General features: G+C 43.2%; 1 protein-coding gene across 10 annotated transcripts; it reads left to right on the top strand.

Moving 5' to 3' along the window:
• The first annotated feature begins 3023 nt into the window (after positions 1-3023).
• PRDM1 (PR/SET domain 1) lies at positions 3024-116256 on the top strand. Of its 10 annotated transcripts, none has more exons than XM_026119989.2 (9): positions 3024-3108; positions 12705-12798; positions 13514-13552; positions 92591-92836; positions 99735-99854; positions 103087-103339; positions 111119-112227; positions 112538-112666; positions 113104-116256. In XM_026119989.2, exons 4-9 carry the CDS (start codon positions 92654-92656, stop codon positions 113677-113679), a joined length of 2370 nt encoding a protein of 789 aa, XP_025975774.1. In that variant the 5' UTR covers positions 3024-3108; positions 12705-12798; positions 13514-13552; positions 92591-92653; the 3' UTR covers positions 113680-116256. The 10 variants fall into 10 exon arrangements, with proteins under 10 accessions (XP_025975774.1, XP_025975770.1, XP_025975771.1 ...); XM_026119985.2 differs by lacking the exon at positions 3024-3108 and adding an exon at positions 11944-12075; XM_026119986.2 differs by lacking the exon at positions 3024-3108 and adding an exon at positions 12226-12312.
• The last annotated feature ends 21069 nt before the right edge of the window (positions 116257-137325 follow it).

Consider the following 137325-nt stretch of genomic DNA (forward strand, 5'->3'; position numbering starts at 1 on the left):
GGGTCTGGCTGACGAGAAGTCTTCAGTGTGAGTTACATTAGAGGTTTCACATTTGCTGAAAAAATCTCACCCCACGGCTCTGTGCATACGCTCAGTGACATGGAGTTTTAAGTGAGGCTCACATGCAGAGCAACCACGCCTGTGTAATGCACAGTGAAAGTGCATTAAACATTTCATGTGCAGGAAGCCTAGTCTCGATGAACATGCAGTGTAACATCATTCTGTGCAGGGCTTTAAGACAGCTCTGCCAAGTGGCAGTGATGACAGTGGGCTGTTAGTGGAGCACACTGATGCCTGTTCTCCTGAGAAACAGAGGTGTGTTTGTGGAGCAGACATATCTGTTCACCTAGCATTAGTTCCAGGCTCTTTAACATGGCAGAGCATGGTGTGAGTTAGACATGCCCCAAGTTAAAGCAGGATGGCTCCCTTTCCTTTGCCAGTTCTCCCCTCCGACTTGCACCCTAATTCTCTATGGCAGTGATTTCTCTTCCCAGGGCACAGGGAAGGGAGAAGCCTGCTGTCAGCACAGGACTCAGAAACTTAAATTGCCAGATGCAGATACAGTTGCAGCAGATGGAGACCGATCATGAATCTTGGGACTTTCTTTTCCTTTGGTCGATTGGCCTCTGGCACCAGATCCTTCCTACAGTTTCACTAGCTGGTTCCTTAATTCAGCTGGGCTACTTGCCATGTACGGTTCTTTCTATTTTCTCCTCCCCACCCCTTCTCTTCTTTCCTCTCTCCTCTCCTCAATGATACCTCTCACACCTGTATTTTTGCATTTTAGCTAAGGCCTTCACTGCATCCTCCCATGTCGAATTCTTACATCTATAACAAATATAAATTAGAAGGGGGAAAAAAGAGTCATGTTCAGAAACACTTCCAGGATCATTACATCCAGCTGTAAACTCTTCAGGCCTGGTTCTGTCTTTGCCCTGATGCCCTTCTGAGAACCATTTCCAGCAGTGGTGCACAAGACCCTTAGATGTGGAGAGGACCAAGCACTACAGAGCCCAGCCTTGGCTGACTGCAGCATGAATGGCGACAAAATTCACTTCCTCCTATCATCTATTACATAGCTTGGCTGTGTAGTGTTGGTTACCATATCCTGCACCCAAGGTTTCACTGAAAAGTAAAAGAATTCACATCCCTACGTGACCATACAGAACTGGATCCTCAGAAATATCATATACTGTGTAAATGTGTCATATTGAGGTCTTCATCGTGCAGTAAACTTTCAGTCTCACTGCCCTTACACCCCAGAACAGATTCCTGGAACCACAGCTATGGTCTACACAGTAAATATAAATGTCAGAAAAAATTACAAACTCTCTCCTGTTTCTGCTGAACTTCATCACAAATTCCCCTTAGGCTTTAATGCGTAGATTCAAGTTCTCTCTCTAATGACCAAAGATCACTTAAAACTGGGCCACCTCTAAGTATCGAAGCCTGGAAAATATACGTTAAAGTGATCCCTTTCTACTGTTTCCAAACGCAAATAATTGACTGAATTGCTTAATTTCAGACTCTTTCAGAGAAAAAAAAAATGTTCCGTCTGAGACTCTCCACACCAAACTTAAGCCACAAATACGTTTTTACCGTGACCATTTACGACTGGGAAATGTGTGGTTTATAATGGAATGATTATACAGCCTAAGCTCTGGATGTCATAGACTTTCTGGTAAGGTGAGTAACTAAGAATATAGTTCTGATCCGTCACGCACACATTAGATACAACTGCTCTAGTAAAGCAGTTCCTCTGCCCTTTGCATAGAGTTTTCCTAGTTCTGGGTTTTGTGGAATTTTCTTTAATAAAGTATATGGTCTACAGCCCAGCTTGAAACAAAAATGGTCATTGCTTGCTGAGTTGTATGAACTTTGGAAATATGGCAATAAAATGGACACACGTGTTCTATTATCGTTATTATTATGCTTAAGGGGTACAAAAATAAATCATTCTTCAAGCTCGCATGGACAAAATGAGCAATGCCTTCTGTGAGTGTCTGTACTTACATGCATCTGTTTACTTAGATGCATCTGTTCTTGATATCTCATGGAAAAATCAAATATTGTCTCTTATGAAAAACCATCATTGAAGCATTGTTCAGAAAATCAATCCTAAACCAGAAGTCCATTAAAAAAACTGAATACCTGGCTCTCTTTGCCTGGAACTCTCTTTTGTTATTATTAATAGATCATTTATCTTCAGTATGGTCGGAGATAAAAATTCCTTTTTAAAGTGATGAAATGAAGAGATTTGCAAGTGCTGAAACCCCCTGATCTCCCCCTCGCTCTCATCACCTGATACAGGCTTAAGGTTTCACAGTTTGTAAAAGTCAATGGGAAGTTTTCCCCTGGACAGCAGCAGGGGCCAATTCAATAAGCACCCCGAGCAGAGAGGCGGCCTGCCGAGGGGCAGTCACCCCTCGCCGGGCGGGAGAAGCTGCGCAGGCCGGGACACTGGAGCGCATTTTGTCCCCGCGCGGAGGCCATAACTTGGCAGTGGTGAGGTTTCTCCTCCGGTCCAGCTTCGCCGCCAGCCTGACCGTAACCCGGAGGGGAACCTGCCAGGGGACAGCAAACTTCTGCTGCAGGTTGTGAAGTTTCCTGTAAAGGGCTTTCTCCTGGCTCACTCGTGGGGAGAGCCTGAGACCAGCTCTCGAGGGAAACTCCGAGCAGCTGCTGGGCCATTTCCTTTCGACTGTGTCTCCACATTGCTGTTTGCCGTTTTCGCGAAGGCAGCTCCGACTGCTCCTTCTCCCCCTCCCACTTTTTCAAGTCTGTCGATACCCCATCCACGAACATTTGTTTCCTCCTTCCCCGGAGGAGTTTTGCGCTCCAGTGACCTCAAGCTCAGCGCGGCGAGGCTGGCAGGAGGGCTCGGCCGCCCTCGTCCCCCCCCTTGCTGCACCCCCTCGTGTCGGACCTGCAGAAACGGTGCAGCCCCAGCGGGGGCCCTGCCCCGGCCAGCACCTCGCACCGCCCCGGGGGGAAGCCCCGGCCATGGAGGCCGCCCAAGGTGGGGGCCTGCGCGCGGGCCCGGCCCCTCGCCCCGGCCCCGGCTGCGCTCCGCGCCGCGCCCCTGCGCCCCTGCCGCGCCGTCCCCAGGTGGGTGCCGACCCCGCGGAGGGGCGGGCGGAGGGAGGCACGGGCGGCACCGCGCTTAGCCCTACTGCCCGGCGGCAGCCCCCCGCTCCTCTGCGCGCAGCCGTGCGCCGACAGCGCGCCGGGAGGCCGGGGCTTTCCGCCTCCTCGGCCCCAGATGCGCGGTGCGGGAAGGCAGCGGGGAGCTGCGCGGGCGGGGCAGGGACCCCTCCGCGGTAGCTCGGCGCGGCTTCACGCCGGCGCGGCTCTCGCAGCGCCCCGCGGAGGGCTGCGCGGCCGGAGCGCGCTGCCCGCGCCGCGTGGCCGCGGGTGCTGAGCGCCGTCGGGGCCCCCCCGGTGACATGAGAAACCGGGGCCCGTCCGAGTGCCCGTTTTGCGCCGCTGGCTGTTAAAAAGTTGATTAGCTGCCGGCATTCGTTGCTCTCTAATTAGCGGCGCCCGAGCCTCGTCTCTGTCTTGTTCTTCAAGGCGCTGCTTCTGCGCAACTGCCCGTCAAACAGGGGGGAAGATATTTATATTTTAATTAAATTGCCTCGCCCTGCATGCGGGAACAAAAAAAAAATATTCCGGGAGATAATCCTCTCACTTTCTGCTTTCCTCTGTCCGCTTTGCCCAGGGTTATTCATGCCGGTTTCCGCGCTGTTATTTGTTTGCGTGTGTTTATGTTTCCTGAGAGTTACATAGTAAAACTGTTTACGCGGAGCTGCAACACGGCAACCGAGGCAGAAGATTTTGGGAAGGATGTGAAGATGAGCATGGTTTCCCAGCGCCGGGACTGCCGCGGCGGTAGCGTTTCAGCCGCTCTGGATGTGCGCGGGCGAGAAACGCGCCCTGCTCGGCGGCTGCGGGAGGTGGAAACCCGTCGCCGCTTCGCCCCGTGCGGCGCCGGCGGAGCTCCCGCGGCTCCAGCCCCCGGCGCCGGCTCCGCGCTCAGGTGCGCGGGGCGGCGCGGAGCCGCAGGTGGGCCGGGCCGGGCACGAAAGGGAGCAGTGCAAAAGCAGAGAGGGAGATTAAGGCGCCGCGAATTGATGCTCTCGCCTGCTCCATGCCCTGCCCGCCCCGCAGCAGCGGAGCCCGGCGCGGAGCAGGTCCCGCGGGCGCGGCGCTCTCCCGGCGTGGCCCCGCTGCAAAACCCTTCCCGGGAGCTGGGAACCGGCGGCAGCTTCCCGGCATCAAGGCCGATCTGGGGATATTTTTCTTCTCCCTCTCACTAATCGCTGGTGGGATAACGCAGCCATCCAGCACGGTTTCGTGCTTTTATTGCTCTGAAATGCACACCACACACACACCAAAAAAAAAAAAAAAAAAGGAACTTGTCCGTGGTTCTTATGCTGAAGGGTGAATCAGCCACCAGCGGGGCAATTTCTAGTGCTCAGGAAACACACCCGGCCTGGTGTCGGGAAGAAAAGCAGAGTAGGGATCTTTTTTTTTTTTTTTTTCTGTTGTTCTTCCCGGAGGTTTACGTGAAAAAAAAATCCCTTTAAAAAGTGTTTTAAGTGCATGGTTATACCATAAAACAGGAAGTCCCTAAGCAAACGGTTTAGGTTCAGCCTGAAGAGTTAACTCGTTCATCGGCGTTGATGGGCTGGAGGGGGCAGGAGGCTAACGGAGCCACAGCTGATTAGGGGTTTGGAGGCACTTGCAAAGGCTACTTCAAATGTGTGCCTTTGTACATGGTTTATAAAAACCGATTCCCATCTGTAAGCAGGTTCTCAGAAGCTGAATGACCTGTTATTATCAGCTGAGTTTACCACTTGCCTTTGGGGAAAGGCAACAGTAACCTCCTAACCAGAAAGGTACCCTGGGGTGGAAATTAGGTTCTGGGAGGCTGTTGATGTCTTCCTTGGTTTGTTATAAATGTGACATTTAGCATACTGCCACGTAGCTTTCTGGTCACTAAAATATCACTGGATTATCTGTGCGGGTTCAAAGACAAGGGGCCGAGTGCTTGCAGGAGGAGAGGCACCCATGCTGGGTTTGGGGAGCGGGGAACAGCTCTGCCCCTGAATCACCCACAGCCCTTCAAACCTTTTCAGCTAATTCAGTGAGGACCTGAACCTCTTTCACACTAGTACAAAAAGCTTGGGGTCGCTGGGCTTTGGGATGGTTGGAGACCTGTTGATTTCTGAGCTCTAGGAAAGACAGGCTGAACGCGCCCCAGCAGACCCACGCGGGCAGAGCCTAGCTGAGAGACTGTTTTCCTCCAGAAATTAACCTTGCAAAATGCTGAGGTTAGTGACTTCAGAGTGGGAAGGAGGTGTCTGATAATCAGCTCACTCCGTATCTCCCTTAGATTTATAGATCAGGGCCTCCTGTCACTCCTGAAAATATAATCACACTGGCAATAAACCCGGAGGGAATTATGAAACAGCAAGTGTTTTTCCTCAGCGCTAATGCAGCGACCTTTGAGTAAAATACTCAGATGAGCCATGATGTTACAGCAAGCCCAGCTTTGGCCTATTTGATTGCCCTGTCTTTGCCAAGCCGACCCAGGGAGCGCCATAGCTGTCCCGGCGTGTGCAGCACTGGCAGCGCTTCCCACGCCCATGGCACAGGGGTCCCGAAGCACAGTGCCTTGCTCTGGGTGTGAAACCGCTGCCGCAAGGCACAGTGGTGCTTTGGGGATAGTCAGGTTGGGAGGGGAGGGGGGAGATCTGTCTCATTTTGTCTCACCAGATGGGAAAACTGCACCAGAGGGGTGCTTTTTTTTTTTTTTTTTGGACAGAAACATTTCCTGTCTTCTTTACAAAAATGTATTTTATGACCATTTTGCAGTGCAGACTTCTCCGTCTCTGGATATTGCGCAGAGTAATGCAACACCTTCAATCTGTGGAGCAGATACCTCTGCTAGTCTTGATTTCTTTATCTCAGAGCATGCCTTTTTCTCCCTTCGACCTGTTCTTGCTCTTCAGTGAAAACTCACCTTTTTACAAGCTGTCAAACATAACACTAACAGCTGAGCATTCCTTGGGAAAAAAAAACATATTTACTTAAAAATCACTTAGCATTTATGGCTCCTTGATTTTTTATTAGCTTTTTAACAATGTCTCTCACTTTAACACTAATCCAGAGAGAAGGGGTTCTCCCCCTGTGTCTGTGTCAGACATACCCAAACGGAGATGGGGAAAAGAGTTGTAATATTTAAGACCACCTCAGAACAAGTAAGACATCCCACTTCAGTGTGCCATCTACTGCAACGCAAAAAAAAAAAAACATTCAAAAACTTGATTTTATTCCTAAATTACATGACCTATCTGGTGATAAGCAGGATTCAAACAACCAGTAAAGGCTGAGACTGCAGCCACTCCTAGAATCCCTGTTCAGCAGAGGAGGAACGGTTCCCCGAGGGACCTCAGTTTAACTAGGTTTAACTAGGAGGAAGGTTATCAGGAGATGAAAGTTTGGCCCTTTGACACAAAGATGGCTCGGGCTTCTCAGCTCTTCTTCACTTTCTTTCCTAAACTTGGACAAGTAACCTGCCGATCGTCTGGCAGCTGAGAGGGGAACAAATGCAGCTAAGTGGAATCCATCTTTAAAGGTGCAAGCAGTTACTTTGGCCAAATGCCTGACAGACTGAGAGGAATTTCAGAGAGGTCCAAGCCAGTCATGTGAATGGGTAACAGGTTGGCCAATGCTAAACAGCAGACACAAGATTTGAAAAACACATTCACTGATTTTCCTCTTAATTTGCTGGAGTGACTCAGGATGGGTATCTGGACATCACTGTGGATAACTCAGTGAAAACCTCCAGTCAAAGGGCAGCAACAGTAAAGGAAGCTAATTAAATATTGGATTGCATAGGAATGGGAGGCAGGCGTGGAAGGAAGATTTACATAAGCTTTCTCATCATGTCGATCAGTGGGAAGCCCCTGCTAGGATCTCCAAAAGAAAGGAGCAGAAATAAAGAGGCTCAGGGAAAAGCAACATGAATTGTAAGTGATAGAGATAACACTGATATGTGAAAAGACCATGACTGATTTGGGGAGTATGGGATAATCAGAGGATAAGATGAGTAAGAGATGTCTAAAATATAATGGGTGATATAGAAGGTAGATCAGGAACTTCTGTCCACCCTCATGACTTGTATGAGTAATACCATAAACAAGACAAGAGGAAATGGAAAATGGATCTTAGGAATTTTATCTATGGGGCATAGATAATTTGTGGAACTCGTCATAACATGTCATTAAAACCTAGGTCTTGATGGAATTCAAAGAAACATTATATATGGATAACAAGAGTTACAATTCCTAATTATCATAAGAATATTTTTGTATTATTAGAAGGAATGCAAGTCTTCATGCTTCATCTGTAAGTCTGTCTCAAAGTAATAGGAGATAGGAAGAAATGTGATTAATCTATAAATGCTTTCTGTTGGGGCTCTTGCAGCTTCCACTGAAGTAGCCACTATACACCATAATGTGAGGTTGAATACTGGAAAAGCCTTAGAGTAAACCAACATTACCTTTCCCATGTTTCTTCATCTTTCCTGGAGTACCATTCTTTCCTGGACATCTTTTAGTCCTGCTTTCTAGCACAGAGTCTGGAACTGAATTCACAGAAGTATCAAATATGACACAAAAATTTTAGTGGAACAATGCTCCTCCTCTTCCCTGCTTTTCTCCATGTGTTACAGCACTGATGTGAATTAGGATGCTTCAGAGGCTGTCAGAAAAATATAAAGTTTCCAAAGCATCCAGGAGATTTTTGAAGGTGGGTCTTGGGAGCTGCTGAAAACATTACCTACAGACTAAATAACAATGTGTAATGCATAGACTGTTTCCTCCTCAATCTATTCAAAATAAGAATCACACCATTTGTCTGCTTCTTCACATGTGGCAGAATCAGTTTAACTTTCCCTTCCAGTTTAAGGAAATGCTATAGGAAATCTTTGTGTTCTAATTTTGGGACTTAGATTAGTAGAAGAGTACAACCATGCAATGTAAAATTTCCTTGATACTAGAAAAAATCCACTTTAATTTTTATTTATTTTTAATAAGAATAATTCCCAGGACTCTGATACAGTAATTTCTCCCTGATACAGACTGAGCTTCAATGCCAAGAGCAAATCTCTTAAATAAACTCCTTGCCACTTAAGAGGAAGCACCTTCCCACCTGTGACTGCTGAGGCAGTTTACAAAACTCAGTGCAGCTAGCCTTACAGTTGCTGGAATACAGAGGACTGCATTATACAGAAATATTATGTACATTACATAGAGAAAATAAGGATAGAGAAAGTATCCTGCTCAAGAATATAGGAAGATGGCCTAGTTCAGGAATAGAAATCTGTTCTCTAATTCCTGTAACAAGCCCACCTTTCCACACTGTATTTAATCCTGTCTGCCCACCTAATACAGTACTACACATATGCAATATTTTGTACATATTGTTTTTGTCTTTATGGCTGAAGGACAAAAAAAGGATGTAGACTGTTGTAAAGAACTTTTCTGTCACCTGTTTTCTTCTGAACAGGTTGCCATTTGGACTCATGTATGCCATAATCATAAATGACACTTAGAACTACTTAAATCATGAAGAGAGTTTGCAAGTATTTTGAAATAAAAATATATGCTAGGTGTACATTTACATTCGGCCTTCTTGGTTTTGGTTTTAAATGCTGGTAAATTTTGATATTGTGAAAACTATATAAAGGGACAGCTTTGAGCTCACTCATCTCTCATATTCTCAGTGCACCTTGGCACGCACATGCAGGCTGGGTCACCTCCAGTTATTTTGCTATTGGCTAATAAAATATTTTCTGCTAGGCAGCACTTCCCCATCTATTCTGAGGGGGAAAAGTCTTCTAGCCAGTGTTGATTTGAGAGATTTGAGAACACATTTCAGTTCTTTGAGACCACTTCTGTTGTTGAAAGGCAAAACAAACAAACAAACAAAGCCAAAAAATATCTTTCACCCAAAATATCAAGGACACTTGGTGGATGCTTAACTTTATTTGATATTCTATTAACTCTATCCATTTGTAAGATTTTATTTTTACTGCAAATATTTAACATAAAATGCCAAGTCATGAAAGTGAGGTAACAAATAAATGGGTTCATGCCTCTTTTTAAACTAAAAAAGAAGAAAAAGCGAATTCCCATCCTCTCGCTTTCTGTATTTTCCCCCTTTCCTTTTGTTTTCTGGGCATCTGAAGGTAAAAGAGCTTGATAAAAATGCAGCAAAGGGGGGAAGGAGCAGGAAGATAACATTATTCTAAGCCCTTGTTCTGCCTTGTTAGGACAGATTTAATCTTTCTGGCAGCATCAGAAGTTAGGCCTGAATGACTGCCTGATCATCTCTTCACTCTCTCTTCTTTTATCTGGATTACTCTTTTCAGGGATGGTATCTCGCTATTCTTATTTGGTAAATTAGGCTATTGTTTGCCTGTATTTCACTTACTGTAAAATGTTTTCTTTCTCAACTTCAGGCCATTGTTCCTGGGTAGCGAGCATGCCCTCACTGGAGAGGGGATGTGAGCAGGGAACTATATAATTAGGGACAGATTCTGCCCTGTTTTGCCAGTTAGTAGTATCTTGGTCTGTCTAGCGCTGTTGATTTCATGGGGATTTCTAGCAGAAAAACGGATAAAAGAGGCTGAATTAGGCCTTGTGCTTGAAGGGAAAATTAAGGAAAGATAATGAATGTTATGGAGTAGGACCATACTGTGAGCTTAGTCTCAAATAGTGATTTAATATTAGCAAATACTAAAAATAACAGGCCATGCAGTAAATGGCTTTGGAGGGAGCATTTTTTCACAGAGTGATTTATCAGTGCTTCTTGTTGCCTCCTGGAATGGTAGGGGCAACACTAAAAAAGGAAAAAACACAAATGTTATGGTTATTTTCGCTCCATTTTACAGTGAATATCAAGTCTATTGACATCAAGTTCTAGTGCAGACACAAAACCCTCATGACAGCGATATTGGGATTTCTCCCAAGTCTGCTTTCATTGGAACATACATGATTATTATGGGTCGTAATCTGTTATCTAACCACACTATGGAAAAAAAACCCTAATTATATTTTGTTTGTTCATGCCATGCAAAACATGCAAGATGTTTGGACAGCAGACTGAGGTGCCGAGAAACCAAGCGTGTGCCCGTGCTTCACAGCATACACAGGCTGCTGGTCAGCACCGGCAGAGCTTTGAGTAAGCCCAACAGGCTGCTGCCGCTCGTGACACGGGCTCTGGGGAGTGCGGCTGCACGTACGTTCGTTAGGGACGATGGACGTGTGCTGTGCCATGCCTGACGACTGCCAAGGGAATGCCAGAATGAAAGAGCTTACAGAAAAGCGTTAATAAGGCTATAATGCTGATTGACTCTCTCAGCGCAGCCGTCGCTCTGAACATAGCATGCAGAGTTGTAATTAGTGAAGTCAGTGTTGCCGCGTCTTCCGGCAGTTGTGAACCATCGGCTCCGTTACATGGTTAACGAGCACCACCAGTGAGTGCGGCACTGGTGATGGTAATTTCGGAGAGGCACCAGAAGAGCCTCTCCGGAGGAGGGTGCTGCCCTTTCCAGTCTCTCCCCTCTCTGCTTTGGAGGGTGTCAGTGTCAACATTTAGACCAGAAGCACTTGCAGATCCTCCTTCTTCATGCAGGAGGGCCATATCTGAGAGACGGGGGTGCCTACAGAAAAAGAGGGGAGTGCGACAAAACTCCCTTTTCCCATTTAACTGCTTTTCCAAAACTCAGTAGGGAAGCAATGCCATTTGGCGTGCTTCTGTTAAGGGCATGTCCCACGTTGGAAGTGTTTATTCTGAGCTCAAAAAAGCATGATACGGGGCCAGATCCATCCCTCGTGTAAACATCGGTCGCTGGGTTTATTGTCAGCGCAGCGTCCTGTCGGCTTGAGCAGCCTCGGCGCGGGGACGCAGTGGGAGGGCTTCGGGCAGAGACGCGAGGCCCCACCACGCATGGCATCGCCTCTCCGGTGGGATTTTTTACCAGCTCCGTTAGATGAACTCTCAGAAACCATCAAGGAGATCTGGGGGTGCTACCCGAAACCGGGAAAAGACTCCCTGCCTGCCGCCCGGCCCCAAAACACCGCACTCCCACCTCTCGCCCCTCCACACCCCTCTGCTCCCTCACGGCACTCCCCTCCCCACCCAGGAGCTCCTAGAAACCCAGTTTTCTCTTTTTATTATCCTTCCCCCCCCCCGCTTCAAAGCACAGGGAGGGCAGGTGGCCCTCAGCGAGGGGCACTGTGGCAGCGGGCAAGGTGCACCGTGGCAGCAGGTGAGGGCCACGGGCCCAGGCTGGTGCCTGACACCCCACCGGGCCCCAGGGGAGGCCTCGTCCCTTCACAGCGCTGCTGGGGGGCTCCACTGCCCCCTTCCCCCCCCAGCCCCTCAGGGATTTTTGGGGGGGAAAGCAGAGGGTGAGCCCCTTGCTCGGGGGCTCCTGCCAGGCGCCGCTGCCCTCGGGGGCCCTTGGCGGGGCCAAAGTGAAAGTGAAGCGACTCCCAAAGCGGGGAAGGGGGGGGGGGGGGGCAGCGCCATGTGACAGCCGGGAAGCAGCGCGGCCGCGCCGGCCTGCGCAGGGTGCTTAATGGGGAGGATTTCGGTTATTATTTTTAACCACGCCGGCAGTAGCAGCCGCCGCGCTCCCCCCCACCCCGCTCCGGCGGGGCCGCGCCCGCCGTCTCCCTCCGCGCCCGTCCCTGGAGGCGGCGGCGGCGCCGGAGGCCGGGCCGGCGGCTCGCCCCCTCCGCCAGGGTCCCGCCGGGCAGCGCGGGCGCTTGGCCCCCTCCGCCAGGGCTGCTGCCGGCTCGTCCTCCCCGCACGCCCAAGGGGGATTTTTTATTATTATTTTTAGGGTGCTTTTCTTAAATAAATTAATAATAATAAATCCCCGGGCGCCCCCGCTGCGGTGCGCCGGCGGCGGCCGCTGCTCCCCGCCCGCCCGCCGCCCCTTTGTGCCCGGCGCGATGAGGCGAGGGGCCGGCCCGCGGCGCCCGGCGGCGGCAGGTAAGCGGCGCGGGCGGGCGGCGCCGGGGGAGGGCTGGGGCGGCGGCGGCGGCCGGCTTTTAAAGCGAGCGCGGGCGGGCGCGACTCCGCGGCGCAGGGCAGCGCGGTGCGCGGCGGCGCGGAGGGAGCTCGGTGATATTGGTGCCGGCCCCCCCTGCCCGCCCCCCACGGCCCGGTCCTCACGCACGCACTCGCGCCGGTGTTTCTGTGCCCCCAGCCGCGCCGGGAACTGCGGGGGTTCGTCCCTTTGTTTTATTCAGGCGATCTATATATACATATGTGTATATATATACGTAAAAACTTGGTGTCACCGCCACCCAAAAGGAGCCCCCCCCCCCGGCTTCCCCCGTGCTGCGACTTTCCCCGTCCCTTCGCGGCGTGAAACCTGTCTGCCGCCGCCCATCTCCCCCCCCTCCGGCCTGCCCGCCCCGTTACCCTCCCCAGCGCCCCCTCCAACGCCTGTTTTCACTGTTTTTTTTTCTCCTTTTTTGGGTTTCTGAGGGATTTCTCTCCAACCTGTCTGTAGGTATGTTTGTGTAACCAGACACTGAGAGTAGCTGTCTGCCGAGGACTTAGCTCGGCAGCCCCCAAAGCTTAGTTTGCATTCAATAGACGTGTTTGTTTTTCAGGTTTAAACCTCCAGACGGGTTGAAGAAATCGCCCGAAAGGAACCACTTGGCAGATTTTGTTTCCTCCCTTGAAATCCCACTGGACGTGGAGCAGGTGGGGGATCAGGAGGGGAGAGGTTTTGGGGAGGGGGCGCGGAGAGCAGCCAGGGGCTGAGAGCTGCGGGCTGGAGGGGCAGAGGGTCTGAAGGGGGGAGGCTGCAGCGCTGTTTGCCCCCCTTCCTCTCCTCTGATCGCTCAGGGCTCTCGCTTTTGTCTGTTAAAAATAAATCCTACAGAAGTTGGCAAACTCTGTAGTTTTAGAGAAGTGGATTCTCTCCAGGATTAACGTAAAAAATGTTGATGTTTGAGAAACTGCTCTTGCTCAACCCGTAAATAAAGTGGAGATGTTGACAGTTTGTCTAGCCTCTGGTAAACGAACACAAAAAAACATTTCATTTCTCGAAGGGCATCAATAATTGTGAGGGTGGGAGAGAGAGGAAGGAGTTTAACTATTAACCTTTATCTGGGATCGTAAATGAGTTGAAACTCGTGTTTCTGAAGCTTCTTTTATGCATTTGCTTTTCTGTTTCCCCCCCTCTGCTTCCCTTCCCCGGAGATGGTGAAAGGTAAATGAAAATGATGATGCTTACATTAATTGGACAAGCAGGTGATTTTATGGCTCACCAGTAAAAAATAAATGCCACGGGAAAGTTGCTGTTTGTAGTTCAAGCAGTGGGAAAGTGGTCTGGAAGGGAGGGGGGGTGGCGAAGCAGCGGGGCTGGCTGCAAGTTGTGCTGTTACTTCAGGGGGTTTTGTTTTTGTGTTTGCAGAGCATTCACTTGAAGACGTCGGAGGACGGTCTGCAGAAGGTAAGAGAGCCTTTTTCCCCCAAAGATTACTGTCCCAGGCCATGTACTATGTGGCTACCTGAGTATTTGTCGTACCACCAAGGCCCGTAGTGCCAGCTAGTTCGTGTGTCCGTGTCCCAGTGAAGTGATAAACAGGGGAATGCTGTGCTGTTGCTGGCCACGATTTGGACATTGGGGAGTACAGCTTTTATAGCAAACAAATAAGGTGCTTTTACACACCAAGTTATTAGTTACAGCTGATGGTTTCCTCACTTACAAGAAAAGGACACCTTTTATTTTCTCAAACAGGACATAGTATGTTTAAGAAAATGGGAGATGAAGAGTACAAAGAAAAAGTTCTTGTTACAATTTTTTTCTACATGTGAAAGTAATATGCCTAACTTAATGTGTAGGGCTTTTCCAACAAAGATGTTGGTATTAATTTCAGTGTGAATCCGGAAAAAATGCTTGTACCTTCTTAATTGCAGCTTTCACCAATGTGTTGCATGTTACTTTGTGGCACGACTCTTGTCGGAAGTGAAATAAAATGACTCTTAGGTCTTCTGAAAATAAACTGTGTCCAGCCACCAGAGTTTTTTCTCCTTCCCACTGGCTTAGTGAAGTGAAAGCAAGAGATCTTGGAAGAGACATGGACGGGGGAGATATGGGATCATAAAATTTGGCAGAACAAGTGTTTTCTTGGGGGGCTTTGTTTGGCAATATTGCAGTTACAAGCAAAATGTGTTGTTCCAGTAAGGTTATTTCAAATGGCAATTGTAAAACACTTTTTTTTTTGACTTCTTAGGAAGAACAGCGTCTTTCACTTAGTTATCATGATTTTGTGATTCTTTTCGCTAGTAATCGAAAATACAAAGACTGAGCAACGCTGCTTATTCTCGTGAGTTATTGTAGAAATCTGTACAGCATACCCAGTTCTGAGGGAGTTCCTCTCTTCCCTCCCCCCTACTTTAAATGAGTTTGCCAGCAACAAGTGTGTTGATATACTGATCTGAAGGACTTAGGCATGGTGCCAACTCAAGCAATTTAAATGACATGGTTAATAGTGTCTCTGCTGTCCTTATCACACAGTAGTTGTCTTTAATAAACTCGGTGAACTTCCAAGTGATAATCATGGATGACAAATTAACTTAAGTCCTAGCTCTCCTGTTCAGCTGAATTCTGTTTTGCTTTGATTGATAAATATTAAATACTAATTCCAGGTGAACAATCAGAATCTGCAAAATAGACCTCTCTCCTCTAGATATATGACTTTTTTTTCAGGCAAATAAAAGCCAAATAGATTATCTTAAAGCATTTCTAAATGCTATAGTATTCCCAAGGCTTCTACAGTTAGCAGTGTCATTTTCTTAGGTTTTTCTGCAATAATAAATTTATGTGGGACAGTGCATCCTTCAGATGAATGCTTATCAAACACTACAAAAGAGGAAATAATTTTACATAAAATAGATAAGTCGGTATTGTATGTCTCACAAATTAAAACATTCTGTAATTCATGTGAAGTATTTTGAATGGAAGTGAAAATGATTATGCTCCGTCAGTTTCATTTTGAAATGAGTAACTTTTTTAAAAGTATTTAATATAATTTTGGAAAAATGCATACTTATGACAGTAAGCTTTTTTACAGTGGGAGTTTTAAAGTTTTCCGTACCTCTAACATTCATACTTACTTTTCCCTTGTAGAATTAAAACTTTACAACGTAACGTGAAGCTACAGAAGAAGAGGCAGAGTTACTACTCTGATAATGTAATACTCTGATCAATTGATAATTTAACTGCAGTTTGGACATATGATTACTTAGATTGTGATTATTATTTTTTGACATATTTGTTCCTAAAAATACCTATGCTAGATCTCATCTTCCTGAATTCCAAACCTGCTATTCTCTATTTTATTCATTCCTTTGAGACTGGTGAAAACTAACTAGGTTCTACCTATCTTTTAAAAGTAACAATAGTTAAAGAATAAAAGTCATCAATTACTTTCCTAAAAGCCTTGTACAAAAGAAGAAATCTGACATATTTTTATTGTGTTTTAATTTATGGGTGGCCAGTCATATAGTAGCCACAACAAAAGTTAGTTGAGTGTTAGCTTTCTAAAAGTGAATGACCAAACCTGAGATAGTACTGAAATGTTAGCAAGAAAATTCTGTGGCCCAAAGAATAGGACAAAAAAGGGAATGTGTCTTTATTTGTACTTTCATTATATGTTAGACATGCTAATTTTAGTCATTACTTGACAGTAGGGACCTATATCCCTCATCTTTTAAAAATAAATATTTGTTGGTTCCATGTAATGTTTAGGAAGATACCTGATCATGTGAAGACACAGTATTTCTAGCAACAATTTTTGGTAATTGATAACTTGCTGCTTTTTTTTTTTTTTTGAATGGTATGAAATCATGACAGTGGCTAGTGGCTTTCCGATATTCAGAATGTAAAGTTAAAACTGGTCTTCATTGCTAAGCCTTGTAATTTATGAGTTTTTTTCCCTGCAGCCCTCCTCAAACCTGATAGCTCTTTCAGTTTCACAGTTGGCCTCATGTTCCACTTTTCTTTTTGCTTTGAACGCGGGATGGAAAGCTTGTCAGCGTCTACAGTCACACTGCTCAGTGCAGGGATGAGTGGCGATGCTTGAAACCATATGAGTGTTAATATTCAAGAATTTTTGCCGCTGTTCCCAATTCCCCTTTCTCATTAAAGGCAATGTTAACGGATCTCTTTATTAGCAATGTATCACATTAGAAAACACGTGTGAAACATCATGTGCTGCCATATTAACATTTTGAAAAGATAAGATTCACTTCTTTAAGCAAAAGCTGGATTAAATGCCCAGCAGAGGTGTTTGGGTTCAGAAAGATGTACAGATGTAGGTGTGCCTAAGCCAGGGCCATTTCTCTTTGGCATCTGTCTTTCTGTTTTGTCCTCCCTTTTGCCATGTTCCTTACCTGAGACCTGAAATTGCTAGCATGCATAATGAGCACAGTGTTACTACTGTGAGAAACACCACTAAAGTAATTGGAGTAATTTTCAGTAAAGCAGTGCTCTGTGTTTGCAGAACTGACTGGCCCTTGTGTTTTAAGCTCCGCAGGGCAGGAGCAATTGTCTTCAGCGTATTTTCTATAAAGTGCCTGGCATGCCTCTGTGTGCCAAAAAAAGATAAATAATAACAAACAGTAGTTGATAATTTATGTAGACAGTTATTTTTTATTATGGAATTTGCCTGTAGGGTCCTTTCTAGCAAAAAGAAAAACGCCAGAGTGGCTTCCAGCTGGGGCAAGATGTGCTCTAACGGCGGGAGAAGCTTTTAATCGAAATGGAACACACATTTAATCGATAGTATCTTCTGTGAAGCCGTCGGGCCAAACATCAACTGGAGTAAATCAGTGTATCTCCACGGAGTCTGTGGAGACACAGATGACTTGCACCAGATGATGTGAGTGTCCTTTTTGGCTTTAACAGTTTTCCTTTAATCTTCTTGCCACTTAAACTTTTACTATGATCTGCCCACATTCCAGAAGTGTGGAGTGAACATGGGATAACGTTTCCCTGTTTTCCTCTTCCTTTAAGCCTTTGGTGGCTTTTCTTTTATATGAGGGTGTATGCTTTATTAATTATATATGTTCTAACCCCCCTCCAAGCCTGTGAAGGTACCTGTCCTCCTCAAAATCACACCTGAAATACAGTGTCACTAAATATTCAGCGAGATTCCAGTCTGGTCTAGCCTGCCAGATGTAAGTGTGTTATAAATAGCTTCCTGATGATACTGTATTTGTGATTAAATGGTCCTAAATACTGTTGTTTGCAACCCTCATATTACTAATTTGTTTGATGTAAAGAAGCTCAGAAACATTGCCCCCCACATCTATTTCCCAGAAATGATTTTACTGTCTGCCAAGCGTCTTAATGTTTTTAGTAACTAAACCGCATCATTCACGAGAAATAATTGAAAATATTTAGTGTGTACATCTTGTGCAGTGGGAAGCCTGAAATGATATTTGCACAGTAAAGAGGAGAAATAAATGACTTTTTTTCTTTAACTTCCAGGCCACTAATAAACATTTTTGAAGGCAGTGTTAGTAAACTAGTTCTTGGCAGACGTGGGAAAACTGTCTTTGAGCAGAGGGCTGCTCATTTTCAAAAGTTCAAGCTAAATCCTTTTCTTTCATATTGAAAGTATAATTCAGGTTTTAGAATTTCAGTATAAATATTTTTAACCAATCTTGCTTTCTTAAGCAATGAAGTGAAATAATGAAGTTTGTTAGATGATTTCCCGAAACTGATGCTTTTGGAGAAAGATGGGAGATTTGAGAATGTATGCATGTGCGTTCAGATTTGGAAGCAAGGAAGAAATCATAAATCCTCCCCCTACTTCCTAGCAGCTGTGAGGAGAACGTGATTAACTGCGTAGTCATACATTTTTGCTCAAACTTCTTCTCACCCGATGCCCATTTTTTCCTGAGGTTTATAGACTAATAATATCTTCAGTGGAAAAAAAGTAATAAGATGACAATGTTGTGCCCAGATGCTGCATTGATAAAGGTTCCGTAGAAATGCCTGTATTGCCTGATAGAGTGGATTCTTCAAGTGGAAGTGAGCATACTGCATTTCCTTTGAACTGACTGGGAATTTACTTTCCTCTTTCTAGCTTGCCAGCTCCTCCAGAGCTATAAAGGACTGAAGTAACTAAAGTGTTCACCAGCATTTTATTAAAGCAGACAATATATGTAATTGCAACATTTCAAGTGGCTCAATAAAGATACAAAGAAAACCAATAATATATGCAATAATTTTGGTTCTTATAGGCACTCAGATGTAGATTTCATTGGTAGTCAGGAAAAACTTGGATAAAATTGTGCTGCAAAAGGGCAAGAGTTAATGCTATTAAAAAAAAATGTTTCAGAGCTTATCTTGATTCTATTTTCTACTGGTGATACCGTCTTCACAGAAAGTGAAAATATTCTCACAAAGTTCTAAACTTGACTATAAGGTTATAATACTTAAGTCATTTTCAGAAATATGTGTCTCTTAAGTACACTTCAAACTTGTGCGAGGAGAAATGTTTTCAGTCTTTTTTGTGTCTGTTTTACTGTCAGAAGCACTTTTCCTGTCTCAAATTAGTCCTAATGGGACACCAGCTCTATCTAGTTAAGTTAGGGCAGTTTATAGCAGCTGAGGATCAGCTCACTTCAGAGCTCAGACCTGCTAATATAACATTCAGTGGAGTCATATTTCATAGACAGCATGTTGTTCTAAGGAAAAATGAACTTTGAGATTTTTATCCAGGAACATTTCCTAAAAATACAAATTTATAAGATGCTTTTGTAGCAAAGGGAAGCCCTGTTATTTTAGCAATTTTAATGGTTTTCTTAAACTTTTGTATGGTATTTACAAACTCCAGCTAATCATGAAGAACCAAGTGCCATAAAATTGCATTATAGATTGCTGTCTAATAAGGTTTCTATGGCTGCAAATACTGCATTGAAATTTAATTCATAGGTAGCTAAAATAAAGTCATTTCTGTGTTTAGTTCCTTACAACTGTAAAAACAGCAGCTCATGAAATGGAGAATGATTTCTGTTAACTGTGTTCAGTCAACTTCTGTGTTTTTTTTTTTTTTTAAATGAAGTTGCACAAGTGTACAAAACGTGAGAGGTAGATATTGGGAAGTGATTTAAAGAAACTAAGATTTTTTTTTTCTTCCAAGTGGAGGTCAGTAAATGTAGAAATGATTGCTTTTGTATGAACTTTGTCCATAATGAGAAGAACACCACAGAGAGAATTTTCTTTTAAGTTTTATAAATATTTTAACTGCATTTTAAAAACAGTGAAAGAAATGATATATTATGGATTGCTTTTGTCTCTAGTGAGTTTTTTAGGGATACATCTCAGAGGATTTTATATATTAACTGCAGATCACTCCTAGTCAGTCACAAAAACTGTGTGTGATGCCTATGTGTGTGAGGGGTGTTTCTTTTCTCTTTCTTTTCTTTTTAATGAAACTATTTTGCTTCTGTATTATAAACAATTTGAGTAACATACTGGACCCACTGCATTCAATAGCAGAACTCCCATAACTTCGGTGGATCAGGATTTTATCCTTCCACCCTTGTTCTGCAGTCCTGTTTGTACAAGTTAAGTGTCCAGTTATATGGATTGCAGTGTGAGGGGAACACATGGGACTGTGCACAGACAGAAAGTTATTTGCGTGGGATGTTTGCAGGATCAGAGCTGTGTATTGTGACTCAGCCCTCACGATTTCAAAACAGTCATATTAAAATCTATAATCAATCATAAAAATAAATCTCACTACCCTTAATTTAAACATACATTTGACAGAATCCTAAATTCTTCTAATCGAGAGTGTTTTTCTGCTGTGAATCCGTATTGAGTTATATTATAGGACATATTAATGAAAAAAAGAAAGAAAAATATAGAAAAACATGTCTGACCAAAACAATTGTTAAAAATGACAGTATTTGATAAGATCATCTACCAAAAATAAAGGGGAAATGAGATCTGACTGAGGTAAAACCAGGTAGATAGCTTTCAGCTCTACTTTTGTTATTCAAGAAGAAAAAGAAACAATAGGTGCTGTTCAGAGTCAGGAGCTGCCCTTCTAACCTCTGCTGCTCTTAAAATGCCTGAAGGTTATTGCATGGTTCGTGGTGGCTTTTATGCTTGCAGTTCAACTTTTAATTTTCTAACAAAAGGAGCTGCAGTAACGACCTACTGATAAACACAGTGCAGAACAATTGGAGAGAGAAATAGACTGCTAAATTCCTCATGCTTTTTTTCTCCTTTCCAGTTACTGAAGCGTATTAGCATATTTGTAACAGAAAGAGAAAAGCCCTGCATCCCGTATTAGGCTGCCAAAGCTGGAGACTGATTTTTAAAAAAGCAGGATCAGTGTTTCGGAGGAGATCGGGTGTGTTTTTGCATTAGATAGCCACAGCCCAAAAGAACAATCTCACTGCATGCTGTTTATGAGGAGTCCTCAGGGGCCGTATCTATTTCAACAAGATTTCTAAGTCTTGCCAGACTGACAAATTTGAGTCAAGTTAGCCTTAAAGGCAGCCGTCTGCGGATCGCAGCTCTGGCTGCCCAGCGCAGAAGCGTGGTCTGCCAGCAGCCCTGGTGCCGAGCGTGAGAAGCGCCCTTGGTCTCCGAAGTGCAAACGGGGGCAGAGCGTAAGTAATATGGGAAAAATCCCAGCCACCGCGTTGGTCCGCCCTTTTATGTGACACTTGAATTTGTCAGTGTAATTTCTGCCAGGCAGGCTGTGTTTACAATGCCGTGCTTACTGTGATGCTTTGTGCTCAGACACCGGTGCGATCTGAGGACAGAAGGGGTCAGCTTCTTAAGGTATTGTTTTCCAGCGCTGTTGGAAGTAATGGAATGTAGCAGTTTTAGGAATGTACACCTGTGAGTATGTAATAAGAGAGGATCTGTTTGTGTATTTTCGCCGCTGACATCCAGATCAAAGGTCCTCGAGGTGGTGTTGTGGTGAGAAAAAGGGAAAGGGGCCACACGTCTTACCAACCCTGACCTGCCGTCTTGCTCATTGTTTGCAAGTTTTCACTAGAAAACCGGTCAGAAGCCTGCTTGGATGAGATGACTTACTTTCAGGGGTTCAGCTACTGCACAGGAGTATTTAGTTCAAGAAATGGCAGATTCAGGTCTAAATGACTGAAAGGAGAAATACTAGCTGCAAATGATGCTGGTTAATACTGAAACTGATGCTCGACTTCGCATGGAACAGTGCTGGTATGTTGTCAGAAGGACTTAAAAACATTGTGTCGTGAGTGAGTGTTACACCAGACTGGCAATGCTGGAAAGGCAGACAAGCTGAGAAACATCTTTGACCCTTTACAAACACATACCAGCTAAAGCATCTTTGACCCTTTACAAATAAACGTCAGCTAAAACAAAAAGCTAAGGAGGAGTCTGTCTCTTGCCTTGCAGCTTGCTCACAGCTAAGTGAAATGTATCCCAAATGGAGGATCCCCCAGGCCCTGGAAGTTGTTTAATTAATCATCACTTTCAGCCTGCTCATTAATTGGCTTTTCTTTTTACATGGGCAAATGAAAAAGATGATTACACCTGGGAGGAACAATGACACCTGTTAATTCTTCCCCTATTGTTAGCAGTGTTTAAAAAAATTAGATTTCATTTTAGATAGGCAGAATAATGCTTGCTTTGTTTTTATGTAATTTATGTGGGAATTGTGCTGTTATGTATTTGTGTCTTATGAATGTGTGTTATTACATCTGACAGTAATTCTCATCTTACATAAGTGAACTTTTTAAAAATCAGACATACTAGCTTTCTATAGTACAGATAGATTTTTAATATCAAATTTTTGCTCACTACAGTGGCATACCTGAATTGATTTTTGTATAACTAAGGTATCTTTCATGAGAGTCAAAACTGTCTCCTCCATCAAGGTCGTCAGTGGTTTTCTGCTTCTATTATATTAACATTTTGGTCATGATAGACTTCTTGGCAGCTTATGATGTAATTTATCATATTGGTTCAGCACTGGGGCCCTGTCAGCACCAAGGAATTTCAGGAGGAATTTTCCATTGGCTCAACTAAACCAGTAGCAGCACTGTGAGAATTTTAGATGAAAATCCGGGTGTAGACACGGCCTAAGGGAAATTACTTATGTGTCTGATTTCAAGCACGCTTGCAAAGAAGTAGTGAGATGGGCTGCTGGATAACTGTGGTCAGCAAGGACTTAGCTTGCTGTCCATGCTCAGTGTGTGTAAGACCTCTTGCAATCTTTTCTTCAATGTGTTGTGGAATGTTATTTGCATTTTGATAATATACATCTTTTCTCTTTCCATGTGGGCTCTGCAATCCCAGCTTGCTCCGGATGAATTCCTACAGCGCATTATTTGCTTACTGTATTCAGGACTGGGAAATCGGGATTCTTACCGATGGATAAAGGCTATTGTTAGCACAGTTTCATTTAAGGTATTCTTTCAGAGATAGTGAGTCAGATCAAGTCTTCGTTTTGCTTTCTCCAGATTTACTCCATAGAAAGTCATAAGCTGTGTGAGATTTGCAAATGTTTGCTTTAGTTGCACAGCTTTCACAGTGTGCTCCCCTAGTCAAAGGGTGGGGGAAATATACAGTAAGGCCTGCGACACCATTTCACGCAACCCTCGGCCACATGGTTTTATTTTATTTTTGCGTTCTGTTGGCACACACTAAAGGGGGTGTTAATTCGTGGCCTGCTAATTATTTCTTGGAAGGTCTATTCAGCCACCAGCACAAAAAAGGGTTACCAGCCTTGCTTTTGCCAAAGGCAACTGTGCAACAGCAGCACCTGCTGTTATGATCACAAGGCTGGATTATTGTAATTCCCTTCTAGTGAAGCCTTCAGCCGAGCTTCTCCTTTGCTTGCCACTTGTTCAGAAAGCAGCAGCATGTTTGCTTGTCAGCTTTCGGTACCACAGTCTTACTGTGACAAGCCCTCTATTTCTTAAGTTGGCAACCAGTGAAGTAGTGACTTGACTTTAAGGTGCTGCTGATATATATATTATATATATATATATTTACACACACAGACACACACCCCTATATGTATTCAAAGCTTGCAATACGGTAGGGTCCAATTACCTTAAAGAGTGCTTTCTGGAGCTTCTAAAGGGCGTTTGTGTTCAGCTCCTGATGTTCCCACTGTTATATTGGCTATGGGGGGGGTGACTAAATGTTTACCTGCTGAACCCTGGAGTTCTCCTCACCCACCCCACACCTCCAAATTCCCATGTATTCCATCCTTGGTCATTTTGCCAAAATAGCATCACTCCAAAAGGAGCAGTCCTGCAGCAGTTTAAGCTGATCTATGTCAGGATTCCTGCAAGCGCTCTCTTTTCTTCCAGTTGTGGCCAGGTGTTGGTGCAGTCGCTCTGCACCTGGTGCCATCTGATTCCATAGGAGCCAGCTTACAGCACCCAATGGGCAGAAGGCCAACCTACAGAACATCAAATTGCTTTCGGCAGGGTTATCTCCCTCAACTCGCTCATCGCAGACAACCTCCCCTGCCAGCATCACAGAAGTGGTGGGAGCAGACAGCCCTAGACAGAGGGAATGGCAGAACTGTTGCAGCACCAACATGATTTAGATCCCTTGAAAGTGCTGTAAAAATACAGCTTACTAATACTAATGTGAACCTACTTTCCTAGCACCAGTGCTATTACACATTATTTCTAAGAGGGAAAGACTTCTCATTTTTTATCATGTGTCTGAACACATGAGAGAACAAGAGAAAAATTAGGGACATTTTATGCATCACTGTTGATGGGCCTGGGAAAGGGGGGGAGCGGGGTGGCAGGCTTGTTTGTTTTAAATGCTATCAAAGTCCCTGTGCTTGCCAGTGACTGGGAGCTGGTCTGTATTGTCATATTATTTTTCCTTTCTGTTTGGAGATAACATCATACCAGCATAACAATTTCCAAACTAGGAAACTATACCACTTTAACTTATGTTTAGAGAAACCCAAAGAAGAAGGGTCCAGTCTGTCTATATGCTTCTGTAGTTCCTTCTTTCTGTAAAAGACTTGGCAATACCAGAGCAGGCATTGGTGGCTGAGACAGACACTGCATTTCCAGTATTTGCATTAATATCTTTTTCTGGAAGAAATACCACTCACTGTGCTTTATACTTAAGGTGACCAGACAGTGGGGGAAAATGAGTTTGTTCCTCTTTAGCTTGCTAAAGAAGATCTCAACACTTGCTGCTTATGTGTTTGCCTTTTGAATGTTGGAATCATCTAGTTTTATCTGGGGTTTTTTTTGTTTGTTTGTTTTTTCCCCTGAAACAAAGCTAAAGAGCTAAAGCAGGAGCCATCTCAGTCTGAAATTGGGAATGATAAATCTTTCATTAAATTCATCATCTTATTTTGGTCATGAGCTGAAGTGTTTTAAAAAATTGGGGAAAAAAACCCCCCAGAAACTTGAATGTACAACATGCATAACTTAAAAAAAAAAATCAAAATGTGATGCAAAGAAAAGTGCCCTGCCCTGTCAATTGCTTAAGTTTTCCTCTCTGATATACGTGATGTTAAGAGCCAGCAAAAATATCTTGTCAGACTTCAAGAAGAGAGGGGAAAAAAAACAGGACAGAGAAACCTGGATTTCTGATACAAGAATGAACATAGCAAAAAGCATAATGCCTCCTGTCTTCCACAGAATAATGTTAAAATGGGTTTGTTCAAGTTTTATGCTTATAGGGGCTTTTTCACTTGCATTTAAGTGGGATTTGTCTCTGATAAACAGAGTAACACGCATTCAAAGAATCTTTCTGCCTCATTTAAACACCCCACCTTATCAAAACTCCATTTCCATGAATGATGGATCTTGGCTCTTGATGGGAGAATGAAGTATTCAATTACCTTATTTTCATGTGCTAATGAAGCAGAATGTGGCTTTAGGGGGTTTCTTTTCAGCAAGGTAGCCTGTTTGGTTATGCACAGGCCGCCTTCTTATGTTTCCTTCCATGTCTCTGTCTACACTCAAACGGTGGTCTTAATGGGTAACAGTGGCTAATCTGTCTGCGTGACAACAAGCCGTGGCCGCCTTCAGCTCAGCAGGAACAGCGCTGGCCTGTAATTAGTGGAGCCATCAAACCAACTGTTTGGCTCAGAATGATTTCTTTTGGCACCTCTTACAACTACTTTATATGCTGAAAATCTGTGAAGTTTTTTTCTCACTTTTCTTGGCATGATGGTGTGCTGATGTAAACTCTTTAAATTCTGAAATCCTTAGCCTAAGTGGCAGGTTTGCCAGCTGATAAATCTGAATGGTTCTCCTCAAAATGGGAAGTATAAGGTTTAAATGTTTGCCATCATTTATTCAGCTGAGCTTAAAAGTGCAGGCGTATTTGTAACTGCGAGTCAAATGGGAAAGGCAGGGTTTTTATAACAGTGTCATGCTGTTCTTGATCCAGATGAAGTATGTATTCTTCTCAAATAGAGAATTCTTGTTCAGTTTTAGCACTGCCATCCTCTTGCTTCTTCAGCTTTACTTCCATGAGAGGTACTGGTTAAATTGGCAGGATCATTCGTATTCCTGAAGCTAAGCTTTGACTTGGCTGAAACAGGACATAAATGCTCAATACCTGTCATGGTAGCTCCTTAAACACAGTTGCATGTTCTTTTAGCACTGTATAATGAGAATTAACACATCGTGGGGGTTTTCCTAGCAGCTGTATGCTAGGAATTATTGTGTCAGCTTCACCACAGTGGATGATGGAGGGAAATAACCATCCTGGAGTTACTCACTGCCAGTTATGAAGCTGAGGAATTGGAAAGAGGCAACAAATTTCCCTTTTTTCCTCCCCCCCAAAAAGGAATTGAAAAAGCTTTAGAAAGTACATTGCAACAAATATCCAAGTTTGGATTTTTCTGTGAAGAGTTCTAAAGAAAGTGAAGACCTAAACAGTCGAAGTAGATACAAGAATAGTTACCTTTAATTATTTCTCTTGTTGTGCATTAACCCAGAGGAGAATAGACTTGTTTATATTTCTTTCCCTGCATTTCATAAAGAATGTTCCTAGGAATTATTCTGTAGTATAATGAATCCCTGCTCCCACTAATCAATAGAAACAAGTAAGTAAAAGGAGAAAGTGTAAACGAGATGGAGTAATGTGGGTTTTGTAAGGTGCAGCATGCCGCTGGGCAATCTGGATTCTTCTGGAGGAAAAATAGGGGAAAATAAGTGTATGAAAACAAAAATTGAAACCGTCAGATAGTCTTTTGATACAATCTTTCACAAAAGTACTAAACTAAATGTAGTGGTGAAGTCCTGTCATGAATTAAAATGGGTAAAAAGACAGGAGGTAAGTAATAATAGGTTCTCAACTCTCAACGTGGAGGAGACTCCTATGTAAGTGAAGCTTTAGAAAACTGGTATTAGGAGTGGTGTTAGTTAAGGCAGAGAATGATTCAAGGCACAGCCATGAGCAGTGAGGCTACCTGGCAGATAATTTTAAGTTCTATATGTTAATGCTGCTAAGGGAAGAAAACTCAAGAAGTACACAAGAAAATTAGGTAACTGGAAACACAGATTGTCACTGACGTGCATCACAAACCAAATATGGTTAATGCATTTGACATTACTGGTTCCCCTTCAAGGAAATAAGACTATGTTCTGCTGTGGCCTTTTAATGCTGCTTTCATGCAAATGCCGTAGCCCACTAGAATGGCTCCCAGGAAATTCAGCTCATGTGAAGGAAATTCCCGACATGTTTCTCCTCCCTGTCTTCCTCCTCCGCTCGTGGCGGGGATTTCCATGCATCTGTATTACCTCTCAGCTATGCCAGCCCCAAAGTGATCTTGGTGGACATAAGGTGTAGGTAGAACTCTGCAGAGTACCAGCTGCCTTTGGCAACTAGGATGGCCTACGATGGTCTGAAGGACATTAGAGCAGCTCTTTTATCTCCTAAATTTGGAGAAATATCCATGTGTTCTTTAGCTGGAGTTGGGGGAAAGAGCTTTGCATGACAAATACTTTGTTTGCCAAAATGTGCTGTTCTGGAAACCAAAACAATTAACTTGACTGCTTATGAATTGAATTGATTGTTCTGGTTAAGAATTGGAGAGTTTTTAGTTGAAACTTTTTTTGAACATTCCCCAAATGTGACATCTCAGTGTTCCCCTTTCAAAAATAAAACAAGTATTTTTTAAATACTTAGATTTTGTTTGGGAACCCTTGATGAGACAACTTGTTTTGTTTCACGTTGATGAACATTTTTCATTTGTCCCAAACCCAAACATTGTGCACAAAACCCCTCCTGCCTTCTTAACTGTTTTTGAGACAACTCTCTCTTTTTCCCCTTTTTCTTTGTCCTTTCTCAGGTATCAGTAGGAGAGGGTCTAGTATCTCAGTGTGACTTGAAGTTACGGAAGTAAGCTTTTGATAATATTGAAAAAATAAAGGGAAGAAATGTAGCAGAATGTCTTCTGACTTAAAAAAGTAAGCTATTCTTTATACTGCTGCACTCAGGGAAGAAATCTGTTACTGTGGACAGTTTGGCAAGAGCAGATACTTAATGTGCATTAAGAGCTACTACTAAATTTGAAAGAATAAGAAACAGCACACCCATTTTACAAAAATGTATTTCTTCTCCAGGATAAAAAGAAGTTTGTTACTGTTATTTAGGCTTTTAGCTTTCTTTCAGACCATGCAACTAAAGTTGTTCATTTTAACTCGTGTCTGTTTCACTTTCTGATCCTCATACGCTAGCACATTGCTGCACCGTTTGTGTGGGAAACATTGCAGAGGTGTTCCTTCTCGCGGGCATGTTTATGGGAATTTCTAAAAGTTTGGAAACTCATTCTTGGTAAAAGTTCTCTTAAAAACTAAGTTTTTCACTAGTTTCCATTTTAGAAATCAGTATGCTAGGAAAGAGATAAAATATTTTGTGTTGGTAGAGGTAACATCCAGATTCATTCATTTCAAGGAGAAGTGTTGAGTTCACTTCCTAATGAGATGTGTCTTGGAAACTGTGATATAACTTTGTATGTTTAAATATGCAAATTTCCTAGCCACGGATGTTTTGTAAGAAGTTATCTTACCACATTTCATCTCACTGTAGAGTACGAGGCAGCTGTGAAAGTTGTATCATCATACAATTTGGCTTTTGTATATAGTGGGTATATACAGCATAACCAGTGAATTTGGAGCACTGAATTGCAGTATTCAGTGCCTAGAAGTCTGTAAGAGTTTTATGTGTATTATTACTTCTAAGATGCACAGACTAAGTCTTTCTTCTTCCTGGTTGTATTTAATGTAAAATTGATCTGTATTGAAAAATATAGAGCAAACAGTTTCAATAACCAAGCAAAATCAGAAAGGATTGAGAGAAGAGTATAAAAATAACAAAAGTCATGTCAAGATATCTCCCTCCCCTGTGAATTGATTACAAATCTAAGATTAACATTTAGCTTGCACAGCTTCTTGCATATGCATAATCTGGTGCAGATGTATGGTGCCTTTGAATTTTATTGTAGCAGTATAGGTGGACATACCTCTCAAGAAACTCAAACTGTTTAAAAATTAAAAATCCATACCAGCGCCTTAAATTCAACCTGCAAACCCTCATACATAAAATAGTCATAAAGCCACACTTACATATTAAGGCCTCTGTGTGTCGGACTTCTCTTCAGCTTCTGAATAATCTTAAGGAGCAGGACAAGTAAAGCCACTACCGTAGCCTGCTCTTGATGTGACCAGAATATGGTAAACATCAGAGCTCCACATCTAAAATAAGAGGTTGTGCTCTCTTTATCGAGCAAGACAAAGAAAAAGAGGTCTTTGATGTGGCTGTAGTGTAGTAGCAGCTTTGTCTCTAATGAGACCTCTGTGCTGCAAACTCGATTTGTGTGTAAAAGAGTGGCTGGAAGTGCGGCTGATGCCCACTTATCCTTCCTGCTGCCTGCTCCACATGCCTGCTGCACCATGCAGCACGGCTGCCTGAGCTCCGCTTTGGTTGGCTCAGGTCTCAGCCAGCCAGTCCTCATCCCAGCCCAATTGCCTAAAAACCCCGGATAATCCCATTCCAGTGCATAACCCGGAGCAGCCAGAGTAGTGACAAACAATTGGGCAGCAGCTGCTTACTGCGGACATGCACCCGGTGAGGAGGAGTGGGGAGGCAAGGGAGCTTCAGATAGGGCCGCCTGCGAGCGCTTCAGGTGGCAGCAGTGCCAAGTCTCCCTCCAGTTCCTTTACATGTGCTGTGCCTCCTCGTACTCCTTGCAGCGGTATCTGTGCCAACAGCAAATCACAGTTTCACTGAATGTGTACCCCCTCTTTATCTTAGCATTGCCTCTCGCTCCGCTGCTACTTCTACCCTCTTCTGTTGCTGGGGCAAGACCTTCAGAGCAAGTACCTAAGGGTCCATTTCATGCTCTCCTCTGGAACAAACCTCCTTTGCCCAGGCACTTTGTCACTGTAAAGAAACTAGTTTTGGTATACCTGACTTGGCAGCATAAGACATGACAGTGCCTCTTTTTCAATCATAATTATTTACAGAAATATCCTGCCAGTCACATTAACTAAATTAAGCTTGGGTCTAAATTAAGCATGATCATTAGTCCTCATGCTTCAGTCTTGAAGCAGTGTCAGCCAGTTTGAGAAGGAATGATCCTTCTTGAGAATACAGCTCCTGCGAATATTCTGGTTACAGTAGAGCACTTGGTCAAGCATGAGTATGAGAGGGTTTTAATTTGCTTTCTAAACTTCAGGCTCTTTTGTGAAGGTGGAAGCAAATGGGATTTACCATTTAGTTAGGGACATGTTCAGCTTGACTGATGACATTAATAGGGTCCCACTTATCACAGCAGATTAGCCATTGTCGTGGCTTTGTATGTCTGGATGTGCTTTATTGGTGTGCAGTTACTTGCAGTGCTCCTGCTGCAGAGCAGTCATCCCACACTCTCAAACCTCTGCTGCAGCGAGAGCTGGCAAGAGCAGAGCAGCGAGCCAGGCTCAAGCCAGTACAATGAACATCAGACTTGCTCTGGAAAAACACTTTCACTGATGCCAAGTTCTGGACTTTTGGTTAGGGCATAATGGTGTTCCAAAGGTCAAGTTACTTACTCATGGGGCAGCTGGTAATAGCTCAGTTATTTCTGTTGTCCAGTTCCTTACCTCTCCATTGCAGGAGAGCTTCCTCGGGGGGGGGGGGGGGGGGGGGGTTCATTTCTGTCTCTGCAATCCTGTTTGCACATTTATATAAAAATTGTTAGTGACAAACAATGAACTTATCTGCCTCACCACGAGCATGGGGGTGTTTGAGGAAAATGCGTATATTCAGTGATACTCGGACTCAAGAAGGGAATTTAGCATTCAGCTGCTTGTTTTGCTTTCCCTGTGGGGAGTAAGAGGATAAGAAGTGATTGGTAAGGTGTACTTACGGCCCGTTCCTCCCCACGACGCACACACACATGCACACAGAGTAAGGCCAGCACACCAGGTAGGACAGTCTGCTCTAAAGCTGTAATACGGTCTATTTTTATCATCATACTTTCATTTTTCAAAACACACCATGGAATATTTACTGGGCCATAAAAATACACAGTGAGGAGTTATCATACATAATTGCAGCTGCAGCTGCCAAAATGATTAAAGTCCATTCTGTGAAGCATGTGGTGATGTATTTAGATGGGATGGAGTTGTTTGGGGGTTTGATGTTCTCTTATCTGCTTTGCTACTTTACAAAACTCAGTGCAGCACACTTCAGTTCTTCACATAAATGAAGTGAAAATTAAGCTCTCAGAGGAATGTCTTCTAGCAGGGATTTCTTTGAAGTCGCATTCATGAATTTAAGATACCTGTGCTGCCTAGACCCAAGCAACTGCTTTGTCCCGAATGGAGTAATAAATGCCTCCTCCCTGTCATTTTCTCAGCAGTAAGAGGAAAATAACAGTGGAAAAGGTAATGAGCTTGATTCCTGCGTTGGCATATGGGCAGCAGGTGTGCTTCCAGTTACTCCCTTTCCCCAGCTGCGGCTGTAAACTGCTCCTGCTACTGGAGCAGGAGAGGCTGAGAATGCAAAATGCAGCCTCTTGATCTGCATCCCCAGGACTACTCCCAACCTTGATGAGGGCTGCTGTGTCAAGGAAAAGAGAGCTCTTTTTAAGTCCTTTGGTGTCATTTGCCAGCCAAGCTGTTTTTTTCCCCAAATATTCCTTGGAGAACAACAGATAACATGGGGTGAAGGAAGGTATATTGTTTTTCTTTTTTCTTTTTTTTTTTTAAACCAGGTAATTATTAATTGTAAAGGATGTATTATTTTAGTCAGCAGTCAAAGGAGATTCATGCCTCCTAGCATATGAGTCCACCAAACCCTGTAATCTTTTGGTTTTGGTTATGTTTTAGTATCTTCATCTGGTAGAACATTAGCTGTACCGCATGTTTGTGCTGCAAATCAGTTTGGTCAATTCTAAATTTGCCGTACTGGCACTTGAGATCAAACTTTGCGTTAGGGACTGTTCCTCTCTGCATCATGCACTCACATTGGGGATTGCTCCTCGATGCATCAGTAATTTAGATTTTTGGCTTACCTCTGTAGGGGACAAAAGAGAAGGTGATGGAAGTAGCTCATCTCTGTTAGCTGTAAAGCAGCCATGACCTTGTTTGTTTTGAGCTAGTTTTTGGATGAAGATAGCATTGACATTTCTTTTTTCTCCTTTTAGATTGATGGGTGGAAGCAGTCCTTGGGATTTGGCTATTTTCAAAACAAAATATTTGACCTGAAAGGTAATATTTATAGCAGGCAGCTAATAGAAAACACTCTTGCCCGCTCTCTCTCTTTTTCTCATGTGTATGCGTGTGTGCGTGCTCTGGGTTCCCTTCTGGGTTTGACCTCTGCCGCGTACACTGCGGCTTCATTGCCTTCACCTTCTATTCCTTTCTCTGCAGAAATGAATCACTGAGAGCAGCTAAGTTTGGTATGCAGGGAAGCAGGGTGCAGGAAGTTCATGGTAGTCCGGTGCCACTCTGACCCTGTGCAAATGTCCCCTCATTCCTGAGTGATGGATGGGGCAGCGATTCTGCTTAAGTCACTTTTGAACTCTGAAGGTCATCAGAGAGAACTTATTCTCTCTTTAGAAAGAGACCCTGAAGGGGTGTTGATTTAGTGACATCTAGCAAGGATTGACCCTGTCAGTCAGTGTAATAATGTTGTAGCAGGGAATGATGTTAGCGTTGGGTCACTAGATCTAAAGCAGGAGGAAACAATAGTTGGACTCCATAAAACCCCTCCTCTTGGGTTGCTGATGGGATCTGGCAGGTGGGGAAGGGGTTATTTTGGATGAGGTATCTGGTTGAAGAAGCAACTGCTGTCTCGAGTCGCTCACAGCAGTGAGTGCTTTGTTTTTAGGTGAGGACTGGGTGAGCCCCTCTTGCTTGCTTCCAAACAGGCTCTCTCACTTTTTTTTTTTCTCAAGGAAAAAATATTTTGTCAATAGGGCAGTAGAGTCTCTAGAGAGCTTAGAAATGCCCGTGTAAATAGAAATGGTGTATGTGAATTTTTAGGCTCCAGTTTCCTATGATATTTGGATTTGAACAAATCTAATTTTCTTATGTTTGGACTCCTGTGTAAGTCCATAAATCTGTTACTGTTCAAAGTGGATTTGTTGTGACTAGGGGTGGCTCACTGGAATTTAAAGTAGGTGTAGAATAGGCAGTGAGGGAGAGTGCCTACACCGTTAAAATAAATACCCAGGGGTAGGAGCAAAGCAGTGCAAAAGCAGCGGCTGGAGGGAGATGGGAAGAACAGGGGCAGAAACAAATACATTCCTAATCTCCTTCCCACCATGATGGATCAATACTTCCCATCAGAAAACTGCCCCTATGCAAAGTGCTGTGGTTGGCCTACCATTGAGGCGTTCTCAATTCTTTTATTCTGGCCATAGCTTTGGGCTTTCCATATATTCAAAAACACACTGTGATTTTTTTCCAGCCAAAATGGTTAATGCACCAAACAACAGTGGCTTCACAACAATCCTACAGCTAAAGACCGACATAAAAATTCAGCATGCCACAAGCACCGAGAAGTTCCAGTGGCTTTTTGGTTCAGCCGTGGCTGGCTCACAGCTACAGCTCATACCCTCACCAAGCTGGAATTTGAGCGAATTTAAGTTGAGTATTTATTAAAGCTGTATTTAGACAGGGCTGTGATGAGACTGCATTGCAGAGCTACGGGCTGCACTCAGTGGGAGGTTATTTAGATTAAATACCAACTGCCTTGGAATGGTGGGAAAAGTTTCAGACAGAAGTTTTATTTATTGGTTTTTGGACAAAGTTGTGGCCTTGCAGTAATATTTTAGGAATTCTGCTGGACAGATAGAGGAGTTTTCCTCCTCGAAGAAATGTTCTTTTTGCACTGCAGTGTTCTTGAATCCAGCTACTCCTGATGTATCCTCTGATGAATACAGCTGATATCCAATTTGCTCCCCTTCTTTATCACCTTACTGTGAGACTGTAATCATCCTTTTGCTTTCTTTTAGTCTGCGTTTTTACCAAGAGAAAAACAAGACAAGGGTGAACTTTCACTTAAAAAAAAAAATAAAGTTCATGCTTTTCTCATTTTTTCTTGAGGTTTTTCTCCCTTTTCCCTCTTTCTTTTGCCTTTTGTCGTTTTGACCTTCCTTCTCACCTTTCCTGTGCCTCTGTCCTGTCTAATGGGTGGGCGTGCTCCTCCCTTCTCATCTACTCCCTCTTTCATTTTTGAAAGTAAGAATTATGACCGATCTCTCTTTCCCTCATCGTTTATCTGCTCTTCCACACCTGTTTCCTTCCCTCAGGTTTCCTTCAAGTTTTAGCACGCGTTTTTCCTTGTTTCTGGCTTTGGCTCTTCAGTTTCTTATCCACGATTAAGCCGCGTGCCCTGCTGTCCCCTCTCCTCGTTTCGGACCCACCAGCCGCCAGCTGCCTTCGCCCTCCCCAGCCCTGACGGGAAGGTTGCGGCGGGGCTGAGCAGGCCTCGGTGCCCTTGCGGTGCCACTGTGCCGTGCTGATGCCTTCCCTTCGCCGCGGGTACGCCGGGATTTGCTGTGAGCAGTTACGTGATTTGCATCATTTTGTTTTGGAGTCTGCCCTTTCAAAAAGTAACGTCCGTAGGAAACGCCCTGATGACTGTGTTGTAGTGCTAGGCTCGAACTGTGGAAAACGGGGTCCAGTTACTTGCTTTCAGAATGAGTGAAAAGTTTATATAAGTCTCCAAGAGGAAGAATGATACTCATGTAGTTAGTGTCCCTGTAAACAAAATGAGTGATTACATAAACAAATGTGGCAAGTACCTCCCTAAAATCAAAAAACTGCATGTTTCCTGTAATACTACTTCATGTTTAGATGGGCCCTCTTGCCTATCTATTTCTGGCTCCATAAAGTGTTTGAGCAATGCAAAATACTGGAAATTATAGTTAGACTTCTAAAGGTCTCCAGCCTTTCTCACTTAGTCAAATAAGTGAGATTTCCTGTTTTTCATTGTCATCAGGCTACCATGACGGAGGTATTCTGTACAATTGCTAATTATATCTGGAAGTTTTCCTTTTTTTTTTTTTTTTTTTAATAGGCATTCTCAGTTGTCGCAAAGCTTTCCTGAAATAATTTATACTAATTGCTGTATGTCTTTTGCCTCTGTTGCTTTTCTTTGTTTGTGCTGGAGCTTGGAGGTGCCAAGGAGGGTTGTGCCTACCAAAACAGTCAATGGAGCTACACAGTCCGTGTCGCACTGTACTTCAAAATAAATCAGCTGCACAGAGGGTGTTGGCCTTAGCGGGCGAAAGGCCTCTCAAAAAACTGTAGGCATAGGCCAGCACTTTATGTCACTGGGAAACTGGTTGGAAGGTGCCGTCTTACAGCTGCGAGCTAATCAGAAATAGTCAAATGCTAGAAGAAAATGAATTGGTCCCGTGAGCAGTGCTTAGCGAGTTTGTAGGAGGAAAGTACAAGGACTGATGTATTTTGTCTGTATTACAGAGGCACGCTTCAAAAGTCTGAGGTGAACAGTGGCACTGCTCAATATAAACTAAAAAAGAAGTCAGAGTGATCCGTTCTTGAGAGTACCCCACACATCCTTACAAGAGCCATGCTGGCCAAGCTCACTCACCTTAAAGGTTTAGGGCTTAGACTATTATAAAAAAAGGAAAGCAACACAGACTTTGTACAGTAGAGGTGCATTTTGTTGAAATTATTAACGAGAAGTAACAATATAAAAATTACAACAGTTGTTAAAATTAAAACAAAACTGCAAATAATGAAAACCTTTGATCAGAATCTACCCAAGCTCAAACTGTAACTTGATGTCTGATGTAACATGATGTCTGATTTTCCAGTGTCTCAGTGAAATTAAATACTCATTAAATTGCTCTAACGGTGTTTAACATTCTCATGTCTTTTAAGTAGTCTGAGAAGTTTTTGTTTCCAGTAAAATAATTTCACCAAAGTCACATTTATCATCTGAACTTTCCTAAGTAGATTAACCAAACTGTAATTTAATATCTGGACCACAAACACAGTGTCAATTGTACATGGCTTTGTTGTTGCACTTTCAGGTCTTAGATCGTTGTTATTCCTCTTCCATCCTACCCAGCACAGAACCACTGTGATAATTTTACAGCTTATTAGCCCTTAACTGAAATCATAGGTGAACAATATCAAAGCACAGAGCACACTTTTTCAAATAGTGTCTCCTGCATGCTCTTGCAGCATTTAACATGGAATATTTCTTATGGCACCTGCCTCATTTGAGCTTTTGGGGAGGGTGCCATATACATGCAGTTTCACTTCATATCCTGACAACAAAAAAAACTCGAAATACCTTTCCCATTTAGTTAAAAAAAAAAAAAGTCAACAGACAATGGAAAATTAAGATACTTTTAAAAAAACGCATACCTTAACATACCTTAGCAAAAAGAGCTTCCCAGATCCTCAGCTCATGCAGTATTACAGTATTGTAAGAGCTAGAGCTACAGGCGAGCCGGCAGTGAGCAGGGGATGCCTGATTGTGACTGACTGCCTCTTCCCAAGGCACGCACTTGCAGAAGTCTTGGAAGTTCTTCACCTAAATGCGGCACCACCTCAGTTACATGGTAGATTACTGTGATCTAGGAGTTACGCCTAATCTGGCAAACAGACGCCATCACGAAACGTTTCCCATGGCAGCTCTGTTTTGGAGCTATGCAATTGGGTCCACATTTGCAGGAGGTCCTCGGTACTGTACCTGTGTTTGAAAATGTTTAAAGAAGAAATTTTAAAGCGGTCTGGGATTTTGTGTTGGGTCTGTGAGCACCCTACCAGCACAAAATCAAAATTCCCTATGGGCGAGGCCAGTTTAGGAAATCTGCCTTCTATGTTGTAACATTTTTAGTTTCCCAAAAATACAGCATAAGACTATAATTAATATGGTTATTAAAACAGCCAAGCAGCCTCTCGAAATTCAAGCACAAAGCCCAGTTGCTAAAATGATCATTCATCAGCAGTATAAGAATAAATCCATATACAATAATACAATTTTCTCTTCTGCTAATCAAAAGAGAAACACACTTACTCTTCATGCAAACAAGACAGCTGTAGTGGCCTTCCTATTTTGGATCTCATTAGTACATCACACAGTTTATTTTCTGAAATCTAATAAAACGAATGGAAAAAATTCTTTGAAACTCTAATATATATATAAATATATATATATATATAACCCTAATATATATAATTTACAATGTGGTGTGTCTGTCTATAGATTGTTTGCATGCTATGCTGTGCCAGGCTTTAAGATCTCTTAGATCAGGAAAGAATGATGAATAACAAAGCTGGAGCTTCCCCCAGAGTAGAGGTGACTCCCCTCGCAGACATTTCTACCAATACAAAGAGAATTCCTTAGACAGCATAAGGCTGCTATTTATTGTGCTATCCTCTGAGCCTAGATAATAACTATGCAAATTGAACCTAGAGTTCCCAAATCACTGCCTCATCCCAATTCCCAGGAGGGTCTCATTTCACATCCCCGCTGAAAACAAAACTCTAAAATTTTCTTTTCCATGGATTTCCGCAAATCCTGTATTCAAGTTGTGTCTGTGTCCTGCCTTACAAATTTGGTCATGGGTTCTGGCTCTAAACAATGGCAAGATTGCAATCAAGAAAAATACAGTTTTAACTTGGCTTTGTGTAGAAACCTTGAATTTCAATTTGAGTCATGAGATTTCAAGCCAAGATCATGACTTAATGCAAATTTTCAAGCTATCAACAATTTGACAACCTTTTCTCAAAAGCAATTAGAGCTTAACGCTTGCAGCATACATGGGAAAGTTTTATGTGGGCCTGTATTTGATTCATGCACTCACGGTAGCTCTGAACAGCACAGCCTCCAATGTAAGTGTCAAAGTAAGAACATACACATTTCTCTGTCACTGTTAATTTGATACTGAGCTATGATAGATTTATGGAAGATGTTACGCACAAAAAGTACTGTTTCTGTCTATAACAAGACATTGCAGAACGTATGTGAAAAATGCTATGTGGCTAACACACTAGAGAAAAGTGTGGGTTTAATGTATTACTTCTATTTTACTCTTTTATCCAGATTAATATATTTTTGGATTACAAGGGTGAATATAAGTAAGGTTGTAAGTTGTGCAAAAACATTGCTCCAGTTTTGCCATGGCAGCAAAGCTAAGTATACGTGTTTGACAGACAGGCAATTCAGAGAGATAGTAGCATTCATAACTGAATTTTTTGTTTGTTTGCTTGCTTGCTCATAAATGGTTTCTTTTGGGCTGATTTTAGGTTGGCTATGTGCAGAGGGCATCAAGCCGTGTTCTGAGGCAAATATATTTTTTTAAATTTGGAAAAAACAGTTTGGTTTATGGTTTTCCTTCAAATGATTAACAGCCACAAACGATGTTTGATTTAACTTGTTTTTCAGTTACATAATGATCAACGATAGGGTAATGTCAAAATTAACTTAGAAATTGTACAACTGTTTGTATTTGACCTGATTTCTACATTTGGGCTAGTTTCCTTTTCCTGTATATAAATATCCATAAAAACATGCTGAAAATTTCAAGTCTCACCTAGTTAGTCACTTTGTTGTGGCTACTGCTATCTTTATGAGTTTGATTCTGCAAACACTTACGCACCAGTGTTCTGCTCGATGGCCTGTTAGCACACATTGTACAAATAACGAAACTGCTATTCCATCTAATTTTATTGTAGTATTCTCATCAAAAAATCGCAGGAATCAGAGAGAGAAAAAGTCAACTTGCACAATCTTTCTAATTGTATAGGACTGTTCCCTAAATTCCTCTTATCCCGAGACTCTCATCTCATGTTTCTTTTTGATTACTTTTATTACTTATCAGTTGTCTGTTATTTAATAGATCATCAGATACCATGTTAAGTTATTTAAGTAGAATGCGTTCTTTGCCCCTTAGGCTCAAGCAGTTAGCAATGTTACTATAATCCACAGAACACTGTTTTTCCTATGGAAAGAGGCTGGTAGCTACACTGTTTATAAGCTGGCTACTAAGAAGGCGTAAAACCCCATACAGTTCTGACTGTTCCTCTATGCATGGAAAGTACAAAATAATTTAAGAACTGTGTTTCTCTTTTTTACTCATTTGATGTTCCGAATAAGATTTCAGCAGAATTGCTTTTGCGATGCGTCAAAAAAAAAAAAAAAGGGTCCAAGGACTCCGCTGCTTTTCCTCTCTCTCTTTCTCTCTCCATGTCTTGCAAATAGACATTGCCTTTACCCAGATTAACTTCTGAGTTTTGAGTCTTTTTTTTTTTTTGTATTTGGATCAGGCTTCTCTCTGGGTGGGGCGAAAAGTGAACTCTCCTAACATACAGTACAAATTAGGTCTTTTTGAAAACCAAGTCTTCTCTTAAGAATAGCTGTATTTTATTTCTGACAAAAGAAGGGAAAATGCAAGTGCGCACACTAAATCAAGAAGTCAAATGTGTGTAATCTGATGCCAAGTGTAAACATGTATGGACTTTACAAGGCTTGCTGACACTAGATACTCTGATTTTCTTTCATTTGAAAAAGTGCTTTTGAGTTTTCACAGTAGGGCTTGCAGGATGCAGTCAAAATCACAAAGTGAATAAGAGCAGGTCTGTACAATCAGCTCATGTTGACTTTAGCCATTTTTAATTTTTTATGCACCTAGTAGTTTCAGCTTGGATCAGTTAATATAAACTTGGTAGATCTGGCTCATTATATGCAGTGGGTTTTTCTGGCCTGACTTTTTGGCAGAAAGTTTCTTCAGTGAATGCTATATAAAGCTGTTAAAGAGTCAAAACATAGTTCCTAATAAACTAACAAAACTGTTTGATTTCAGCTGAGGTTAAGCACCTAAATATCTCAGGATACTGGCCCCCAAAACCACCTAAACACTCTTCAGGTACTGAAGGGCCTGAGCACATTCCTACGTTCACTAAAGAAAAAACAGAGTGCAGTGGTTAACAATATAATATAAAATTTTCAGGCTGCTTAACAGTTGTCCAGAACAGCTCAAGCTGTGTTACTTACCTATCTGTAAGAGCCCTGGTACTGACTATCGGTGGGATAGATCCTAGAAGTCTGCCAAGGAAATTTTGACATAATTTTGACGTTAACAGAATTTTCGTAGCTGGGTATTTATTTTAGACATATCACAAGGGTTTCCAAGTACTGAAAAGACTGTTCAGAGCTCGGTGAGTGGGACTTCTGTTCTTCAGTTTTACCTCTAATTACACCGCATGAATGTGAAAAAGTGTGTTTCATTTTTGCTTGCTCATGCTTTAGAGCAGAGTTGCCAGATTGTTTTGATATTGTTGTGGGGAAGCAAACCTAATGACATTAGTCCTTCACATTTCTTCTGACGGTGGTCAGACACGTGATGGTCCTTATTTCTAACAAACAGGAAGACAGCTGACCAAAATGCCCTTATATGAGTTCTTCTGTGCTAAAAGACAGCGTACCCCACACTAGGATCCTCTGATGTCCTGACACACAGGGAAAGTGAAAGATAGAGGTGATGTTGCATCACCTTCCTTCCACCCTTCCTCTTCCTCTGCTTGGTGGTGGCCGAGAACGGGTTGGGCCTCCCGTGCAAGTGAGAGCAGCCCTAGTTCCAGCTTACGCCAACTCATGCAGTCCCTGATTTGGGGCCTGGGCGCTTGTCACTTCTGAAAATTTGGACACTGGAGGCCAACAGAAAAAGTGGATGGTCTTCAGCGCCGAGAAGTAGGTGCCCAGGGAACTGTGCTGGTGGCTCAGGGTTGTTGTACGGCAGCAGTGCCCCCACTGTGGCTGGGAGGCCGTGATTATTCCTCATGAAGGTGACAGCTCAGGCTATAAGGAGTGGTTGGATCCTGGGCTGCCAGCCTGCCCCTGCCTCTTCCACGAGAACTGAGGGACCTGTTTTTAAGAAAGGATCTAGAAAATTCTAGACGGACTTAAAAAGTGCTCTTCTTTCCCTCCCCCCACCCCCAATTTTTCCATGTAAAAAACAGAGAACTGGCTCCTAAAAGTCACTTGGATGAATATAAACTCTTGAAAGTGTCACGTAGCCCCTGGAATATTTCCAAATAAACTCCAGCTTATTTGGAAAAATTGCTCCTTGAAAAAAATGCACAAACATTGGTCTTGATCCAAAACCATGAAGTCAACAGGGAGACTTTCATTTCAGAGGGCTTTGGATCTGGCCCATTGGTGGCTATGACCAGAATGATGGTCTGTTACAATAAATCGGCTTTAGATTCCTGTTTTACAGCTGCCTGTAAAGTTTAGGTGAAGAGAGAAAGAAGAGAACAACCTTCAGTTGCCTTGGAACAAAATGTCCTCCTTCCTTCTTCCAAACTCTTTGATACTATTATTTATAGACTGTCTTATTATTTTACTTTGAATACAGTGTATTTTTTTTTCTTTTTACAAAGATTGGAGCTATGTGTAACCATTTAGAATTACAAGAGTGAATTAGCTGTGCCAAGGACCTTTAATGCTTTTCATTTTCTTTTTCTTTTTTGCTTTCCTGAATTGTTCAGTTTGTTTGCTTCACTGAATTCCTACATCATCACAGGTAGTTTAAATACCCATGACAGAAGAAGAGTCAGAGAGAATGGGAAAGACAGAGAGAGAAATGAAAGTTTGTCTTAATTAATGTGCTAACATATCAAGTTCTTCAGTGCGCTTGTGAGCAAGAGAAGCTTAAAACTGCTTGTGAGAGCATAGTTTGTATCATTTGCCTTGCATCCTTTTTTTTTTTTTTTTTTTAACTAAGAACAGTGAACACAGTGCACTTGCTGTCAGAAAACCGCAGGCTTCACTAGAAGAGCGTGGCTGTTAAATGCAACAAAGAGCAAAGCATCAGTCCAGAAGTTGGACAGAGGAATTTATTATGAGTTAAGGTATCAAGAGAGAATTCTGTTCATACAGAAAATAAACAAGAAAACTTTAAAATCAATGCAGAGAATACAGAGTCTTTCTGTAGATTATCACTTGTAATATAATCAGACCCTAGCTTCCAAAAATTTTAAGTCATGCTCTATGATCACGAAGCTGGCTTAAAAATCACAGGGTATGAAGGTAATTTTTTTTGGGGGGGGGGTATTAGCCTTCTGGGTTTGGTGGTATTAGATTTCACAGTTTCAGGTTTTTGTTTGTCACCAGGAAGACTTGACACTTAATTTCTTCCTCTCATGAAGGCTGAGATTCTCATAAAAATCACATGATTTTTGAATATGAGACTTTAAGAAAAGGCTGTGTCATAAGACTCTCAGTAGAACTCTTAAGAGCTCACAGCACCAGGCTTGCATATAGTACAGGTTGATGATAAGCAGGATTTCCAAATTAATTCTAATAAATTCATTCTGTTCCCCACCTGATCTGATAGATCTCATCTTAATATCATTAAATATCATGCTGACAAACTGTTAAGGAGCACCTGCCATCCACAGCTGTACAAAAATTCCCCACTGTGCAGGCAGTGGCCAAGGTTCTCACCTCCTAGACCATGTTGGCAGGTCCAGGCATGTCCTTTTCTCTCCATTGTACTGAGAAAGGAGAAGGCGGGGGCAAGAAAGTGCAAAAGTGGGCTCTGCCCGTCTCTTACAGCAGCTCTAATTAGTTGACCTTTCCCAGAAGCCATGGAAGTAGTGGTCGAGTGCCAGTTTTTCTAGTGACAGGTCTGGAAATTGAATAGAGACTGTAATTTTTCAGGTGCAGAAGAACTGGCAAGAGTGCACCTGAAAAATTGATGCAGTGGCAGAAGGAGCAGCACAGGATGTTTTGGTGGGTTTCACTGACCGTGCTGTTAGGATTAAAACTATGGCCCTGTGGTGCTTAAGTATTTCAGATATATGCATTACTTCCACTCTTTTATTATCCTCCCAGTGAAGAGGAGTAGTAGCTGGGGAGGGGGCACCTTGAGTAGAATGAGGTTGTCTTAACCAAGCCCAGGGAAGGAGGCTTGGAGTCCCAGGGAAGGAGGCTTGGAGTCCCAAGGAAGAGCTGCAGATGTGATGGGAAGGGGTAGGCCACGCTGCCCCACATCCACCAGTTCTTGTTGCAGGAGTGGGGCAAGAGCATAGTGTTGTGGATAGGGAGACATACTCATTCCTGACTTTGCTTGTCAGTACATCTTATCAGCTCCTTTCTCTGAGTGCATGAGGCCGAGTGGCCAAGGAGGAGCTGTGGCACTGGCGATGGAGACTGATGTGCAGGAGGTAAAGGGCCCCTTCGTCCCCTTTGACCAAGAAATTCATACTTGGCAACTTGTACATGTTATTGCCCCCAGTTTGAAGACATGGTTCTCCTCAATTGTGTATTGGTTTGGGTTTGGTTTGGGTTTGGTTTGGTTTTTTACACTTTCTTGTCATTGCTGTTCCAAAACCATCCCATCTCATAATGTTGAAGAACTTCATTGTATGATTTCCCAGCTTCTTATGAATTTATTCCTGGTTAATGAGAAATACTCTGTTATCAAAAGGTCTTTTTAATGCTGAATGCGCAGAATCTAAATGCGGTCATGTACTGAAGTTTATATAGTTTCTTTAACACTGTGCATTCCTCCAAATACAGGATCACTTGCTATCATGCTTTTTGATGGATGGTAGCATGTATATGTGTGTAGATGTGTTCACTTACTGTGAATGCAGAAATAGGAGAGACCTGAGAAGGATAAATGAAGAGTTGAAGTGAATCACAGGGGAGGTAAGTGGTGAAAATGAGTAAACAGAAAACTCCACTTCTGTGGGAAAACATGGAGGAACAAAACCACAAACAGGAGAGGAAACAGCCAAATCTAAACAATGAATTGCAGCAGCAAGCTGCAGCAAATACGATTTTACAGAACACAGTGTTCACAACAGATATGTGTCACTGGCGAAGATCAAATATGCGAGTGCTGCTTTCCCACTTCCCCATCCCAATATCTCCATTGAATGCCCAGCCTCTTCTGTCCACCTTATTTGTTCAGTAGTGGACTTCATATGATTGATTCAGTTCTCATTAAACTGATTTACTGGGCTCGCTGGCTCTGCTCAGCTTCAGTTTATTCCTACTTTGTTTAAAATTCGGGAAGTGCTGGGGGAGGGGACAGGACACTAATGGCCGTTCTCGTGCAAGTAGAGTGGTAGCTGATTTATTGCAAGGGTTATAAAGGAAAAGTATTAAGTGTGTTCCATTCTGCTTGGCAAAGCCATCCTGCACAATGTCCAACAAAACCCTCAGAGCGCTGTTTTGTACAAAAAAAAAAAAAAAAAAAGGAGGAGGGGTATGTGTGTGTGGAGGGGGGACGCTCCACCAAAGATGTGCTCTTCTTCTTTTGAGCATTAATTAAGACTGTAAATCACAGGCAACATGAAACAACTGTATTCGGTGGAACATGGACAGTTCTGGAGTTCTGCTGTGCTTGTGTGATCAGTTTGAATACCTACACTGAAACACTAATGGGAGAGCAAACTTCAAAGGGAAATTTTGGCATGAAGAAATGGTCTGCAGGACCATTACATGGATGAAGTTGTAAAATAGACTCCTCCGTGCAAATTGGGAAGGGAGGTGGAATGAAAGTTTGAAAGGTTTATAGGAACTCAGACTTCTTTTCCTTTCATGTACAAAGTAAGTCTCACATTAATTTGGTCTCATCTTAAAATAGGCCTGTATATTTGTGTTTTGAATAAAAGGGGGGGAAGGAGGGTGACAACGAAAAGCTCAGTTAATTGTCTTTAAAATTAATTTGCCTTTCCACATAAATAAGTGATGGAGGTCTTTGGTCACATCATAAGGAATGGTGGGTCACATTCCCGGGTTTATAGAATTTAAAGCCTAAATTTATTATGATCAGGTAAATTCATCTTCTGCAAAACATCAGTTACAGAAATTCACCCAGTAATTCCTGCACAAACCTCATGTCCTCTGAACATGCCAGAACTTGTTTTTAGAACACCATCTAATCTTGATTTAAAGGCATTAAGTAATGCAGAACCCCCCACACTCGTATCAGCTTGTTCACTTGGTTCTTATTTATTTAGGATAAATGTAATCTTCAGAATTCTGCTTTACTCTCTAGCTACATCTAGTTTCAATTTCTTGCTGATGTGTCTATAGGGGGCTTCAGCAGAGCTGCTGTAGTGTAGTTGCGAAGATGTTTTCACCCATGATTGAACGTTGTCTGTTTGTTCCTCATGGTACTTTGGTGTAAAGCTACTGGATGCAAGTAGCATCGTTATAAAAAATGGCCTGTCCTTAATAGCTCATTCACAAGTAACTTATTTGCCAGCACAACATATTTTCGTAATTACAAGTAGACTTCTGTCCAACTACTTGTTGTCCGGAATTCATCAAAGCATTCTTGGTTTGCCAAGTGTGGTTTGAAATGTAATTCATAAAGTGGGGGATTCCAGAATGGCTGAGGAGGTTAATTTTCCTTCTTGTAGAATGTAATATTGTAATAGAGATGTTCTCTTTAAATATACAAGATGCACAGAAAAAAAATTGTAAAGAGTAACTTCCCAAAAAACCCCTCTGGAATGATTTCTCTTTAGTATATAGGATTCAGGAATTCTCTTTGCAGCAATAGTTCCCTTGTTTGCTGTAAAGCTGCTTCTTCCACTGACCTTTGTAATGTTATACTATCAAAAGATAATCATGTGGTACCATGATACTACTACAAAGAATATCTGTTAATGCAGATACATTATTTATATATTTAAATATCATATAAATGCTTATGTAATAAACAGGGAAAAGGAATTTGTTCTATTACAGGAATGTGTATGCTAGAGGGTTTATGGGATAGGAATGAGAATTCGAGCGCCTTGAACCAGAGGTAAGGTTTGTAGTAATTGGACTCGTCGTAACTTGCAGAGAGAGCCAATTTATCTGTGTGCTACTTAGGTTGTCAAGGAAAGTGCTTGATGTAAAGCACAATGTGTTCACTACTTTGCCACTATAGTAATACTTCAAAACAGTACTTTTCCTTTCGTTAATGACAGAAAGAACATGTTACTGTTACATTTCAGGCAGCCTCTTTATTCTTACTTGGGAACAGGATTTTGGTGGCTTAGCACACAGTGCCTTTCAGAAATACTTGGATGTTCTTGAATGTGAATAAATATATGCTGTTTGCTGAAAAGAATTGAGTCATAGCATGGTCATGAGTTTGAAAAGGCTTACACTTTCATGTCCAGATGTAAACACTTTAAAGGGTGCATAGTCTGGAACCATACCTATGCCTGAAAAAAAAAAAAAGCCTTGTCAAATAAGCTGAGGTAACAGTAGCCACCTCTGTTATTTTCCTGACGTGCACACTCTCTCTACGAAAAAAGGACATACAGCACAGATTAACTCAGTATTTATAATTAATTTTTTAAAAATTGTTTCAATGTTATTATAGAAATTCATATAAAAGGCCCATCCTAAGCTTGCCTAACTCCGTGCACTGCCATTGATTTCCATGGACCTGAACCAGTGATTCTCAAATACAGCCAGCATGCCTGCATTCAGCCACTACTGATATCATGTGCAGCCACCATGCAAAATCATACTTTTATTACTCAGGTGTCTTTTTGGCGATGCTGTGGCCGGTTTGAATTGGCTGTGACTAAATATGTAGTCAAAGGAAAAATGTATTTTAAAACATCTGACCTGGAATGGTTGACAGAGGCAAAGGATCCAGCCCAGGTTCTTTAAACAAGCTCACTATAAACTCAGTTCCCTAGTTGCCCTGGTGTATGTTTTCCTGTCAGTTCCTGGGTCATCCAGAAAGAATAACTGTCCATAGCCCAGGGACTGCCGTATCTTGTTGACTTCAGATCAAGATCTGGTGCTCTTTTAGGAAGTACGTTCCATGCAGATGAAGTGAATGGGATCAACTAGGCAAATGAAGAACACGGGCTGGTCCCGTGTATGTGACTGAATGGGCTTTCTGTCCTTACGGTCTGAATCTGGGGTGGCAGAACAGCTGAGCAAACTGTATTAAATAGCATTTGTTACCAATGTGGTTGCTATTTCACACTGATCCTGTGTCTGCATTTATACACAGGTAAGTGTGCTTTAAGTGGAGTATGATCTCATGGTAAGTATGCTGACTTGGAAGGAGGCACGTTCAAGCTGAATGTCATGCTCTGCCTTCATCTGCAGTATGATCCTGGGCAGGTAGCTGGGATGACATAATTTTCACCTCCCTTCAGCTGTCCGTATTTGAGTCAGCTGTCTCAGAGCTTCCTTTACCGTCAATGGAGAGAAAAAGCCGACATTTCTAGCACATTTTACCAATCTGTTTCAGACATCTGCAATATAGAAACTTTCATTTAGTTAAATGAAACCAATACTTAACACCAGACTTTAAGACATCTGATAGTGCGGATGGGTACCCACTGGAGATACCAAAAGACTGTGGAGATTTAATTCTAGGCTGCCTCTCTGTTCCCCAAGGTGACAAAGTATCTTTAAAAATCAGTCTCTGAGCTTCTCTAGGTTAGCATATATACTAATATACTAGTATACTGTATACTAGTATACTGAGCATTAAGCAGAGCAAAGGAGCCCTAGGCCCTGGAGATGTGAACTGCCAACCTGTTGGAGTGGTTGCCACCACTTTTGGCCCGGCCCAACCAATGCTTTCAAACAATTCCCGGGCACAACCTGAGTGTTAAGCACAGGCCAGGAATCATTCCTAATAGGTGGCTTGGATGCAGCCCTGTTGTAGAGGCTAAAAGATGTTAATAGTGTGGGCATAGGCCACTGTACATGCCCTGTCCTCAGTGCCGGACCATGTTTAACTTGCTGGTGTATCTGTAGCCTGTGTGTCTCAGTTCCCTATTTTTTTAAATAATGGTGATAGTATTTCTGCCTCAGAGTTGTTTATGAGCTTAAGTTAAAGCTTGTGGAAAATCACTCAGCTGGGGTAGTTTACAGCCGGAGCAGTTCCTTGATCCATTTCACACACAGCTGTACAAATGCTACTGCCTTTATAGCTCAGGGAAGACTGTGGTGGGGGAAGGTAAAGGTGTCTGCAAGGTAGGAAGAGGGGGGAGGCAGCAACTGCTTAAACCAGCATTGCTGCCAGAAACTTGTTCTTCCAGTGACCCCCTGTCGACTTCACCTGCCCATCCATGATCGTTTGCATAACTCAGTATATTGGCTTCAGGGAGCCCCAGAACAAAGGCTGTCCTTAAAAACTCAGACCTTACTCAGATAAAACTCCCACTGATGCCCCAGGGCATTTTGCATGATGAAGGATTACGGCACGGTGTCTTAGCTTTTGCAATGTGTACTGCCAGTAACTGCATTTTAGTTCTGTATACGACTGGTAAGACTGTGCCCATTCAGAGGGCAACTTGGCTTCTGCTTGCTCGCAGTACATTTAATGGAAACTTTTTACCTTGCTCTTTAGGAGAATACAGGTGGGGCTTGCAAAGAATCTGCCCTTTGTCTGTAGAGGTAGACGGAGAAGTAGCCCCCCAGAAGGAGATGTCTTGGGTGAACTTGGGGAAAGGAGAGGGCTTCAAAGATCTTCCAGACAAGCAGCAGCATCCAAGTTTCACAAGTTGCCCATGCTCCCAGCCACAGGGGCACCAAGGTCTGCCGAGCGAGGAGCTGCTCAGAGCTGGGAGGACAGTGGCCAAGCACCTCTCAGCCCCTGGGTCTGCTTGGGGTGCAGCCAGTCGGAGGGGTTTTTCTTCTCCTTTCTCAGTGTGGCGGGTGCACTGCATCATGTCTTTAGTTTCTCTGATTCTGTGATTACTCATGGTTACTCCGTGTTAGCAAAGGCAGGCAGATATTATGATACCCTCCTCTGCACACACCCTTGTCAGCAGGTCCTGCAGTTTCTATCTCCTCGCCTAAGCGGTAAAGCAGTCACTTCAGGGCCAGCGAATTAGGCCTCGTTTCATCAGCTGGAAGGTGACTAGTTAAAATCTAACTAGCAGTCTCACACCCAGTGCCTGACAGGAGCAGTCTTTGAAGACTATTAAGAAAATAAAAATTCCCTGCTCTGTCATATAATGGAAATGAGTATACTTCAACAGCCATCCCTTCTAATCTGTTGGCCAGTCCTTAGCATCTTACCAAGCCTGTATTTAACCTATTTCCCTAATGGCAATTAAGAAATGTTTTCATTTCCCAGGGAGAGGATTGCCAGTGAAATCCCCTTCTCTCCCCCACCCCCCGCCCCAATCCCCGTCTTGCGCCTTGCTCGCTCCCTCCTCTTCCCCACTCCCCAGCTCCTTCTTCCTTAGCCCAAGGCATCCGAGGCATTCCCGGGGTGTTTGGGTAGCATGCAGCGAGGAAGAAATGATTAAGCAGCTGAATGTTTGAAATCCAGCTAAATGCACCGATTATTATCTGCTTAGGGCTTTCTTATCTTGAACTGTGTGGTGCTTAATGGCAGGCCCATTGTTTTCAGCTCAAAGGTATTAATGAAGGAATCAGGGCAGCGGGCTGATGTCAGAGGTGGCTGAAAGGTGACTCGCTGCACTGATTTCTCTTACTCCACCCCTTCCTAAGTCCCTTCCAACTAGTTCAGTAGAAGGTTTAGTATTTTTAGAGTGAGGAGAGAGGAAAAAAAAAAAAGGCAGGTTGCATTTGTGTGTCTGGTAAAAGGATTGTGAGGGCTCCTAAATATCCTGCTTAAAAGATGTACTCTCTTAGCTTCTGCTCTACTTTCTCACTTGATAAAGACTCTCAAGTGCTCGCATGGGGCGCAGTGTGAAAGCGGTCTGCCCTGGTTCACACCTGAAATAGCCACTGGCCAGTAAACTGCAGCCTATATTTTGACCTATATTGAAGGTGAGGTTTACAGTTTGCTTTTTTCAGTTTGAAGAAAAAACTGTAAGTAGCTGCTACCAAGAGTTGTTTCTTGAGATGGGGATTTTGCTGTGAGGCAGCCCTTTTTGCTGCAGGAGGATGTAGAAATTAAAGAAGTGTTTCTGTAATCAAGTATCAGTTGTATTTTTGTAACATTTCCAAGTTAAGTTACATATGTTTTTTAAAACCGTACACAGTTATTAAATACAAAGTTTGGTGTATGTTGTGTGAAGAGAAACCCCTCTCTCTGGGGTGGGATGTTGCAAGGTATATTTAAGCTTTCTATTATATGGCACAAGCAGTGAAAAGAGGTAAAGATTCAAAGTAGTTTTACATTTCCTTGTGATGTCATTTTATTTTAATCTTACTTTTTTATTTCCATAATTCTTTATGTGACAGATTTTATCCACCATTCCATTGCTTTCTTTCGTGGACTTGAAAACGATGCTGCTTTCTTTGACTTGAAGCTTAAGCATTAATAGTATTGCTCTACACTGTTGAACTTGGCATCATACTGCCTACAAAAATGGTAAATGTGAACAAAATTTCATCAGGTATTTTTTTCAGGGGCCCAGCTAAGAATCTGAAGGAAAATGTGCTACCAGAAACTGACTCGTGGAGCTCTTGTGGTTTATGGAACAATAAAATAAAAATAGCTTTTGAATAGTGGTGTCATAAGGTAGCAGATAAAGAGCTCTTGTGTATATATCCAAGTGGGCCTCAGACAAGAATCAAAAACATGCCTTTTTCTTTTTTTTTGCTTTTTAATGAGACAGCCTTTTCTGTAATACATAATTTAATCCAAGTCTTTGTGACTACAGTTAAAATTAATGTCTTTGCTGGCATGTGATTACTGAGTCAGGTCTTCAGTTTTATCTAAATGAATGAGTGAATGAATACTCCTTTTTCTTATTTTTTAATTGTTTTTTTTGTTTGGTTTCATCCATTTCAGTTTAGTTTTTGTCTGTTGCATATGTGGTAGGTTTCACTGCTCACTGGAGAATTTTGTGCCTATTGAAGGAGCTGTCTAAATAGTTGACTAGTTTACTTTAAAGACTAGATAGCAGAAGAGAAAGCAGAGGCAGAAAAAGGAGAGTGGCACTGAATAATAATACATACATTGAAGCCAGCTGCTATCTTGATGAATAAGGTTTGCTTAACAATAGCTTTTGGAAATATTCTGTTCAAATCTGTTTTTTTCTTGTCATGGACAAAAAACCCTGTATTCCACTATACTTCTGTTTTGTCTTCCTACTCACTTGATCATTGTTGTTTTTGCCACTGAGAATAAAATCTGCTAGCATTTTGATCATGCAAGAAAAATCTAGAGAACTTCTAAAAATCGTTAGCTAAAAGCGCTGAATGAATTGATCAGCACTTTGAGTCTCCTCTGTCTCTCTGATTTAGACCCAAAATTTTTCTAGGATCAGCAGTAAAAAGCTATTGCAATGTGAAATTACCAAGCTGAAGCAATCAGTCTGAAATGATTAAGAAAGATGACTATTCTTCAGATGACCAAAAGTCATCTTGTTAAGAGTCCCTTATCTTCAAACTGCTATTTCACAACTGTTTCTTTCTTTTTAAGTTTGTATTTCCTGTTAATCAAAATCTAAGATAGAGTGCTTTACCTCATATGTGAGTTTGTGTGTGTATACCATCCCCATTACACTGTAAGTAATGGGGTCTGCCTTTCTTCTAAAATTATGCAGAGATTTCTTTAAGGAAAAAGTGTTTGTTTATTTCTTCAGTAGTTTAGCAGATTATGTATCAAGCCCAGGGTGAAATTTTGTTTGCTGAACTTATCTTAAACCTGAGAAGGGGAGGAAGGTTCCGTTTAAAGGTCAAAGTGTTTCAGGATTTGAATTCAGTATATTTTTCACCCTCTAAGTATTCCCTTACCCCACCCAGGCCTCAGACTTCAGAAACTTTTCAAATGTCTTACGCATTTGTCCATCTTGTACTGAAATATTGAATGCAAATATACATTAAATCCCAGGACAGTTAAATATCCATGTACATTTTATTATCATCTACTATACAAAACATCCCCCTGGGGAAAAAAAATCTGTGTTTGAGGTTAGGGGAGAATGCTGGAGCTGACAAAATTCAGATGCTAATGATAATTAATTTATGTAGTGGCAAAGATAGGTGCACTGCCAGGTGCTTTACAGACAGATAAGATCTAGTTTCTGCCTCAGCGAGTTTACAGTCGGAGGCCCTGGTTTTGCAAATGGTTATGCACAAGAGTTATGCCACTGAGTGCAGTGACACTACTCATGCATGTGAAGTTACTCACCTGTAGTGTACTACTTTTGTACAGTCTCAACTGCATTAGCTTTGCAATCAATTTCACTGTGAGTCAGTAATTGTTTAGCGTGGTAATTCAAGTTATTTAATAAGCTCTGCAATTCAGAAGTTAAGAGAAAATACAGGGGTCACTTTTCCTTAAGGAAATTGAAAATTTTGTGAGATTTTTCTGGGCTGCTTTTTAGGATGCAAACAATCCATGCTAGAGCTGGGAGTTTTCTTTTATGTCACGCTGACTTAAATTGTATTTGTTTGCTTACCAATCACACAGGAGAAAAAAATCATGTGATAATTTGAAGGGAAAAGTGTTATCGCCCATCCGCATTTGTCCTGATGCTGATCTGGGGCCATGTTAAGAGTGTTTCCAGTGAAATTGCTTTCAAGTCTGGGAAAATTTAATCAGCAAAGGCCTTGGTAGCTGTAAATTTGTGGCAGCAGTCCCTAATTCATCTTGTAATTCTATGACAGGCTCTGAATTGCCCGTATTTGGCCAGGGATCACCTCAGTGGACAGTTAATGAAAGAGTAGAGGGAACTTGAAGGTCAGTCACACTGAATTCTTTTTTTTTCCTGCGTGCATCTTTTTTATTGCAACAGATCTTTGTTTGTATAATTTATTCAACAGAACCACTTTTTGTTTGCTGCAGAGTGGAAGGCAAATCATTTCTTCTTTGTTAATCCTCTGAGGAAAGAAGAGAGATACATAAAATATCTCATATTGGAGATCTCAAAGCAGATGTTTTTATAGAAATTGCTAGCCAGAATTACGCTTTAGCTAGACAATTTATATTTTATGTCTGAATGTAGGTATGAGAATAAAATTTCAATAGATGCTGCCTACTGGTATGTTTTTGAGAGTGGAATTTGTACATCAACATCTACATCTCATCTCAATACAATGAAAAGATTTTAGTAGTTGGCTTAAGATCTTTAGTGCCATGGTAAAGCACAGAATAATGAATTTGAATTTCAGAAAACCATGAGATTCTAAGGAAAATCACACCAGAAGATGCATTTGGGACTGCTGGATTCTGACAGGCCAGCAGATGAGCTGGAATAGCTTGTGTTTATTGAACCACTATAATAAATGGGTGCTGACCTGGCAAAACATAGGGTTTTCTTGAGACATGTATAGCATAATAGGTATGCTGAAAATAAAATGAAAAAGAATATATCCCAAAGAGTGGAATGGAATAAAATGTTAGCGGCCTTTTCTTTTTCTTATTTTTTCTTGTTTAGGCTTTTATAAAGTGTCTGCTAACCCTATTTTCTATTTTTCAGGATCTTTTGTTTCTTTGGAGGACATCAGCCTTACCTCCTTTTTTATCCCATTCCTTCTCTGCCTCAGATTCCTTTATGTCTTAATCTTCTCTCTCTAGCTTCTTACTCTGCTCTTTTTGCCTCCTTTCCTTATTGTTTTTTTTTACTTCACTTTTTTAACCTTCATTTTGGCTCTATTCCAAGTACAGTATCTTCCCACTTCAGAGTCCCCTTTCCCTGTTTAGTTTTTGTCAGAATAAATTTTGTAGGGCTTACCATGATTTGACAATTTGATATCAAATGTCTTGAATGACCGCTCTGGTTTCAGAAGAAGAGGAAATTTTGGGAAGATGGAATAGTAGTTATTCAGTACCTAAGCTCTTAGCATCCTTTCAACAAGATCACTACTTTCTTTGAAGCTGAATTCAGAATCCTTTGCAACTTCTGCGTCGCTTCACTGACTGTTAAATTAAACCTGCAAAGTCTTCTGCAGCGGAGAAACAGGAGACAGGAAAAGTGGGTAGAGAAGTCCACTTTCTTCCTGGTGTGCAGGGAAAGCTGAAAAAGATTGAGACAAGCTTATTTTTCAAGATAAATTTAATTTAAAGTAAGAATTACCTGCATTTTTATGGTGTTTATCACCTAGTCAAGGATGCCCTTCCTGTAAATACGATAAAAATAACCTTTCTCAACAAGTTCTATTTGTAAACTTAGAATTTCCTGTCATTTTGTAATAATAGACTCTTGAAGCACACATACCTTTGACTAGCTCTGCTAGAGCAGTAGTAAGTGTTAGCTGCAGCACATGATATTTTGTGCATACTAGCTCTCTCTGCGTCCGGTTGTGGGACCTCTTCCTGCTGGGGGGATTCTGGGAGTGACTCTGCATTCGGCGTCGTGCATCTGGAGGTGCCCTGTAGCACAGAAAATGTAGGCAGAAGCCTACAGATTACTGGGGTCCTGACTGCTCCTGAGCCTGAGGAGACAGGAATTGGTCTGATCCTTGCTTTCTGCTGCACAACCCTTTCATCCTGCAGTTGCTGCTCAGAAAAACGCGACGAAGCATGGGACACATGGGTGAGCTCTCCTACCTGCCTTCCCAAAGCCCTGCTTTCTGGGACTGCTCTTTGGCTGTCCCACCCAGCCCTATCCTTTTACCCCATCTCTTCCCCCTCTTTCCTCAAGAAGACGGGGTGCCACTCCCGTCCTTTTCTTTTCTCCTCCTGCAGCCCAAGGAGCATAGGAGGGTGAACTGGGGCTGGCGGGGAAGGCAGAGGGAGAATGAAGTGGGAGTGGGAAGGAGGATTTCAACACCCAGATGGGTAAGTGAGGGGCAATGTGTTCATCCTGTACTCCAAGGAAGCTGGACTGGAGAAAGGGATCCCAGGTGAAGAAGATGGATAGTTCAGGAGGAGGAAGGAGAGGGAAACTCTTCCATGTCCTAGAAACCACTCTGTTGCTGCAGATGTGCTGCTTTTGAATCATATAGGTAACCCTCAAACCATAGAATACTCAATAGGGTTGGATGTTAAATGACACTGGCCAATAAAATCTCAAACACTGTGGAACAAAAATGATCTTTGTTCATACACAAATTAATGGGGGAAAAAAACACAGGCTGGCCTCTCACAGTGATAGTAATTCATTTCTACAAATTGTGAGTTTCCAACTTTGTACAAAGTGCCACTCTGAAAAAGCTGTTTGGAAGTGGTCAAGATATTTTGCATCTTGATTTTGTGTATTTTTTGTATAAATCAGAGTAAGTGGTCATATTTAAAACGCCGGAGTTGGGAATAATTGCAAAGTAGCAAAACTGCTTGCAGAAGGACATGGGAATTTTCTGTTTGTTTGTAGGAGACTATTAATTTAATATTAATGGGTGTCAAGCTTCACAAGCATCATACACTATGTTTTTAGAAAATACTTTTATTAACAGTGTAAAAAATCCCAACTCAAGAAACTTCTCATTGTGAGAGAAGAGAAAAGTATTAGTGTTTATCCTGATAGAGTTTCTTTCCATAAGAGATTCCTCTATGGAACGCTAATCAAGTCCATTCAGAAAAGCCTTAATTAATTTAATTAAAATCTGTCAGATCAAACTGATTAGCCTGACATTCAGCCTGGCTGGAGGCAGGAGGCTGGTACACTGTGTTGAGGTGGGCTTGCTTTCTGCGGTCGAAGACGTATGGCCACTACGGTGATCAAAGTTGTCTTTCGTTGTCATTGGAATAATCATTGCGGCTCCCCTAGGCAAGTGATCCAGCTTCTTTTTGTTAGAAAATATTTCATAACTTCACAGCCTCGGTAGTTCAGGAGGGAATGGCAGGTACCCAGCTCCGAGTATGATTGAAGGAAAGTGCGGGGTGACCTTTCCTACCCTTTTGACAACTGGAATACAGATTAAACATTTTTCATCTCTTTGCGATCGTCTGTCTTAATCGTTGGCCATGACCACTGCCACACTGGCAGGAGAGAGACAAAGGCCGTGTCACGTGAACTCCTGATAGCGCTGTTGACACAGGAGGCTTCGAGAGCCGCGTTTGGAAGCGAGAAAACAGTGTAAGTGGCCTCTGTGCCGCAAAGAGCAAAGGCGCTCCACAAACGCACAACTCTTTCGAGTGCTCCAGGGATCAAATACCATTGGGAACGTCTGGAGGGGAGAAGTGAGTATGTGCTTGATAGCGGGCTGTGCTTTTCCATCAACAGGCAAGTGAAGAGACGAGAGCGACAGTGAATTCTCTGTTTGTCACAGGTAGCAGTGATACAGAAGTGACAACTGCTGCTGTATCTGCGGTGATTTCTGTAATCCACAGTTGTGATGAAACATTTTATACATCTAACAGGGATAAAGGATGAGTGGTGTCCTGCCCACACATGAGCTTGCATATATCCTTTGCCTTCTTGTAGATCAGGAGGATTTTATGGAGATCTGAACTACTCCTAAATAAGCAAAATAAATGCTGGCTACGTTGAATTTTCTTTTATAATGGCAGTTGTAGGCAGAAATCTGCCTGATGACAAAATAAGACAAATAAGGCAAAGTGTTCTGGGCGGTTTCTGTATTTGCTAGGATTGAAAATGTCATTAAGACAGCTAGAGGATGAACAAAATATCTGTTAATGCATATTTGGGTGTGTTTTTAGAGTGTTCTGGTTTAAAGACATTTCAGGTTTTACTGGGCTGAAAATTTTTCTCCTCTGCCTTTAGAGTTCATTCATTTATTTCATGCATTTTTAAGATAGGACGAGAGATTTTACAGTTAGGTAAGGACTTTTTTGCCATTTTGCAGGTTTCCTGTTTTTACACATAAAATCAGTTATGAGCGTGGATATTACCAGAGCTGGACCTTCCAAGGAACACTGTGTGCACATGGGGAATTGTGTATCTTCCTTTCAAAGACTAAACTGAGGTGGAAACTGAGAAATTGCATAGTCTAATGTCTGGCCATGCTAGTCCAAAATATGAGGAACCTCCTCAACTATATAGGCTTCTTAATCCTACAGCTACTAATAATGATGTGGTTTCTATGGCAAACATCAGGACAGTCAGTGCAGTCTGTGTCTCTATCCCTTTTCCCTTTCCACTTCCCCTACCCCGCACATGTACTTATGCAGTATTTCTCATCTTCAAAGGTTTTTTTTTTTTTTTTATAAACACTTTTATCCATCGTTATAGTGGGATGGATTCATCAAAAGGATAATAGCTAGTGGATACTCAGGTTTTTAGGCCCCAATCCTGCAGGCGCTTAGGCATATGTTTTAACTTTATGTACCATAATTCAGGCTTCAGTGGAACCATGCAAAGTGCATTAAGTTAAGCATATGTGTAAGTCCTTGCAAGATAGGAATTGCAAAGATTAAATACCATTCCTATTTGCTAGAAATCAAAAGGTACATAACAGTGACCCCAGCTATAAAGAAACAGCAGTTCCTAAGGAAAGTGCAAGCAGCAGTTGACATAGGAGACTTGACAGTAGCATCCAAGTTTTTGTTCTTATTTGGGGAAGGACCAGTGCAGCCCCCTCCAAGGGCAGGGGGTATCCTCTGGCACCCGTCGCGTAGGCACACACATAGTAAAATGTGTTTTTTGTGTTTACTACTATGTGTCTAATTTTAGTACTTGGGCTCGGCCAAGCTTTTTGCCAATGAAATTACAGAGGTGCATTTATTTGCAGCTATTTTTCCTGACTTGCAACTTCCCAATTTTTTACGGCCTTGTCAGTTGAATTGATATTGATATCCTTGAACCAGGCGAGGTAGCTTTAGTTTGAACAGTGAACCTGCAGTAAAGAGAGCATGTTTGGTCAGTGTAGGATCTTATCACTGGAGAAACATGCTTTATTGAATGATTGAGGGTCATAAGGGTAGGGCAGGCGAATGCATAAGAAAATAAACCACTAGCAAATATATTTGTCTTTTTTGAAATCATACAATATTTTGTCTTCTCTGCTATCTTAACCTAAGATATCATGTAGGCATATTTTCCCCAACCCCTCCCAGGGCTTTCTTGAGTTTGCTCTTGTAATGATCTCCATGCTGACCCAAAGATCCACCTATGATGAAACCCTTTTGCAGGGGAATGTGTTGCAGTGCCTGCATGATCTCTGTTGGTGACAGCTAAGCTCTAGCAGTTCCTTCCTAGTGGAGTACCAAAGTACCAAAGTCTCTCTGTAGAGTTCTCTTTCTGGTTGCTTTTCACCACGTATTCTCTTCTTTGGAATCTCCCCAATTTCTCCATTAGTGTTGTCTTAAAATAGTGCAAAACTGAATTCTATTCCAGTGTACTCATTAAATTGGGTTCTGTTCTAAATTTAATTTTATACTTAATCATCGGCTACCTAGCTTCAAAAAACTTAAGACTCCTGTCAGGTAACTGAGAGTGAGTGGTTGGCTCAAAAAATTGCTATCATGTATGTTTGTAGGCATAAGTAGGCAAGAAGAAGGACTTTTTAGAGAGGTATTTCTTACCAGGATTTAAAGAAAATCTTTTTTCCCCATAAAACAACTATACGGTTTGAATCAGCCTGATTTTGATTTTTTTTTTCTTCTTCTTTTCCCTTCAGCTATTAGCCTAATATCTGTGAGGAAATAACAGTGGACATTATTGATCTATTTTTTTTTTTCCTCCTGGCTCCTAGGTCACAGTTTAGGCCCTAGTTCAGCAAAGTACTTAAGAAGAGGCTTATCTTTAAGCACATGTTCAAGTAAATGAGAATTAAGCAAATACTTAAGTACTTTACTGAACAGGGATAGAATTAAGCACGTAGTTAAATGTTTTGCTGAATCAGGGCCCTAAAATTAAAAATTAATCTTATTTGTGCTACAAAGATTGAAGAACTAGGCACTAGATTTGGATCTTGCATTAATATAAACTGGGAATAGGGTAGCACCAACTGTCACAAGAAGAAGCGTATATAGGTGTAAAAATGGAGTAAAAGCGGTGGTGTTAAAATAGTGGGTAGGACATGAGAGATGTAGATTCAGTTACTACTTCTATTTTAGAATAAATTAATATATTTTGACGATCTCTTTTGCTTTGGTTCTGGCACTGGTGAGCCCTGGCATGCCTAAAAAGCTGCGTAACATTAATAGCTGCCTTCCTAAGTCTAAAGTTGCAGGAGAAGGGGCTTAATCTTTCTAAGCCCTAATGCAGGCTCCCCTTGTCCGGGGAAGTGGAGATGAGGTCCCTTCCCTTCTTTCACTTCGTGCCTCCCTCCTCTCTCCGACGGCAGGCTCTTGGAAGGGCTGAAGTTTCTTGCTGCGTGCTTATGTGATGCCTGGCACAAGGCTCTGGCTCGCGGCTTCCAGGCACTTTTGTACTAAAAGCCCCGAATAATACAACTTTTGCTTTGGACTGGACCAAATAATCTGTGTGATGTGACTGGGTATCATCACAGCTGAAGTTTTTGTCACAGTTTAGGTTAATAGAAAATAATGGCAGCACTACGTTGTTTCTTTGACCTCTGTGAGTAATTGGTGAGAATCTAGGAAAAAAGACTTGAAGTGTGGTACCTTCCCGCTTTTTTTTAGGAAGGCAGCTGCTGTTTTCTGCTTGTATGGTCAAGCTGCTTATGGGTGAATGTATGGGAATGAAACCTCTTTGGTATGGGCTGGTTTTTAGGGATGTTGGTTAAATACGCAGACCTCTGGTGGGAGTTTGTAGTGCCTGTGGCATCCTTCTGGGCAGCTTCTGGTCCACGTAATAAGCATTCGAGTTGCGTAAGTGAAGAGCTTGGCAGCCGTCGTCTCCGCAAACATGGACCTGACATCTGAGCCTCGCTCAGCAGGCAACGCGATATTCGGCGCTGCGCCAATTTGCGTTGCCGTTTAAAGAGGTGTAGGGAAGACTGACTAACCCAAGTGGCTGCCTGAAACTCCGCTTCATTCAAGAGCAAGTTAACGAGTATGCGCAGCGCAAGGCGAGCTGCATGGGCGCTAGCTAATGGTTAACTGTCCGTGTTGGACCCACACTCCCTAAGCAAATGCTGCTTGCGTGGGATGAGCCCTGCGCTTTCCACGGCCAGAGGCATCGTGCCGGTTGGGAGGGCGCCGCTTTTGTCACGAGAGGACACGGCGGTGCCGCACCAGGGCTTTCCCTGCCTGTCCAAACAGGGCAGGGAGGCATCACCTTACGGGAGTTGCTATTTTCAAATAAAGATGGGAGGGATGAGGGTGGTGGGGGTCTCTGAATACGTCCGGGAGTTCGCAGGGGGGCTGACCTCAACTCAGCTGTTATTTTGCTTTTTTAACTGGCTGTGGTCTGAACAGGTGCTTGATGCAGCAGAAAGCTGCTCAGGATAGCTGGCGTAACTCCGCGCTTTGAGAAAGGGGGGCAATAGGCAAGAGCATGCTCTTATGTGGGAGGCGGCGGTGTGGAGATACCCTGTGCGCTGAACAAAGGGGCGAGAGAGCGCCGAAACTTTGAGCTTTCCGAACAAGCCCCAAGCCTAATAGACGAGGTGAGTCAAAACTCTGCGGATCTTGCTTGTACCCTGTGGCTTGTGAAGACTTGTTGAAATTGCTGGTTCTAAGAAACCAGCCCTGTTGTAAGATAACCCCTTGTTTTCTTAGCTGACTGTATATACACCAAGGCAAACATTTGTGTTTTGGATGTGGGAGAGAGCACAGGTTTTGCAGCAGTAGCGTTGCATCGTCAGCTTGATTCATCTGCGCACTTTAGAAGTAGGGTGAAATGGTATCTTTGGTCTTGGCAGTTATTGAACGTTAGACAAACACTGTCTCCAGATTGGTTGTAATTCCCTCTCTTTTTTTAAATGGCAAACACAAATCTGCTGTGTACATCTGAAGTGAGAAATGCTGGCTGTTGTTTAGCGTATGCAAATTATTCCTTCCCAAATGTAGAAGCCAAAAGTCAACATGGAAGGCGCCAAAAACACATCTAGGGCAAAACCAATGTATTTTAGTCTTCCACAGCTATGGGCAGAGTAAGCTGGTATTGCAGCTTTTTGACCATGGCTAGTAGGATACACATAAGGTATTTCAGAAATTGTCTCTTTTGGGGTGTTTTTCCAGAGTAACTTTTCCTCCCTTGATGAACTATCTCTACAAACAAATGAAATTGTTAACTTTGAATTAAGTTATACATGTATAACTGTGTAGCACCCACTGCTCACAACAGAAGCCCCTGCTCGGGCAGAAGTTTAAAATTTGACACATTTAAAATTTTTACAGAGCAGATATAAAATTCTTTGTTAATACTTTGCATTCCCTCTTCATTTAGGTTATCCTTAGACTGGTGTAAGTATAGTTAATTCAGTGAAGTTCCTCGTGACTCACTTTATTAAAAGTGTGACAAGAGACTAAACAGAGGATTCTAAAATAACTTTCATTCTTGTGTTGTTTATTAACAGTGTACTTCATTTGACTTTGCTTGTACAAAGTCTATGCCAATTAAGTTAATAGTAAATGTTACTTTCTAGTTATCATGTCATGAAAGCTTCCAAAGTGCATAACGATTGTTTAAAAAAATCTTTCTTTCACACAAAATAAAATATATAGCAATAAATCTTTTCTTATTTAAGCTTTTAAGAGCACTTTCAGAGAACAAAACCTTAATTTGTAGCCCAAAGTTATTTTGTTAGAATCATTTTTTCCTGAGGGACTATTCATGCATGAGTACCATTTAATATGAGGAATGAATTAATACACAATAGAGAATGGCATAACAGTGAGCAGGTATTTTAAACAGATCAATGAAATATTGGCAGTCTTGAAACATACATTATTTTGTTTTGTGAATTCCCGGTGACTTTTTTCTTAGTTAGACACAAAACCCCACTTGGGCTGTTTTCATGAATTTTCTGTGAACTCAGTGTGGGATACAGAAAGGTTAAGATTTTAAATCAAAAAAAGTTAATCTGAAATTAGGAATCTGAAATGAAGGAGTGTTTTTGGACCATATCTATTCTCTGTTTGTTAAACAAAATTGCAATTTTGGCTATTTTGCTGGGGAATTCCTCTTCTAAGCATGGCAAAGTTATCATGAATAACATTTTAGATTAAAGAAAAGAAGTCTAAAATCATTTTTGAATACAACTTTTGGATTTTTTTTTTTCCCACTAACATCCATTTTATGGCAACTTTGAGTTCCAGGGCACCTTCCAAATATTTAAAGTGCTGTGCTTGGATGGAAAATTTGTTACTGAATCTTTAACCTCATAGTGTTGGTACTAAAGACTGTCTGGAGTACAAAGGTTGCGAACTGCTTGTAAACTGTCTCCAGAATAAAAGGCCATGTGGGGGAACATCAGTATGGCTGGTATTTTGTTCTCCATTCTTATTTTTAATTTCCATTTGCTCCCCACCCTCCCCCAATGGATTCTTAATGGTGTGAATTGCTTCAGTCTGTTCAATTCAGTGAGTGAAAACCTGTGCTGAGACTCTTCGGAGATGTTAATTCAGTTAGTACTACGAAACTACCAAGAAAGGAAAGAGAAAAGTTCTAAATTGTCCACCCTCGAAGCACTGATATTAAAAACCCAAATTTAGCAAGCTGCTTCAGTGAGTACGCAGCTTTATTGGTGCTGATTTAACAGAACTATTTTCTTCAACGTTAAGCACAGGTATAACAGATGGAGTACAAACATGAGATGACTGGTGTAATTTGTTAGCAGTAAAGCATCTCTTTGCAGCATTTTCTCTCTGTTGGGTCTGGCATCATGCAGATTAAAATGTGCAATCAGAATACCGAGTACCAGATTGGTCCTGTGACTGCTGAAGTCAACAGAAATCTTTCTGTCAATCGAAATTTCAGGGTTCGCTTTGGTCAGCTCTGCAAGATCTGCAAGCTAAATCAAATAAGGCCATCTGTGTCATGAGATGAGAGGTAGTAAGGCCATTTATGTCATGAAATGAGAGGTAGTACAGTGCTCAACGTATAGATGCCATAATCCCAGAATGGCATCTAGACCCCTGTGGTAGGTACCTTGGGGGAGGGTCTTCAAGCTTGAGCCAGGCACTGAGGCTCTCCGGGCAGCTCACTGGGAGAAGACATTGCTCTGGGAGGGATTCTCAGGAGCCAGAAAGCTCCGCTGGGAGCATCCTGACTTCAGTTGCACAGAACAATTTGTGCATCTTTGCAGAGAATGGGACATAGTCCTCACACACACACATACACCCCAAATAAATTAAGAAATTAAATTAATTACATTTAATTGGATAGCTAGATATCCAAAGGATTTCTCTATTGGATAAAATTAATATAAATGAGACTGAAGGACAGGCACATTTTGACACTCCTCCTATGTATTTCTCTTCCTTCATAGGTTCCCCGCAAAATTCAAAAAACCTGGGTTGCAATTCATGAAGGCATTCTGTGACCTAGCTCTAACTGTGGTGGCGATTAATGCCCAGGCATATCTTTGAGAATCCAGGCTCTAGCTCTCAGGCAGAGGTGCAAATGGTGGACTTGGTATAGAACATTTGCTTCTAAATGTACATTTATATGTAAGGCCCCTTTCCAAAGAAATATTTTTGCCAGAGAGACAGGAAGGGATTGCTTGCCACATTCCACAAGCATTCAAGTATGTATTTTGCTCCCAACTGTGATACATTTACCTGTGTTTTAATTCACTAAAGAAAACTTCAGTAGAGAAATGCAATTTCTTCTCCCTACAGAAATGTAACAAATAGTATTTATCTCCCTTTTTTTCAGAAGTGAAATCTCTTTTATATTGATCTAATATATAATTTTTTAAAAAGTATTTCCTTTCCTGTATCAGTTTGCGTTTTTTATTTAATAACAGAGCATGTAGAATCAATGGTTCGCCAACGTGATCAAAAGTCTAATGAGTCAACTTCAATGACTCTCTAAACTCTGACATGATCCTGAGTGATCAACTTAAACTTGATGCTTTATTCCCAGGAATAACTTTAGCTTTGATACCAAATCTTGTAATATTTACCAGCTTTTTTATACCTTTTTAAATGTTACGATAAATATATTGCAAATATCCTTATTAGCCGATGGTGGTCTTGGTTATAAATCATTTTAAAAGGCTTTGGATGTTCTTAACTCTTAGTGGAATAATCCCAAATTTAGGATATGTGATATTTTTGAGCAACAGGCCTGCTGACTTCAGTCTACAGGGCTGTTGTGTGCAGCACGCAGTTTTCAGGTACCCAGTATCTCTTGCGTAGTATAACCCAGATTGTTCACCTGGCTATATAATCTTGCTGCAGGTGAGAAGCTGTCATTCACAGGACATCTTATCAAAATACGGAAAACAGATGCGGAAATAACAACGCTGATTAAACCATGTTTGGCCCATACAGTCTTAATTCTGCCTTGTAATGGCAGTAATGAATGAACGCTGTTTAGCGGCCTGTGAGAGCTGTTTAAAGAGTTACTGGTCCGTCCTGGGAGCGGGAGCCCTGCCGAAAGCAGCAGCGCTGCTCCAGCTCCCGGTGCCCGACATCCCCCCAGCTGCCGCTACCTGTTTGTGCAGTGATGCAAGAGTTTGCTAATTAAACAGTTCGCAGCGGTGTTTGGGGCAGAACCTGTGGACATTTAACCAATTGAACCATTTATTGCTGTAACTGAAGGGGTTAGTTGGTGTTTATTAACTAGCCTTCCTGCCAGGTTTGAATCGCTGGAATAATCCTTGGTCCCTGCCTTGTGTTTTTAACCATTCCAGCGGTATTATTGGCACTTTGGGTGTCTGTATTCGGGCTGCTGCTTCAAGGCCAGGACTTTACGTAACCCCGTTTTGTGAATTCAGCAAAATTATTGGCTTAGGCCGGATTGGGCTTTTTTTTTCCTGGAGGGAGAAGTATTTTATTACAGATGAAGTACTATCCCTTCTGAGCAAAAAGGAGGTTTTAACTCAGAAAAACAGTTTTTTTAAAAAAAAGACATTGAAATGATGAAGAAATTTCAGAAAACTGCTTTTGATTTGAAAATGGGTGGTATCCTCCATAATCTCAATGTAGTGCTAGTTTGTTTTCCTTTTACAATCACAGTCACCTCTGCTGTCTTCATCATCACTGAAGTAGATGTGCAGCTAGGATAAAGGCATTATTGCCGTGGCATACAGTGGGGATTGCAGGGAAACCTCTAAGGTTGGACACAAATCTCTTCAGGGGAACAAAGCAGGCTGATGGTGTTAACAGGCTGCTTCTCCCCGATACCAATAAAAGCTGCTATGACTAGAACTAATTGGCCATTCCTAAAATGCAATTAGCAGGGATATTAATCTAGGCCTGACATGTGTGAAAATGTGTTTCTTTGAGTCCCCTCAAAAGACACCCTATCTGATCAGCCACAGGGGGAGCCTGAAGCAGTTGCGTCCTTAAACTTGCAAGGCTTCAGCTTGTCGGAACTGAACGGGCCACTTTTATTAATCGCATCTGACTCAACAAAAATGGATGGAGAGGAAGTTCACTTAATACTGGCATACTACTTGGTATCAGTTCCATCATCAGTAAAGGAAATGCTTGCTTCCGCCTTTATTTGGGGAGGGGAAGAAAGGGGAACACTGTTTTTAAAATGTATTTTAATTAGAAAGATAGGTCTGAATTACTTGGAATTAAGGATCATATTCAGTGGGATTTTTTCCCCATTCACTTCTAGATCGCTTTGATGATCTCCACTTTTGATGTTCACTGCTCTTTGTATGTAGTTATTCTTCATGCCACTCCATGATGGGCATAGCACATAGTACATCGTAATACAAAGGTGGCACTTCTATGCTCATCAGCTTTGGAGATACTAAACACTACTAATGTAATAATCTTCTGTTATGGAGTTTCAGGACTTGCTTAAGGAACTTGGGCCAGATACATAGCTAGTGGTTGAGCTTCTTTACAGCTGGTGTAACCGGGCCCAACTCAGTGGACCTACACTGATTTATACCTGTCCAAAGATCCTGAATTTGAGCAGCAGACGTATTGTGGAAGGCTAAAAGGGCTCCAGCTGAATCTGCAGACAGCTGCTTGTGCTAGTGGGCTTTGGGCTTAGAACAAGACAAGGAAATTTGTGTTTCCTGTTTTAATTAAAAGGGACGTTCACAATGCAAAGCTAAAAGACAAAGCCTACCCCAAAGACATGCATCTGTTTTGCATAAAATAAATGCATTGTAAGTGTGAGAAATTGCTTGAAGATGGTCTTGATATTGAAAATAGTATGTATTTGTGTGCATGCAGGCGCGTATGTACTGCAGTCAGCTATGATTTTCTCTAAGGGTGGAAACCTTTGTTTTATTTTATTGTTTATGGTCTGCTCTGAAGATACTTTACTAGATCATCCTTCTGGAAGTACCTCAATGTCTAGACCACTATGATATTTCTTAGAAATATCTTAAAAGATTTCCTAGAAAAGGGGGGTCTAGAGGAGGTCTCCCTGGTCACTGAGCCCAGGCATCTGCGGTGAATGGCAGCTTCACCATACAATCATTTTACTAACGATCAAGGTCCATTTTACCACCAGCTATGACTTTTTGCCCCAGTGCTGTTGCAGAACCTTGCACCTCTCAGACTAAATAACTTCTAGCCTGAACTTGTTCTGGCGTGAACTTGTTCTGGTCAGTTTTGTTCTTGTGTGAAAATGCTTAACTGAAATAGCACTCTTCTTTCCTTGCTTGTTACCCCATGACACATTTATGGAGCACTACCGTAACTTCTCCCAACCTTGGCTAAGCAAGAAAGGCTCTTTCAGATGATGCTTGCGTTGCACAATGGAACGAGGTTCAGAGGCCTTCAGGATTATAAGCAGCGACTGAGGTATCCTTAGAAACAACATAAACGTGTCCCTGGACTTAAATTTGCATGCCTTGCTGAGCAGTGGGGCTTGTTAACATAGCTACTGATGTGTCTGTATTGCTCTCTTGATCTATCCGTGCCCTTGGTGACATTGCAACATGTCACACTCAGCATGCTTGGACTCTGCAGTCTCTACGGCAGTGTGTTGCATGGCCTAGACATTCCTTTCAACGACTTTTCTGAGAAAGACTCTGCTTCCTCTAACCTATTGCCTTTTAAATTGATCTTGGTCCAACGTGGACAGCCAGCGTAGGAAATGACTCCATCCTTTCAGAGCAATGGGCTGTCATTTCTTTGGAACCCATTGTCCTTCAGTCAAGACATTTGAATTTTCTAAGAAATTTATAGGTTTAATATTCAATTCCTGATTTAGTAGGCAAGGCAGTCTTTCTTTTGATAACTAGGTAATGCAAAACATTCAAGAGGAAGGAGGGTCTTGTGATTGAACCAAACAGCTATGATTCAGGAGGCGTGGGTTCAGCTCCTGCCTGCTGTCAGCTTTCAGCGAAACCCTGGGGAAGTCATTTAATCTCTTCCTCTTACGTAAAAACTCTGATTCTTTCTGTCTTCCCTATTGAGATGATAAATTCTTTTCACCAGCTGTGCGTTTGTAGGCATTCGGTACGCAGGCAGTTTGGTGTCTTACAGTACAACAACAAAGGATGTGTGTCCGTAGGTACTTGGGTACGCTTACATTTACTGAGGACTGTTCAAGCATGGAAGTTCAAGAAACCCTTCGTAGAAGAGAGGATGTGATCCCACGCACCAGTGTGCTAACAGGGATCTTCCCTGCTCTTCTAGCCTTTCTTGTTCTCTTTTTTCCTCCCCTCCTTCTCTCCCCTGCCCCCTCCGAACCAGCCGAGAGTGGAATGAGATAGAAGAGCCAGCTTTCCTCCTCCACACCATGAAATCAAAATATGTTATCAGTCTTTTCTCAACCAGATGTGGGAACGTTCAGGCTCATGCAAGCGGAGTGCAAGTTGCACAGTTTTGTGCATTGGTGACTGAAACTATTGAAATTACCCAAAGCCAAGTGATGTTACAGCTGAAAATGGGAGCGAGTGTGGTGTTTACACCATTGTTAGTGGTGGAAGGACTAAGTTCTGTTGCTTCACCTCTTCACCCTTTTTATATACAAAAGAGGATCACAATGAAGATGTTTGTTCCTACTTGTTTAACCTCAAATGGTCTGGGCAGTTGCTTTCTTCATACCTCGGTTGTATTTTCATTCCTATTCAGGATTTTCATTAGGTTATTTTACAGCTGCACAGAGAGATGTTTAATAATTGCACCAAGATCTTTCTCTCCTAGAAATCTAACCTGGAGTGCTGCAGTAAATCCTGCTTTTGTTCAAGGACTGTTAACGCTCTGGTGTTTGATATCTGAGCAGAAAAAAAACAAAGATTAAAATAAGACGAAATGGCTAAGTAAGCATTCATGTGGTACTGAAAGCAAGCTGCAGCTCTTTGCTGCGCAACTGCTAAGAAACAAGAGAATGAATAATAGCTACCAGTGTCCCAAGTTTGAAAAGTCAGAGGAAATGGCAGCACGAAAAAGCAAATGAAGATGGATGGAGCCCCAAAAGGGTGAAGGGAGACGTGGTCTGTGCTGGGCGAGGATGGGCGGCTGACTCCTGGGTCACCTCAGCGGTTGCTTTTCGGAGGGGTGTTTGGAAAGGGCACTGTTTGGGAGCAGTGCTTCCTGGCTGTGACCGCTGCGCAGCACTTACAGGCTCTGTGTGTAGGTCAGGCAGAGGTCACTACGAGTTAACTCAACACCTCCAAGGAGGAGAAAGCTCTTGGGGATAAACTGCCTTACTATCACTGTCTCAACAGCACTGAGAGAGCTCACATATGGTTCGTTTACCAGTTTGCTTTGTCCTGAAATACGTTTTCTTAGCATGAGGTTGCTGTGGACTGTCGTACCTCTCCCCTTGCTAAATAAAGTGGTTTCAGCACTGATTTCTCCAATCTGGTCGTTTTATTGCTATTAGTTCTTTCTTCTGGGCTGTGGCCAGTTCTGGCCTCCGCTGCGTTGCTGGGGCGAAGCTGCCAGGGGCCAAGCAAGACCTCAGCATCTGCAGAGGCAGCAGCGTCCTGCACGCTCTTGGGTGCCCCTCGGGCACCCCTGGGTGCTCCGGCCTGCCATGTGTGTCCAGGCACGGTGCACCCCATGCCACAGGGATGCCTAGCTGTCCCACGGGCTGTGGAGCAAGGCCACCTTCAGACGGCCCGTAGCACCGCCACGGCTTAGCGTCGAAGCGGAGAGGCAGCTCTTGCGCCTCGAAGCGTGCCGTAGTGCTGTTAGGAGTTGTATCAAGAGCGATGTCAAGAGTGGATCAACTTAATATGAAGGTGGGTGGTGGTTGATTCTGAAATGCAAAGTCTGGGTGTTCGTAGCAAACTGCACGTAGTTCTGTAGCTCTCATGCTGTAAACCAGAAACAGCAACTAGCATTTAAATCAGTGTTTTGGGGAAAAAAAGGTATGAAAATGAATGGCACAAATAGTGCAGTAGTCCATTTAGAGAGATAGATAGATGTAAGAAATCAGTATATTTTTACATCACTTCCATATTTTTGCTTCTGATATTATTTGTAGAACCTTGTTCACAAGTGAGTCCAAACGTAGATAGTCCTCAGTTGTTATGGGCTTGGGTTGTGTTTCCATGGGCAGGAGGATTGGGGGGGGCTGAATATATGTGTGGATTCTAGCGAAAAAAAGGCTTGGAAAAGTTAAAATGCTGAGGCATAGGGATTGTACTCTGCAAAAACTCTGCAGGTTGCAGGCTACTCTGTTCTTGTCCATAAAAAGTCTAGTAGGCATTTATTTTATGTACGTGGGTACATTGTTAGATATGTAAAAATGCATATGTCTGTTTTCAATAAAAGTATTCCATGATCTAAACCTTTTCCAGATAACAGCTTAAAAACCTTAGGCTTCATGTTTTCTCGAACAGGCTTGTTCAGGAAAACGAAAGAGGGTGCTTGACAAGATTATGGTGTTGCTTCTATACGTTTCCTTTATTCTTGTGGATAAAAGGAAATTACAGTGTGTTGTTAAGTCAAAGCGTGGTCTGTGGAGCTGAACCAAAAAAAAACTTTAAATGGACTAAAATTCCCCTTGTGATAAAAGGGAAAACTACACAGCAGAGAGACAGGATATCTTTAATTTAAGTAGTGGGCTTAGGTATATTAATTTGAGTTCAAAGCATCTTTCAAAGGGTATGATGCCCACATTTTTAATTTTACCTAATACTGAGCATCTGGTGTGGACTGGTTTGTGGTACTGAGAGCAAAAGGAAATACATTACTCATAGATGAAAGGAATGAGGGGGAATCACTGTCCTGACTAAAAATAGCCTTTTTTCCACCAGTTAATATCAGCTGGAGGTTTGATTAAATAGTAATTGTCTAGAAAAAGACAATAATTGAGTGTGACTGTTTCCTTTCAGGGGCCAGGCCCAGGTGGTGAAAGTTAAGTATTGTCCTTCAGATAAGGTCCCGAAAGCAGTTTTCCTGGATGTCCACCGAGCCCTTCTGTAAAATGTCCTCTCTGGGTGCTGAGCTGCAGACAGACGAAATCCAGGCCTATTCACAGGGCAGCAACAGCTTTCGGGGATGTAGTGCTGGAGGATTTTATGGCTGTATTTCAGATAGGAGCTGGCTCACCTCTTTGGCTGGAACTCTAACCCAGAGGCGCAGAGATCACAAGAGACAAATGGCTTGAATTAAGACATGGAGTTGACATCTATAAAAGTCAGAGCATGTCTAGTAGGCAACATGTGTAATAAGACTATAACATTATATCGAATAGGGATATTGGAAAGCTGTCTAAAAATCCGGCTTCTGTTCAGATCTGCAGATTCAAAACCAAAATACCCCAGCTTAATAAAATTTTCTGTAAATTTATTGATCACGGTACTACAGTCTTTTCCTAAAAATCTTTCTTCTTCAATACAAGTTTTGTGATGGTACTTGTAACAACTTTGCATAGCTTTATTTCAGTTCATAGTGAAGAAATTTGTATTTCTGTGTAGGTTAATAGTATTTTCTTCCAGGTTTCTGTGAGATTATTCTCTCTGAATGACCCCTTTGTGCTTTACGACATCAATACTTACCACTTGCCTTGGACTTTTTGTATTAGAAATATCTAAACACTATTTAATTAACCTTTTCAAGTGTCTAATGAGCCAGGGAACCATGAGAGAGCCAAGCAGGAAATGCTTTTTCTGCGTTGTGAAAGGTTTCAAAATGCTGCTTATTCTGAGTGGAATAGGCTCAGGGCTTTGAGTCAGTCCTTCATGGAGGAAGAGAGAGCGTGAGAGACCAGCTGGTCTGCTGCAAAATAGCCCAAAGTCCGAGTACTCCCTTGGGAAGCGAGAAGCTATCCTTTCAGTGCTTTGTTCTGCTCCTGCAGATTTGGGACTTCAGCGCCTCTCTATGCCTCCACATCTGGAATTAGGGTGGTAACCACTGGGCCAAAGAGTCAGGTGGGCCCTGCGGAGCGGCTGAGGATGGGAGCGCGGGTGGGAGGCAGCCTTGGCGGCTTTGCCTGCCCCAGCTCAGACCGCCTCTTCTCCGGCACTCCATGTAAGCACACTCCTCCCAGCCCCAAATTTCACTCGTTTAAGAAGCTGTATGCATATTCTGCTAGGAAGCCTTAGTTTTGACCATTCAGCATTTTCTAGGTGGGGAAAGAAAGCTTGTTGGAGTATTTCCGAAGAGTTCACGTGTATTACCAAGAGGGAGACTGACCTGTAGGGTAGGTGAAGGTAGTTGCTCAAAGCCACAGCAGAAATTGATATTGTTATTCAGTTTGAGAATTAGGATGTCTTTATTCTGTGGTTTAAACCACTAGACCACACTCTTTCTGAAATAGGTAGGAATATTTGCATTTTTATATAAGGAAACTGAGGCACGGAGAAGGTACATGACATGCCAAAAGCCACGTAAGAAGCCTGTGGCAGAGCTAAGAACAGAACCCGGATTTCCTGATACCAGCACCTGTGATTTAACTAAAGTTCTCTGCGAAGGCGAGACAGGAGGGAACAAATTATTTAAAAATGGAATTTGTTCTAAAAGTGAAGACTCTTCTTGCTTCAGTTAGTGTTTTCCATTTTACCCAGAGCAAAGATAAAGTCGTATTTGTATCCCTATAATCCCTCCCCTTTTTTTTAACAGTTGGGCTTAACAATGTATATCACGTTGGCACTTACCTCAGAAAACTGCTGGCCTTCTGCTAACCACAGATTGGTAGGATAAAATAAGAGACTGCCCGTTCAGAATATAATCCATGTCTGCAGGGGGCACAGAGATTTCTTCACCTCTGGGAGGCAGCCTGTAGTTTAAAGTAACTGGAGCCTCAAACTCCTCATTGAGGTGCAGCACATCGTGCTGAAAATTAAGGTGAACTTTTAAGAGGGGGAAAGGGGCCTTCAGCTAACAAGAAGTGTGACAAGTTTTCTTGTGATGAGTCCAAATATATATAAAATACATACGAAATTTTAAAGGGCATGTTATCAATTAGTTCGGGAAAGCAGATATTTTCCTGTCTTCCTCTCTTGCAAGTATGGTGGAAAAAATGTGTTATGTTATCTACATTTATCAGTGTGTTTTAACAGAAATGGGGTCGATAAGTCCTCTGAAAATAGGCTAAAATAAAGGGAGATTGAGAGTTCATTGCTTCCATATTTTGAGCCTATGACTTCCAAAATCAAAGGCCTAGTAATCCTAATGAATTGACTTCCAAAATTCCTTGGATTTGTATTGCTGGACTTGTCTCTCTCCAGGGCTTAGCTGGATCCCTGCAGATAGATTTTCAGGTTTATATGCTGTAATTCCACTTAGTCCAGCTGTAAAGTTGTGGTGGCTGAATTAATACACTATAGGGAGGGAAAAAAAACAAAAACAAAAAAGCCACAGTGTACCTACAAAACCCCTAGCTTGTATATCAAATCCTGAGGGGGGAAAAATGGGCATTTCAATTAGTTAGTTGTGTGGCCTTATTGAAGAACAGCCCTGTGGCTAACAAAGCTTTGTCTATAGTATCAGCTTGCTCCTCATCCAAGGGGACAAATAGAGTGGTTGGTCATTAACGGGCTAGCCATCGGGTAGGGGTTTTGTTCTTAAATGGGGGCTTTGTCTTATCCCTGCTGTTTAAGCCCTCTCCAAGCACTCCTCACCTGTCATATCTGTCATACATTTAATTCATCACGCTCTCTGGTCAAAAGCTACACTGATAGTATCAAAAGAAGAGGAGGGGGCTTCTTATAACTTTAGCGATCAAAGGAGATTACCAAGCAAATAATATTTTAATGAAGACGGCAGGTTTGGAAAGGAGAATTTACTGCATTGTGAATCACTAACACATCAAGGTTCGTTTTATCTGTGCAGTATTTGAGAGTGGAATTCCACACTATTACAGAAGGAAGGATGAATAAATGTTTTGGTTTGTGGTTTTAATTAAAAACACGGATGGAGGAGATGGAAAAAAAGCCCTTTTATTTCACTTTTAAAGGTCGTATTTTTAATCTGTAAATATGAAAGGTGTAGCAGACTCTTTAAACATGAGTTTGTTGCAACGATGACAAATACACCAAGTAATCAGCCGCTGAACTCTTACTAGTATTGGCAGGCCAATGCATTCTGTTATTTGGCCTAAGTTTCAGAATATTAATCACAGTACTGAAATGTACTTGGCTTCGCTGTAACCGCTTCAGAGGCAAATCAAACAGGCAGTTTGCAGTTCCACACTTGGACACCAAGATATTACTGTGATCATATATTACTGAGGCCAGAGATGGAGAAATGCACCTTTCGTGTTGGCCAACATTTGCCAGGAAATCAGCCCTATGTAGAGTGAGCAGTGAATAGTGAAATGGCTTTTGCTTACATGTTTACAGGGAAAAGCACTTACTACCCCATTGTGCTTTGTAGTGGAATATAAGCCGCAATATCTGCTGTACAGTACATTAATTCACAATTATTTTCTATTAAAACTGCAGTCTTTCCATAGAGGAATTATCCAACTTGGGGCTGGCAATCCAGAACACTTCGTTTTCTTGGTAAAGTGGAAACAACTGGTGGTGCGTTATCTGTTACGGTTCCTACTGCTACGGGCATGCAGCAGTGAAGTGCTGAACGGCCAGGCGTTCACAGATTCAATTAGCAGCAGAGAGACTCAACTGGAAACATAAAGCAGTACTGCAGTGACTGGCTACCATCCATGCAGGGTATAGCCAAACGTGCACTGTGAGCAGCAGAGCTAGACAGCTTTATTTCTGACGTTTTCCCTTGTGATAAAAAGAAAGCCCCCCTTTGTTGCTGAAGTCTTTGACAGAAGAACAGGTAGGTGTTTTACCGCAGATGTTAACCTCTTTTACGTAAAGGCAGGGTGAAGTGGCTGGCTAGCTTTTTTTTTAAAATTGAATTTAAAATGTGGGGTCTAGGAGGAGATTGTGAAAACATGTCAGGGCTTGTCAGGCTTTATGGTTTTGGGTGGAAAACTCTAATTCTCGCTTTCCACTGAGTAATACTGAGAGCTCCTCATTTGTGTGGTTTTTAACCTGGCTATGAAGTAAGAATATTTATTTAAGAAGCGATACGCTGTGGGCCTGCCCTTCAGCTGCTTTAGCTTCGGGGAGGTCCCTACAGCTGATATGCTTTACATCTGCTGAGGAGATGGGCCTCGGCACCCTTCTGATATTGGAGTTAATTTCTTGTATTTTCAGTCGAGGCTGGTATTTATCCCTTTAGTTGTTTTCTTCTGTAGCCCCCTGGATCTCCTGTTATATGCACAGCACAATGAACTAGTTTTACTGAAGGAGAGATGAAAAACCATATGTTGTCGTCTGGTGACATCAATTTAGCAGAACCAAAGTCAAAACCAGTTTTATTTGCAAGTGAAGTTAGGATAAAGATATGGTCAGCATTGGTTAAGAAACTCTGCTTGAACCTTGCTTTGAGCAAGCATTTCAACAAATAGCTTCTAAACTGATTTACCTGAATCAATAATGATAAAACGTGTGTGTGAATAGGGCCTATATTTAACTGATGCTGTGAGCAGACACTACGGCAGACTCAGCTCTGGTAGGGCTCTCGGCCGTGCTCACACCAGCTCAGTGACGTGGTATTCACGCGGCGAGGAGCTGGTCCCCATAAACAGGGTTGGCGTGTGTGCCAGACGCAAACGTAGGTTTTTGAATTTAGCGTTGGCTTGAGGACTTCCATGCGTTTATTCGGCTGGAAATCTTCCTCTTTTATTTTTCTTTCCTACAAGCTAATGGGGCCAGAGGCTAAGTCGCAGTCTTTCCCTTCGCAGATTAAACGCTCTGAGAAGTTACGTGGGTTACGGGAAGTAGGCACCAACAGTCTCCACTAATGGGTCCTGATCATACATCTTAAGATGTATTTGCAGGACCAAAGTACTTATGTAAAGAAGTGTTTTTTAAAACGACCTAAGTCCACGTGACAGCATATAAATGTCAAATGACAGAGCAGTTTGTGGGTTATTGTTACAAAACTAACCTTTCAAAGGGGTTCTTAAAATATTCTGTGGTTCTGTGGAGTTTCGTTTGAGGAATTTACTTTTAAGCCACTTTCTCCCAGTTGAAATCTGCCTACAGAAAACTTCATAAACTCTTTAGGAAAGAAGCAGGGGGGAGCACACTTTTTATGTTTTAAAGTGAAAGCTTGTGAAACATATCATGCCATACCTGACTGGAAGGAAAAGAAAAATCTACCTTTTGAAATCAGTTTTCTTCAACAGAACAAAAGTCGCTGTGCCAACACTTAGAAATGCAACACATCAGCTCTTCTTCTAGCTCATACTTTATTCTCTGCATCAAAGCTTTGATGGGGGGGGGGGGGGGGAACGGAGAGTGAGAGAGCGAAAGAGCCAGGCTCTTCAGAGCCTCTAATGACGCGTGCCAAACACGTGGAAGGTAAATCCCCTAATTCAGGCTATTCTTTCAGCATTCCCTGGCTGGCGGCCAAGCTAAATATTTCTGCCGGATAAAAAATGCACCCTTGTATGCGGCACTTTCTTAACAGGATGGCTCTCCGGCTTTAGCGGAGGGGGCTTCTCTGGGGGAAAGCCAACATGTGTGTTCTCTTATCTATTTATTTATTTTATTAAAAAGGGGCTTTATGGGCTGTGATTGGATTAACTTAGTGAACCCTGGAGGAAGAGGAAAAACAAATTGGGAAACTGGTTTAGCACCCCCACCTTTTTGTCATCTTCTTTTGGGATTTCCTGGCTGGCTGCCACCTTGAGCCTGTTGAATGTTCTTTAGATCAATCAATTAAAAAGGCTTTAATATTTGGGTGATTGGAACGCAACATATGGGCTGCTGGTGCGGATGTCATGTGGTGCGTGTAGTTAATTGAAATGATTAATAGAGGTGTTAGTTTCTTCGAGACTAATTGAAGAAGGAATATAATTGGAAGCATGGACTAACCATTATTGTTGACTTTTTTTAAAACAAATGGTGTCCCTGGAACATTTTTTACATGTTTATAAGTATGTAGGGGGATTTAGTTTAGGTTTCTGCAACACAGTGATTTGCAAAATCACATTTACTGTACATCAAAAATGCAATCTATTTTTGTGTAAATTAACCTGAAAAAAAGACTTCCACATTTCTTGTCTGCTTTAGCAACAAGCATCTACCCCATAGTTATGGTACCTGTTTGTCTTTAGATCCTTACTGGACTTAAACCAGTTTTCCAGCCTCATTGTTACCTGTGTGGGCCCAGCATCCACGCTCAGAAACCTATCACGGATCTCTGAAGGTCTGTTAGGTCAGCTCCTCTCTGTACGCAATGAGTTGTGCTGGTTTACCCTCTCTTGGGTACGCTGCAAATGTGCCAGGCACTTCAGGCATACAGTATCTAGATTGTACTACCCCATAACTCATCAACCTGACTGTATTTCAAAGGGATCCAGTTTTCTGTACATATGACTGGCAAAGGACATCAGAAAGAAACATGAAATGAGAGAAATTCAGAGGATTAGACTGAAATTGGATCCTTTGGCTTCTCCCGCCTTCTTTATGAGTAACCAACACATACTTTTTTTCTCAACAGTATTGTGCTGTGAAATTTTACCAAAATTCTTAAGCCAATGTGAAATGCAAAACCTGGGCCATAGGTTGGCTGCAGAGGACATCTGGCAGCAAGGAGAGGGTTCAAAGGATGTGCCTTCTGAAAGTAGCCTCACTGGCAAGGCTAGCTCTCACATTAGAAATGGGGAAACTGAGAAAACATGAAAACCTCTTGCCTGTAGTCAGCAAGCACAGGCTGGCCTACTGGACACTGCACTAGCAAGAGCAGTGCTCTCGCTTTTGTGCTGTGGTTGTGAGTACTACAGAAAACTTTCAGCTGGGGATTTCTTAAGACTGAAGATCGTGGCTTAAATAACTTGTGAGTTTGCTAGATTTTAAGTGCTTACCTTTGGTAGAAGAAAAGCAGGAAAGCTGGCAATAGGGTATTAATCCTAAAGAAAGGTAAGTCAGTTCAGATTTTTGAGAACAGATAAGCTATATTTTTAAGTGCAGTATTACCACATCAGCTGCCTTTTTGTCTGCTTTAGGTAATGGAAGAAAAGCATATACCCAGTTTTAATGTTTTGGGAGAAAACTGTCTTTTGGAAAGCACATATGGATTTTCTGTATTGTTTTCTTTTGCACATGTAGTGCTGCTTTGTGCATCTATTTCAGCAGTCAGAAAATTGATTCTGTCAACCCCAAGTAAGTTGAACAGAGAAGTGATGGACAGGTTTGGAGGATTTTTGTTGTTAGCTTAAAACATAGTATAGGATGGTTTTAATATTTTAGTGTCTTCCCACACAGATTTCCAGTGATGCTTTGAAGGGAACTTTGTGTCTGCAAAAACTTTGAGCCTCCCCGGAAGATGTGGCCTGTCTTGTGTACAGATCTGAGTGAAGCATTTGTAGAAAGGAAGTGGCTGTCCTGCACTGGGGGCTGAGAGGAAGGGAAGACATTAGGTCTGATTGCAAGCTTCCCTTCCTCCCTGTTGCCTGATTTGTGTGCATATAGTACTAATAACTTTAGACGAGGAGTGTGCCAGGGCAGATTAGTGCAAATTAATCTTTCAGAAATCTTTTTTTGATTATTATCTGGTGGCAAGATTAGTCACTTAAGGATCTTCTTTTACTACAGCAAACTATTGCAATTAAACAATTGCTTGTTTATTTTTTAAATGTAACAGTAGTGAAAAATAGTAGCATTTCTGCTGTCTCCATTGCCATTTAGGATTTAGTATACAAGAAGGAGAGCTTTATGTAAACTTCTTGGAGTCGGGAGCATCCTGTCTCTCTTTATCAAATCCTGCCATGTTTTATAATTAATACAGTTCTGGTGCATTTGGCCTGGGCCACTAAAAGAGGAACAGCAGACCAAGGAAGCAAGATTTAAATCTGTGCAAGTGCTTTATAAAGGAGAATTATCTATACCATCCCCCTAAAACTAACCTCAGGAAACAAATCTCTAGTATAAGCAACGTTGGTAGTATTGCCTGTTGTTGAGACCATCCCCATTAGGAGAAGCTACTTTTAGGTGTTTGTGAATTTACCAAATTCTAAACATGTGGCTCAGTAATATCTTACAATTTACTTGTCTCATTGTGTATTTTTCCCCAAAACCTGTTCTGAGATTCCCAAGAACTTGGCTATGGAAATTTTGTTGCTAACATTAAAAGAGTGTGATGACCTTCCTTTTGAAAAGTAATCTCTTCTCTACCATGACAGCCTACATTTTTTGGAGCAGAGGTTTGAATGACAAGTTCAGCAGATGGGGAATGGACAGTGCATTTGGCGAGGAGGGTGGCCTTTGTCACCAGGGATGCTCGAATGCCATCCTGTCCCTCTGCAAGGCAACCGAGAGTGCTTTCCCGTTCCTGGGTCTGCACATGTGCTTCACCCACCACGTGACTCTGTCAGAGCAAGAACCAGGATATGCACCAGTCTTCCCCCATCTCCATCCCCAGCTCCCACCCACAGGAGAATTGCTTTTGAGCTAGAAGGCAGTCTAGATGGGTGGCAGACCAGCAGCACCCTGAGAGGCTGCAGCAGGGCACTTGGCTCTCTCCAGCCAGTGAACGCTGCTGGGTCTAGAACTGAGAGCACAGCGTATGTTCAGTGCTTACTGCAAACCCTCCTGAGGCTGAGAACCGTAAAAGGAGCTGTTTTTAAAAGCCTGTGGACAAGAGCTGAACCTGGAGAGGATTATGAAGGAGGAGAGACTGGGCCTAGAGATCAGCACTGTCAGGGAGGAGGGAAACTGAGAGTAAGGTTGGTAGGAGACTGAGGGATTTATCTTCATGGGTTATTGTAGACAAAGGCAAGCAAGCTCGGTGTTAAAAGCGGGTGGGATGTAAGCCAGCTCTGATCCAAAAGCTGCCTGACTGCATTAGCACGGTGCTAAGCCCAAGCTAATATATCCGGCTTCTCACCAGGGCTTATTAGCTTGCGCTCAATGCCATACTAACATAGTCACAGGACTTCCAGTTGGCTTGACACCATGTCTGCTCATGCCCCCTTCCATAGCCCTGAGCTAGGCTTGGAGCCTGGGCCTGGGAAGGGGCCGAATACCACACAGGGACAAGGGGTGGCAGAGAGGCTGGAACAAGGAGCTGGGAGAGGGGGACACTGGGCCCAGTGGAGAAGTGGTGTACTTTGCCTGCCTGACTTCTGTGTCACTCAAGTGATCAGATTTCCAGAGAAGCACCAGGAGATCTTTGAAGGCTGGAATACACTGCACTGCTGTGCAGATTGCAGAGGCTAGGCCAGCTAGTCAGTGGGAAAAGGGAATGTGGGGATGGAGAGTGTATGGTGTGTTCTGGATCAGGAGAAGTGCAGCTCAGATGAGGAAGCCGGAGGAACCAGGAGGGACTGAAACTGGCTTGATAAGAAGACTCCCACAAGGAGTCTGGGTGTGGGGAGAGGAAAGTGGGAGTTACTGGAAGGGGAAATGAAGGTGTCAGGAAGGACAAGACGAGGACTTGTTGGGCAAGGAGATAGATGAGAAGTCTGAGCAGAGGACAAGGCTGAGACAGAAGGGAGGAGCAAACTCCTCACCAACCCGGGACTGCAGCCAAGATTCCTGAACCCAGTCCTTCCTCTGCTTCCAGCAAATCACCTGGCAACATCCACTGGCAGAAGTGCCCCATCCCTTCTAGCGCTCATGCTGACGCTGACAACATATGGTTGCTTTGAGCCAGGTTTGTTAACTTTGCTGGCAGAGGTCTCTCTATGGCACACCAGAATATCCTAGCTCTGCTGCTGATCTGTGTGGGTGTTGGTGTGATGCCAGGTCATAGGATTTCTGCTTTTTCTATTTGCAGTTTTAAAAATCAGGAAACTGTACACACAAGAACTGTTTAAGAACATTACTAAAATTGCAAACTCAAGTACTCCAGAGTATAGGTTGTTTGCCTAACCTCAATTTGATCCTCTTAAGCATTATGATACAGTCTTTAATTACTCATTTAATTACTGTTTTTTCTACTGCTTACTTGCCTCATTCAAGCATCAGACAAGCTTGCTAGGGGAGATGAATTGGGGTGGTGTAATAAAATGTTGACTTTAAGACACCACCTCCCCTCCATCTCACTTGCTGTAGTGTAAGAAAGTAAAATGGGAGTTGCAGGAAAAAGGTATTGTTCTGCTTAGGGCAAGTGAATTCTGTTCTGAGGAACTAGCTGCTGTTTCTGCCTGTGATTCTGGATAAAATTCATGTCAGTTCATCTCAAAAATGCTTTTTGCAGGTGGTCATTAATTTTGTCATTTTTTGAGTGCCTGATTTGAAGCCCTGCAAAATACGGAGCCACTGCAGATGCCAGTAAGAGAATGTTTTGAACATATACAATAATACATAATGCTGAGTACACTGGCTTCTCTGCATCCCTAAATTAATGTATACTTTTGATGTTAATGTCATTGTGTCTCCACAACCCTTCTGCAGAGTGAGAATAATAGTAGTAATACCCTCATCAGCATATGGGGGAGGTATTGTGAAAATGAAATTAGTCATTATTTGATATTTGTGAGGCATTCAAGCACTGCTATTGTGGTGAGCAAAGTGGAAAAATACAAGACAAAACTGGCCAGCTGGTCTTCCATTAGAACAGCCTGAGCTAAAGTAAGGCATTGGGAGAAGAGTAAGGCATGGAGGATGAGGAGGAAAAAAACAAAATATGGAATAGTTACTTTTTAAATCGTCACTGTTCTTTCTAAGCATTGAATGAGGAAGAGATCTGGGGTGGGAGGGAAATTATGGTGCTTTGTATGCCAGGAGTGCAGAATTCTGTTCCCGCATCTAATTCTGTTCCTGGTATCTTCTAAAATGTGAATGCCCGATTTTGTACCATAATCAATGTAATTTTGGAGTGTTTGCCTTCCTGTAAAGCATGGTTTTCTGCGTGAGGCTGTTGTCTTGCAAATCCGATGGTCCATTGTGGGTTTTTATAGAACTTTGACTCAGCTTCAAGGAAGGAAGGATGAAGAAGCAGAAGAGTGAACTTCTGGAAGTTGAAACTCTCCTTTCCCTGTGTTTGAGCAATCTGCTCTCTTATGAAACCTTTTGAAATCTCATTTGCTGTTTTCTTTCTGACCCCCAAATTTATTCTTGTGCAAATGTTGACACCCAGTAGAGATGAAATCAGTAACTTGAGAGAACATATCTGGCTTATCAGAAACTGTGGGATTCCAAAAATACACTAGCAACACAGACCTTTTTGGTTTTTTCTCAGTTGTTTCTGCAGTTAGTTGGCAAATGGTATTGTGCATCAGGTTATATGCATCTGAAGGAGCAGAATATTTGTTCAGTTCATATGAAGCTGAGTTCATGTCACATACCAAAATGGTTTTATTTTCTGGTCTTCTCTTCTGCTTATTAGTATTCTGTGAGATTATGATTTTGATACATTTACTGATTTATGTGGACAATTTTAATTATACGGGTTCGGGTCTGAAGATTGTGACTAATTTATGCAAGTATTACTGCAAACAGTGTTTCCTTGTTTTGATCAGGTGTATAGCTAACATGATGTTTCCGTTCTCAGATGGTGTAAGTAGAACAAGAACTAGAGACGACCTGGAAGTAGTTCTCAGTGCAAACATGTATGTTTTCCAGTTGAATACAGGCTGTGTGTAAAGTTTCTATATGGGTTGGACCTGTATAGCTCACTGAAACCAAACGAGGGTTTTTCCCTGGCTGCATTTTCAGCCAGTCCTTAATTGCTGGGTTTTTTTTGATGATTATGACAGTAAATTTCTTTGATTTGATTACTGAATGAAAGCGAACTTCTGCAAGTGGATGGAAAAAAACATCAGAATATTTTTTGAGACTTTGACCTCCCATATCATGTCGTTAGGCAACAGGTAGGGAAAGGAACAGTTACAACCATGGATTCATGGACACATAAAAAGCCAGAAGATGCATTTAAGCTACATTTTACATCTTAAATGTTTAGGGTCACTAGATAATTCAGAAAAGAAAAATGTGTTTATAAAGAGTATGGATACTGCTGTGCACATAGGAGGAAGGAACTGCACGCTGATAAATTAGTGAAAACCAAACTAGCCTTGTTGGTCCAAAAGCGACATTTTTGTGTTCTGTTCAGAGGTGGGTCTTAGTTTTTAAATTAAAGGCGTTGTTGAGCCTTCTTTATCTGTATGATAAAAGCGGTAAAATAGGTACAAAATGGGTCTTGTGCAACGTTGTAATTTACCTTTATTTTAAACTGGTTTACACATCTTAATACATTATGACAATCAGAATTATCAGGCCACCAGGCGGAGAGGAGTTTGTTCTGTTAATTGCTCTTGTTAAGCCTAATTACAGAATGGGGTGGAGTGCATGCGAAGGGGAGGCAGGACTCTGCTGGCGAGAGGAAATCCTAAAATCCCCGGCCTAGTGGCCGGCAGTGCGTGCGGGTGTCAGGGCGTGAAAGCGGAGGGCACGCTCTCCCATGGACTAAAGCCTGAGATGCATGAGCCGGAGGTGGGGAGCCCGTTCGGTGTGGACACATGAAGGTACAGTTAAAAAGAGAAACGTGCTGCTTTTTCCTTTATGAATTGACTCTTTTTTTTTTTTTTTTTTTTTGCATGATTACTCTTAATTTTTTAGTTTCCTGGTCAGTTGGGTTTCGAGTTGGTTTGTGGATGAGACGTGCTAGCCTTTGATATTATGATGCTGCTGGCACAAGATCTGTACACACATAGCTATGGGTTTGTATCCTAAATTTCTTCTTCCTTCACTTACTGCAGCAGGGAGGTGCTACCCCAAGATCGTGTTTCTTCTTTAGGCTTTGCAATGGCAAGCGTGCATCCAAGGAGCCCTTCTGCCCTGTGTTGTTCCAGTTTGTTTGTGTGCCCACATGGCACTGCTGGCGACTTGCTGGGGGCCGTGCCCGCCCTGCGTTGAGCAGCCGCCCCGCTTCCTTGGGAGCCCCCTGGACCGCGGTTTCTGATGGGGCAATTCGGAGCGAGCAAAATGCGAAGCGAACAATTATGTAACAAATCTGTGCTCTTCTCTGGGGTATGCTACCTGACTGGTTTGCTGCCAGGGTGGTTTTATTGTTTTGGCTACTGGGTGGAGGGAGGAGACTAGAACAGCAGAGGAGTCACGCTTTAGTTTTCTTTAATTATAATGTATGCTTTTAATAAAACCTTTTAGAGCCGTGAATGAAATGGCATTGCAATACTGCACAGGAAGAAAAATGCTACTGCTGTTGCAGCTGACAGCTGAATGGTTAGATGGCTAGTGTGGGTCTGGGACTCAGAAGCCTTTTCTTTGCTGGCTGGAGATACTGCTGGGTAAATGTGTTTACTTTTTCCTTAGTATTTATACTAGTTAATGTGTCGCACTAGATAAATCTACTTCCTGAGTCCATCTTTCAGCTTGCTGCCTTCCCTCCCAATTGACAAATGGTTTGAGTTTGACACCATTTTATCAGTTGAGCCCCTGCTGGGTGCTGCATGCTTGCTTGTTTTTGCTTTATCATGAAAAGTGAATTATCTGCAATATTTTGTTACCATCCAGCTAGCAGTTGGCAGGCTTTCATATAGGAGCTGATTTAGATTTCAGCAAGGGGAGGCTGTTGTCTTTCTTTGCAAAGCCCTGTTGTTGCTCTCCAGGAAAACAAAAGATCCCTGAGCTTTCTGCACCGCAATCTGCTGCTGTCCCACTTTCAAGGAGGTGTTTTGTTTGTTGCAGCAGCTTCCTATCTTAAAATGATAAATTGAGCAGACATGTGCAGTGTTTTAAACCTCTGTCTCCAGGGCTTTGCCTTCACTTAGGATAAAATACGTTTTTTTATGGTAGCCTCTGGTGTGATTTAAACTTCGTTTAAAGATTACAAGCAAAAGGGAAAGCATCAGCATCTTTAACACTGGTAGTTTGATGAGGAATAGCCGTCAGGAGAAGGACTCAACTGACTTAACTCAAGTGGGTTTCAAATGCATCAGGGATTCATTAGTATTAATAGAAGAACAGACATTTCCTTCATTCATTTGCTGTATGCCCTGCTTTTTCTTTTTTTTTAAGAGCAACCTGGAGTGCAGTTTTAACACTTATTCAAGTTAATACAAGGACGATAAGCTAAAGTTAAACAGAAGGAGACCCCTGAGTGTGTGAGGTCGGTCTCTAGGAGTCCTGGAATTTGGTGCTGTGCTTTACAGAAAGCTTGTGGTAAACTCTTGGGTGAGGCTTTCAGGGCAGCTGGCAAAGAGGGTCTGCTGCATACGGTTGTAACCAGAAGAAATTGTTGTGAGAATCCAGTTCTGTGAGGGTGACTAGGAGGTCACTGTCCAAATGGCATGTAAAGGTTTATAACTTCATTGATTTTAGAGGGACACAAGGGTGCCACGTTCATATATTCAAGGGTAAAGAAAAGAAATCCAAACCATTCTTCAGTCTCTCAAAAGCTCATGAGATTGGCTGAAAAATTCATTTTGAAAAATAATTAGATCCAAGGTAATTTATACTTGTTTTCTATCTTCTAAGTCCCATGAGGCGCATTTTCAGGCTTCTGCTCGGTCACCAGTAGGATCCTAAGCTTTCTTAAGAAAAAAAAAAGGCTGGAAATTTGAAAAAATCACCAGATTTCTTCAAGACACCAAATAAAACCTTGAGTGTTGTTAACACTGGGAGTGAACGTGTAATTGCAATGATTTTTTCTCAGTGTCCTGCATAGCATATCACGATTCCACCCAGTGAGTCCTTTAACTAGCAGAAGTTTTTGGCATAAAGTGAGATGGGGGGGAGATTGTTTTTTGTAGCAAACATAGCTAAGAGTTGCAGCCCATAAAATGTCAAAAGAATGATATAAATCCACACAAAACGTTTAGTCTGGCACTGAGAGCAAAACTGGGGAGGCAGCAGATAAACTACAGGAGTGCCCACGAGTTTGGCAGCTCTTACTGATAGGGCAATTCGAATTGCCAGTGCGCGTCTGCTTTACTTGTTGAGCCTAATGAAAAGTACAGTTTAATCACTGGTGTGCCAAATTGAGCATGATTAGCTGTTATTGCAGATTAGTGCATTGTCTGGGGCTCCCGAATTATTGATCCGGGTGCTGCGCTCTGATGTTTTCTGTGCCCTCTACTGTAACCTCTTCTTAATGCCTAGGGGAGGGAAGCAGGAAAGGGGAGTAGGAGGAAAGAAGTCCAGATGGGAAGAAAACAGGTCCTGAAAAGACCAGATAGGAACTAGGTCAGGTACTGTGGAGATTAAAGAAGCATGCTTCATCCCTGGACGCAGGAGGCAGGGACAAGTAGCATACAATTACGAGGAATTAGAACGGCAACAAGTAGTGCAGATTTATCAGCTTTAATTGTCTATTGTCAGGACAGAGCCCTTCTTGTAGATCAGGCGCTGCCAATGCTTTAATACCTCTAATGGACTCTCTATTGTGGGATTATCTCTCCTAAGGACAATGTCTTTCTTTAAAACTAGTTGTTTGGGGAGACCAGGAGGGGAAAAAAAGAAGAACTAGCTCCAGCCCTAGGTTTTTCTCTTTGATTTGTCACATTCTGCAGGAAGTAGCTGAGAGCCCAGTGTTGCTCTTCTGTCAGCAGTAGTATTCCTTCAGGGGAACTGATAGATACCTATTGAACATTAACCCTCTTTGCTCCACCTTCCCCAACGAGCTCCTCGAGAAACAATAGCTGGTTGATAAAGAGCAGATAAGCAAGGACACAGGGCTTAAGAATCTCTCTGCTATCTTTATTCTAAAAGCTTTCCTGGGTTTTGCAAAGTAAACATTACAACATTTAAAGAAGGATAAGGTGTCAACCATTTAATGAGAAGTTGTGTTTAATAGCAGAGGAATTCTTCCTCCCTCCCCCATCCAACACAGAGGTATGAAAAGACTGTTATTTCACCACCCTGGGGTAGGAAGGGTGGAGAAATGACAACTGTACTCTTAGAAGCTTGACAAGGGCTTGTCCAACCCACCCTAGCTGGAGTTCCCTAATGGGCTCTAAACATGTATTCACTGTTTCAAATCCTTTGGTCCTAGATGCATGGTGGTAACAATGCTGGATCTGAGATAATCTGAGACTAAATATATTCATTTCCACCATGCATACATTTTACCATGGTACATAGCTGGAGGTTTTTTTGTCAATCTGCTTTGAAATGTGCTCCATGGCCAGGTCTTTGTCTGAGAAAAATGGCATGGTTCCACTGGCTTAAAAGTGGATGTCGCCCTCTTTCTAATGTGTTCAGCTCCACAAAATTGGGCAGCCTGGAAAGTATGTGAAATGAGAACAGAATTGTGTAGGATCAAGGTCTAAAATTCCCCTGTGGTTCAAATCACTATTATTAACCAGGGAAAGTTGAGGAAAGAATGCCCCCAAAAGGGTCATGATTGTCAAGCTGGGAAGAGATATGAAAGCTGAATCATGCAACTAAATATGAGTGGCTTTGTTATTTGAGATTGTTGTGAGGTGGTTCCAGGGTTGACATATTTGAAATATTCATAGAAATGATTCCTCCAATATACATATTCCTTCCCAACCCTCCCCCACAATAATTTGGAAATCAGCCCATTTTAAAGGAAAGTTTCCCCAATTTTTTTTTTCCAGGCTTCTGCTCTGTCACCAGTAGGGTCAGAAAATGGTTGGAACTGGTTGGCCTATTTTAATTCTTTTTTCCCCAGCTCAGTCACTATGGACAGAATATTCAAAATTTCATGTCTGGGATGTAACACCAGATTTTTGTGCTCAGATTCTGCTGCCCAGGCTGAATTTGGGTTGGTAGAAGCATGCAAAGGCAATACAAGCTGTGTTGTATTGGCTACTGGCTGTCTTCCCTGCCTTTGCAAGACCACCATCACTCAGGATTGCGATAGGAGGGCTGCTGGTAACCAAGAGGGGAACATCTGCAGTCTTCAGCGTGAGGCATTTTGCCTCTCATAAAGGAGAGGGAGATGGCTTCTTACATTTAGTCATTTTCCTCTTCCATACCCTATTGTCTGTTGCCCTCTCCTGCTCTGAAATCAAAGAAATGCAATGACAACGGCTCTCCTACTGCTTCTTTCTCAATACCTTCACCCCAGCTTGCTTCCTGGAAAATGAGAGCAAGTGGCTTTAGACGACTTCTTCTCAGCTGCATTCACACCAAAGAGAAGCCAAACTTCTCACAGTGTACTCTTGCCCTCCACTAAGTAGGAGGTGTCTGATAGCGGGCTCAGACAGCCTCAGCTCTTTTCCTCAAACTCGAGCCTCAACAAGAGGAAATGGCTGAAGCTCAGTTCTGGCTTCTGTGTGCTGCAAGAACGTTTTTTCCATTGCAGGAGGGTTGTTTTGGCTTATTCATAAGTCATCTGAACAGTATTTTAATAAGGCCTAGTAGGAAATAGAAGGGAATAGGATATTTTAGTTCGACGATTTTTTCCCCTCTTTTTAAGGGAAATACCTCTTAGAGGAACATTGAAATCAAAAGAGACATTCAGACTTACACTAGGCAGTAGCTGAGAGTGCAACCAATAGATCTACTCCTGGTATTGCACAGCAGAGACAAATGTAAAGGCATTTGGAAGTGCTGCAAGGCAATGACCAGGGTGCTCTGTAATTAAAGGCAGTCCCTGAAAGCTGCATGTATTAATTCAAAAACCTGCTGGCTACAACATACATCATTCCAAATGTCCTTGCAGAAAACCTTCATGTAGATTCAAGTGTAATTTTAATTTCTCTCCTTATAGGCAATATCATACTGAAGTAGTCTAGGGCATACAAAGCATCTGAGATCATATCTGAAGGCTGTGTTTTGCAAAGGTCAGGACAGTATGTGAGAAGAAGGCTGTAACTTTTACTGTTGCAAAGTCACTGTCATATGCTGGACCTCTCTTTTTCCCTTGAGCCTTTCAGTGGCCACATTTTTGAAAATGAACACGAGTGCATCTCAGAAGAACTTGAAAGAAGTTCTTCTTTGAGTTTTGTTTCTAAGTTGGCTTTTAAAAGCTGTGTGGTCATGCAACTACATCATGTACCTTCTCGAAGTAATGACCACAACTGGTCCCCAAATGTTTACCAGCACAAGGATGCCTACATGCAGGAAGTGGGAAATGGGGGTGGGTCTGGTAGTCACTCTTGATGTGGTCAGTCTGCCACTGACCTTGTTTGGGTAAAGGGAAGGGGAGGATGTGAAAATGAGACTGTGCTTTAATCTCTTGTGTGCATTTTATCTCCCCTCCAACTTTCTAAAGAAGTTTCATCTATTAGAGCCAGCTCCCTTCCCTCCTCCTTCCGCTTACGATTACAGCTCTCCCAGGCACCGGGAAAACAGCAGCAGCAGCAGCTGAAGCTCAGTCGCATTGGCTTGTTGTTGAGCTGAAGCAGTGATAGCATCAAAGGAAATGGATGGGGATTTCTGAGATCAGAGCTGTTAGGGCCATTCATGATTTGTTACCAGGCTGAAAGCGGCTGCAGGGAAGAGCTGCCTGAGAAATGCTGATTAATAAGGTAATTGAGGTTTTCTATGAGTGAGAAGGAAAAAATGAAAATATGACTAAAAATGTTCTTTTTGAAATGAACAACATTTTGAGATCGTACATTCCAGACAATAGCAGCTACTGGTATGAAAGCGGTCTATAAAAGAGCAGAGAGCTGCTAACTGAATAGGGCGTCTTTTAATGTTTCTCTATTAAGGAGGAAGGTCAGAAGGTCAGTCTTTATATTTCTCTAATGGCAGAGCTTCCTTTATGATTCTTACTTTATTAGAGATTCTTAACAATTTATTTCTGTCTCTACCTTCTTAATAAACTTAGTTTTGTTCCAGATCAGACAGCATTACGTTAGACCCGCGTGCCGGTGAAATCCCATCTCCTACGCTGCTGTAGTTGTGCACTTAGGCTTTGCTCAGCTTCGCTGAGACACTCGGGGCTAATTTCAGGATAGCCTCAGCGTGTGCTGCAGAGTTAGTGAGGTTTGTATGCCTCACGGGCCGCATTCGCCTCACCTAGCTCTGCAGAGAGATCTGTACTGACCTGGAATATTGGCCTCCTCTGTCATCCCGACAAACGTTTCGCTGGACCTGATCCGCTCTAATCTCTGCCTCCTCTTCTCCTCTAGCTAAACTGCATGCTCAGTTCCTTGAAAGGCAGATTTACTTTTCTCCTGTTTTCCTTCGTGTTAAGATCAGCCCCTGAAGGAAACGCATCAACTTTTGTGTGTGTGTGTGTGTGTGTGTGTGTGTGTCTTTTTTTTTTCTTTTCTTTTTTTTTGCAAGCTAACAGGGAAGTGAAAAGCTCTGAAACAGCTGCCTCTCAAAGTGAGACTATTTTTTGGTAAAATAATCACCTTCAGTATGACTACATTGTTTTTCTGTTCTATGTGGTGTGACTCAGCATCAGTTAATTAACCCAATCAAGTAGGCCGGATTTCTCTCCTTTAATGAATGGTTCTTCCTACTTCAGAGCCTTGCTAGACCTCCTTTTGGACGTGCCTCGGTTTTACCATGTATATCCAATTACATTCCTCTCCTGCAGCCCGGTGCCCTGGCCACCTCGCTTGTGGGATCACGCGGTGGTGGAAGTTAAGCCGGGACACTCACTTGCAGCAGTTGCCCTACTTATGTCTGCTGCCGTGAGCCCGTTGGCATTAGAGCCTGCGGAAGGTCTTTACACAGATATACTATTCTCAGCACTGCAGACCTAAAACGGCCGGTAATCCTCCTCATCGGTTTCTTTATCAGAGGGAGGAGGAGCAGGTTAAGCAAAAGGGAGGTGTATACAGCCACCAGACAGAGAGACAGGCAGGCATCCAATTTTGTAAAACCTGCTTTTTTTTTTCATTCCTTCTTCTTCCCGTAAAGAAATCTGTAAGATCCAGATTACCCCAAAATATAAGCATGTGTTTGTTTAAAAAAGAGAATGTGAAACTAGCTGCAACGTAAAGTGCTGGGAAAGAAATGAAAACTATGCTTGCAGACGTGAGAGGAGAAGGAAAAGTAGGAGACTCGCCTTTGGGTGAACCAACTGGCTAGGGTTTGCAATAGGCTATGGATGGCTATAAATGGAATTGTGCATCATTGTTTCTCTGAGCTGGAGGATTCCTCACTGAGGAGACAGGACCACTGAAGGAAGTAAGGCATCTGGTTGTTTTGTAATGAGAAGCAGGAATGCTCTTAATAATAAACAAACAGGACGTTGTATGCCATCATCACAGGATGTCCTTCCTTCAGCCAACACGCTGACTTGGATTGGAGGGAAAAATTGGGTTCAGGGTCCACTAATTACTATACCAACCCTCCTCCCATTACCCGCACACTCCCAGCTGATCACTTACATATTGCCCTGTACAAGATTACTGCAGGTTTTGTTTTGTTTTGTTTTTTACTGCACTGCAAAAGAGGTGTCAAGTTTTAAAATATTGCCTGCCTTGCATTTCTCTTGTAAGCGTCCCTGTTATTATTTAGGGAGCGGGAGAAGTTTTTATTTAGAGAAACTGAGTGAGATGTTTTTCCTAATTCCTTTAACAAACATTGATTAAGAAGAGACTCTGGAAAGGAATAGTCCTTGCAGCCAAAATCAGAATCCTGAAACTCATGAGCTGTATCAGATAAAGCAAGAGAGAATTGAGATTTGGGAGTGGAACTTTAAATATATATATTTTAATCAATATTCTGTAATCGGGAGGTCATTTTAATTGTTATTATTACAGTGTTATGTGTATTTAAATTGAGGGAGAATAAAATCATGTAGGTGTTGGCCTTTGGAGTTGAAAACAGCGTGAAAAGTAGATTTCTAGTTTTAAAAAAAAAAAAAAAAAGGCAAGAAGAGCACGTGATCTGCTTAAGCGCATAGGTGTTTCTTGCGTGAAACCCAGCCAGGCTCGGCGGGACCGCGACTATCCCTGTTGACGGAGGAGCCGATCCCCGGCCGAGAAATTTTGGTCAAGGTGGGGGGGACGGAGGGAAACCCCCAAACGGGCCCCGGCCGGCCGGGCGCTGCAGCGGCGCGGTGCCGGGGCTGCAGGTATAGCCCCACCTCCCGCGCCCGGCAGCCGCGGCCGTGCGTGAATCAGATGAGTGGCTAATGGGAAATCTGAAGCAGGGAGGGGAGAGGAACCGGCTGGTTAGTTAACGCGGACTGAAAGTATTGCAGTAACACTCAGCCCTCCAGTGTTTCTGAGAGGCAAAAGCAGCGCGGCGGCACCTGTCTGGCGGCGGAGAGGAGGAGCGGGGAGCGCGCGAGGTGTGAGTCAGTCCGGCTCGGGCCCCGCCGCTGGAAGGAAGAAGCAATGTTCACTCCGTAGATATGAGCGAGGTCGGCCGCAGCCCGTGGGCTCCTGCTTGGCAACGCTGGCGGACTCTGCCCGGGTAAGCGACGGCGCGCCTCGCTTCCCCCGTTGCCCTCGGCGTGCCCCGAGGACGGACGGACGGACGGACGGACGGACGGAGCAGAAGTTTCTTGCAGCCTCCGCCGCTTCGGAAGCGCGGCGCTCACGAGGATTAACCCTTTCACTTCTTAGCGCCACCGGCAGTTCCCCGGGGTTTCGCTATTAGTCCGCTCTCCCCCTTTCTTAGTGTTCAAAGCCGGTAAATACCTCGCCGATCACTTTGATTTAAATCAGATCGCGGCGCGGGGACGGGGGCCCTGCCGCCCTGGAGGGAGGCGGCGCTGCGAAAACCCATCAGAAACCTCCGCGCCGTGGCCTCGGCGTAAACTTTGTTCTCGCAGATCTTCTAGGGGCTGCGGCGCGTCGCCTGGCGTCTTAACGTGCCTCCGCTGCGCCGAGGAGGGCGGCCGGCGAGGTCACGGGGCGCCGCATTGAAACTGGGAGTTACCGGGAGTAAGTGCTTAGCCCCTTTCCCCAGAGATTGGGCTCGTCACCCCCTAATCTTGAATGTTTGATTTTCGAGGAGGGGGGCTGTGAATTTCTTAGTGGCTGCGTATTCCAGAAGGAGAAATGCAGGGGTTTTCTGCCAGACTCGAACGCAGTTCACAACTACGGATACAGGCACGGATTTTGGACTTTTATTTACCTTCTGGAAAGCCCCCATTCTGATACCTGTTTGGTAATTCGTTTGATAACAGTGTCCTGAATAGGAATAGGTAGCGAAGGACTTGATGGAGTTGTCCTATGAGGATCTTACTTAGTGCTTTGAGGGAGTAATTCTCGGAGGTACCATCAAAATCAAAAGGGATAGAAGAACTTTTTTTCCTCCTCCCCCCCCCCCCCCCCCACTCCTTTTCTTTTCGGTCCGCGGGAACATGTCCCAGCGCTTTGTGAAGGGCTGTTGTTGCAGTGATGCTGGCAGGATGCAGACCTTCTCAGCCGTCCATGCCAAAGGATAAGGGGACGTCGGGGGGGGGGGGGGGGCAGGTTGTTTTGAAAGTTGTTTGTGTGTTGAAAGCTGGTGGGAAAGTTCAGGCTTCCCCATTTGGAAAAGGCAAGGCTGGGTTCCGCTCTTCCAACATGCGCTTTCCATTTTTAGCTTCATTCAGGCGCAGACAGCAGCTCCTTTCCTCTTCCTCTCCTTGTTTGTGACACTTTTCTGAGGCAGCTTTTCCACAGGCAACTAAGTGGTCCCGCGGCCATGACCCCGCATTTTCTTCAGCATGGAGTATGGTTTCTTTCTCTGAGGCTTTAAGGGAAGGGGCTGAAAAAGGTAATGCAGTTGTCAGCCTAGGGATTTTTCCCCTCTTTGTTTTTATTCCTCCTTGTTATTACCAAGGCTGGCATTTTAAGGCACTGCTTCAGTCAGAGCAGCTTAGTTTACACTGCTTTTTGGCTATTACTCAACTGTACCAGCTATCCTGCATACGCTTTTAAAGTGTCACAGACTACTGTATTAGTCACGCTGTCTCAACGGAAACCACAACACTGAAGGACAATGAGGATTAAAGGCTGTTTTCTTATTTTCCAGGCTGCTACACAGTGTAGCTCGGACGTGAGGCTCAAGGATCTGGTGAAAGGGAGAGAGTGGACAATGAAAATGGACATGGAGGATGCTGACATGACCCTGTGGACGGAAGCTGATTTTGAAGAGAAATGCACCTACATTGTAAACGATCACCTGTGGGATCCCAGCGCCGACGGAGGCACCCTAACTCAGGCAGAGGCTTCCTTGCCAAGGAACTTGACTTTCAAATACGCATCTAACTGCAAAGAGGTAAGCGGCAATGCTCTGGGGAAGGTTGGAGTCAGACAAGCCAAATCACAGCGCTTTGGGAAGTGTGTGCTCACCCTGGCGTCCCTTCTTAACACACATGGCCACCGCCACCACCGCCAAATGCTGCCAGCTTTCAGGATAGGGCCCTAATAACTCTTTTAAGAGACCATGGACTGGTCATCTATCCTGTAATGTTTTCACTGGAAATTTTAGCCAGCCTCTCCCTGAAACTGCTTCTGTACCAATTCGCAAACGGTTAAATTTTCACACAATTAGAACAGCATCTGAATAAGCATATTTAAACTGTGGAGTAGTTCTCTGTGCCAATTTCTAGACTGCTGTTTGCCAGGACCATTCATTGCCTCTGGCTCAGAGATTAAAGTGCCTTGGTTGTCCAATAAATAGCTTTAAAAAAAAAGTAGAGGAAAAAAACAAATTCCTGGAAACGTGTTTAATTATTTCTTTTTGTTTTCCCCTTGGTTATGAAATTGCTTTATTCTTTTCACAAGCTTGCCTTGTTCCCAGCTTCCTAAATTCTTAAAAACTCCAGCATATCAATTAAGGAAGTGATGGCAAAACCGTAGTGAGCTTCAGAGAAGGATGGCTGTAGCTTAAATTAACTTTTGTTTACCTGGGACGGTATCTTCAGTGGTAGCTAGACCTGCGAGTCTGTCCTATCCTTGTCCCTGGAGTGGGGACATTCTTTGTTGTTGTTTCAGAAGGGCTGGAAAGAAATGAGCCCGGATGAGCAATTTTGTTGTGTTTACTCCTTCATATAGAGTAGCTATTATAGCTAGGTGTGATGTTCGGCAGGGTAATAACCCAGGGGACAACCCTTCATTTCTCCTTGTGCTGAGACTTGCGGTATAGCAGCTATTACCTGTGCTTCTACTTTGGCTAAACACACTGACCACAGAGCTGAAAAGAAGAGGTACGCTCATCCATGTCTATCAAATATTTCCTTCCAAAGGAGGTACTTGTTTGATCCTGCATACAGAAATAGCGCGAGACCCCCGGCTGGAGGGTGTTGGTGCCAGGGAATTTAGCTTGGCAGCGCCTGTTAGAGTACCTGGTAGGTTTGGTAAAAGGCTAAAGCTGAATTCCTGTATAAATCACTCCTCTTCTCCCTCCTGCCCTGCCCTGCCCCATAGAACTTGGCAGAGAGAACACGCTTAAGAGACAAAGGCGAAACTTTGTTCTGCATTATCGCGTTGTTAGATAAGTCTTACTTTGGGGGGAGATTGAGCTGCAGTTCCGTCGTGTGCTACAGATCGATCCCCTCGCTGACCGATGGGTTTGCAGTGAGACAGCTCGCTGGGATCTCAGGCAGCCGGCTCGTAACCCATTGGCTGCTCAAATTCCTTGCTCTGCTGCCTTGGTGCAGTTCTGCTCCTGCAACAGGAGAAGTCCGAGAAGCTTTTAAAATTCCCAGTGGTATGTTTGGAAACACCAACGCGTACTTTTCTTATGCTGTAGCTCAGCTCAGTGAATCAGGGTTGTGATCCCTATCGGGGGGGGGGGGGGGGGGGGGAGGAAGAGAAAAGTTGTTGAAAGGTTCTTAGTTCTTTCTTGTAAAATATGACCAATACAGATCCCTGCTAGCGGGAGTCTGACTATAGAACATCCTCCTTTTGTTCTCCAAAGTTCCCCCTTCTCTTTTATTTACACTAAAGAGCACCTACTGTAAGGAGCAATAGGAACTTCTGAATCCTGACTCTATTTCTAACACAGCTCTGAACGAAGGAGCCAGTCTGAATTTTTTTTCCTTTCTGTGAAAGCCACAATACTGTAAATTTATAGGTAGGTCACTCGCTCGTTACTTGTCTGCAGGCTAAAACAGTTACGAATGGCATAACGCGCTTGCTTTCTGGCAACTTCTGACTTGAAACACTGCGTTTTTCTGTCTGATTTACAAGTTTGATTTTGCTCAGCAGTGTCAGAACTGTGTCCACTGCTTATGCACATAAGTATTTGCGGGGTCGGAGAGGGAGGGGACAGAAGGGAAAGGGAGCCTGATTCTGGTTGTGACCTGACATAAAACCGTGGGAGTTCTGACAATTCGATAGCACTTTTTTCTTTTCTGCTTGCAAAAGGATGAAGAAAGACTTTGGGGGGGGTGCCTGCGTGCGTGTATGCCAGTGGATTTCAGATGTGAGCTGTCTGCATTATTAACTTTGGGGAGAGCTGTGGCGTCATCTGGTCAAGAGTTTTAAATGCTGAGTCAATTTATTGACAAAAACATATAATACATTGCTTGTGAAATGCTAATACTGTCATGATTAGATCATAAAATACTAATGCTGTCATGACTAGTATTATATCTCCATTTGGAGCAGGAAAACTACCGTGTGCCTGCTTGGGAGGGAGGACGTACAATCAGCGCTGCTTGGGGGGGGGATGTTTCTTGTGTTTCTGTTCTTTGCGTGCTTTGCGAGGGCAGTAGCTCCTCTTTAAAGGTTTGTTGAATTTGCAAGAGATTCTGTGACACATCATACTTTTGTTTATTCTTGGATCTTGATCGGGGATTTTTCTAAAGGACGCATTTTTCGTTATGAGTTCCCAGTGTGTGTCAACATTTTAAAAAATGAATTACTATTGCTCGTAACATTTTAGGCTGTTAGATTTACATGAAGTCATTTATTTATTTTTGTGTGCGAGTTATTTACCCTTTGCTCCAATTCTAACAATTAACAGAAATGATGAAACACAGTGACAAAATCACACTCTACAAGACTGCTTGCGAACAACCTTTTCACGCAGCTATTTAAAGACTTTTTTTTTCCAGTAATTTTTCCCTTTGGTTTCAGTCCTTAAACGCCTAACAGCCCCTCCTGATACAAAATGCCAGTTGCTCTGTGGTCTTGAATATTACTGGTACCCCATCCTGGCCTTTGATTTTCATAGAGAGAAACATAGCTCAGCAAACCCATTACTTGTTGCATTTTTCTGACAAGGCCATTCTTTAGAGACTGACATTGAATTCTGAAGCAGTGATTTTGAACTGTTGTAAAATATACTGTATTATATGCTTGCTATCTTGTATTTTGTTTATTTCTTTTATATGCGATCACAGAGGAAACAATCTGAAAACATTTTTCCTCGTGGCATTCTTTCTAGAAAACTGCTAGCTGAATGAAAGGGTCAATTTTATGTGGGCTTATATAACTACAGATCCAGTAGTTAAAAAAATTAGTGTTATTCCAGAATACATGATGGCCTGCCCTGATTTTGTTTGGAAAATGCTGTTGTTTTATAGAGCACTGAAGCCAGTAAGGGTTTTGTTTGTTTGTTTTTAAAGCAGTTTATTGGTCCTCCTGCAAAATACGTTCTTCTTTCAGAATTGATAGGGCTTGTTGTTTCCTTCCAGTGCCCTCACCCTAAACAAAGATGCATTTTAAAGTGCTTTCTAATATCAAAATGAGAACCTAAGCCATACTGGTTTTTGTCTGGGAGCCACGGCTTGTCAGGATGTGCTCCGTGACCCGGCCCCGCTGACGAAGACAGATCCGCCAAAAGGGCCGGGAGGTCAGCGCGGCCCATAAAGCATTCCCTGGCCGGGCTTCTGTGAGGGGAGCTGAAGCATGAAAGTGTTGAAAGGTTGGAGCTGGTGGCTGCCGGCTTTGCAGGAGGCGGGCGGGCGCCAGCCCCGCGCGCCATTAGGACCCTGGTCAGTTCCAGCGGTGCCTTCTTCCTGGGCTAGGTGCTCCCCGCCTTCGCCCGACTTCCCACCGCCCTGCGGGTCCCGCCAGGGCTCCAAGCCCTCTTGCGCCCTGCCCGGAGGAGACCGCGGGGCTCTCCTTGCCGATGGGGCTGGGCACGGCCGCGGAGGGTCTCCAGATGGCTGCCAGCGCGGACGTGGCTGTCTTCCTTCTAAACACCAGCACCTGGTTGCTAGCCCAAATGCCCTCCCTCTATCCTGTCCCGCTCCGGCCACGGTGAAAGTGGTTTAGCGCATCTCAGCACAACAGGGGCGCTGCTTGCGCGCAGCTCAGAGAAGGGATCTCCAGTCTGGAGTTTCAAGATAACATTAGACATGACTTCAGTGGGAGAAATGTTGTTTTACCAGAAGGAAAAATATGTTAGCAGGCTGCTGGCAGCAATGCTAAAAGGTTTTAGATGGTTGTAGCTTGAAGAGAGAGGGGGAAAAAAGGTCAGTAGGGAGGATCCTGTGAAAGTAGCATGCAGTTTTCTGCCTTCGTAGTTCAGCCTGGTATGCTCGCAGCACCTGCATACGGTGTGGCAGGAGTTTGGCGGAGGGGAGAGAGCGCAGGGCTGCGCTGATGCTCCTCCGCGCGTCCCTGTGCTGAGACAGCCTCAGATGGTCTCATCGCAGAGAGGCAGACATGTGCCGAAGGACACCTGGTGGACACAAGTCTGAAATGCCTCTCCGTGCCGGCTCTTCTGCAGCCCGCTTCCCCCTCCGCTCTGGGTGTGGAGTTTCTTCGTTGCTCTGCGTGCAGTCCCACGCGACGTTGTCCTGTGTTGCCTCCTATTAAGCACTGCCACCAAGCCCCGGCGTGGCAGGAGGCCCCCTGGACCGCAGCACCAGGTCCTCCGCAGACCGGCGGTGGCTTTGTGTGGCCAGCACCTTCCTCTGCCTCTCCCGCTCCTCAACTGCCCCGGGGGAGAGTCTGGGGGCGCAGCAGAGGCGACGGACCTCTGCCCAGGAAGCCACCCTCGGCTGAAAAATGGCTGAACAATTTTAGTCTCGTTTAGCAAACCTTTAACATTGACACACAAGTGTCCGGAGTGCGTTCTGCCCAAATACCTTCTGAGAGTTACATGATGACAAATTATGCTCATATTCCGCATGTTGGGGAAGAAGCAAATGCTATATAAGGTAAATATTGAAAAGTATCTGCTATGTCAGAGAAGCCAGTACAGTGAATGTTTCAAGTTGACTAGTCCAAGGAGTGATTTCTAGAGATTCTCAGAATTTCATTAAAGTTGTTTTAATTAAGACCAAGATATTTTAAAACTGTGAAAGAACTTGAGCTACCTTGCAGTAAAACTGCTAGGGTGTCCTATAGCTTGGTTGTGAACTTTTCTTGAGAGGGCAGATGGATGTAAATGAAGATATATGGGGAAGATGAGAAGAACATCTGCCTTTTTCAGCTCTCTATGAGAAATGTACAAGCAAGACAAAAATAAAACTGAGGCACCGAGCTTGTTTCAGCTTGTGGTAGGTGTAGGAAAATTTCTGGAAGTCCCTTTTCTCTCTCTTCAGTCCAGATGCACAGATCAATGGAGCATTTAACTACCTCTCCTGTTGATGTTTAATTTTTTTTTTTTGTAGTGTTCTGAAACACACATTAAAACACAGACGAGTGCAAACAGCTACCACCTATACTCAGCAGTCTTATCTCCTTGATTCTATGACTGTTATTGGTCCCTCTTATTTTGAGGTTTAATGTAAAACTGTGCTAGGCATTAGTCGTTTACTGGCATTTTTAATCAAGAGCTCAAATGGCTTTTGGAGTATTTATGCATCAGTAGCAGACAGTAGAACCTCACTAATTCTCACTTGCTCAATACACAAACAGATATTTCTATGTCTCTGTCTCTCCCTTTCTCACATCCAAGGTGAAATGACAGAAGAAAATGTAGTGTGAGAAAATCACAAGGCTTAACAAATTTATCAAGTGCTGTGTACAGTCCGGGGTTTTTACTGTTACACAGTTCCATCTGCTTTGGTAAGAATGGTGATTCATTGTGGAGTACAGACAGCAGTAATCCCTATTCTCAGTGTTAGCAGTAATCCCTATTCTCAGTGTTTGCTAACAAGTTCTGCTGTTGCTGTCTTTTTCCGAAATTCTGAGAAGACAATTATTAAGTAGCAAGGTGCATGAAAGGCATATGATTAATACATTTTGCTGTGAAAGTTTGGTTAGACCACCACATTAATGGGCTTTTTACCCTCCTTTTTCTCCTCCATTTGAGCAGCAAGATCAATCTTACAAATTCTTGGTTTTTGGTTGCCAAATTGCTGTTTTTGGACATGTTAAAATTAAGAAGATTGGTGAGGAAGAGAGAGAGACAAAACCAGTAACTCAGCAGTGTTTTGCAAAGGGTTACTCCAAGGCACGTTCTTCTGAATAATGATGAATTGCTTCCTGATTTGTGGTCAGTGACTTTTTTTGGTATAATTACTGTCAAGAAGGAAGCTGAACAACTAGACTACATTTCTTAGACCTAGCATGGTGGAGCATTTTTATCAAAACCCTTACGCCTTTTTGACCAAACCCACTTGACACATGTTACCGGAACTGCTGCCTCTTTTTTATAAAAGAGGGTGATCTGTGAGTATGTGTCCCAAAGCCATTTCATGTTCTGTTCTGTTTGTTACTGTATGCTGGTGAGAGAATTGTAAGGGATTTTTATCTTTTTGTTCTCCGTTTAGGTATTGGGAAGGGTACCGAGTGAGAAAAAGGGGGGGTCATTTTGGTCTAGAGGAGGAGTATGCTTTCCAGTTCCCAGCTTAATAGAAAAGTCAGCTCTCTAGCAGTGAAGTGATCAATTGTTACTGAGTATTTTTGTTTTGTGGGACTGGACTTCTGGGGTTTGTCTTTGATAGGGGAAATAACTTATGAAAGTGTTTGACAGACTCTGTACACTTCACTTACTGTTTCTCCTTGTAAATATATGTTTCCACAAAACACATTTTTCAGTCAGTATTCATCACTGGCCTCCATATGTCTCAGTAAGATGTTAGGATCTAGCAGAGCTGGTCATATCATATCAAACATGGTTGTTAAGTTATTTCTGTTTTGCTGACCTGTCACTAAAAATCTCTTGCACTGGGTGTTTTACCTTGTAAGATCTGAGGATGGGGAGAAGAAGGAGGAATTTTCAATTTCTTCTGGAGATGGAGACTGATCCTGTGCTGTTCTTCTTGTAGGTCACTGGAGTGATAAGCAAAGAGTATATCCCAAAAGGAACACGCTTTGGACCCCTGGTAGGAGAGATCTATACCAGCGATACGGTTCCCAAGAATGCGAACAGAAAATACTTTTGGCGGGTAAGCAGGAAAAAACAGCACCATGTTGTTGCAGTAAGCAGATCACTAAATGAGTACAGCTGAAAAGCTGGGTCACTTCCTGCTTCAGACTTGTGTGAATGCAGGGGGCAACTTCTTTTCTCTGCCATATATAAAGAGAGGAAACGCGGTGAACAGGGCTGAGTAAAAGTCTGGCTCTCTTGGATATCGGGACAGTGTGGGTGGAGAGAGCAGGGGAGATGCACAGCTCTTCTTGGCTCTGTCTTCTGGGACATATCAGTGCTCGATCTTATAAAGAAACAGACCTGCCGCTTGCTGTAGGGGCAGGTTATTTTGCATTTCTTCACAGCAAGAAGTCCTTCTTGTTTATGCAGATGTCACGTACCCTTGATTTTTCCAACTGTGAAGAAGCTATGGAAAGTACTACGTAGTTTTTTTATTCTGAAATTGTGATAAATTTTGTGATCCCCCCCCCCCCCGATTTTGAATAGAACTGCTATAATACAGTGGTGGTGATCTTCAATATATATCTTTCAATTCATAGGCTTTTCTAGACCACTTCAGAAAATATTAAAATAGCAGCCTATGGATCTTGGTGTAGAGAAAATCCATTAATGGCAAGTGGAGGTGTTAGAGGTGATGCTTAATTTGTATTCTGTACCACAGGTTGGAAGGGAGCATCAGCCAATTTGTTTTGGCTTGGGAACTCTGTGCCGAGGAATATGTTTCCAGTTTATCAATTAACGCTCAGTTTCCTTTATAGACCCACTATGAACTGTTAAAGAATATTCCTTCAGTCTCCTCTCCTTCCATGGATTTGTTTTGCTGCCGTCTAGTCAGTTAGGCTGGGTTTAAATCAGTGGATTTGGGAGCATGTCCAAGCTCCTGCGCCCGGGCGCCTGCCTTAGCAAAATCCCAGCCTCATCCACAGGTGAAACCCGGGGCAGGACCCTGCCACCCCACACCCCTTTCTTCCCCCTTAGTTGGGTCATTTGGGGTTTCTCGGGCTGTCTTCCTGCGGTGTTATACAGCATTGCACAGGCAGTTATTTGCGTGGACACTTCCACAAAGCGTGCAGCTGTATTCACATTGGTAAGGCTAAGATTTTTTTCTTTTTTTCTGAAGTTTTCAGGAGCTTGTGTCCGGCAGAGGAGGCGATGGCTGCCCTGGCCAACCCTACCAGTTGTTAATAATTGAGCAGATGTTAGGAAGGAGGGCTGTTAACCATCTTGCGGGACTTTTTTCATACATTGCAGCGAGAGAGATGACATCATTTTCATGATGCGATTTTAAGCCTTAACACAGAGAGGTCCTCAGAAATAATATTACAGGAGTCATCTAAGCATCATTAAATCCGCTGCTCTAATCCTTTGATTCGTTCAAGACGCACTGCTGCGACGAAAACAAGTCCCTCCCGGAGGGTCCCGAGCAGGCAGGTGTGTGCGACGGAAACGGTGGGAGAGAGCTTCCCACATGTTACCAGAGGCCGGCAGGCCCCGGCTCTGCATGCGGGGGGGACGCGTCCTGCGCGCGCCTGGGCCGGCGGCGGCTGCGTCACTTCTCGTAAGGGCGCCATGACTCAGCACGTTTGTTTTAATCTTCTCGATCAGGCGTGGAAACCTAGTGAGATGGCAGGACGAAGCCCCGCGGAGGCGTGTGTGTGTGTGTGTGTGACCTCAGAGCCGCAATGCGTTTTCCTTTTTCTGAAAAGAGAAGTACAGTAAATGGCACGGTCTCCGGCCGGGTGCCTGGAAGCCGTCGAGGGCAGCTTTAGAAAGCAGCTTCCGCCGGGTGCCACGGCGCTGGAGCCCCGCGTTCCTGGAAGTTTGCGCTGCCGAGTAAACAAAGAAACATGAAAAAAAGCCTCCTTTTGATAGCAGAATTCACCCGGCTCCGTTCCATTTTCTCATAACAAACACACCGCAAAATCTCTCACAGGCCTCTTTGATGAGGCCACATGTATTTCCCCCTTCTCAGTTTACAGGAAGTTACTCTTAAAGAAAGTGATTCTGGTGTTTACTGCCCGTGTTAAAGGGCCAGCCGGCCTCCCCTTCTGCCCGCCGCGCTCTCCTCTTATCCCCTGAAAAGAGCGGGCCTGGCTGGCTCTCGCAGTCGCTGCTCGAATGAAAAAGAAAGTGGTGCGAGCGTGAAGGCAGGGACGGTCTGTGCGGAGTGCTTTGCTCCTTGAGATAAGCGGTGTCTGCACTGCAGAGAGGCGTTTCCTGCTCAAAGAGATTCACCGCCCGTGCAGATTGCTCCCGCTTTAAGGTCTGCCTTGTGCTTGGTCATTTGTCGCGTGAAACTGAAACGCCCCGTTTCGCTAAGCGTGGATGCATCTCTAATGAATGTCTTTGCTGAATTTGTTAGATCTTATTTATTTGTTTATTACTTCTCTTATTCTTACCACTTTAAGCAACAGTAGCTTCTGTCAGCCATTTGGGCTCCTCTCTCCCACAAGTTGCTGAGCCCTTTTTGAATTTGCCTCTTCTTCCCCTTCCGTGGACGAGCCAGAGCGTGTCCCTTGATAGGAAAAGTGACTTCTCATCAACTGGCCCTTCTCCAGGTCGTTGCTGAGTTATGGCAAGTGAAGTTCCTCTCCGCCTCACCCAGCCTTTCTACGGAAGGGCGACAGTCCAACTATGAGCAAGTGCTCCTTCAGGACTCTCGGGGGGGGGGGGGGGGGGGGTGGAGGATGTTTGCATAGTTTAAACCTTTGGGCGGGGGTGGTAGGAAACTGCAAGTACAGAGGCCATAGAAAAAGGCGAGAAAGACTGACGTAGCACAGCCACTCAGTCTTATACACAGGTGACTCAAAGCATTAATGCAAGCATGCACTCAGACCTGCGGTCATTAGCATCACCCACTTGTTGATCATAGCACCTGGAAAAGGACTCTAAGGTAGACTGTTTATGCAGGGAGAGGACTCTTCATTTCAGGTTTTGTTTGTGTCTCAGTTGTACATACTAGCAGAGCCACTCAGGCTAAGCAGAAATGGAAGAGGTAACTGCGTGCTTACCTTCGAATAAGCATTTCTTTTCTTAACGAAGAGAAAATCATAGTTGGAAAGAGGGAACCACCTTGAATTCTGATTTCAGTAATACTTAATACTTTTTCTTTCTTTTTTTTTTTAAAGCTCATCATCGCCACTCTGGACTCTATGAGCACATGTTGTGTATTATGCACATTTATATATATATATATATATATATATGTATGTATGTATGTATTCATATGTACTTCCTCTCTATCCCAGATCTATTCAAATGGTGAGCTTCACCACTTCATTGATGGATTTAACGAGGACAAGAGCAACTGGATGCGTTATGTAAACCCGGGCTACTGTGTCCAGGAGCAGAACTTGGCCGCTTGTCAGAATGGAATGAACATCTACTTCTACACCATCAAGCCCATCCCTGCCAACCAGGAGCTGCTTGTGTGGTATTGTCGGGACTTTGCAGAGAGGCTCCACTACCCCTCTTCCAGAGAGCTGACAATGATGAACCTCAGTAAGTGGATTACAGCATGAACAAAGAATGCTAGTAATGTCTCTTCTGCCTATATGATCTAATAATAAGTTGTATAATTATATAGCTGCATCATCTGTTGTGTCACAGCAGGTAGCTTGGAGTGGAAAGAGGAAAGTAAAAAAAATCAACAGAATGAGTTCCCTGTGCCTGTTTAAATCTAAACAGATTATTCAAAATCTAAACAGTTACTGGTTTATAATCTGAGCATTATCTGATGAAGTTCTGGACAAACAACCCAAATATATCCTCTCCCTTCCGAGTCACAGAAGTTGATTCACCCCCAGACTTTCAAAGTCCAGATCTTGTAGTGCACTGAACAAAAATCTGCTTTGACAGCATATACTAAAGGCTGTCCAGTCATGTTCCCAAAGGGCTGCCCTCTGCCCTTACTGCACATGGAAGTGGCCATTTGCCGTGACTCTGTCTAGGTGTCTAGCAAAATATATGTTGACTGTATAATGTTCTTGAAGTTTTGCATCTAAGGCTACCTCTCTTATGGGAGCAAATACCATGTAGTCTTCTAATCTGGTAACTTATTTTTTAAGCTCCATGTATTTTGTCCCCATTTCTTGGCTGTGTATTTCAGCTTTCATTTTGTGTTCAAAAGTAATAGCAGTGGTGACAGGGGGAAGAGGTATTTCCAGGCATTTATCTCTGGGTTCTGCTGTGGTTTCTGACCGTTTCCAGCCTTGATGCTTTACTCGTAGCTGTAATCTCTGTACAGCATGTCACTCTGAGCCCCTTGAACAGAGGGAGCAATTCCTGTGGACTTGCGTTCAACTCCTAGGCTACCTCTGCTCCTGTTAGCTGGTCTGAGATACAGCGGTGCATTCTCTCGTCATTCTGCCAGTGTTCGCACTGGGATTTGAAGCAAAAACTGCAAGCAGTTTTTTTTATGCAAAGGACCATTTGCTGTTATTTGGCAACAAATAATGGATTATAAAATGTCATTATTACTTTGGGGATTATCAGAACTAACATGTGACCCCACATCATGAAAGTGATGTCACAGATTCAGATTAATCAAAAATACAGCGGTCCTCTGTGAACATCTTCCTTTCTGCATTTTTTGTCTTTTCCTTTCCCTACCGAATGTAGCAAATTACAGAAGAAAACTGGCTTTCTTTTAATGTAGGCGGGAGAGAGAGAGAGATGTCCTATGCTGCTATATTCTCTATTCACAAAATATCTCATTGATTTTGTCATCTTTGTTCGTGTGTCATTTCACCACTTTCTGTGCAGTTTTATTTCCCGATACGAAGGCTTTTCAGTGGGGCCTGCAGGTGGGACAGCTCAACAGCATTAAATGTTCCTGTGAACCAGGAGTTTGCAAAGCGCTGATCAGACTCATTTGGATACTAGCTGGGTGGATACACAGATACATTCTCAGTTTTCTGCATCTGCTGATATCTTAAGTTACCTTCCAGAAGTAGTAAGGCGTGTATTCACAAAGTGTCAACAAGTTGCCTGGTAGCTCTTATTCAGGTGAAAACTGGTTGTGTCTGAACATGTGCAGCATATCCCTTTTTAGTGAAAGGAGGTTTAGTAAATAGATTAAAACAGACTGGATCTTACAAGAATTATGTATTTCAGCCCTGACAGTAGAAAAAACAGTCTTTTCCAGACACAAAGACTGAAGCATCCCTTCTACTTTTTAAAAATTATTCCATGTAAACCGCTTAGATATTTTATATTAACATGCAGACCAAGAAAATAGCAGCATAGAAAAATGGGCAGAAGTTCTCTGGCTTTTTAATTGTCTTCCACTGCCAGCAGCAGCTCTCACTTTTTTGGTATTTTTTCCCTTGTCTTTGTAACAAATCCGTTCAGGCCTGAGGCCTACAGTCAGGCCAGAAAACCTTCATATAATGTAAGGATTGGAGAGTTTTTGAGTTTCAGTGCCCTTTCTTGAAAAGTACTGAAAATATTCCAGAGATCTTGCAAAGACACCCGTTCATGGAAGGACTTGTAGCAGCAGCACAAATGGGTATTCTTTTGCCAGCATTAATACTGGAACCAAATGAGTTTAAAGCGAGTGTTGGCACTGTTTGGTTGGCAGAGGCCTTCAGCTTTCTCCTTCCCCTTCCTCCCAGGCTACTACTTCTAATTAAATCCCAAGCTAGCAAGTATCCCGCTGCCTGTCCAGCTTTTATTTCTAGGGCAAGCTTGACCAAGGTGTCCTCAAACTGCATTCAGCTGTGAATAATATTCAGAACACTTTTCCCTGAATTGTTAAAACTGCCCCTGCTGCAGACTTAGGGCTTTGTCCCATCAAAGCATCTTAAAACAGTCTTTGAGACAGAGATCAGCACTCCAGCTTCCGTGCTAGACAGTAAGGCCCTCTCCAGCCTAATGCATCGCTGATTTTCTGTGTTTAGAGGGGCACAGTTTCCACAGGAGGAGCAGCAGAGAGTATCGTATGCCTCTCCCAGTCGCTAGCTGGGGAGTTTGGCACGCTCTGAGGAAGAGGGAGGAAGAATTGGGGTCCAACCCCTCCAGACAGTGAGGGTCACTGGCATCCGGGCTCCCTCCTGGTGGGACATGTGCAGTCAGCTGGGCACAGCATGAATGTGGGGCAGCAGCACCATCACACTTTTGCACGGACGTGGCCACAGCCACAGTTCACTGTGTTGGCTCAGTCCCGCTGGGTGTGCAGCGAGTGCTGGCACCCATCGGAGACTTTGGGAGAACCAGGACCGACTGCCAGCCCCGGCACGGCAGAGGCCATCTGGGACACACGCTGACAAAGAACTGCCGATGGTGCCAGAATTCTACTGAGTAAAGTATAGGCAGCTACCCTAGGCACCTCAGGGATTTGGGGATCAGTCTCTTGAACTTCAGCGCTAGATGTTCTTCTGTACGCGCCTGAGCTGGATGAGCCTGCAGGGAAAATGTATCAGAGAATTTCTCTGGCTTTATTTCCTGTAATTAGTGGCCTCAGAAATGAGAACTACCACTTTAGAGCATAAATACATTTACATATCCACGTATAACATCTACTTGCCTCTGTAACAGCAAACTTTCCAATTAAAGGTAACTTCTCTAGCATTAGTTCATTTGTGCCACAGAAGGAAAGCATCCAGATTCAAGCAGCAATTAGGCATGTACTTAGTTACGGGTTTAACCATGTCCTCCGTGTTTTACTGAATTGGGCCCTTTGACCCAGTCCTTCAGATGCTGAAGCACACAATGACCTTCACGGCCATGAGGAGCTCCAAGGGGAGCTTTGAGCACATGCTTAAGTGCCTGCAAGGAGCTGTACAGTGTTTGTAGAATCGAGACTCCACATAATACTGGGAGAGGAAACTGATTCTCATTTTAAATAATTCCATTTTCCTTCTCTTTGAGGCTGTTGATGTGCCGTTGTCCAGTAAATGGTTTTAAGCGTGATGACACAGGATTTTTGCTTTCTGCTGGCCAAGAAATTAATTTTCAATAATTTGTTAAAATATGCTTAACCTCATGCAATCATGCCTCCAGATTGTCTGTTAGTCTTTAATATTCTCGGCTTTGGGACTAGCAGACAGACCCAGGAAGTTTGCTTAGGGGCCCCATGTAGTCTAGCATTTCATTTCTGTTTCTTCATAACACCATTATTTGGGGAGAGAGGGTGGAGAGGGTAAAAGTTAAAAAAAAAAAAAAAAAAAAAAAAGCAAAATACAATTGCCTTGACTCAGGACATGACTGATAATAATGTTCACGTATTGCAATCATGTGATGCAACTTCCGGCTATTCATGGCATGTTTGTCTCATCAGTCAAGCACAGGCAGGTGACGTCTTATTCTGGTCAAGCTTCAGAAAAAAGTTAGCGTTAGAGGCAGATAATTTGCATATTTAAACATTTGCTGATATTTTTTGTTTTAGAAACAATTTTAATGAGGTATTTTTAAAAATCTTTCAAATTCTAGCAAGATTAACTTCAAAAGCTTGGTTTAAAAATGTGATTTGTTTTTTTGTCCTTTATGCTGGCCCCCATAAATTTGTCCTTAGATAAAATATACTAGTCGTTTTCCCTTTTGTTTATGGTCAGTTTCACTTTCTGATTTTAAAAGCTTTTCTATTTGGATTAAGAGGAAACATCTGCATTTGCTTTAAAAAAAAAAAAAAGCCTACTGGAATCTTCAAAAGGGCACAGGAAAATGATTTTTAGATTATACGAAAGGTTGTTTTCATAAAATCAGAATTTTGGGCTAAATTTGACTTAATATTAAGGATTATTTGACGGATCCTTTGAAGACCTTCTTTGAGCAAAATGTTTTCAAAGTCATGTCCCACTGTCTTGGACACATTTAGAAAACAGATGATCAAACTATATACTTCTAGATGTTGGTCTCCATTCTCATTTTGAGTGGAAACACTCTTTGTTTTGCCTGCTTCACAACTTCTAGGTTCTCTTTCTACTAGCAAAGAAGGTTCTTAATTTAGATCGAAAATGTGAATCGGCATAATTAAGCTTTGCCACTCGAAGTGTTGAGTATCATTTCACTCTTGAAATTACTATTGAAATTACTGCCTGCCTACAACCGTTTTTCAAGTTTTTAGACAAAAACAGATCTTTGTTTTTGCAAAGTCTTTCTCAGGCTACAGCTAGAAGCATCAGAACGAGAGCAAAACCAACAGCTATGCAGCAGTTTGTGACTGGAACATCTCTATTTAAGAGTGACTTCAGACATCCCCTCCACTCAGGTTTTGTTCACACTTGCAAGTAGCAGGAGTTTTGTCCCTTTTTTTTCTTGCACACATTCACTAATCTCAAATCTGAGCACATATCTCTTGACCTAGGGGAGAAGCGGATCAGGCTCCTAGAGAGGCACGGCTGGGTTTTTTTCCCTTCTTAGATCAGTAACTTACAAATGCAGTTGCACTGTTCTTGTTTTGTCTTGAACCCCTTTTTTGTGAGTCTATTTGACCACAGAAACTACACGGATCTTGGAAGTGTCTGTATTTGTTATATGTGTATACGCATGTATATGGAGTGAGAGGGAGGGAAACGTATTTCAAGAGAGAGACAGACATTGTGACTAGTAAGAACTGAAATCTAAAATCACAAGTTAAAAAATCCATTTATAAGAAATCTCTCTCTCTCTTTAACTTCGAAGTATAGCTCCTTTAAGAGCAACAAAAAGGGTCATAAGCCTCTCAATCAGGTCCAGCCCTGGTTTAAATCCACTTTGGTATAAAACATAAGAATCTGTCCCTGGCCCCCGACGTTACCTTCTCTTTTTTTACACGGTGTTGACACCCTTGTTTATATATTTAGATCTGCCTGGTGTTCCCAAGTGTTCCCTGTGCTCAGTTATTAGGGGAAGAAGTCAAGTGGAGATTTATGGGACAAAGCTAACATGCAAACTAAAGAGATCTGTCACGGTTAGACATGAAAAATAATCTTTAAATACTGTGATTTCTGTCCACACATGGAAGTTAATAGGAGGGAAGGTTTTATTGGGAACCCTGAAGGGAAACAGCAATTAACGTTAGTCTGTCAAGGGGGGGACGTCAGGCTGTTGTGCACACAAAGTTTTACTCTCCACGTGAGCTTCCCTTCTGTCACTCAAGGGCTGGCTCCGGCACATAAGGCACGTACGTTCCCCACCCTAAATGTTTAACCTTGTCACAGCGAAAGCCGTTCCTCCTGCAGAGGCAGCCGGAGTTTCTGTATCACTTTTCCAGCGGGGTTGGCACTTCTTCTTCCTCCTCCCCTCCCCCCGGAGTCATTTATTTGTGGGGGGAGGGGAGGGTGTTTTTTTAAAAAAAAAAAGTGTCAATTTGAACTTCCTGCTTGACAGACCCCACTGAGAAGCTGATACGGGCCTGATAAGCTGATAATTATTTATATTTTTCTGTTCCGGGGCTCCCGGGTCCCTCTTCGCTCCCCTGCCCAGCTTTCGATACTTCCCGGTCAGCCTCGCGGCTGATAGTGGCACTGGGAATGTTTGCTCTGAGACGCTGGGGCGGTGACAGGCGGCTGATAACAAGACAAAGATAATATTCTCCTTTCCACACTTGTGGAGCTTCTCAGACCTAGCAGGACCTGGGTGCTCTATACCCTAAAATCTGGGTGGGGATACAAAGGAAAGTAGATGATTTCTAATGCCGGATAACAGGGTACATTATTAATTCATCTTGAGAGACAGCTCTGAATTAGCTTCCCAATTGCTTTTCTAGATATTGAAGTATATCTGCACACCTATGTGTGTATATGCTTGTATGTATATTACACCATATATTTCACCATAAATGTTTTCCTTGAATGTATCTGTGTTCAATCACACTTCATTGCAACTTCAAAATATGCAAACTGCCCACATCACTAAATTTGCTCGCTACTAGTCTAATGCTGTTGGGAAAAAAATGCTACTGTAAGAGCGAGTTGCTGTAAGTAGGAGCATGCTTTGAAAGCAGCTGTTTTTTTGGATACATTTAATAAATGGCTGTTTCTTTGCCTTATAGGGTAATGTTGCCAAACGATAGATTCCGTGAGGGTAGTGAATAGCGAAGCAAAGAATCTGTGATGAAAGTGGCCGTTTCCATCTTCCCCGCTGGGTTTAGCTGGTCCTCCAAAAATTAGAAACAACTGTTTCTCGCCCCACTTAGTGAAGTAAGAACAGTCAGTCACCAAGCAGAAATTTGGATAAAAACTGCGATACTTTCGAGTCACATAGCTATCAGTGTTGACTTGTACCTCCTGATGGAAAACCTTGCGCATAACTAACCAGAAATACGAAACCTTATTGTAGCTTTTTCCCCTATAATAAAATATCTCACCAGTAATCATTCCAAGATTATATAACTATTAACTTTGGGAGATTAGATAAAAGCAGAATTCTTTTTCTATTGTATACATCTTTCAAAGTAGTGTTTATATTACATTATATCCAGATAACAAGGTAGAGTCTTTGAATACAAATAAACAGTGTATGTGCTGAACTGAGCCAAATGGATGCTAGCTTGTATTTGCTTCTAAATGCATATTTCTTCTTCTTCTTTTTTTTTTTTTAAGTACATTTCAACTTAGGCTAGGGCCAGCTAGACTTGCTTTCTTTTGGTTTGCTTCAGCATATATTTTTTTATAAAGCACAGCTGTAAGCAGAGGAGTTTCGCATAGACTGAATGGCACAGAAATCTGCAGTAAATAGTCTGCTTTGTTGTAGATGTTCCTAAGCAGTATATTTAATGAGTAATGATCTGTTTACTGATGGAGAATACCTTCTCTTTGAAGAAGGCTTTCATCCTAGCCAGCCATGGGTTTTTTTGGTACTGTAAGTAATTGAACTGGCTGGTGAAGTGACTGCTGTGGTTTGGCAAAAGCTGATTTGTCATGCCTTGTTATTTCAATGAGGAACATTTCTGGGAGCTTGTGTTCTGCACAGGCTTTCTGTTTAAACTTGTATTGCGAACAAATGCTTGTTACCTCATTTATTAGATATACAGCTTATATAGATAATCAACAGTGAATCTAGTCAAATTTAAGGGGAAAGAAAGGTGAAATCAGTTTGCAAAGTGGAGACTATCACTCTGCAAATGAATCATCATCCAGATCTGTATGTACTGGCTGATGTCCCTTGAATTAACAATGCTTTTGATTAACAGCAGGCATTTCTTTGCACAGGAGTTATTTTTTTGGTGAGTTAAGTGATTGTTCACCTCGAAGACTGGCCCTTCCTTCCCAGTAAACTTGTAGGAGTTAGACTGTGTTTTGAAAAGAGATAATTGTGGTGGCTTATCTAAATAATCATTACTTTGTCTTTGTATTTCAGCACAAACCCATGTTAATCCAAAGCAGCACAGTGCTGATAAAGATGAGCTCTGTCAGAAAAGCATTCCAAAGAAAGAGCACAGTGTGAAAGAAATCCTGAAAATGGAATCCAACCCTCCGAAAGAAAAAGACTTCTTCCAGACCAACACTTCACCAGTTACTCCAGAAAAAGACTTGGATGATTTGCGCAAGAACTATAGCCCTGAGAGGTGTTTCTTCCCTCGAGTTGTCTATCCAATCCGACCTCACATTCCCGAAGACTATCTGAAAGCTTCCTTAGCGTATGGGATGGACAGACCCAGCTACATTACTCACTCACCCATCCAGTCATCTACTACACCAAGTCCTTCTGGGAGGAGCAGCCCAGACCAAAGTTTAAAAAGTTTAAGCCCTCATAGCAGTCCAGGGGTCACAGTTTCACCTCTGGCACCTACTTCCCAAGAGCACAGAGAGTCATACTCTTACTTGAATGGCTCATACAGCTCAGAAGGATTGGGGTCTTATCCTGGATACGCACCCCCTAGCCATCTCCCATCTGCCTTTCTACCATCCTATAACCCCCACTACCCCAAATTCCTGTTACCTCCATTCAATATGAGCTGTAATAACCTGAGTGCTTTGAACAGTATCAATGGCATCAACAATTTCAGTCTCTTCCCAAGGATGTATCCTCTTTATGGCAACCTGCTCAGTGGTGGTAGCCTTTCCCACCACATGTTGAACCCAGCCACGCTCCCCAGTTCGTTGCCCAGTGAAGGAGGCCGTCGATTGCTGCAGCCTGATCATCCAAGAGACTTCCTCATACCAGCACCTAACAGTGCCTTCTCTATCACGGGCGCTGCTGCCAGCATGAAGGACAAGCCATGCAGCCCCACCAGCGGGTCGCCCACCGCTGGTACAGCAGCCAGTTCAGAACACATAATGCAACCTAAACCTACCTCAGTGGTGCTGGCTGCCACCGGTGGTGAAGAAGCCATGAATCTCATTAAAAGTAAGAGGAATGTGACCGGTTACAAAACCCTTCCGTACCCACTGAAGAAGCAGAACGGGAAGATCAAGTATGAATGCAATGTCTGCTCCAAGACCTTTGGCCAGCTCTCCAATCTGAAGGTAGGCAGTGGAAAATAAGACATACGAGCCTTCCTGGAAGGCTCTGATTTCTTCCTATAGGTTTTCTAGGAAAAGTAGGGACAGGCCTTCCTTCTTTGTTAGGCTCTTTATCAGTCTGGGCTTAATTCCACATCCCTTCCCAAGACAGCGTGGTTGTAAAGACAATGTTTTAGAATTGGCACCAGCTAATTAACTGGATAGTAGTATATTTTGGCAGTGGGATGGCTTCTGCTAATTTTAGGAAATGTTTGGAATTGCTTTCATTATGGTTACTGGGGACTGCAAGTTTAAGTGCTTTGTTTCTCCATAGGTCCACCTCCGGGTACACAGCGGAGAGAGACCGTTTAAATGCCAGACTTGCAATAAAGGCTTCACACAGCTGGCGCACCTCCAGAAGCACTATCTGGTACACACAGGAGAAAAACCCCACGAGTGTCAGGTATGTAACACACCGCAGGGACAACTTATCTCGGAGGCCAAAGGGACTGTAAGGCCTGTGCCCTCCTTGCCCTGTGCGCACACCCAGCATGGCACGTGCGGCAGGTTGCGTGACAAAACAGTGGCTGCTCAAGATTCAAGTCTGCATAGCGGCAGTCTTCAGCCCTGGTGGGTCAGTGTCTGTGAGAAAACGTGGTTGCCTTTTGCCTGCTAGAGCAGCATCTGTCCAAAACAGTTCTGCCACACCAGGCGTACTCTAAATGCTGTTCAGCAAAATTTAAATAAAAGACGTGGGAATTTTTTTTTCCCCTTGTGAGAAAGTGTAAAGATGTAAAAAGCTGCTGCTTCATTGTGCTGTTTCCTCCTAGGTGTCTGTGATTTAAAACATAAAATCCCCTCCCACTCATTCACTGTTTCTCTCCCACCCCCCTGCACTAGGTTTGTCACAAGCGGTTCAGCAGCACCAGCAATCTCAAAACCCACCTGCGGCTCCACTCTGGAGAGAAGCCTTACCAGTGCAAGCTGTGCCCAGCCAAATTCACCCAGTTTGTGCACCTGAAGCTACACAAGCGTCTCCACACCCGGGAACGTCCGCATAAATGCATCCACTGCCACAAGAGTTACATTCACCTCTGCAGCCTCCAGGTCCATCTGAAGGGCAACTGCCCTGTAGCCCCTGCCTCCGGCCTCTCCATGGAGGACCTGAATCGAATCAATGAAGAGATAGAAAAGTTTGACATCAGTGACAATGCTGACAAGCTGGAAGAGATGGAGGACAATATCGACTTAACATCGATCGTGGAGAAGGATATACTGACCATGCTCAGAAGGGAAATGGAAGGAGCTAATCTGAAAATATCTTTACAGAGGAACCTGGGAAATGGACTTATCTCCTCAGGATGCAACCTTTACGAGTCTTCAGATATGTCAATTATGAAGTTGCCTCACGGTCACCCACTACCTCTGTTACCTGTAAAGGTCAAGCAAGAAACAGTTGAACCAATGGACCCTTAAGACTTTTTGGCAAAGTGATTTTTTTTTATTTATGACTTGGCAAGTCAGGGTGCCTGTAGCAGTTGCTTGTACATAGTTTCAGTGCTGCAAAGCAATCTTGGCTTACAGTAATTTCCCTACACTCTCCAGCTGAAAGAAGGAACTCCAAAGTTACCGTTTTCTCAGGGCATAAAAAGAGGCAAAGGACTGTGCATTGCCTCGCCAGTTACTAAAAGACAATCATCTATCCATAATTATTTTTTCAATGATAGTACTTCATAATTTATTATGCAATTTATCATTCTAAAAGCAATAATTAGAAAAATGTTTACAATGACTGGAAAATTCATTGTAATTTTTAGTTTAAATGTTTTTTTTTTGTTTGTTTTATGGCCATTCTTTGTAGATACTTTTTTCTGCACATCTGTTTTAAAAACCTAAGATTGGGGTTTCAGTAAATGTGTTTTATGTACCAGTGTCTTTTAAACAAATGTGGGTTTTTGTATTGCCAAAGTTGGACATTTGACATACAGAATCCTAGATCAGTTGGTTTGAAAAAAATGCTGTGTACTCTTACGTGCAAATCACCCCATTGGAAATTAAAAAAAAAAAAAAAAGTAGCAGCAAGCAGAGAAGAAACTACTACCCCTGGCTCTCCAGGGATAGGAGAGAGATTCTTCTACCTGCAGCTCTACCCAGAACAGATGTGGCACAGCAAACACCTACTTGCCATGGACAATACATTAGGTTTTCAGAAAACAGCTATCGCCCCACATGTTGTCATGTAACTTTATGACCAAAGGAATGCATCAGCTTGAAGTGGCTCTTCCAAGATAAAATATCACTTATGTTATTTTATTTCCAAAAGCAGTCTAAAAACAAACACACAAATATTCTTAATATTCTCTTAAAAGAAGTTCTTCGGCAGACTTTTTTTTCTTCCTTTTTTTTCTTTTTTTTTTTTTTTTGCCAGAGCTTTCCAGGGATAAAAAGGATGGTCAAATTCCCTGAGAAATGAGAGGTTTGTTTTTATTTGTATTTTCCTCTCCCACTTTGCCTGGGTAGAAGTGGGGAACAAAGTCCTTTTCTGGCACATACATTTTTTCCCCTTCCTTCTCTATGACTCAGATTTTTCTCAGTATTTGTGTTTGTACATTTTGTGGTTAATTTAATTAAAGATGAAAAGGGCATTGCAAAGTTGTTGAACAACAATTACCTCAGTGCTTGTGTCCAGTGGTGCAGACAATGCTGTTTTATCTAAATGCTTCGCTACTTTAGAGAAGAAACCAAAATGTGCACAGGGAAAAATAGAATGCACGTCCTTTTATCTTTTTGTTTTGCTAAGCCCAAAGATGATGTGGTGACATTTGAGGTGTAGCAAAGAATACATGTATATTTATAGATATATTTATACCACTATACTATATATGTATATGTATATATATTTATACCACTTAAGTTGTGAGCCAAACCATGTAATAAAACCTATTTTTCATCTAAGTGTGAAAATCAAATGTTATCCACTTTTGCATATTACCAATGACCTCAAAACCAGAAGGTTGTGCTAAGGCATTTATCACTTGCAAGTACACGTGGCACCGTTGTCTGTGTGAAGCCTGAACTTGCAAACACCTTATGTGACTCACTCCACGCGCGTGTGGAGTCTCAACCAATCGAGTGGGAATTTTATCATGTTTGCAGGACTGGGGGCTTCGCGCCCCCCCCCCCCCCCCCCCAGCAATGTATGCTGGGGGGAAGGAGGAGGGTGGTCAGTGAACAAACAGCCAGAAAACTTAACTGAGGGAACTTGAAAAGAAGCCAAATATCGCCCATGCGTGGTGTAAGTATAATACACAGTGGAGGGTAGCATTAAAGTTAGTTGGGGTGAGCCCATAGTTTCATTTTACCCTGCCATTAAAGAGTTGCATGGTCAACTCATGTAAATGTAAGTAGCATTATTACACGTTCCCTCCATGTATATCTTCTTGTCTGTTTATATTCTTATAAATGATAACGTTAAGAATAGCCCACTTCATCAGTCCAGGATTTGGTGATTTTTTTTTTGTCTGTAAACTTCATTCTAATGCCTTCTGTTAAAAACAATCCTCAGATCTAAGAAAGTCTCTCAACACAGCTTTTGAAGGACTACAGTTCATTACATTTCCACTCCTGCAAATTGTGAGGCTGACATCTTTTAAATGTAGCAATAGTTCATAAGTATAGTACTTACCTGTAGGATAAACCAAAGTATCACTACTCTGTCACTGGACACACACTTTTCCTATTATTTGCCTGTAGTGCTTTCTTGTATTTGATACAAATTTTACAAGAATTTATATGCATCAGCTTTAAGAATTGTTACTTCTCTTTACTGTTTCCCCCTTCCCTTAGAAGTTTTACATGTGAATGTAGCAACAATCAACAGTGTTTTGGGTTTTTTTTTTTTTTTTTTTTTGTCTCTCTTAAGACTCTGACCAAAGTTAACAGGCTTTTTACTTTGCTAGAACAACAAACTATCATATGTTTACGTATTGGTTTACATCATTATTTATGTGCAAATTGTCAAATGTAAATTAAATATAAGTGTTCATTGCTTTACTAATGCTTTGCTTGTCTTCAATATCTCTACGCCAGCGGCACACCGCGCGGTCCCAGAGCACCTTCCCGGCGTCGCCGCAACCCCCGCGTGCACTGCCAGCGGTGGTCTCTGGAGCAATGCTGACTTCTGCCTTTGCGGGCGCCGATTTTCCGCGGTTCAAAGTTAGGAGTAGCAATGCCAGGGCCAAGCTCCCCGTTTTGTTCAGGAAGGTGCTCTCAATTTCTAGTCAGTACCTTTAAAAAGAAACAGCATCTTTTTAGGGTTGTCAGTGTTTCGATGGAAATACGTGAATGCTCTTTGCCGCTCAGCGATGTAACCAGGGCTCTCGTTTACATTTTTCCAAATGATTGTCATTTCTGGCCTGAAACTGTAACCACTGGGACCACAATGACACAATCACCATGTCAGCGTGAGACCACTTAGTCCTGTATCAACATGGTGGGAACTGCATTCAAAACAAATGTGGATCTGTTTTCACCGCTCGCAAATGAGATGTGAGTATGAACTAAGGCTAGAAAAAGGTCAAGTGTCCTTTCCCCTCACCACAACCTCAGCCAAAAAGCAGCAATGTGCTGGGATGCCTCAGAAAGCTAATTCAACATTTGCTACTTCCATCATTCACCATGAGATCTAAACCAGAAAGGCCATGTGCTGTCCTTCCCTACCTGAATGTTAAAGAAATAATGTTCCTCTTCATATTGAGACACTCAACACTGTATGATGTTTTTAAAGTATTTCACTGTCTTCTTAAAGTTCATTTAAACATCTGTCTCAAGAATTTGAAATACTGCCAAGACAGAACTGTGGAGTTAAGAAAACCAGAGCACTGTTGTCATAAACGTGCCAAATGCAGCATGTTATATTCCTATATTCGACAGAGCTATTGCTGTAATAATTTTTTTAAAAAAATATAGGATAACCGTTACCACCATAAATCATGCTTCATTACTTGGCAGAGCATTACTTTGCGCTAGTGAGTTATGTCCTGGGGACACTTGTAAGCTTTAGAAGATGTTTAATAAAACATATTACATAAAAAGACAATGCGCATTGCAGATCGCAGCCTCGCCAGGCTGAGCCCAGCAGCTGTTTCAGTTGTTTCTGGCAAAGCCAAAGCCAGTTACAAGTCACTGAAGGGAGTGTATTGCGGCCAGAAATACAGCGGGTTTCCACACTGACAACAATAACAACACTGCAACCCATGTAAGAAGTACCCACTACAAGCATGAAAAATTGTGGTGGTTTTTTTGTTTGTTTGTTTGTTTTTGTTTTTGTTTTTGTTTTTTGGTTGCTTCAGTGAGATGCACTCCTGCAAGGCCGGTGGTGCTGGTCCTGGCTGTCCTTACGGAATCGTAACTTGCTGGTCTCTTAGTCGAGTTCCCAGGAGACCTAAGTCTCAGCACTGGCAGTCACAGCCTGGAGGGCTGCAAAGCCTGCATGACTCACGGAGGCAAGGGATGAACCCTTCATGCTTAGATTGGTTGCTGCCAGTACGCGGCATCAGCCCAACAAGTGCTGGGAGCCGCGCTCGTTGCGGGATGGGGCCCAAACCTTTGCTGCTGTTTAGAGGTATTGCAAGGAGGAAAACAGCTTTGGATATTATTAAAGGTAGCCAGGAAGCAGGTGGGTAGCTGCTGCAGCTGTGGCAGGGCCAAGGCATGTGCCTGGCACCCAGCGGGAACCTGAAAAGCAGAAGCCCAGTGGAAGCCTAAGAAAAAGCTACTGACATCGTCCAGGTCATTTCACCAAAGCCCCCCCCCCCCCCCAAACCCCCCTCCCCCCCCCCCGGCTCTTAAGGAGCCTCAGGAGGTTATTAGGCCACTGCAGGTTGAGCGATGGTTGCCTGGTGGTTCCCTTTGAGGGATACCAAAATAGAGAGTTCAGGCTCTGTATTAGCGAAAAAAACACATGCATCTTCCAGAATAAAAGTTGCCCACTGGGACCCAGCTGCCTGAGGCAGCTGATTCCCCAAGGTAAAGGCAAAAAAAAAAAAAAAAAAAAGGGAAAAAGCCTTCTCTTTGCTTGCTTCTAAAGAGGTACCAGGCCTCTAAGTGGCCATGCCAGTGCTCTCCTGCTGGATAACATGCTCTGATGCCTTTCTTTTCTCCCCCATAGTGCCAGTTGGCCACTGGGACATGCCAAGCACATATGGAAATCCTGGAGAGTAGCCACCAAGCTCTAACCAGTCCTGCCTGGATTGGGGGGGGGGGGGGGGGGGTGTTAAAATGGCTTTTTGTCAAAAGCTCATCACTTTGCAGAAAACACAGGTGGTGTTTAATTTTTCATAAGATGTGGAAAAAGGGACATCCTGCAAACAGGCCGACCCATTGCTCTTGAGCAGCACATGAAGGTGCTGGCAAAGAGCACATTTCCACATCCATCAAAGCCTTGTCTGCAGAAACTGCAGATTACAGCTGAAGGTTCAATATTTTCCTAACACGTTGCACAAATCTGCTTCCTCTTGCTTTTAAAAGGCGCTGGGGAAGATTTCTCAGCAACTTGCCATGGGGATGGAAATGGACGAGGAAGGGACCTGCTAACCCCAGCCTAGTCCCCACTGCCTGGGTGCATGCTAAAGCTTTGGCTGCAGGGTTGTATTCTGAACCCATCAGAGATTGATTGCTTGGAGACATATGTGAGCAGACACCACCTCTGCTGACCTCACGCAACACCAAACCGCTTCACCGCCTCTGTGACAACTTGCAATTTGGCACCAGCCAAAGGATGCAGGGAAGCTCAGCACAGGAGAGATTAGGTGACACCCCCAGTTAGCATGGGCTTGACTAGCTCAGGCTGTTCAGCTCTGCAACCTGGGCCTGAATGCAAGTAAAGACACTGGAGACGTAGCTCAGGCTCCCAAGAGCATCCTCATCCAGAGCAGATTGTGCCACCCAGTGTGTTGGCCGAAGCCCAGCGCCTGAACATGCTTCCTGGCACCTCAGGTGTGCCCACTGGCTCCACATCTGTTCCCAATCTGCTTTCTGGCTCTGGGGATTAAACACACTCAGGTGCTACAGGCCTTAACTCTGGGCTGCCTGAGCCTCCAGTAGAAGCCAACTTGTGTGGTGAGGACCTGGGCTCATGGGGCAGGGGCTGGTGCTGGTGCTGGTGCTGGTGCTGGTGCTGGTGCTGGTGCTGGTGCTGGTGCTGGGAGGAGACCTGCTCCCCTTGCCTGCAGGGAATCTCTGGAGCAGGCACAGACGAAATGCAGGCCATGGGACCTGTGGGCTTCTGCTCCTCTTCAATGTGCAGATGTTGGAGCCAAGGTTTGGGGCAGAAATCTGCCCTGATGACAGGTAGTGCTGGGGAGAAGCTAAAGCACCTCCTGGAAAAGGGAGACCCAGCACCCCATGGAGAAGGGCGATGGGTGCTCACTGCTCTCCCTGCCCCAAGAGGCAAAGGCCAGGTGGGTTTGTGCCATGTGGGTGCAGTGGCACTTCCCTCCTCCTCTCTCAGTGTGTGCAGGGAGATGGTTGGGATGCCAAACCACTTAGGGAGGTGTGACCAAATAGCCCTATTGAAATGAGACAGACCAGTACGACTTCCTTATTGTGCAATGATTAATGAAGGCCTTGGCTCTTTTTTTCCCCCCCCATTAATTGCAAATAGGCAAGTCCTTGATTACTTCCTTATCCAAGGGCCTGGCGAGATTCCTTGCAGCATTCCAGCCCCAAAGTGGCTACGCCGCACTGCGAAGTGAAGCGATTCCGGCAATACTGAAACCATGCACAGCAAAATAAAAGGCTGAAGAGCTCTTCCCTGGCTTGCCCATGTGGAGGAACCAGGTTGTCACAGCATGAGACCAAGCTTCGGGTTGGGGAGACCCCAATGTTCATGCATTTACCAGATGAATTTTACATGAGTAAAGCGGAAAGCAGCTTTTGGGCAGGGAGAAGAGCCCAGTAGTGAGATGCCTGTATAGGATTTCTTGGGGTCTAGTCTCAGTGCCCAGATTTTCTCCAGGTTTTCTACGGCAGAACTTTCTGCATGAGGATTCCCCCTGCTGCCACATTTGCTTTCCCCATCCTCAGTCTGTATCTCGTGCATCAGGGCAGCACCTTTGCTTTTTTTTTAGGATGGGTTCGGCACCTATTTACAGACCAACACAAACAAGAGCTGCTGTTGCTTTCGACCTCAAAACCCCACCATGGAGCAATCGTTCTCAGCGTTGCGGCCTTCAGGAACAGGGGAGGGTTTTGCTGGTTCTGGCTGTACTGGGGCCATGTCCCGAGGCGGGGACCCGACTAAGAAGGCTGGGCGGCGTCATGGGGAGGTTTCACTTTACTTGCAACTGATCATGAAAAAAACAAAAGTTAAAAATGTTGTAGAAACTGTAACCAGGTGCGAAAGGGAGCAAGGATACATGAAAAGTGAAAATTTGCCTTTTTAACAAGCCGTTACTAGTTGGTTGAGTGTTTAGGAGGGAACACACACTGGTGCTGATAGTCATTCAGAGAGGACTTTTTTTGGGTCTTTTTTGGTCTTTTTTTTGCTTTTTTACAAAACTAGAGGGTGCAGAATGAGGCTTCTTTTCTAACCTATATTGCAGCAATTTGTGCATGTCTTTAGCTGTGGGTGTTATGTGTTTTCTACTTTGAGTGGCGAGTTTCGGTTTGATTCCTCTCTTGAGAGCTGCGGGGACAGTTTGCACTCGCCTTATCGACGCAGGGTAGAGCCAGCATGGCAGTGAGGTGAGCCCAGCCTCCGGGCACTGCGAACCCAGCAAAATCTCTTTAAGCGCAGAAAAGCTAAGTGCCAAGCAAAGTGCTCGTTTCCTCCCCGCATCTCATCCTCCAAAGGCCTCATGCTCGGGGGCAAATCTGCCGGTCCCAGCTGCCACACTTGCCGATGCCCAAAGATGCCTCCCCTCGCTTTATTGGGCATCTGCAGCAGCCTGCTGCCGCGAACGGTGCAAATGTGGCCCCACTGGGGCCAGGAGACCACTTCTCTGCTGAGGTTACCTAGAATATTTCAGGGTGAGTTTTGGCTTTAACCTGCAGCGTTTATGTTCAGCTGGTGCCCGGAGACGGCCCGTGCTCGTCCCCCTTCCCGGCCAGGGCTTTGAGCACGTCTCACTTCAAGCCACAGAGCAAAAGTGCGTCCCTGATTACGAGAGGGCACCGCGTGTCTTGGGAAGCTGCTCCAGTTTCCCTCTAAAAACTGAAGGGCTTAACAGCGACCCCTGTGCTCACCCGTGCAGCTGATTTCCAAACGATCAGTCTCATCTGTATGTCTAACTGCTAAAAATGCCTGGTTGAGCAATATTCCCACAGGCGCGCCGGGGCCAAGAGGTGCCCGCTGCCCTTCCCTGCACCTCCTGCTGCAGCAAAAAGACCATTTTTGCCCGGAGAAACTGCACCTTTGCTTTGCAAACGCCTCCTCTCCAAGTTGTGCTGGGAGCCCTTACTGCCATCTGCAGTCCCACTGACTCTACACTGCTTTCAGCGCTGCCGAAGCAAAAGCCCCCACCAGCTTTATTTAGGCTCACCAGTGACAAAGACCCCCAGAAAGTCGCCCACCCCCGGCTTCCGCAGCCATTCTGCAGGATTTTAACTCAGAGCTGCTGAGACGCCTGGCGCCCTCCCGTGCCCACCGAGGCCGAGCATTGCGGCTCGCCAGCAGGCTTCTCCGTGAAATATCTGACTATCTCTCAAATGAAGTTATGACCTACATAGCAGCCAGCAGCGATATGCAGATTTCCTCCCGCCCTCTGAACTGCGTTGAGGTTTTTGATCCCCCCCCCACACACGAGCAACATGCAGGAATGACTGCGGTGGCTGCTGCACAGTCATTTTTCTCGCTCGAGCTGGGAGATGGTGTGGAGCTCCGCTGCGCGTGCGGCGGGTGCCGGGCTCCTTCGGGCAGCATCGAGGCAGCACGAGCACTTCTGCTAGCTGGGGGGAGGGGATGATGACTGTCCAATTTTGAGCACCCCCAAGGGGGGGCAGCTTGCAGGCCGAGGGGGCAGGTTGCGCTGAAGGTGCAGTGATGTCTTTGGCTTCCTCCAAAAATCTCAACCACAGCTGCTTGTCCGAATTCAGGAGGAAGGTCTATGCAGGGCCTCCTAGGCCACCAAACCCTTTCTCCCAAAGCAGCATGCACCCCTGCAAAATACCTGCGGGCCGGTAGCGGAGACTCATTCAACGTGAGCATCCTAAATTGCAGGTGTTTGCTGCTGGCCACCTGCACGTCAACTCCCTCCGTGTGGAGGAGTGATGAACACAAGGAAGGGAGCATCTCCACCCCATGGGGGTCAAGCTCCAAAAACACAGTCAGAGGTGGGCCCAGCCGCAGAGGTTAGCTGCAGGTGCTTGTTTCCCTCAGATTTGGAGCATTTAAACCCAGGAATACCCGTTGATGCCATTTTTAATTCATTTCATTTTTTAAATTCATTTTCAATTTAATGTTTTATATCAATATACACTCGGTGATGTACAGCTACACAAGGGAACGTATCTGAGTTTAAGCTTCTCTAATAATAGAAATTTAAAAGCTGTTTTTTTTTTTTTTTTAATAGAAATTTCAGTATGTCAAGGCCAGAGAGAAATTTTGCAGCAAGAACAGAGAGACAGGAGCCCAGGCTGCGAGCTTCTGGTTTTGGTACCTTCATTAACTGGTAGCAAGGTCTGGAACAAGTCAGTTGACCTTCCCATACACCACCCGACTCATTTGTAGAATAGGTACAAGACTTGTGCAAGCTGTGGTATAAGACTAATCTTTGTACCACGTTTTGAGATCCTCTGATATATAACAGCATGCATTTTTGTTGTTCATAGAGAAAACACATTGCTTATATTCTTATCTGCAATACTGTGATATTTAGAAGTCCTCATTTATGGGCTGCCACTACCCCAAACACAACGAAAACTCTCCCTGCCCCAAGGAGCTTACAAACGAAGCACTATTAAAAACCCAAAAACCACAGTGGTGAGCTGCAGAGCTTAAATTTCCATTTTCTCTCAGCATTTTCCCACGAGGGGATTGCATGTGAGAGCACACAACACAGAGTCAGATCACGCCTGGTTCGGTTGCTCTGGCATGCCATTTGGCAATACAAGAATGACATAAATTAAAGCGAAACCTCTTCACCTCAGTCTAAGTGAAAACATGAGGGTGAGGAGGAAAGGGGGGTATTGATCCATATCTGCTCAACAGTCAGCCCCGCGGTGTGGGGGCAACAAAAGCCATGCCTTTGCTTTTTCAGAAACTAATAATCTATAGAGAACCATTTCCTTTTCTGCTGTTAAGATAACACATTCACTGCCTCAGCTGCATGCAAATAACTTGCGGCTCTGCTTAACTAATTTACCTCTTCGATGCAGCTAGGAGGAGAGAAACCTCCCACCAGGGCAGCCTGACATGTACACCGAAAAATGAGCCATCTCACCCAGAACTTTCTGAAATTTTTAAATACTTAGAGGACGACGGCACCAAACAGATACTGCCGGAGAGCTCCAGTTTCGTGAGCATAAACGGGTATTTTTCATGGTCTTTGGTTCTGCCTCTGACCCACATGTGGGTTCCAGGCCGGAGCTGGCTTTATCCAAAGAAAGGCATTTGATAGCTCTTCACGTAGACCACAGCTGGTCAACAACTCATCCCAGATTTAAACACAATATATTAGCTCTCATCTGCTGCCAGAAATATTACACGCCATTAAAAACCCGGGCCCCCAGAAGCGTGCTGAAAACGAGCAGGCCTTCACTTCACAGAGCTTGGAAACAACCGGGTATCGGCCCGGACGTTTGCCTGGAGCTGACGGAAATCCTGTTCTGATCAAAACGTTAGTGCTACTTTCGCTGGCTCACGCGCCAAGGAGCCAAACGCAATCCCGTGACTTGCCCTGGGTTACACGAAATGTCACTGATGGGAGCTGGGGAAAAGCTGGCTGTGCCAGGCAGCAGCCAGGGCGCGGGCGCTCTCACCAGGATCGCCCCTCCGCTTGCCCCGGCCCTTTCAGCAACGGCAACCACCAAAATGTGGCTTCTGCAAAGTAGAGCCTTCTTTGGTTTCAGATAGCAAAGGTCACGGGGAAAGGTAACACACATCCTGTAAAGACCACATCATTACACACATCCATGAGGGGTCTGAGTCAACCTTAATTCTAGCTTTTTTTTTTTTAATTTTGAGTCTGCAGCCTTTATGCTATTTTACCCTGCTTTCCCAGTGACTTCCTAGATTTCTCCAATTAAATAAATGCCACTACGCAGCTGGCCCAGGAGATGTCAGTAACAGGATTATCTCTTTTCCATGAATCAACCGGTCCGTTCGGCTGCCGTGGCACTGACACCAGAAGCAGCTCGCTGCCCATCACGCAGACCGGTGCCGAAGGCCAACGAGTCCCACGCCTCATAGCTGGGTTTCCTCATGTTTGCCAACAAGAAAGAATGTGGCAGGACTCCAAAATGTTGGGCTCAGCCCCATGCTGTGGCAGGGGAGTGATAGACATATCTGCTTCTGTCCCGTACCCAGATAGGCCCCATCTGGCCATTTCTCTGCCCAGCTCTTCACAGCAGTCCCTGTCACCCTTTCCCATCCTCATCCTCCCCAGCTCCTGGCCCTTCAGGGCAGTGTCCCCCGGCCCCTGTGCCACCCCAGCTGCATGCCCCCTGCCCGGGGGCTGCCATCCCTGCCCTGTGCCCCGGGCAAAGCTGCTGGCAACTTCTCTGAATCCTTCCAAACAAGACCCAGCTGAGGGAAACAGTGAAGCACGTCCTTGTCTTCAGAGAGTCCAGCGTCTGTGAAGCAAAGGAGCCCATGCTACTACGGCAAGGTGAAGATGACACACTTAAAGAAAAGAGAAAAAGAAAAAGAAAAAAGAAAAAAAGGGAAGAAAGCTCTTTGTGCAGCCTGAAGATGCAAAGTGAAACTATTTTGATAGGCTCAGCTCCCCCACGTTGAAAGGCCTAGAGTTGCTCATCTCTGACTTCTCTCCAATTTATTCTGAGACATTAAATTTTACCCATGACTTGACAAACTCTAACATCCACAGTGCGTTGTGGCTCCTCAGAAACCCTGCCAAAGCTCATCCTCAATGTTTTGCTGGGCTGATATTGCCAAATTACTCCCTTCTTTTTTATGGTTTTCCTTATTTTGACATATCTTTGCTAATATTTCCCCCTGGAGCTAAATGCCACTGGTGTGGAGTTTATGCTCTTGTTAGCACTCTCATCATCACCATGGCTGGGCACAGGCAGCTGGGGAAGGAAATATTTAGGCTTGTACTAGAAAAGTGTCTGCATATTGACAAATGATCACCAGCAGCTTTCCCACGGATGCTAAGAAAATTTTTAAGCTGCCAATGTACACAAAAGACATTTGCCTTCAGCCTCCTCACAGGGACTCATCTAGCTTAGTACAGAACAGACTCGTCTTGGCGGCCTGACTTTGAATTATCTTTGTCTACAGTCCACATGGTGGATATTTAAGTCAAGACTGTTTTATGCTAAAGCATCTTAAAGAGAACGATGTTTCAGCCTGAGCGATCCATGCCTGTGGTCTGCCAGAGTTATCTCAAAGGGACAATAATTCTGCATGCTGCTTTTGAAAAGATGCAGTGCTTTTACTCTACTCTGGTCGAGTAGAAGAATAATGTAGCCACAGAGCTGAAGGAATTGGTAGACCTTTCAGTCTAGGTTGAGCATCTTTCAAAAGGAAATGGTCTAGTTCACGGAAGTTACAGCAGGGTTCAAAGGAGTGCATGATGCGCACTGGCTTGTATCATATGAGGAAACCACCAAGGATTAAAAATCTATTATTCTGTGATTACTGTATGTATTTTCCTCTCAGCATTATGAAAGGTCTCTACTTCCCTGATGACAGAGCATCTTCTACACTACCTAAATACGGACTGTCTCGTGCACTCACTGTCACCATTGTCTCACCCTTTGACTTATAGGAGGTAATAAAATAGGTCAAAAAAGAGGTACCAGATGATTGTACCACCTGCAAAATATTCACACCTAATACATTGTTTGTTACAGTCGATATTCAGATACTTAAGATTTGTTTCCTGTTTATTTCTCTTTCTCCCTCAAGACAGTTTCTTCCTTATCACTTCTATAACATCTTGGTCAGCTTGGGCACTGATATGTGTAACAGCATGTATATGCTGTATCCTGCTTATAGCTACTTTACCTCCCTGGAATTATTTTTAAAAAGGCAGGAATGGAGAAGAATGAAAACAGAAGACAAGTCCAATGCTTTGCAGACTTTTTGTCCTGGTGCACACACAAATTAAATTGTTTTTGTCTCCTCCCACCATTCCTGAGGTAGAATTAGTAACGAGGAGCAAATCTCATCTCACACTCTCTTGCAGCTTTTAAAACATAAAGAGTAAATGGCAAACTTACCTTTTGTCTCCTTTTGAAACTTAGCTTTTATTGGTAACAAGTAAAATTAAACTGGTTGTTGCTGTTAAACCTCTGTGCTGTTTCCTCACATGTATTAGTCATGACCAATTCTACTTGGCAGTTGTCCTTCTAAAAAAACAGAACAGAGAGAAGGGTTAAGCACTCCCATACAATTTACCCAGTAAATTTGTCATACCCCTTATATAGAGTTGTCCCTCCAGTTCTTCCTGTTCCCTAACATATCTGGCAGTTTGAACAATGTTGGCAATATTTGAGCAATTAGGCATTCCAAGTGGAAAGGTTAACATACGTTACCCTCAAACGTAGGGTGTGTTTTGTCTTGTACCTTCAACCCTCTTTGACGAGCATTTATTGCACAATGACCACAAAATAGGAAGGTCTTTCAATTATAATATGGCCTAGATGGCTTTGATTTAGTAAAGGAACAGCATTGCAGTGGCTAGGATGAGACAAACATCTTGACTTGGGTGCTGTAGAGACAGTTAAGGAGCTCACAAAGAGGAAGCTTCATTACTGCTATCACTTTCTGAGTATTAAAGCCTTTTTGCATACTGGCACAAAAACAGGCAAAAGATAACTCATAAAAGCAAGCAGCCTAGTGGAGCTCAGAGTAGGACTGGTCAGGAAGATGCAAGCTTTGCTGTTAATTTTCCCCTCTTATGGTTGAGGGATGCCAGCACTGGAGTTTCTTTTCAGCCAACTCTAGCAGCAGTGCTTCGTCCACAGTTCAAGCCCTGTGGGACAGCGCTGGACAGGACTGGAGAAGTCCTACTAGCTCACACGGGGCAAGGAGAACCTGCAAGATTGCTGTTCACCAGGAAAGGGACAAAACTCACTCCTGAGCCAGCAAGTGCAGGAGATAAGACCTTCGACCCAAGCCATCGATAAGATTGGAGACCACTTGCACGCTGCAGCTGCAGCCTGGTTGTCCAGACCAGGCACTTCCACATGGCACGTTCAGAGGACATCCACATGGCCACAGGGACATCTCACAGGGTGCTGGGCCCTCCAGCCCCACAGGCTTCCCCCGGCACACCTCCCCGGGGGTCAGCCCCGCATGGGGAGAACCGCTAAGCGTTGGGTGCTTGGCCTCTCCACTTGTGGCTAGTGGTATTTCCCTGGACTAGGGTGATGTTGATGTTCATAATGAAGTTTTGGCAGAGAAGCAGAGACATATTGTAACTATTACCAGACTTTACATTTAGAATTTATCTCAATAAAGGACAACGGATAACCCACTCAGCTTGATGGGGGGTTTTTTGCACAAGTTTGGGTCTACACTTTCCCGTACAGTGCCAGTTCTGGTCTTCACCATTGTCTTCCTCTGACCCAGAAAAACTTGATCATGAAAATAATGTTAGTTAGAAAATAATGGAACTGATAAGTCATTACAGGCACATGTGTGTCTCATTATATATCAGTTTGGTTTCACTATATATTTTACACTATGTAACATAAATTTCACTATGCACCACAAGTATTTCAATATGTGATAGTCAGAAAGTGGCAGTTTACACTAAAAGTTTCAGTATGTGGTAGTATATTTCAAATACTATAAATTCTCCTTTTAAATGAAATGCATTGCGTAGATTAGTTAGAAATGCAGTTGTTTTAATTTACCCAATGTGGTTTTCTTTCGGAACAGTATTTATTACTGCACTGTTCAATTGCCATATTTATTTTTATCATACGTATCAGTGGATGATTAACTGAAAATTTATTAAACATACACTGTACAGGATTCAGGCAACCTGAGCACCATTTCTTAGATCTTTTTATCTCAACTCAGTTTATACTATTTTAACACTGCTCTGATACCTTAAAATTCGCAATAGAATCACCAGTAAAGTTTTTCTACTCAAAGTATTATTTGATAGCAATCCTTGCATGCTCTTCAAGCAAAATAAGCTTCCTACATGAGGCCTGCTGTCTGTTCTTTTTTTTTTTTTTTTAAGTGACTCCTCTTTGAGCAAGTAAAATTGGAGGGACCTGAAAGCCCTTCCAAAGGTGAGTTGTTAAAGCAACAACTAGGTGTACCGAGGTGCTCCATTTAACTGTTATTTACTGCAAATGATCATGAGCTTCGTTTCGATTGCAACAAGGAGCAGAGGATCCACCTTGTGAGCACTGCGCTGGTTGTAATTGCTTTTAAGTGACCCGATCAGCTGACCACATCAGTCATCGTGTTAACCAGGCCTTTGAGTAGCAAACCTCTTCCCAGTTGCTAAAAAGCGGTATTCACTGCAATATTGCTACACCAAAAAGCTTTGCCATATGTTAGAGTTACCGGGTCATCACATTACCACACGTGACATCCTTCAGCATCAGGAGGTACTGAATGCCTTTGAAAAATACTTGGCAAGTATCTGGGATATGAACCAAGCACATATCAAAAGCAACCAGGTGGCTCAGTAAGCCGAGCCATGTGCTCAGGGAGGACCAGCTCCTGCACCCCTAGCCAAAGCGGTACAGTGCTTCCAGGGAGCTGCAGCAGCAATTTCCCCACATCCAGGACCTACAGCAGCAACTGCAGAAAGAGAAAAGAAAAACATTAGGCTAAATGATGGCTATGAGTTCTCCCTTGTTTTTACCTCCTCTAAACATGAGCTGAACCAGGCAGCAGCTCCTGCAAGGATCTATTTTATTCAGCAGAGGTCACAGCGCTATGCTGAGCTCCAGCCCAAGAGAGAAACACCGTCCAGCTATCTGTGCTCTGCCTTCTGCCCCTCAGATATAACCATGGAGATAATTTTCTAGCAATTTTCAATTAATAATTTCAATGTGGTAACAGTCTAAACCAAACTTCTTCACTCAGGAAATCTCCAGGCCTGATCCACCTGCTCTCGCAGCAGATGATAACAGGGAGCCTCGGCGACTCTGAAAAAGCCACTTAGAAAGTTTCAAGGACCTGGATTAGTTGGAAGCGAGGTCTGTTAATTTAACTCCTTGCCCCATTGCAGGCCTGGCACACCTCCCTGCCTCCTTGCCAAACAGTTCAAGCACCTACTAACCGAGGAGAAGGTAAAGAGCTTCGGATGTAACGTGCTGGATTTCGGCCCAACGGCTTTAAAACTCCTGACCCACAACAGCAGCTTATCTGTGCTTGGAGGTCAAAGACCTGGTAAAGCCCTGCTGGCAGGTGCTTGCTGGCAGAGTCTCAAATGTTTGGATCTTCGGATTAGACTCATTCTTTGTTTCCTTACGTGTGGGGCCAAAAGGGCCATAAAAATGGTCAGTGACCCTCTAGGGGATGAACTGGAGTCTGTTTATGCTCATTTTTAACAGCAAAACGTATCATTACTTCCTTAGCTCCTTAGCGCACAGGAGCAGGAACCAAATGTTTACAACATACAACTTTGCTACCTTGTACCGTCTTCCAAAATGTAAAACCAGGACCAGCAGTACTCTTTATTTATTGTTGATAGCTATCAATAAATTCCGCCCCAAAGATACCATGAAGCAAAGCCCACCCGTATCAGGTATTTTCCGGTGACCAGACAAATCCGTGTCGGACATGAGGGAGAGGGATGACCCGGAGAACAGCAATCACTGCTTTCACCCAAGACAGGGGCTAGGAGTAAGGGGAGCTGCCTTCCCACAGCCTGACGCTTTGAACTAAGAGCTTTTCCCACGTGCCTCCACACATGCGGCTCCGGAGAAGCCCAGCTATTCCTCTTATTCTTTAAGAAAAGAGGAAGAAACAACTGCACAAACTTTCCCGTATTCATTTATTGCCATGTCAGAGCTGGGCTGAGATACGTACAAAGTCTTGTATTTATGCCACTGCCGATACTGCCAACAAAAGCTAAATTACAGTGATTTTCCTGTAGTCAGCTTGCTTGCAGGTTTTAGAGTGAAGGAAATACATTACACATATCCTTCAAGTCTCCTCCTAAACACTGCCAGTGCATAATTTTAGCTTACTCTTATTACTGATCATGTGTAATTGATGCTGAGCCATCCTTTAGTCGTCATGAAAGTTATACTAAGCTGTTGCATTACTTTCACTAACCCACTTTATCCAAATATTTTAATATTTCTTCACTGAAAAGGCAGAACAGTGACAAAAGTACATAAAATGTGTACCAACTCACTCACCAAACCCAAGCCTTTTCATTTGACCCAGTTAAGTTTCAATCATAACCTGAAATGCATGGATTCAGAAAAACAAATTACAGCATAGCTTGGGTCTCTGTCATGATTTCAGAAGCAGTTGGTATTGACTCGCAGAGCGTAGTTTCATGTGTACTAATAACACTTAACGTAGAAGTTTTTCATCTTAGCTGACTGAAGAAGTAGGACCATTTGTAGCATATAATTAAGCTGTTGAGTTTCCACTGCTGTGGATATGACCTACGTTTTTTCCTCTTTACTCAGCTATGGCTGAAGCTAACATCTGTTCATCAAAATCCTTCTGTTTTGAATCAACTTATCTCCACCTATGCAAATCTGAGAGAAGAAATGCTCACAGCTTTGTTCATATTCCCGATAGCTATGGCATTTCTGTGGAAGCAGAAGTCACTGCCATGTTTATGGTTTATGGACATTTCTCTATTTAAAGTCAGCTTCTACAGGTTTTCACACAGAAAGCTTACACCAGCCGTATTTCCTCCAAATGCAGCAGCAAAACATTTTTATCAGCACTTAATAGGCAAGAGCCTTGCAAAGCAACACCTTAAAGAAAAAAATTGATTGAAAGGGTGTCTTGGCATAGTATTAACATTTTCCGTATCAACAGCTTCCTGCATGCTTTTCCGTTGATTTTCTTCTTCAGCCTTTCTTTCTTCTTGAAAAAAGAAAAAAATATTTATTAGTGCTTCTTTTAGTTCTGATTCATAACAACTGAAAAATTCAATGTAGTGCTGCAAACCGTATTCTGCTGATCCTACAGGAGGAGAAAGCCCGGCTAGACCAAATCTTTTCATTCATTCATCGCTGTAAAAAAGTTCCTGCTTCTAACCAACGCTCTCTTCAGTATAGGTGCGTGCCTTCGCTTCACTGGTGAGATTGCTTAAGAGTTTTGATTGGAAAGAGCCTTTCCTAGATGCTTGTACTATGATTTTTCATGCTGCAGGGCATTAGAAAACTGCAAAATTCAGAATCTGTTGAACTCTACCTGTATAGATAAGGAGAACTTTTCCTATTCTAGAATTGGAATTTGCAACATTATTTACAAGGACGGCAAAACCCTCAGCTTTCATTTACTAAATGCTCCACGAATACAGGCTAAAGCCCTAAAGGACACTCAGTGGTCACTGCTGTATCTTAAGCAGGTTGGCCAAATGAGAATAAATAGCTTGTTGATTTAAAGGACAACCACAGAGCCCCTCTGCAGTTGCACAATGCATTTTACCTTCTGGAAAACCACACAAAATGAGCAAACCATTTGTTTAATGCTGGATTTTATACCTAAATATGTGCTGGTTCCCATTTCCCAGAAGCATAGGATAACAGTGAAATAGTCAAATTTCACTCTGCCATAGTAACAAAAACCAGCAGTCAAAAATAGGGCAGCACAGAGGGATACTATAACCAGCAGTTGTCTTCTGAGGTTAGCATATCTAATTGTTTCCTTGTGTGTTAATTGATTTTTTCCCCCTCCTGATATCCCATTACTTCCATGGAGGTAGCAGATCCAAAGAGCTGGAGAGGAATAAACCAAACCCAAATAACTTCTCACATAGAGATTTCTGAGGACCCTGTAATCCTAGGATGTGTTTAGGAAACTCAGAAGTTGGCAAATGTTTCTGCTGCAAAGGAGTTGTGCCTGGTATATGGACTGAGGTGTAACCTTTGGAAAGGAAATTGCCCAAGAGGCACAAACCAACGCTGTTCCCAAGAAGAATAAAAGGCAGAGAGGAACCTCATGGGTCTGGACAAACCCTGAACTGTCACAGTCCATGCAAAATCCAAACCAAGGAGATCAAAAAGCAACAGCACTCTGAATTCATCCTGAACAACTGCCAGCATAAAATGGGTTCTCACCTTTCCCTTAAAAGCTCTAGCCCTGGAATTTCTCCCTCAAATGCTTCTGTGGAAATAATGGAAAACATCAAAACATAACTCAAGAATCAATCTGGCTCCTCTGGACATCCCACCTTGGCATACCTTATGACTTGGTGGGCAGGAGAGGGGAAGCCACACTGTCCTTTACTTGCTTCAGAGAGCAATACCCCAGAGCATACTGAAAGCGATAATTTCCATCCACCACATAACCTAGAAACCTGAAAACTGCTCTGCTAGTAGAAATCTAATGTACTAGTGAGTAACCAGAAGCGACCTACTGCTTGCTTTCATGAATGGTCACAATATTCTGAAGATGCTGCGACTGCAATTCACAGTTCTGATATGTCTAGCAGGGTGGATTTCTGCTACTGGTCTCCAGACTGGTTAGTATATCAAGGGACAGGTGGGAAGAGAACAGAACACAAAATACTGACTACTGCATAAATTAATTTTTCCTTTTGGTCTGCCTTTAAAAAAGATATTAGACCAGTCAATTTTGTCCACTTCTTTTGGGGGAAAGCTGCTAACAGCCCCCACTAACTACTTGCAGAAAGATAAGTGCTTTGAGATGATGAGATTGTTTGTGCACACAGCCACCACGTGTAGTAAAAAGTAATTTGAGGATGTACTTGAAGGACTTCAGCAGGTACAAACAAGAGTTAAAGTCTGCAGTTGCCATAGTTTAACCCATATGGGTAATGAAATTGGTCACCAATGTAGCAACTGTTGGTCACTGTCAATGAGAGGAGAGGTGTCACTCCGCCAATGCACTGCCACTGCCCCTCGTGTCATTACCTCTAACCCTTAAGCCAGTGCATCCTTAAGCCAGTGCATCCATATGTCTGTGCCACAACTGCACGTCTGCAGTTACTCACCTTGTCACAGTATTCACCATGTATTTCTCAATAAATGAGAAGTGGATGGCTACAAGCAGACAGGTCAGGCAACCATTCTCCTATTGTTACAATAATTGGGATGTCTCGAGACTCTCAATTATGATAACGAAGTAATTATTGTGGTCTGATCTTGTAGAAATCTTTTGGACGTTATCCTTTCCCGATGGTCCAAGGAATTCTGTTATTTTGTTTGACAGAAGAGGCAGAATCAGTAGTCTGCGTGATGAATCCTTACATAATCAGCCTCTTTGAGTCAGATCAAAGAGGAGCAGCTCTGTCTCAGACTGCAATATTCATTCCGCTCTTCTTATCTGTTGGGAGCTGCATTTGCCAGACACAGTATTTTCCAGTAGAGAAAGTGAGATCCAGGATCTGCCTAACCAGAGTACCACCTCCCCCTAACTATATATACTAAGCTCAGCCATATCAAAGCAGTCAAGAAAATGGTGCTGCATTGCATTGGTTCAAATTAAACAAGCCAACTGAAAGATTTTTTACATTTTATTTCTGAGGGATGAATAAGTTGCCTTCTACTCTCCAAACCATAGTGCTAAATACCAAAGACACTGTGAAAGGGGCATCTCTATTATTCAAAAATTTTTTGTGTTCTTTTGGTAGATTAATTGCATTTAAATTTTTGGTTAAACACACAAACAGGCACAGCTTTTTGTTGCTGCTTTAAATGAAGCCAAAAGAGAACAAAAGGCATTCAACTGAACCAATTTTGTTTATAAACATACTAATTTTAAGAGTGCTATGTGTACACTTAAAATGAATTTAAAGCAACCAACCTTTGCAGTATCATGCCTATTTTCACTGTATCCAAATAATCCATAAATCCAGATGCAAGTTGTCACAGTCATTTCTCTGGAGAGCTTGGAAAGTTAAAAGTCAATGTTTCCTATTAATTAATAATTGTTTTCAGCTGCTCTGGCAAGTGATTAAAAAAAAGTGTCTGTCTTTAATGTTAGAATACAAAAGTTTTCTTCTTTAGAGGCCCAAGCACCAAGCGGGAATTGCCTCATTTGCAGGAAAGTGTCATACTTGATTGCTTGGAACATCTGTAAGCAAACGAGATGTGCAGATACCGTACTTGCCATCGCAATGATTTTCCATAGAGCATCCATTAAAATTACCTATTGAGCAGTTTGAGAGGAATATCAGTTGAGATAATTACAACAATACTTAATCAAGTATCATGCTATATGAAAGAGCTGTCCTAAGCTTTCCCATAAACAAACTGTACAGGTTGTGCATCATTTACCAAAATGCCCTCTTACCAACTTAATATCAAATACCCTTTAAACTACAGTGTTTTAACCTTTACAGTGCAAAACATTATAGCACCTTTCTTTCCCAAACTCTAAACCATTATCAAGATAGTACCAACACATTGCATGACATATGAATGGATAGTTAAACATTACAGCGATTCTGACTAGTTCCTCCTCCACAGCAGGATTCAACACTGCTTCACTTGCCAAGGCCCCTTGTGGCTTACAGGGATCCACTTTATTCCTGTTTATCTCCAGTGGCTACATCTGACCAAAGGAGAGAGCAGCTGATGCCTGATATCAGAGGAGGAATGCCATCCTTAGCTGACTTCCATCACTTCTCAAGCGTGGCAAACAAGCAAAACAATACAGCTCTAGAAGAGTGGTCCAGGACATTGTTTTCATGAAAGTGGTGTGAGGTTTTGGGGTCCCTTTTTAATTTCCATAATAACCCTGCCAAACTGGGTTGGACCAGTCTCTTGAAATACTCCTCTTGCTTCCAGATTATTTGAAACTTCTGCCCAGGTTGTTGCAACTCACTGTATCCAAAGCATGCACGTCGCATAAGAGATGCGCCTGGGCTCAGGTCCCTCCCTTGGCTTCCAACCTGTTTTTAAATACCAGTTCAAGGATTTGATTCCAGTTTTCCAAGAGGATATTGGCTATAATCAAAGACTGGAATTTCACTTACCCACCACCAGACCTACTAGGCTTCTCTAGGACAATACTGATCTCCAAAAGTTGAGCGGGGGATAAAGTATTCTCCTTATAGTCACATCATCTTTTATCAAACAAAATATTTCAAATGAATCAAGATCAAAATCAATCAAGATTAATCAATCTTTTTTGGGGGGGAGGGGACCCCAAAGACTTCTATTAGCACTGTCAGACCATCTTTAGAAAACACAGCAAATGCTTCAGCTTTGAGACTTTCCACCATAAGTGGTGCTTATGGGCAAAATCCTTTATTCTTACACTTCTACCAATTGATTCTCCCAATAAAATTGAAATAAAAGTTCTCATGGAAGCAGAACTTTCACATCCCTGTAAAAGGACAACAGATCTCATGGCACAAACTGGAGAACTCTGCCTGCAAAGTGGAATGTGCTCACATTAAGATAAGAAGCAGTAAAATGCCTAGTTATCTTCTCACCTTCCCAAACACCAGACAATTACAGCTGAGAAATATTTCTTTTCTGCTGCATCAAGAAACTTGTAGAGCTAATGAAAGTACAGGATTTGGCCTCCTCCCATTCTGGTACATCACAAGAGTTGTTGCTGGCTCCTTCTAGCTTTCGGCTTCTGGCTCTAGTTCCAAGAACTCTTGAGATATTCTTCATATGTTGATGCAGGATTTTTTTTTGGACTAAATAGCAAACTTTATATCCATCTCTGCAAGGCAATGAACACAGATAAAGCTGCAGACTGTTCTGAGCAAGCAAACAACATGGATGTATTCAGGGAACTGAAAGGTTGGGGAATGCTTTACTGACAGAAATCAAAAGACCAGGATGAGAATGATAGTCAGCTATTTTTCTGAAGAAGGAGATCCTTCCACCAGTACAGACTGATACCCTTTCTACATGATGCAAATGCCGTTTGATATAAATAAGTCCCTAAGAAGAAAACTAAACGTGAGGGTGGGTACTCAAATTCATTACCCTAGGATAAAGGTATCCACAATAATTACTCATTTTCACACTCTCACTACCTTGTCTATGCTAGAGAAAGCACCTTACTCTTACTGAGACATAAGCAACCTATCTACCTTGGGACACCGGGAGGTAAAAGTTAGCTATCTATGGGTCACTCTGAAAAGCAAACGCCCTTGTTTATTATGTGGCAACTGTGGCACATGCCTGTACCTTAAGATGTTAAGGATCTCCTCTCTTGTTTAATTGTATCCACATCCACTTCAATGCAGTGTCTTCACAAAACATTAGGATCAAAGTAGAACACCTAAACACATTACAGTTCATGCTAATCAAGTATCATATTTAAGATTAAGAATGTGTTTTTATCCTAGGCAGGCAACATCTCACAGCAAAGAGTTACCTGCTGATGCTGCAAACTGGAAGGCTTTGATTATTTCAGCATTTTCCAGTGATGAATAAACTCCCTTAAAAAAATTTTTTGAACTCTCAAGCCTCCTGATAGCATCAAATGTTTGGGAACAGAGGCTGCATGTGGTTTTGAAGCATTGTTAATTGCACACAGTAACACAAGCAAGGATTGATGCGGGTGCCGGGAGAGGGAGGAGGATTGTGTAATGCTATTATGGGCCTCCTGGATATGCCATCACATGATCTTGATTAGTCTTTCTTTTTGAAAGTTTACAGAAAGCTGATTGCACAAGGACAGCAAAAGAAGTGTGAATGAAGTAGGTAAAAGCCTTTGTAGATACCTCAATTTATCTCAGTGCCAATTTTTAAAGTGAATTTAATTTACACCTCTGTTATCTAGCTAGCACCTTGTGTGATTACTCAGACCAAGTCTCTGCCAGAGGTGTGGTTCAAAAA

This window comes from Dromaius novaehollandiae, chromosome 3, assembly GCF_036370855.1.
Source record: "Dromaius novaehollandiae isolate bDroNov1 chromosome 3, bDroNov1.hap1, whole genome shotgun sequence".
In the NCBI taxonomy this organism is placed as follows: domain Eukaryota; kingdom Metazoa; phylum Chordata; class Aves; order Casuariiformes; family Dromaiidae; genus Dromaius; species Dromaius novaehollandiae.

Bases quoted from the DNA above. Each gene is read 5' to 3' on its own strand.
- PRDM1 (XM_026119981.2), top strand. From the start codon at position 92,558: ATGAGGATTAAAGGCTGTTTTCTTATTTTCCAGGCTGCTACACAGTGT. The intron at 99,855-103,086 runs GTAAGCAGGAAA...TCTCTATCCCAG, and splicing joins ACAGAAAATACTTTTGGCGG to ATCTATTCAAATGGTGAGCT. The intron at 112,667-113,103 runs GTATGTAACACA...CCCCTGCACTAG, and splicing joins AAAAACCCCACGAGTGTCAG to GTTTGTCACAAGCGGTTCAG.